Genomic DNA, 144,179 nt, shown 5'->3' on the forward strand with positions numbered 1-144,179 from the left:
GCTAAAAGGAATAATAAACTGGAGGAATTCCATGCAAATTGGAGAGACCTCCAAGAAGCGATGCAGAGCGAAAGGAGCAGAGCCAGAAGAACATTGTACACAGAGACTGATATACTATGGTAAAATCAAATGTAATGGGCTCCTGTACCAGCAGCACTGCAATGACACAAGACAGCTCTGAGGGATTTATGGTAAAGATGCTACCCACACTCAGAGGAAGGACTGCAGGAGAGGAAACATATAAGATAAACAATTGCTTGAATGCATGGACTGAGGCGGACATGAATGGGAAATAGAGCCTGAACAAGGACACTTGTTACAACCAGTGGAAATGTGCGTTGGCCATGGGTGGGGGGAGAGCAGGGGGTGAAGGGGAAAGTAGGGGCATAAAGTATGTAAACAGATTAAAAACAAATATTAATAAATGTCTAATAAAAAAAATTTCTATTAAAAAAAAAAGAAAAAAATATCCTTAGGGGGCAGCTGGGTAGCTCAGTGGAGTGAGAGTCAGGCTTAGAGACAGGAGGTCCTAGGTTCAAACCCGGCCTCAGCCACTTCCCAGCTGTGTGACCCTGGGCAAGTCACTTGACCCCCATTGCCCACCCTTACCAATCTTCCACCTATGAGACAATACACTGAAGTACAAGGGTTTAAAAAAAAAAATCCTTTCGTAAGGCCTACATTAATATGGCATCTATAACTACTTGAATAACAACATTTGACAGATAAATTTCTTTATCCCAGATCCTGGAGGAAATCCAGAAAGCCCTGGGTTATTTCTATGGTCAAGATCTGAACTTCAGCTGTGGTAAATTAAGGCTTCAAGCTACAAGTCATCTATCACTAAACTTCACCTACTTCTCAAAGTGTGTTCCCTAACAATTTGATAATTTTCAGTTATTAACCTAATAGGTTGTTTGGGGAGATGGAAACATTAATTTACAATTTGTATTAAGTGCTGATTATGGGAACTTGCTCCAAAAAGGGAAGGCAGATAGGAAAGCATTTCCTCACGTCCCAAGGGACACATAATGAGGGGCTCCATGTGTAGGCCAAAGCTGTCACTGGATCATGCCATACTTGTGTCACTCAAGCATTAGTAGCCTAGATGGTCAGAAGAGGTCCAGTCCAAGTTGAGCCCTAGAATTGCCTCTCTAACCATCACAGAACATTCTCTGTCTTTTGCACTATATCACCATTGGATCCCAGAAGCCTTTTCCTTCCTTAAAAGACAAGCCTTTCCCATTACAGCTCAGAGAGATTCTGCTAAGCAGCAGTCTGAAAACAATTTCCATACCCTCGAACAAGCCTTTCACATCCCTGCCAGGCTGATCACTCAGTTATTCTTAGATATTTTGGCAGTAATTAACATATCACACTTTAGTCACAAAACCTGAATTAAGGAACAGGAGTGCTGGACTGAGTAACTCCACAGTAAATATAAATCAGGGCTGTATTGTTTCCTGTACTTGGGCCATCTGAAAGACTAAGACAAGCCATACAGGAATCTCTTCAGTGTAACTTTCAAGAGAAATTTCAGAATCATTTGTGACTTTTCCCAATACCATATACATTAATTTTAGAAATTGTCCCTAGTTCAAAAGAAAATTATAAGAGTAGAACATCTATCTATTCTCTTTCACTTCCCTATCTGTTCTCTTTCATCTCTCCTTCTCTCTTCTTTTTCTTCTCTCTTTTTCCCTCAAGCCCTCTGCTTAAAAAGCAGAACACAACTTCCACATACCCATCACGAATCTGCATACTCAGGATGTCCAAGTCTCTCTTTCTTCTGTATTCAAACACAACACACCTTACCTCTTCACTTTCTCTGACTCTCTATTACCATCACAAAAACAAACATACCATTTGGTATCCCTTCAAATGCTAATCAATAACTCCCAAGAATTGAGACACAGTAACTTTAGCATAGTGCTCATTATAAGATTCAGTTCATAGTACAAATTGGTAAACTGAGGTAACCACTGAGTATTGAACAAAACCCATGGTACAGTCAGGTTTACAATGAGTTTTTGCTTACATTCAAACAACACTTAAAGCACATGTTTTAGCAAAATTTACATAAAAATCATACTTAAAGGAATATCATAAAGCATGTAGTATTTCCAATTACAAGATTTGAAACCTTTTAAGCACTATAAACCTTAAAGCAAGCCTTTTGACAAGTAGGCTGCTTATCTATTTTCAAGACCAGGAAGTGAAATGTAATAATGAAGTTAGTTAATTTTAACATACTTAGATGAAAAACCATTTATGATAACTTTAAACCTAAAAAAATATTTTTGATCAATTTAAACAGATACACCTCTGGCCACACCTTGATAGCCTAAGCCCAGAGTATCTCAGACAGACCTCCCACTCACTAAATGCCTGAGTGCAAGGAGTCATGTCCACGCTCTTTGAAAAGGATACTTCTAAGCTAAACTTGGGAGTCCTCTCATTAGCTTTTACTTGCTTGAACATCTCTTTAAAACTCTGTAGTATACAATTAAAATATACTGATCTTTAAACTCTTTAAGATCTTATTTATGTACTGTGTTGCTATATCAGTTCCTAAGTATCAAAGTGGAACAATTAAAAGTATTTCTCTCTTTTCCTTCCTGTTTGCAAGGAAGTTTATGAGCAATTTACCCTAAGGCTGCCTGGCTTGATTTAGGTTTTTATGACTTAACAACCTTGTCTCTTATCTCTCTTTACCAAGTGAGATCACCTACAATTTAAAATTTAGCATGTACCAAAATCTTCATAATAAATTATTTTCAACAAACTTTAGTTTGAACTCCACAACTTCCAAATAACTTTAAGTCCTTTAGCAATCTTTCAGTATGTAAACAACTGAATTTCAAGGCCATTTACTCTTATTCCTTTTAGTCCTCTGTTTAAGACAGAATAGAACCTCTAGTTCAGTTTCCTTTTACCTCAGGCATTGCTTACATAACTGATTAAATTCCATCAATATTATTCTGATTTACCATTTGTTCTAGAATTCACACCTATTATTTCTTTATCAATTACTCTTATTTCCTCTGGCTTCTCTTCCTTTACCATTATTGCAAAAAGAGGAAAGGTACTATATTTAATTGTATGTAATCCTATTAGCTTCTTGGGCTGGTCAGATTTTCTCTTGTTAATTTCATACAGTTTGCATATCATATATTCTTAACCTATTGAAAACTTAATTCTCTTTATAGTCCAAATGCATACATATTTTGTATTCATTCATCATTGCTTTCTAGCAATTTGAGTCTAAATGCATGTTAATCTCTAGATCACAAATTCCTTCTTATACATTGCACACATTTTTACCAAATTTTCAATACCTGTATTATTAAAATCCATGCACAGATTAACCACTTTAAAAACTTCTTGTGTATCATATGACTACATGTTGCTAGTTCTGACAGCACATACATTAAAAGAACATCTCATTTTAAAATCCCAAGTTTAAATTCTAGAATAAGTTCTCAATAATAACATTACAACTTTTTCTGAATGACTTTTACATCTACAAAGTAGCCAATACAATTTTTGACCTTATAGAATAAACATTGCCTCTCTGTGTCAGACTGGCTATTAACCACATTTAGACAATTCTCAATTCATTGAAACCAAGGCTTAACAAACTTCTAACCATGAGTTTTTGTGCTCAATAAAATCTGGTTAATATTTCACATTTGACTGACAGTTACCACAATAAATAAAATTACAGTGTACCATATCAACATCATTAGCAATCCTCAACCCTTAAAATCAGATCTTAAGTGAAAATGCTTCCAATTGTGGAGTAAAATCTCCCTTTTCTGCTCTGAATTTTTCTCTTTTTCACTCCTTTGAGGGCCCATCCAAAGGAAGAAAGAGGAAAAATCATTGAACAGATATTTTCTTTTGTCCTCTGCTGAGGATTTTTGACTGTGGGAAGTTCAATCTTTCAACTCCCCCTCCTTTTTTTTTTTTTTTTCTTTTTAAATTTTTTTTTTAAACCCTTAACTTCTGTGTATTGGCTCCTAGGTGGAAGAGTGGTAAGGGTGGGCAATGGGGGTCAAGTGACTTGCCCAGGGTCACACAGCTGGGAAGTGTCTGAGGCCAGATTTGAACCTAAACCCTTAACTTCTGTGTATTGGCTCCTAGGTGGAAGAGTGGTAAGGGTGGGCAATGGGGGTCAAGTGACTTGCCCAGGGTCACACAGCTGGGAAGTGTCTGAGGCCAGATTTGAACCTAGGACCTCCCGTCTCTAGGCCTGACTCTCAATCCACTGAGCTACCCAGCTGCCCCTCCCCCTCCTTTTTTTTTTGTAATGTCCAATTTAAGAATACATAGAGACAAGACTGTGACAAAGACAACAATAAACAAAAACATACCTTGTGACAAGCATGCTTTAAAAGGAAAAAATCAGTTCTTTAGGATCCATGTTTAAAAAGAAATATTTGCATTGAGAAAGCTCATTAAAACAGTTGCAGCACACTGTCCCTTCAACTGAGGGTACTCAGGTACAGCCATCAGCCATCTGATTGGCTGAGCTGACTTCCTTGTCCCCTAACTCTCCCTGTGCTTTACACTCTGATTGACCAAACTTGTCTCTCTTTTTGGCTGTGATTTCTAACAAATGCTTCTTGTAGCACCTAAACAAACTGCTATCTGCTTACAGTGGGCATTGCAAGTGAGCTGTTCATTAAGCTGGCTGTGTTTCTTAAGGAAAGAACTTTGAACTTTCAAATCCCCTCCTGTTCAGATGTTAAATCTGCCGCCAGGTCTGAGAGGTTTATTTAGAATCCTCTCCCAATTCAAATATTGTCTGCTGCCTGAGTAGCCCAGTTCCTCCAGTCTGAACTGTTAAGTCTGCAGCCCCAGCAGCAGTTTCTCCAGTCTGGGAGGTTAGAAATGTAGATGTGGGAAGAGGAATTGCTGAATGTTTGCAGTTTTCCCCTCTGAACTCGCCTTGAAGCTGGGGAAACCAGCAAGCACCAGGTTGACTCTCCCTGGCTCATGATAAGGACTGAAATAACACCAAAGACACAGACCCAGCCAGGACACACAAAAGACGAACTAAGGACGGTTTAAACCTGACAGATTCCTGACTGGCCAAGACAACACAAGACAAAGGTGCGCACACTCACACTCACTTGCCTGGGGGAGCCCAGACAGATCCCAAACAATTAATGTGGGGATCCTGCCTCAGTCCTCTCTCTCCTCCCCACCTCCAGTGTGTCCACTGGCTTTCCTCAGGGGACTCGAACCCCTGACTTGGGGCCTCAATCCCTAAGAAAATCCGGCTGGACTCGAATCAACCGGACGGACTCCAAAGACAGGACTCGAATCTTTTGCTTTGGGGTCCTGTGAGACCTCGAATCTCACCAGTTCCCGTAGTAATTCCAAGGGAATAGAGAGATCAATTGGTCTTCATGGCCTGCCAGTCACACACAGCACGTGCTCCCAGGAGTTCCGACCTTTGTCCACATGGATCAAAGGAACTGCATACTTTCCCCAGTCCTCACTCAGAAACAGGTAGAAGGGGTGCCCGTGGCTGATAAACTTGGCTTAGGTTTCTTCGTATCAATCCCGGAGCAGCGGGGCAAGCCGAACCAGTTAGCTGTATGCTTACCAGGGCATCACCTTCCCCATCAGTTCAATCACACACCCACACACATGCAGAAGGGGGCCTGTGGTAGGCTCCCTCCTCATACAATATAGTTACTGGTACAGAGCTCTATCTTGGTTGTTTTATTGAAGATGGACACATTTCTGGTGGGTTACAGTGATAGAGGGGTCATTTTTGTTCCCATTTCAGAGAATAATTAAGTTTTCTTTATTTCTTCTTGGCTTACTACATGGTGGTGCATGGCGAGTCTGTTGACTGACCACTGATCCAGAATTAAATGCGTGTGCATGCACACACACACACACACACCCCTTAATCAGAGGAACCCTTTTCTTGGTGACTTTTGAGTGAGAGAATAAGAATTGCTATGTGTTTATAGGAGCTATGATGCAAGCTTACTTGTGGGTACCTTATCTTCCCACTTGACCAACATGTGTCCACAAAAACATGGTACTTCTGTTTCCATCTCTGTAAGGTTTATTCTTTCCTGATCATAGGTGAATGAATAGAAATTTTGCCATCTAACTTGCTGCCTTTTAAAAACAGTATTGCATATTTTTGTTCAACTAATTCAACTAATTATGTTTTCCTTTTGACTAGAACAAATAAACAAAATGGTTATGGTTTGTGAACTATGGTTTTGAATTTTGATCAGCAAATTCACAGAATTCCATGGGCCTATGATAGCTTTGTGTGGGGAACTCATTCTGTGAGTTGGGCAAGTACTTTAAGTACTATATATAGACTCCACATTTCTTGTTTCTTGGTTACAAAACTAGAAATAATTTGAGTGGGAAAGAAAGAGGATTTCAGTTTCCTGAGCTTTGTAAAGACAGAGGTCATTTGGCTTAACATAATATCTGTGGATTAGTTGGAAACATCCAGGGGTGTTTATTTTGGAGAAGAAAAAAGCTTAGTAGGAACATGACAATTAGAAAATGGAGCAAAGATAAGAACAAATGGGCATTATTTTTTTGGTGACTAGGGCTATAAAAGAGAATGTCATGTGATTGTATTGAATTTATTTAGGGGAGCTGTGGGGAGGAGGTCTCATTTTATTTTTTAGATTTTTAGAGTTTTCCTGCACCTAAACTGAAACTAGGAGAAAAGCCTACGTCTAAGGCCACATTTGCAGTAGAAATGAGACTAGAATCCAGGCAGAGAGAAGTGCTAACCATCTCTGTGAGAAGAATAAAACACTTTTACATTTAGTCTACATTTTTAACATTTTCTCCACTTTAACTCTGTCTCTTATCTTTAATTCTACTTAAAGGAAGGAGCTTATGACATCTATACAGATCAGAGGATGCTTTTTGGGAAGGACAATTCTAATTGCTAGGAATTTTTTTCAAGTCTATATCTGCCTCATTGCAATTATCATCCCTTGTTCCTCTTTAGGCCAAGGGCCAAAAAGAACAGGTCTGACAACTCCTTTTCTACTTGACAAATTCTTGGAGATAACTCTCATGTCCCTACTAGTTCTCTTCTCCAAATACTTCCAGGTTCTTCAACTAATCCACAAATATGTTCTCTTCCAGATCTAAATCTATGGTTTCATGATCCCAAGTGCTCTGATTTTCCCTCCATACTAATCTCTTTCTTTTGGACACACTCTGGTTTCTTTATTTCCTGGGATGTGGTATCCATAAATGAACACAGTTCTTCTTATGTGGTCTGAACAGAATATGATGATATGGAATCTAAGTCTCTCTGAACACAGTCTAGCATAATATGAATTATTTAGAAGCCACAGCACACTATTAACTCACATTGACTTAGCAAGTACTCTAAAATATCCAGTTCTTTGGAATACAAATTGATATCCAAACACATCTCTCTCATATTGTATTTTTAAAATAAAATATATGTTTTATTATGAGGGACTAAAAAGGAAGATGGGAATATTGAAAAAGAAAAGCAGACTAGCAACACTTTATTTGGCTGTGTCTGGAGTCTTAGAAGCTTGACTACCTTACATTATACTACAAAAGGACCTTGGGAGCTTGTTCTATCAGAGGAGCACAGTAGCTCATATATCCTTGACTAGTACTAGTACTTCCCATTTGATAAAAACTGCTGAGAAAATTGGAAAATAGTATGGCAAAAATTAGGATTAGATCAGTATCTCACATCTATGCCAAGATAAGGTCAAAATGGATATATGATTTAAACAAAGAGTAATTTAAGTAAATTAGGGGAACATAGAATAGTTTACCTGACAGATCTATGGAGAAGGGAAGAATTTATGACCAAACAAGAAATAGAGAACATTAAAATATAGAAAATGAATAATTTTGATTATATTAAAACATTTTTGTACAAATAAAACTGATGAGGCCAGCTTGATAAATTACTTGTGGTTCACGAACTGGGGTGAGAGAAATGGTTCTGGGAATCAGGAGGGTCAAAGACAAACTGACAGACACAAAGTCCTCTTGCTGATCAGTGGCAAAGTTTAATGATCTGGGATACATTCTTATAGAGAAAATGATGCAGGCTAAGGGATTAGGCAAACCTTTTGCAGAGACAATGGTTAGTAATGATTTATAAGACAGAGACAATGGATGTAGATTACCTCGGTGGTTCTAAACAGAGTTTTCTATAGGTGATAATTCAATATGTCAATGTGTAAACATCTCATAGAGTTTCTCATAGAATTCCTGCATCAGTAATTTCTTGGAAAGACATTTAGTATTTGTGGAAGAATTGAATTGAGTTCTCATGTTGAGGGGGCAAGCTATGTGTCTGACTACTTCTAAACTATGGCTGTGATTTTACTGGGACCTTCTTTCACTATTGGGGGCTACATAAAACCAATGCAACCAAGATTATAAAGGAAGCAACAAACTGTGAAAAAAGTTTTATAACAAATTTCTTTGATAAATATGTAAAGAACTAAGTCAAAATTTATAAGAATACAAGTCATTCTCCAATTGAAAAATGGTCAAAGGATATGAATAGGCAGCTTTCAAATGAAGAAATCAAAGCTATCAATAATTATATAAAAGTGTTCTTAACCATTCTTGATTAGAGAAATGCTAATTAAAACCACTCTGAGGTACCACTTCATACCTATCTGATTGACCAAAATGACAGTAAAGGAAAATGATTAATGTTGGAGGGGATGTGGCAGAATTGAGACACTAATGCATTGCTGGTAGAGTTGTGAACTAATTCAACCATTTCGGAGGGCAATTTGGAATTGTGCCCAAAGGACTATAAAACAATGCATACCCTTTGATCCAGGAATACCACTACTAGTTCTATATCCCAAAGAACTAAAAAAAAATGGGGAAGGATTTGTTTGTAAAAAAAAAAAATATTTAGCTGCTTTCTTTGTGATGGCAAAGAATTGGAAACTAAAGGGATGTCCCTCAATTGGAGAATGACTGAACAAATTGTGATGTATATGATAGTAATGAAATGCTATAAGGGATGATGAACCAGGATGATTTTATAAAGAGCTGGAAAGACCTATATGAACTGATGCAGAGTGAAATAAGCAGAACCAGGAAAACATTGTATACAGGAACAGCAACATTGTGAAATGATCAGATGTGATAGACTTTGCTACTAACACAATATAATGATGCAGCACAATTCTTAGGGACTTATGGAAAAGAATGCTATCTACCTCCAGAGAAAGAACTATTGTAGTAAGAATACAGATGGACACATATGATTTATCACTTGTTTATTTGGGTATATGTTTTAGGGTTTAGGTTTTATAAGATTATTCACTTATAAAAATGAATCATATGGAAACTTTTTTTTTTTAAACCCTTGACTCCAAGGCAGAAGAGTGGTAAGGGTAGACAATGGGGGTCAAGTGACTTGCCCAGGGTCACACAGCTAGGAAGTGTCTGTGGTCAGATTTGAACCTAGGACCTCCCAGTCTCTAGGCCTGGCTGTCAATCCACTGAGCTACTCAGCTGCCTGAAAGTATCTCTGGAATGGAGAGACTGTGGAGCATTTGTGGACATTCTATAACTGGTTTCAGTCAGCTAACCACATTTCGAAGGACATACTCTTTGATTGGCTTTAGAGGAATTTTTAAAAGGTTTATCAGTTTAAGTGATTTCCTCTTGGACTAATTTAATGGTTTCTTTGATCATGGCATCTGGTGAGAGACAATGCTATAAAGAAGTAGTCATGAAATTTTTCCTCCTCTGAGGCCATATGACTAGGAATGGGTCTTGATCAAATGGGTCTTGAACAAATGCCTTTTCTTTGCCATTTTAAGTGGAGTGATATTTTTATTATATTTGTTTATATTGAGATATTGTGAGTTTGGAAAGTTTCAGAAGGTACCTTGTGTAAGAAAATATAAGTAATGGGGTCACCAGGGATATTAAAATCAACTATGAGGTTTGTGGGAACACTCTCTGGGATGTAAGAGAGACTAAAACTGGACACTGAAGTCTTGTACAGCTACACTACTCCCAATTGGAAAAATAACAGCCAACTGTGACTCTGGCCAGAGGCCTTGAATTAACTGACAAGGTAACAAGGTGAAATTGGGTTTTAATTAGAAACAACTAAAAGGAGGGATAGGAATGACTACTCTAAAATCTTAACACCTAATAACAAAACCCAAAGGGACAGGGAAGGACTTATTCACTACAGTAATTTAAGCTATCTAACAGGGCCCAAGGAGCTATACTGGAGTCTCTGGGTTTCTGCCTCACACCTGGAACCTGCCAGGCTTGAGTACAGCTGGGCTTTTGTGGCTTTGGGATTTCTCACTGCAATCCACTGATGATGTCTGGATGCCAGGAGCTACAGTTGTCTCAGGAACTAAGCAGTAAGGGTTTTGCTTGAAGCACTGTCCTCTTCTCCTGTTCTTTCCTTAAATGCCACACCACACAGGATCCAGGGGAAAACAGGATGCAAGGTGTCCTTTGCTCTGAGTTCTCCCAGGCTGGCAACAGTTTTTGCCTACCACTAATGGAGTCCACACACAGCACACAGATAGACTTCCTCCTCCTTCATTCCAACCTGGAATTCCCAGCTCCAGCTCCTTCCTGCTAGGTATTTCCTAATCAATATATAATCAATACCTAATAACTAGCTAATCTAATCTTACTCATAACACTTGGTATCCCAGTGTTCAAGAGGGAGGGTGCTTCAGTTTTTCACTGAATTTTAAAGATAGTCTAGCATTTATGTTATGTAGATGTTAACTTGGAAAGGACATAGGACTATTAAATAGTCAGAAAAATCAAGTCTTTAATCAGGAAAGCAATAGGTCCAATGTTGGGCCACTCAGGGGCCCAGTGCCAACAACTCTTACAGGGTCTACTCCCTGGAACTCTGGGGACCTGTATCCCTGGGAGAAATCACCCCTAGAAATGATAGCTCCAAGGAACCACAAAACCTGAGGAATTTATATACCCCCTGGGGAACTGAGTGCTAGAGAGTATGATTGATTAGATTTACAAGGGCTACAGAGAAATGAGGAGTTCTAGGCAGGATTATCCCGGAAGAGGTTGATTGCTTTGCAATGGACACAAAAGGGAAAGATCCAGCCCAAAGGCTGGGCTACCTGAGAAAGGGCTTTGACACAATGGGAGAATCTACTAGGACAAAAAGGGTATTTAACATCAAATTGAGTCTTCTAGTTCCACCTAAAGTACTTTAAGATCTATTGTTAGTCTGAAACTTGTGAAGCTAGGATTTCCCTGGGAGAAATTCTCCTTTGACAAAAGTCAAACTTGAATGTCTTCAGCTTTCAAGCTAACTAGACTTGGGGGTTTCTAGATTTCAAGTTGACATAAAGAAAGGAGCTACCTCAAGAAGTGACCAAAGCCAACAGAGGCTAAGATGAAGATTCATCCAGCAGTCTTACCATATCTTTTTTTTTTTTTTTTGGTCCTTAAAGAGCTTACATTTTATTGGGGGGTGGAGTGGGGGACAAAATATGTGCACAGGTGAATAAATAATACATCTTTTTTTTTTTTATCCTGGGACTCCATTCTAGGAGAATAGGGCCACAACCAGTAGGCAATGGGTCACTCAGGGTCACCCAGCTGGGAAGTGTCTGAGCCCGGATTTGAACCTAGGACCTTTCATCTCTAGGCCTGGCTCTCAATCCACTGAGCTAGCCCAGCTGCCTCTACTTTAGGTTGCAGTTTCTTTAGCAGATGTAGTTTTTACAGGGTGGGGTTGCTAGCCCCAGGCCCAACCCTCCTCCTTTTTCATCCGGGCTAGGGACTGTCCTTAGCCCAGGAGTGGTAAGGGTGGGCGATAGGGGTCAAGTGACTTGCCCAAGGTCACACAGCTGGAAGTGTCCAAGGCCGGACTTGAACCTAGGACCTCCAGTCTCTAGGCCTGGCTCTCAATCCACTGAGCCACCCAGCTGCCCCAAATAATACATATATTTTTATATTTACACATTCACAAAATCATTTCCAAGGGACTGGAAAGATCAGGATAGATCTCAAGTAGGGAGAGGAACTTGTATAAAGCCTTGAAGGAAGTTTGAGCAAAAGTGAGGAGAGAGGGCTTTCCAGGCACATGTAATATCCTGAGTCTGAGAGTGAACCTTTTAGGGATGATGGAGTGCCAGCTCCCCCCCCCCCCCCATACCTCCCCCATACCAAGTGCTGTGCCTGCTTCCCCCACCAAGTTCGGGGCATACCTTGTCCCCCTCTACAAGGGAAGGAGGAAGTGTTTCCAATTGGGTTGCTGGACAGAGGAGTGAGTGAAGTGAGGAATGTCCTCAGTGAGTGTAGAGAAGAGGAGGGGAGTGGCCCAAATGCTCAGCTCCCCTCCAGCTCTTCCACCTGTGAGCTGTCCACCTTACCCACTGTGTACTTCCATTGGGTGATGTGAACAAATGTCATCAGGTGTGGTGGAGAGGGGGAAGGGAACAGCTCCACCCAAGTCCCTCTGTCTTTCTAGTAAGGAATTGGAGTGAGGTGGGGGGAGGGCACAGGCCCACAGAGAGTGCTCTTTGTGCCATAGGTTTGTTATTACTGGTCTAAGTGATACCACATCTTGCCATGAACTTGGTGGAACTACTGCTATGTAGTAACCAAGCTAAGTTGTTTTTAAATAACCCTTTCCTTCTGTCTTAGAATTGTCGATGTGGAATCTAGAGACCCCAAACTTGTGGCTTAGTGAGATCTGATGAAGAATAACTAAAAAAATTATGGTACATAAATATAATGACCTGTTACTGTGCTATATGTAAAAAACAACAAACATGAATATGGAGAAACATAGAAAAACTGCATAAACCAATGCAAAATGAAATAAATAGAAACAGGAAAACAATATACACAATGACTACATCAATGTAATAGACAGAACAACCACAGAATAACTGAAGCTGTATGTGAAATTATATAGAACTAGCTTTGTCTCAAGAGATTTGAAAATATATCCCTGCCCTTCCCCTACCTTTATAGAGATGGCGGATCAACAGGTGTAAGATATTGCATGTAATGTCAAATTTTAAAATGTTTTCTTGTAAAATTATTTATTTATTTGTCAATTATATGTTATAACAGATTTCCACACAAGTTTTCCTAAGTTATATAATTGAAGTATCTCCCTCTCTTCCTTCCCTCCTGGTGCTGGCAGGCAATTCAATCTGGGATATACTGTACATATATTATCCTGCAAAACATATTTCTATATTGTTCATTTGTGTAAGTGAATAATTTTATAAAACCAAAACCCCAAAACAAAAACCCAAGTAAAGTAAAAAATTGTATCCTTTCATCTTCATTCTACCAGATGGAATGGAAGTGGCCAGACCAGACTGACATCAGACGAAACCATCATTTACTCTGGTCATGAAGACCCGGACCACGCCCACACCCAGGGAGTAGCGCTGCTCATGACACCTGAAGCAAAAAAGGCGCTGATAGGTTGGGAACCAGTCTCGTCAAAGCTTATGTCAGCAAGGTTCAACTCAAAGGGGAAGAAGATCACCATCATACAATGCTATGCACCCACCAATGCAGCAGAGGAAGAGGAAAAAGAAGAGTTTTACAGCTCCCTACAGGAACTACTTGATGGCGCACCAAGAAGAGACCTGAAGATTGTTATGGGAGACTTGAATGCACAGGAAAGGAATTCATCATGGGAAGGCATGGAGTAGGCACCTGTAACGAAAATGGAGAGCTCTTTACGGATTTCTGCGCCTTCAACGATCTTGTTATTGGGGGTACTATATCCCCACACAAGAAAATTCATAAGTCAACCTGGACTTCGCCTGATGGAAGGACGGAAAATCAGATAGATCACATCACAGTTTCCTGCAAGTGGAGAAGAAGCCTTTTAGATGTTATAGCAAGACGTGGTGCAGATGTGGCCTCGGACCACCAACTCCTGGTGGCAACTTTAAGAACCAAGTTGAAGGGGCAGCTGGGTAGCTCAGTGGAGTGAGAGTCAGGCCTGGAGACAGGAGGTCCTAGATTCAACCCGGCCTCAGCCACTTCCCAGCTGTGTGACCCTGGGCAAGTCACTTGACCCCCCATTGCCTACCCTTACCACTCTTCCACCTATGAGACAATACACTGAAGTACAAGGGTTTAAAAAAAAAAAAAAGAACCAAGTTGAAATCATTCAACGACCTTTCAGGCAAATTATACCATAAGTTCAACGTGCAAGATCTAAAGACCAGAGAGGAAAAAGAAGCATTCAATTGCGAAATTAAGAACAGGTTCGCGGCCTTGACAGGACTCACGGGAGAGACAGTTGAAAACCACTGGACCAAACTCCAGCAGACCTGGAAGACCACCTGCTTACTTTCTAAGAGTAATCTTAGAAAGACTGAAGGAGGCCTTGGACAGGAAACTGAGAATAGAACAAGCAGGGTTTCGTCAGCACAGATCGTGCACCGACCACATCGTCACCCTAAGAATCATCATTGAACAGTCCATCGAGTGGCAGTCCCCCCTCTATATGACTTTATGAAGGCATTTGATAGCGTGGACAGGAACATCATCTGGAGATTGATGCAGCATTACGGGATTCCCCTGAAGCTCATCAACATCATCCAGCGGTTATATGAAGACTCTACCTGCCAGGTCATCCATAATGGGAAACTGACGGCTCCCTTCACAGTGAAGACCAGAGTGAAACAAGGCTGCATGCTTTCGCCCCTTATCTTCTTGATGGTCATAGATTGGATCATGAGAAGAATTACCAAGGACAACAATGCGGGCATTCAATGGACTCATACCAAACAGCTTGAGGACCTTGACTTCGCGGATGACATCTGTCTCCTTTCTCACAAGCAGCAGGATGCGCAAGCCAAACTTGCACGACTCTCTGAAGAAGCGGAGAAGACAGGTCTGAAGATCAACAAGAAGAAGACCGAGGTGATCACAGTCAACAGCAGACAGGACCTGCCAATCCAACTACAGGGAGAAAACGTCAAGGAGATGGACCACTTCGCCTATTTGGGTAGCATAGTCAGCAAGGACTGTGGGGCAGATGAGGACATCAGAAGCCGAATCAACAAAGCCAGACAGGCATTTGACACCTTACGGTCTGTCTGGATCTCCAAAGCACTGTCCCTCATCACTAAGCTCTGAATCTTCAACACCAAACGTAAAGGCCGTCCTCCTATATGGATCAGAAAGCTGGAGAGTGACGAAAGTCAACACCAACAAACTCCAAGTCTTTGTTAACAGATGTCTACGCTACATCTTAAACATCAGATGGCCTGAAAAGATCTCCAATGCTAGTCTCTGGGAAAGAACAATTCAGTATCCCATTAGTCAGGACATAAAGAAACGTAAGTGGAGATGGATAGGACATACACTACGAAAACCGGAAGACAACGTAGCCAGACAAGCATTGAGCTGGAACCCTTCAGGGAGGAGGAAAGTCGGAAGACCAAAACAGACCTGGCGAAGATCTGCCAAAAATGAAACAAAAACAGTCGGAATGACATGGGCCCAGCTGGGGGAAGTTGCCCAGAACAGAGTCCATTGGCATGAGATGGTTGCAGCCCTATGCTCCTAAGGAGTCAACAGGAATAATAATAAATAATCTTCATTCTGACTCCAACATTTCTTTCTCTGGAGGTGGATAGCATTCTTTGACATATGTCCCTTAGAATTGTCCTGGATCATTGTATTACCAATAATAGCTAAGTCTTTCACAGCTGATCATCCCACAATATTGTTGTTACTGTGTACAATGTTCTCTTGGTTCTGCTTATTTCACTTTGCATTAGTTCATGTAGGTCTTTCCAGTTCTTTCTGAAATCATTCTGTTCATCATTCATTATAGCACAATAGTATTCCATCACCATCATTTACCACAATTTGTTCATTTTCCAATTTATGGGCATCCCTTCCATTTCTAATTCTTTGCTACCACAAAAAGAGCAGCTATAAATATTTTTGCACAAATAAGTCCTTTCCCCTTTTTAAAAATTCTCTTTGGGATCCAGGTGGTATTACTAGTAATGGTATTAGATCAAAAGGTATGAATTACCCTTTAGGCATAATTCCAAATTGCCTGCCGGAATGGTTGGATCAGTTCACAGCTCCACCAGCAATGCATTAGTGTCCCAATTTTGTCACATCCCCTCCAAAATTTAACACTTTCCTTTACTATCATATTTTCCAATCTGATAGGTATGAGGTGGTACCTCAGAGATGTTTAATTTAATTTTCATTTCTCTAATCAAGAGTGATTTAGAACATTTTTTTATTTGATTGTTGATAGCTTTGATTTCTTCATCTGAAAACTACTTATTTATATCGTTTGACCCTTTGTAATTTGGGGAATGGCTTGTATTTGTATAACTTTGATTTAGTTCTTTACATATTTGAAAAATGAGACCTTCCTAAGAAAAATTTGTTACAAAAATCTTCCCCCAGTTTATTGTATCCCAATGTCAATTTTTTTCCAATGTATTGATCAGTTTTGCTTGTTTTTTTCCCACTCTTCGTCTTTAAAAATAAAAACGGGATGGTTGTCTAGGCGAGACATGGAGGGAGAGGCATAGGGAGAAATTAAGTGTTGTTAAAATAAAAGATATTAATAAAAATTTCATTTTTAAAAGATATCATTAAGACTGCCATGCTTCTGGTGTCATCTTAGGGACTCTCTTAATTTTTCTTGCTCCAGCTTTCTTTTTCCCCTGATCAAGTAATTTTCTGAAAAAGAAGCCAGTAATATCTGTTTCCTGAGAACAAGCTTTAATTTTGGCTAGTCTCTTAGCCAACTTTCCACAGGTTTCCCTGCTAGCTAGGCACCAGTCTCCTCTGCTCCAATCTGAGTGCACTATCTCCTAGTCTATCACTAGATGTCACTAGTTCTCTCTGTTACCTGGCTTTCAGCCTCCTAGTCACTACTCCTTGTCACATTACCAGTGTTACTCAATTACTGGTTTATGAGGTTTGTTAAACCTGGAGAACCTCCAAAAAAGTTATAGCATCTAGGCCTAAATCCAAAATCTAGTGGAAGAAGCAAAAGCTGAAAGGTAATTTTTACTTATCATGTGGAAAAAAAGTATCTTTTGTTCTAGAAGGAAATGGCTTCTCCCCAAGCCTCTCTGTCTTGGCTTCAACCCTCACTAGAGGCTATCAACCCTGTATGTCAATCTAATGGAGGGATTTGTCTTTAGATCTGTGCCATTTTCATTTTTATCAGTGACTTTGATGAAAGCATGTTGACCAAATTTGCAGATGTCAGAAAGCTCAGAGAGATAACTCATAATAATAATAGCTAGTATTTAAATATCTTATTTTATCTTTACAACAAACCTGGGAAGTAGGTGTGTTATTATCCCTGTTTTACACTGAAGAAAGTGAAGCAAGCAGAGGTTAAATAACCTGCCCAGGGTCACACAACTACTAAGTTTTGGAGACTGAATTTGGATTCAGGTTTTCCCAGATTTAGGTCTGTTTCTCTATCCATAGTACCACCCAGCTGTCAACATGGTAGATGAGAGTTAGGACATAAAAGGATCTCTAATATGAAGAAACTGACTAAGAATAAATGTAAATTCCTATAATTGGTTTAAAAAATTTTTTCGTGTAAAAAATTGGTTTTTAAAAGAACTGCCCCTTGGGATTTGGATTTTCTAAGATTTATAGAAATGAACAATATAGAAATAAATTTTTTATGATAATATATGTTTAACCTAGATTGAATAGTCTGCCAGCTCTCTGGGAAGGAAAATGGAAGGGAAGGAGGGAGATAAGTTTAATCATATAACTTAGGAAAATGTGTGTGGAAATTTGTTATTACATGTAATTGGTAAAAATATACTTAATATAAAGAAATATAAATACATGTTTATATTTAATATAAACAATAAAATTATAATTGATTTATTAATTTAATTAATTAAAATATTTACTACAAATCATATATATATAAAACTTCCCTAGCATAGGATGAAGGAGATGATGCACTGCCTTAGATTTTACTCCACCAAAAAAAGATCTGGTAGTTTTAGTGGAATACAAGCCTATTATGAGTCAATAGTATGACATGGCAGCCGAAAAAGGTAATAAGATCTTGAGCTGAGTTAATAAAGGCATAACAAACTTGGTATGGGCTAGGTAGGCACTGTGCAAGTGAACCTGAGGCACTGGGTTAGCAGAGTAATTCCCACCCAGCCTGTGTCCTGTTTTCTGTGTGCAGGTGGAAAATTTGCCACACCTGAGCTACATTCCCAGCATCCTTTTAAGTACGTCCTCATTTGACATACAGAGGCTTGAGAAATAAATTTGGCTGAGACTCGCTACGGGGCTCTTTTTGGGCTTTGCTTTGGTTAAAGTGTGGCAGGTGTGGGTCTTTGGCTCTGTGTTCTACTCACTAGCTGAAGGAATCCCTTTCCCTCTCATTTTTGTTATAATTAAATCCTTTAATTTAAAATATCAGGAGTATTTATTCATTTTTACTCCTACATCTCTTAGATACTCACTTTGGAGCTGGAGGATCTGGGTCCTACCTCTGATAAAGGTCACCAGTGGACCTTTGATGAATCTCTTAACCTCTCTAGATTTCAGTCTCCTCATCTGAATAAATGGGGGGGGGGGTCAAGTGAGAGGACCATGGAGAAGCTCATCCTGGAAAAAGAGAAGAAATGCACTTTCTCCTTTCTTTGCAAAGATGGGCAATTTTAAGGGAGGGATATTACATATACTGTCAGACTCAACTGATTCGCTAAACCTTTTCCCTTGCTTCTATTTTTCTTTGTTACTAGGAATAACACTTTTGGAAAGATAGAGGAAAGGGATAAAATTGGAAATGAGATTCACAGAAAAACAAAAAAATCCATTTTATAATAAAATGAGATCTGGATAAAAGCATTATATTAATGAATTACAATTATTAACATGTTGAGACTGGATCTTAATAACACAAACCCAATGCCTACTTACTGAGGTCAGTCTCATTACAAATTCACACATAAAAACTATAGGGATGGAAATGTAAAGAATTCAGGACTATTCCTGGAATAAATTGGCCAGTAAAACAGGATGACTTTTCTGCTCTCATGGCCAAATATTTTGACATATGCTAGAAACTGCAAGTGAAAAACTCAACTCATTCAACTTCCCATAGTTGTAAGGCTGTGAGTATTAAGCAACCCTGAGAAGGTGTGATTTATCAAGACAGTAACCAGAAGCTAGAAAGGACTTCAGAGGACACTAGTCCAACTTGTACTTGACCAAAAATTCCCTCTAAAAAATCCCCAACAGGTTCCGGGTTAAGATGGCGGCAGAGTAAGAAGCAGCTCTTAACCTCTCCTGACCAAAACACACAAAACTCTCAAGGGGACATAAAAACAAGTCCAGACGAACGGAGGAACCCCACAACAGGGCACAGCGTGGAAGGTACGTGGAATTGAGGCATTTCCATGCTATAAAGGGGTGAAACAGCTCTCACTAAATCGCGGGCTGAGCAACCACCCCACCCCCACCCCCTCCACACACAACACCTATAGCGCCGAAGCCAGCTAAAAAGAAATAGAGCAAGTATGGGGCACCCATCGAGTCATTGGCAGCTCCGGGGCCTGTTCCTGAGAGCAGCAAGATTTAAGACGCCAAAAAGCTAACGAACGCACACAAAATTTGAGCGTGGGAGCAGGGCGCCGAGAGTGGACGCAGGGTGCAGAGCACGGGCTCAGAGCTCAGGCACAGGCGGAGGCGTGGGTGGAGGCAGACACAGCTGAGAGCTAAGGCTCTGAAACCCTGAGTGGGGAACCAGTGCAGACGGGTATACGACTGTGGAAGCAGCGCCCTGAGACTTGTAAAGAAACCTCCCGCAGACGATCAAGCAAGGGGATCCACCAGGGGGCTTGACCGTGGACAGACCCTGAGCGCAAGGATAAACCTGAGAAGCTGCTGGGCTAACGATGGCTACCCAGTCTCAGGAAGTTCAGAAGAGAAAGATTAACAACAAGAAAAAGAAATCTTTAACACTCGACAACTTTTACACAGAGAAAATCCAGACAACCAAGCAAACAGAGGAGGAGAACAAACAAGCATCCGGACCCTCCTCAAATAAGGAAAACTCCTCACAAGCTATGGAAGAGTTCAAAACTGAGATTTTGAGGAAAATGGAAGAGATCTGGCAAGAAAATAACTGTTTAAAAGGTAGAATCTTGCAATTGGAAAGTGAGGCTCAGAAACCAAATGAACTGATAAGCAAATTGAACACCAGAAATGACCAGATTGAAAAGGAATGCCAGAAGATTATGGCCGAAAACCAGAAGATTATGGCTGAAAACCAGAAGATTATAGCCGAAAATCAAAAGATCATAGCTGAAAACCGAAAGATTATAGCCGAAAATCAATCCCTAAAGGCTAGAATTGAGCAAGTAGAAGCTAATGATCTCTCAAGACAACAAGAACAAATAAAACAAAGTCAAAAGACTAAAAAATCCACAAAAGTGTTTATTCAATTTCCATTTGAAGACCTCTAATGAAAGGGAATCCACCATCTTCAAAGGCAATAAATATATTCCGCTTAGGGAAGCTCTAATTATTAAGGGGTTTTTCCTATCACCAAGCCTAAATTTCCCTTTCTTTAATAAACATTCATTGCTCTTAGTCTGTCCTCAGAGGCCAACCATAACTAAGTCTTATCCCTCAATTTATAGAGAACTAAGCCAAATTTATAAGAATATAAACCATTCCTCAATTGACAAATGATCAAAGAATATGAACAAGCAATTTTCAGATAAAGAAATCCAAGCCATCAATAATCATATGATAAAAATGTTCTAAATTACTCTTGATTAGAGAAATGCAAATTAAAATAATGCTTAGGTACTATCTCATACCTATCAGATTGGCCAATATGGCACTTGAGAAATGTCTACTCAACAAAGGGAAAATTCTTTACACAATCTTTTTCCTTTGTCGTGGACTGCCTTCTTAGATACAAGAGTTATATATCCCTTATTTCCTTTCAAGATCATTTCCACTTAGTCATCCCTGCAACAGAAGTTAGAGATAGACATCATACTAAGGAGAGCAATAGTACAAGCATACAAGCAGCTGGGTAGTGCAGCAGATAGGGAACTGGGTCTGGAGTCAAGAAGACCTGAGTTCAAATCCAGCCTCAGGTACTTACTAGCTGTATGATCCTGGGCAAGGCACTTAACTCTGTCTCAGTTTCCTCATCTGTAGAATGAGCCTGGAGAAGGAAATGATAAACTACTCCAATATCTTTTACAAGAAAACCCTAAATTGCATCACGAAGAGTTGAACCCAACTGAAACAATTCCACAATAACAATGAGCATCCTATAAACCCAAGATTCCAGAAGCAAAAAGGTCTTAAGCTCTAGTGAACCTTTGCTATGGGCATCAGGGTTATGATCAGTTATAGCTAAGAATTCTGGCACCTTGCACAAAATGCATGAGGAGGAAGGCATGGATTATGGTTCATAATATCACTTCTCAAGCCAGTGTTCATCCCAGGACTTTCAAGTAGCTATACTACCTCTGAATGTTGCATAGAGAGGCATATTCTCTATCCTAGAGTAACCCTGACTCTGTCCCTGGAGGGCCAAGAGGCCTTGTGTGTTCATTTTCCCTAGATGGAATGTGCTGTGAAGGCTTTGAGGTGCTCTCTTTTTCTAGGTCAAACCAGATTCAGTGAAGTAGCACCTCCTCCTTGGAGAACTGAAGTCTGAAATTGGACTAGACAAAAAAAAAATGGCCTGTGCATCTTTGAGCTCCTAAGGCTGTACCTAGTCTGGATAAGGATCATCTTTCCAATGGCTCCTGACCCTGGGAATTTTCTTCCTTCCTTCCTTCCTTCCTTCCTTCCTTCCTTCCTTCCTTCCTTCCTTCCTTCCCATCTTAGAAGAATGGTAAGGGCTAGGCAATTAGGGCTAATTTACTTCTCAATATCAGGCCTGGCACTCTATCCCTGAACCACTTGTATGTTCTTGAGTATTTCTTTTCCTGAACTTCAAAGTATGAGGGACTTGGGAGTTTCTTTTTCTTCCCTTAGAAAGAGGAGAAAGTATGTCTAAAAGATGTAAGTACCCTGGATCAAAGTGCTAATCATCCCACCCAAAGCTACAGCTCTGGTTGTGATTAGACATTCTTAGACATATAGCAGAATTATATTCCTTTCTATATTCAAACTTACCCATACCACTCAGTTCTAGCCACCACATACAACAGGTTAAGTGTCAACTGGTGTCTGGTGCTTTCCTTATTTAGCCAATATTGGCATATTGTCAGTAAGATCTGGTTTTTATACCACCTAACATAGCCTCTCAAGGAACATATCATACTTAGTGGTAAAGGTCAGTCAGTCAACATACATTTATTAAGCATGTATGTGCCAGGCACTATGATAAGACAAGGAGGGCAAAAACAGCCTCTGCCCTCATAAGACTCACATTCTAATTGAGGATACAAAAGGTAAATAACTATGTTCACACAAGACATATATAGAAAATGGATGGTCATAGAGAAGGCAAGGTTTATTAACAAGTGTGTGGGAAATACCTCCTGGTAGAAGTGGGGTTTGAACTGAGTGTTGAAAGAAACCTGGAAAACAAGGTGAAGGTGAGGAGGGACAGTATTTCACACATGGAGAATGGTCAGTGCAAAGACATGGAGGGAAAAGATATGTACAAAGAACAGCAGGTCAGCCAGTGTTGTTTGATTGCAGAGAACATGAAGGGGAATAAATAATAAGACTTGAAAGGCAAGAAGGGGCCAGGTTGTGAAGAGCACTAAGTGCCTCAGGGAATCTTGCATTTGATGTTGTTGGTAACAGGGAGATGCTGGGTTTTCCTGATTAGAGGGATGATGAGGTCAGACCTGTACTTTAGGAAAATTACTTTGGCAGCAAAATGGAAGATGGCTGAATGAGTGGGAAGAAAGTAAAATACAGGAGAGATCTTGTGAAGGTAGAAACAACAAGTTCTGGCAGTAGAGTGAGGAGTTCAGGATGATGCCAAAGTGGTGATCTTGGGTGACAGAGAAGAAAGTGCTGGGCTTTTGAGAAGTTCAGAAAAGGGAAGCATTTTAGGGGAAAGATGATTCTGTTTTGGACATATTGATTTTGGAATGCCTATAGGAATACAGTTTAAGATATTCAAAAGGCAATTGGTGATGTGAGACTAGAGGTCAGGAGAGGAACTAGAACCCAGACATATACATCTGAGAATCATCTACAGACTAGATGGTAATTGAACCCAAAGAACTGATGAGATCCCCAAATGATACAGTATATGTAGAGAAAAGAAGGCCTGTGACAGAGCTTCAAGGGACACCTCAGTTTAGTGGGAATAACATGGAAGAAAATCTAGCAAAAATAAACTGAGGAGTAGAAAGAGGAGAACCAGGAGGAGAGGTTGATTGATTTTATCAAAGGCTGAAAAGAGACAAAAAAAAAAATCAGATCTGAGAAAAAGCCATTGGATTGGCAGTCAGTTCATCAGTAGTTTAGAGAGAGCAGTTTCAATTGAAATGATTGAGATTGTTGTGTCAGTCCCTGACTATTCACTGTCCTTTTTTCCTACTATATGTTTGGCCTGGCTTACCTAAGTTGATTCCAAACTTTAACTGGAACCAAATACTAGAGTATTTACATGCCTCTTCAGTAAAGTTTAGCTATGCCCTATCACCCTCCGATGAGCCTTCCAAGGAATTTGGGCCCACCCAGACAAGCTCTGTAAGACTGACAAGAACAGACAAGAATATTGAACATTAGAGCAGGTGTTTCCCCAGCAGGGGCTGAATTTTTGCCTGGGGATACTAAATGGAATTTAGAGGAGAGAGCAAAAGAGAAAGAGATGTGTGTGTTGGCGGGGAGAGGGTTAGAGGAGGATGTAAAGATAGGAAAAAATGGATAGTAAGAAAAAAGGACAGTGAATAGTCGGGGACTGACACAACTAAAATCAGTCATAGGAAAGAAAGGATTGTGACAAAAAAACCTGTGAACAGTAAGATTCTGTCCCATTTTTACCCTTTTCTTTCCTGTCCTTCCCCCCCCCCCACCTTCACTATTTAACATCCTTTTTAGTCTTCACTAGTGCATAGTTTTAGCAGTCAATCAAGCTTGAATCAATAAATAATCAAGTAATATACATTTTTTTGAGCACCTGTGAACTAGGGGTAGGAAAGGTGACAAAAGACCCTTAAGGAGTTCACATGCATACAAATAGAAACAAAAAAAGCTGTATATATTAAAGCAAGGAAAGCTCTGGAATTAATAGGGGTTGGGGGAGGCTTCCTGTAGAAGGTGGGATTTTAGTTGAGACTGAAAGGAAGCCAGGGAGGTCAGTAGTCAGAGCAGAGGAGGGAGAGTGTTCCAGGAATGGAGGATAGCCAGAGAGAATGCCTGGAATTGAGATATGAAGCATCTTTTTCACGAACAACCAAGAGACCAGTGTCACTTAATTGAAGAGTACATATTTAGGACTAAGATGTAAGAAGTCTGGAAAGGTAGGAGGGAGCTAGGTTATGAAGGCCTTTGGATGCCAAACAGAATATTTTGTATTTGCTTCTGAGGGGCAATAGGGAACCATTGAAGTTTTTTGAGAAGGGGAAGTGAACATGATCTGTTTAGGAAAATCACTTTAGTGACTGAATGGAGGATGGATTGGAATGGGGAGAGGCTTGAGGCCGGCAGACCCACCAGTAGGCTATTAAGTAATCAAGGTGTGAGGCGATGAGGACCTGGACTAGAGTGGTGTTAGTGTTAGAGGAGAGAAGGGCTTGCAATATATGTTGTAAAGATGAAATCAGCAGGCCTGGTGCCTTTCCCCCCAAAATAAGGTCATTTTAAAGTCTAGAAGAAAGTAAAAATTTTCTATGGCCACATGGCAGGAGTTACTATCCCTCAGCTCTCTGATTACTGAGATAGTCCTGGAGAAGGGCCTACACCTCTGCTTGCTGGCTGAATTTGGTGGTCTTAATCTGAAAGCAGCTTTTCTTTCAAACTCCTTTGTTTTGTAGCAATTCAGTCACCCTGTCCCAACATATCCACTGCCTCAACTGGCCTGGCAAGTAAGAAGAGCTCAGCATTTTTAATCTGGGTTAGTATAATAACAATTACTATGGGGGTAGATTTATTTCATAAATTTGATAGTGAATTAATTTTGGTTGTAGATGAATAATTTAGTGTTAAAATATGGTAAGTATGGCGGTGAAGTAGATTACTAGGTTTAATAGGGTAAGTGTAGGGTAAATTATAGTAATAATAGTTATTCATCCTACATAAGCAATTGATGAGTAAGCTAGAATTTTTTGTAGGTGTGTCTGGTTTAGGTCCCCTCATTCACCTAAAATAGTTGATAAAATACTTAGGGTTGTGAGGATAGGTATATTAAGTGACGGTGAAATTTTTGATACAGAATAGAGATTGGTAGAATTTTTTGTCAAGTAAGTAATTTTATACCTGATAAAAGTGGAATACCTTGGGTAACTTCTGGAATTCAGAAGTGGAATGGAACAAGTCCTGATTTTGTAGCTAGGGCTAGAGTTATTAAGAGTGATGCTCATTGATTGGAAATTTGAGTTATAGTTCATTGCTTAGTTATAGATGCATTATAGATAATGGAAAATATAATTATTGATGCTGTAGCTTGAGTTAGAAAATATTTGGTTGTTGATTCTATGTTGTGTGTGTGTGGTGTGGACAGGTTATTAGTGGGATAATAGCTAATGTATTGATTTCTAAGCCTATTCAGGAGGTTAATCAGTGACTGCTAATTAATGTAATTGATGTGCCTATTAAGAAGCTAAGTGAAATAATTATTAATACATATGGAGACATTAGTATGGGAAGAATGTAAACCAACATTTTCGGGGTATGGGCCCAATAGCTTATTTAGCTGACCTTACCAGAATGTAGTGTAAAGGAAACAGAGAATTTTGAGTTCTTAGGTGTAGGTTCAATTTCTATTGTTCTAGAAATAAGGGGATTTAAACCCCAATAATTTATCCTATCAAGATAATTCTTTTGTCAGACATATTTCTTATGTTTATTAAGGGTGAGCCTAGGAATAGGATAGTTGTTATGGCATTTGTTACGATGATGTTGGTGTATTCCGCTAAAAGAAATATGGCAGGGGCAGCTGGGTGGCTCAGTGGAGTGAGAGTCAGGCCTAGAGACAGGAGGTCCTAGGTTCAAATCTGACCTCAGCCACTTCCCAGCTGTGTGACCCTGGGCAAGTCACTTGACCCCCATTGCCCACCCTTACCAATCTTCCACTTATGAGACAATACACCGAATTACAAGGGTTTAAAAAAAAAAAAAAAAAAAAAGAAATATGGCAAAGGGTCCTGCAGCATATTCTACATTGAAGCCTGATATGACTTCTGATTCTCCTTCGGTTAAATCAAATGTTTCTATTTGTTTTGGCCAGTGTGGAATATATTATAGCTAAAGGTCATGTTGTGATAATTAGTCATATGTTTTCTTGGGTAATTGTTAGATTTTTTTTTTTTAAGGTGAAAGAACCATTAATAAGTATAATAGAAAGTTGGATAATGGCTAGTGTTACTTCATAGGAAATTGTTTGAGCTACTGCTCATAGGACTCCAATTAGAGCATATTTGGAATTTGATGCTCATCCTGATCATAGAACTGAGTAAACAGAGAGACCAGTTCCTGATCATAGAGAGACCAGATAGGGCTAAGATGAATAAAAGCCCAAGGTTAAGATAAATTAAAGTGAAGGGTATTGGTAATGGGGTTCAAATAGTCAGAGCTAGAGTAAGGGCTAAGATTGGTGCAATAATAAATACTGAGATTGATGAAGTGAGAGGGCATAATGGTTTACGTGAATAGTTTTGTGAATAGTTTTACTGCATCTGCAAATGGTTGAAGGATACCATGTGATCTGATGATATTTGGGCCTTTTCAAAATTACATGTAGCCTAGTACTTTTCATTCAATTAGTGTTAGGAAAGTTACTGCTAGTAAGATAGGAATAATATAGATTAATAGATTAATTAAAAATATATATGAAGGAGAGGGTTATAAAGGCATAAGTTTTATGCAATTACCTACTCTGCCACCTTAATGTACTCTTTTCTAGAGTAATTGGAGTATTAATTAAGATATATTTCATGAATTAGTTTAAAGGCCCATTTATAATGTTGGCCTTATTTCTCTTGTCCTTTCGTACTGGGAAAAATAACTTTATTTATTTATTTATTAGTATAATAGCCTCACAGTTAAGAAGGGTGTCCTCTATCCCAATTTCATTGACTATGTTATGAACATAAACTCAGAGTCACCATTTTTCCTGTGTAGTACAATCATTCCTGTTGGAGCCATATCTGGGCTACCCTAAGACTGTGGGCAGTGAGAATGGGCCCAGCCTCTGAGTAGATTCAGGTTATTCTGGAGCAACTTGGGTGAGTTCTGCAATTTCTGAACAGCCTTTGCATATTCCTCCACTCTGCACTTGAGTAATGAATCAGAGCATTTTCTGCTCCAAAACTTCTCTCTATTGAATTTAGCATCCAGTTTCCTGTGAGAAACACTAGGTTGGTCTTGTTCTTTTTTCCCTTTCTCTGTACCTAGGATCTTTTTTTTTTTTTTTTTTTTTAAACCCTTAACTTTTGTGTATTGGCTCAAAGGTGGAAGAGTGGTAAGGGTGGGCAATGGGGGTCAAGTGACTTGCCCAGGGTCACACAGCTGGGAAGTGTCTGAGGCCAGACTTGAACCTAGGACCTCCGGTCTCTAGGCCTGACTCTCAATCCACTGAGCTACCCAGCTGCCCCTGTACCTACAATCTTAATGATCACTGTGGTTTCTCTCTGGGTTCCACAGCACATATTGGAGTTGAAACCCTTATGGTGATGACTTGTTACATGACCATCTGGCAAACCCCAGCCCCTTTTACTTTCTCCATCTCAGGATCATCCAGGCTCAGTTCCCTCACAATCCCAGGTAGCCAATTGTGGATCTTCTAATCAGTGATTCCCAAAGTGGGAACTACTGCCCCGGGTGGGTGCTGCAGCGATCCAGGAAAGTGGTGATGGCCAGAGGTGCATTTATTTTTCCTATTAATTGCTATTAAAATTAAAAAAAATTAATTTCCAGGGGGCTAAGTAATATTTTTTTCTGGAAAGGGGGCGGTACTATCTCATCTGGGAGGCTATCATGTCCAGGGGTAGGCAACGTATGGCTCTTGAGCCATATCTGGCTCCACCTCCCAACCAGCCAGTCCAGGCAGAGCCCCAGGATGTGCCCCAGGGGGCCCTTCAGCCCCTGCCCCATATTCCAGTGCCTTCTGCCTCCATCCTCCTCCTTCTGCAGGTGTTTATGGCTCTCACTGCCAAAAGGGTTGCAGACAGTTGATCTAGTCTATTATGCTCCAAAGGTGTTCTCACTCCCAGTGTTTTCAACCCAAACAGATGATTAGTCACAGCTGTGATGAGATGTTGCCTTGAAAATGCAGCTGCATATGGTCAAACCTCCACTCCAAGTTCTCCTAAGTCTGAGCTTAAATATGGCTCCCTGGTGCCAGGGGAATAAGCAAGAAATGCTTAGCTTCAGATCCATAGTGATCTGGGATGTTGTCAATAGAAACTCTATCATCAGGCTGGCCCCCACCTCCTGGGAAGAGCAGCATATCTTCTAGTATCATGTAGCAGCGGCTTAACTTCTCCTTGCTCTTACTGTTGCCTGAACTATCGCTTTGCAGGGAGTGAGAAATAGTGAGGAATCCAGAATGACTCCTAAATTGTGAGCCTGAGGAACTAGGAGGATGATATCGCCCTCTACAGTAATAGGGAAGGTAGGAGGGTCAAAAATTGCAATATTGGTCAAGGAAAGGCTTCCACTTTGGGTTGGGCAGGATTTGTATGCATCTTCTTATGGAGAAATAGACAAGAGAAGCAGTGTCATTTGATGGAAATGATGCTGACAGAGGAGTTTGGGTCTGATGTAAGTTTAAAATGTATAATAACATTTTGAGGTAGATGGTACAAGTATTATTGTCCCTGTTTGACAAATGAAGAAACAGGCTAAGAGAGGTGAAGGGACTGGTCAGGGCTGCACAGGCAGTTAAATCTCAGAATAGAGAATCACTTGAAAGTTTTTTTTAGCACAGGAGGGATAGTTTATGAGTAGAACAACTCCTCTGGGCTCAATTTCTCTCAAGTTAAACTGAACTGGCAGGTTAGATTCCCAAAGGGCCTTTAAGGATTCTATGGGGAGTAATTATGGCTTCTAAAGCTGCTGCTCATGAGCCCCCATCTTGTATGTCCCCCAACCTCCAATATCAATAAATCAACCAGGAGAACTCAATTATCTTCTAAAAAAAGGCAAGAACAGAAATTACAAAACATCTCCATCCCCTTCATTCTGAGGGTAGGGGGGGCCACATACCAAGGTCCCTGTGGAGAGAGGGCTCAAGTTTAAAGTATAATATGCAGGGAACATGTGTGGCTGAGAAGTAGCTACTTACTTGGCCCTTGAAGCCCTTTCTTCCTTTTGGGAGTCTTTATAAAGTCATTGGAAGGTGTAGCTTTCTTCTAGGCTCTATGGCATTGATGGGCAACCTTTTGAGCTTGGTGTGTCAAAATTCTCCAAAAAACCAAGCATAATTCAGGTGGTGTGTCACTTCAAGAAAAAACACCATAATTTCGTGATGTTTATAGTTTAAGTGACAAAAATGTATAATTGTAATGTATAACTGTATTTAAAAAACCAAAATAGGTAAATTAATATAGGTAGAATTGTCATTTATAGTTCAGAGTGTCTACACTACACTACAGCAAATGTTTCATCCTTGGCATGTGGCCCCATACTTCTCTGTATGAGGCCACATGCGGCCGTGTGTCATTGAAAATGGCTATAGGTGTCAGTACTGACATGTGTGTCATAGGTTTGCCATCACTGCTCTTTGGAGTAATATTTTACTAGATTCAGTAGCTGGACTTTTTCCTCTGTTATGAGGCATCCTGATCCTGGAAGCTGCTGCTCCCCTGGGGGGATATCTTTCTGTTTCTGATTGTAGGTGCTTCCTCTGGTGTTGGCCACTATCAACTTTAGCAGGTTCTCCTATTGACTCCTGTTGGCAGAAGGATCTTTCTGATGGTGCTGATGAATCTCCCAAGTGTGCTAGTTTCCTGGGTACTGCCTTCTCAGAACACTCATTTAATTAGTATCAGGACAGGATAAACCCCAAAGAAAGGTAGCCCATGTCAGGGGGTAGTGGTCAGTTTCCTATAACTCAGCAGCTCAAAACACCCTTCTTTACTTGAGAGAAACTAGGGAAGAGAGAGAGAAAGTTGGCTGCTCAAACCTTTTTGGTACACATTCAATTCCGGGTCAGCCTCTCAAGCCATCAGTCCTTCCAGTACCAAAGTAATTAGAAGACTTTTTATCACTACAAAATATCAACTCTTAAATCACTCATGACAAGAAACTGACTCCCCCCAATTTCATGTTGGATTAGATGATAGTGCATACTTTGGGATTTAGAAATGTTTTCTTTTACATGTATTGCTTTCTATCTATACCTAAGAGAATAGATGATCTTCTCTCAAAGAAGGGTTTCTCTAAAAGGGTGAGAGTTATTTCTGAGGAGCAGAGCTTGAGTCTTTTCCAGGTCCAGACTACCATCACTTTCTAAACCATTTTCCATCAGACTTCTGTTATATTCAAACCCTGAGAAAAGTTGGTCTCACCTTGATTGACAGGGGAGACAGTTGGAGACATTGGAATGTTCTCAGATGCTGTGAGCTAGGGGCAAAAGTCAGTTGGCCTGAGAGTATAAATACCCCAGCAGCCATCTGGGAGGGGTCTTTGACCATTGATCTTTGGGTCTCTGACTGTTGGTCATTGGTTCTCTCTGAATCTCCCTAGATCTTTAGGTATCTGAATCATCTTAGCTTCTAGGTCTCTGGGTCCCTGGGTGGTGAAATGGAGGAAGGGTTCCTGAAGGCTATCAAGGCTAACATATCACAAACTGATAATAAGAAAGCTGAGAGGAAATCATCAATACAGCCGTACCAAACAGAGCAGACTATTCTCTCTGGTTTGGCAGTGGTCAAGCTGAACAAGAGGGAGTGTGAAGAACAATAGCTCCAGCTTTACTGAATCAATAGCCTCCAGTCCTGAGGTATAGATCATAGATATTAGATTGACAGGGTCTCCAATCCCCAATTCGTATCCTGGTTATCCTTTCCCTAATTAAGATCATAGATAAAGTATTTAATAAGTACCTTCCTGAGTGGCCATTATATCACGACCTTGGGGAGGGAGCAAACCCAGTCAGATGAACAATGTAATCCAAGGCTAATCAGAGCCCAATATTAATAATTGATCAAACCCCAGGTGGGACCTGAAAGGGTTACTCATCCACCTGAACATTCAGGGTCCTTCCTGGGCACTATTATTTAAAAGGGCAATTATAACATCCAGCAAGGGTGATTGGGGTTGGTGTTCCCCCATCACCAGCAAACTAGGGGAATACAGAGACACAACTTCTCTCCTCCCCAGTATCTTTATCCCCTAGAGGAGTAGCCTCATTGCTTTATAACACTTCATGCCAATGAAATAAATGGATATCTGTGGATAAATTTCATGTTGGATTGGAACCAGGCAAGGAAAATCTGCATGGACTCCTTTGTAATCCTTTGAGCAGGGCATATCCTAGCATGCCCTAAGACCTGGGTTCTCTTGGCCAGTTCCTCCATTACATGAGCAACATTTAGAGAAGATGAATTTGGCAGGATGGATTAGAACAGGGGAAGACCGAGAGGGAGGGCAGTTAGAAGGCTGTGTAGTATAGTGAAAAGAGCCCTGGATTTGGAGTCACAGGACCTGACCAAGATTCATCTTGGCTTTTATTCTTGCTACTCAAGTGACTTTAGACAAGTCAATCTCAATTGACTTGTTTTCTTATTTATATAATGAAGAGATTGGACTGTTAAACAAACAAACCCCAAACACCTTTCTTTCTGTCTTAGAATTGATACTGAGTAATTGGTTCCAAGGCAGAAAAGCAGTAAGGACTAGGCAGTTGGAAATAAGTGACTTGTCCAGGGTCACATAGCTAAGAAGCATGAGGCCAGATTTGAACCCAGGACCTTTTGTCTCTAGGCCTAGTTTTCTATCCACTGAGTCACCTAACTGCCTTTTTAAAGTCCTTCCCAGCTCTGACATTCTCTGACTCTTGCAGTTATTCAGATATCATGTTAGAAGACTAAACAGAACCTTTTGCTTGAGTGGGAAATTTGAGAGTGGGAATTGGAAACTCATAAGATTCCTTTTCTCTAGGACAAAACTGAAAATTAGATTTTCTGGGGTTTTCTACCTGAGACTACATAATTAATATGCTATAGAAATTAGGAATGTCTTCCACATATGTTTCAGTTTCTATCTATACCTATGAAGACTCCTCACAGTGAAGGGTATTACCCTTTTAGGGTAAGAGTTATTGCTGAGAAGCAGAGACTGAGCCTTTACCATCACTTACTTTCTAAATACCCCCCTTTTTTTCTTTGTCTCAAACCCTTACCTTCTCTCTTAGTATCAGTTCTAAGACAGAAGAGCAGTAAGAGCTAAGCAAATGAAGTTAAGTAATTTGCCCAGGGTCATACAGTAAGGAAGTGTCCGAGGCCAGATTTGAACCCAAGTATTCCTGACTCCAGGCCTCGTGCTGTATCCACTGTGCTACCAGCTGTCTCTCCTTCATCCTTTTTGTTTTAACTTCGTACCAGTGTGACTATGGATAATTTTTTTACTTCTCTGGCTTCCAGGATCCTCAAGTATAAAATGAGTGGGTTGGACTAGGCAGCCTTTGAGTTTTCTTATAGCTCTAAATTCCAGGATTCCATGACTAGACCAGGAAAATTCAGCTTCCTGTAATTCTTGCATATTCTTATTAGTATAAGACCCTTCCTAAGGAAACCCTAGACACAAGGAAGTCTTATTTTTCCATTTTCTGTTGCCAACCCCCAAATCATCTTCTTTTGGCTTTCTTCCTTCAGTCTACTCCACTCTTTCTAGGCCTCCTGCTTACTCCTTTCCTTCCCACTGATTCTGTAGTTTGGATTCTTTTTCTCCTATATGCAGGATTCTATCCTTCTAAAAGACTTAGTTTCACTCTTTCCTAAATCACAGTCCTTTTGATCCCATCAGGGCAGGGTAGGTAGCTTTGGTGACATAGTGGATAGAGGGCTGGGCCTGGGGAGTCAGGCAGTTCAAATCTGGCCTCATTATTTTCTTGCTTTATGATCTTGGACAAATGACTTAACTGCTATCTGCCTGTTTCCTCATTAGCAAAGTGGGAATATTAGTAGTACCTACCTCCCAGGGTTGTTTTAAGGATAAAATATATTTGTGAAGCACTTTGCAAACCTCTTTTTACCATTATCATTATTATTACTACTATCTTGGAATTCCATAACCTAATCAATTCTACCATTTCCTTTTAGTTTTAGTGACCGTGAGAGCAAAGGATAAAACGCTTGCTTTTGACATCATGAATCAGAGATTCATTGTAAGCTGGGTAAATCACTTAGCCTCTCTTGCTGTTCCAGACAATTCTCTAATACTGCAAATAGCAGAGATTGCCAATAGGCATAGGTGAAGGAAGCTCCTGCCCTGGAGGGCTCACAGAATTTTTTTTTAAGTAAGATTTTTATTAATGTCTTTTGTTTTTTACATCATGATAGTTTTCCTCAAAGATTCACCAGATAGCAAAGAGTATTTTTAAAGAAAAAGAAGGGGGAAAAAATCTATAACCAATCAATACATTGAAAAATTCGGAAAATACCAGTGGACCTCCCACTTCGCCTTCCTTCCTTCCTTAATTAATTAATTAATTCATCCATTTATTTATTTATAAGCCCATAACTTCTGTGTATTGGCTCCTTGGTGGAAGAGTGGGCAAATGGGGGTCAAGTGACTTGCCCAGGGTCTGCTGGGACACTTGCTGGGAAGTGTCTGAGGCCGGATTTGAACCTAGGACCTCCTGTCTCTAGGCCTCTCAATCCACTGAGCTACCTAGCTGCTCTGACCTCCTACTTCTACAAAGGGTCAGTCAGGAGTATTCTCTCACATTTCTTCTTAAATTCTTAAAAAAAATTTTTTTGGATAAGTGAATTTCAATATGATTTTACTCTGTAATCTTACGTATTTTACATTATGCATTTAAAAACATTGCTTTGAGCTGTGTAGTCTTTGCCAAAGGTATTCATGACACTCACAAAAAGTCAAGAATTTCTGAATTGACACATGTAAAACATGAAACAAAAGTTCTAGATTAGACATGGAAAGTAATAGAATATCATAATGTTGTCTAAACATTTTTGATCCTTATCAGACTTTTTTGAGTATGCACCCTCAATATATGTTTATTCATTTATTGATATGATCATACACAAAAACTGAAGTAAAAAAGGGATCACATTGGAGCTTATTGGGTAGGGAAGTAATAGTCAGACCGGTGCTTTAGGAAAATCATTTTGGCAATTTCATGGAGGATGGTTTGGACTGGCAAGAAATTTGAATGAGGGAGACTAGGCGATTGTAAAAATCCAGGCAAGAGGGGATTGAACTGGGGTAAGTGGCTATGTGAGTTGGAAAGAAGGGGCCAAAAACAAAATATTTGGAGGTAGAAATGACAAGCTTCATTGACAGTTTGGACATGTGGGGAGAATGATCATTTCAGGATGACACCAAAGCCGAGGGAAGGATGAGGGATGCCCTTGAACAGTAATAGGGAAATTCAGAAGAGAAGTGGGTTTTGGTGGAAAAATAATGTAATGAAAAGTTCATTGTAGATTAAAACCCATCCAGATCTGTGAATCCTCTGCCACTGTGTCTACCAAAATGAAGAAGGGGAGATAGGGTACTTAGTCACTGGATTGCAAAGTCCATCCTGGCTCTGAGGGGGCTACCTGCCACAGCCACCAAGGCAGCAGGGGTAGGGATGGGGATGAAGTGAATTTTTTTAATGGTATCTGTTCAATTTTTTTTTTTATGAGTGCTCAGGTATTGATTAGTAAATAACTCTCCAGACCACTGGAATATCAGAATAGCTAGAATAGACAGCAGTGATCATGTAGTGATTATGATCAGTGATCATCAGGGGTCAAATTTTTTGTGTTGGACCCCTTCTAGGAATAATGCCATATTGCCTGAATTCATAATGGAAGGAAATGCCAATTTTCAATTAATTAAAAGGGTAGGGAAAATAAATATGCATTTTCCTCACCATGGGCCTCTTATTAAGAACCTCTAAGTTGGGGGTAGTAGCTAGGTGGCTCATTGGATAGAAAGCCAGGCCAGGAGAAGGGAGGTCCTGGGCTCAAATCTGGCCTTAGACACTTCTTAGCTGTATGACTCAGGGTAAATCACTTAACCCCCATGGCCTGACCCTTGCTGCTTTTCTGCCTTGGAACTAGTACCAGGTATTGATTCTAAGACAAGGTAAGAGTTAAAAAACAAAACAGAAAACAAACAAACAAACAAAAAGCCAAACCTCTAGGTCAACTTCACTTTCTTCTTTGATAGTGTCTTATGGCTAATTTCCTCAGTTGTTTAGTGCATGGGGCCAATAAAGTCAGAGATGAGACCTCCCTGCAAACCAGTTAGTTTGCTTCAAGGCCCTACACCACAGCCCTAAATCTAACTGATCATTCCATAAATGCACTGGAGTAGTCACTGCCTACCTGTCCTGCCTCACACTTTCATGGCTCCTTCAAAACCACTGCCAGGAATGCTTCTTCTGTTCCAACCTATTCCTTTAGTTTGTTGAATTACAAATAGTTACAAAACCCAATTCAAATGCCTTCTCTTTCAGGAGACCTGCCACAACTCCAGAAGCTGATAACGACCTTTCCCTTGTGTTTACATTTTACTTCCCATATATTAGTTGTATCAATTCTATCTCCTTTTAATAAACTACAAACTCTGTGATCACAGAGGCTGGGCTTGATCTCTCAGTACTCACCAGTGCTCTGCAGGCAGGTGTTATAAAGTTGGAAGGATGGCTCTGACAATATCTAATGCCAAGAAATAGAAATTGTACAGCCTATCAGTTCTTAATTATAACCATCTTCACTCTAGCTCATTATTTATGAATTTTATCCCAAACTTTTAGCAGAAAATTTCTGGAAGAATTGCACACACTGCTTGCTCATTTTAAAATAACTTGCTTTTATTATTATTATTTAGAAATGCAGTTATATACATAGAACAATTAAAATTAAATTAAACTTTGTACAAATATTAAAATACTATCTTCACACCCACTTCAATGTACAAGATATATATATGTTTATAAAATAAAGCAAAATAAAAAAATGATTGATATCCTGCACAGCATCATTATATCTGTTGTTTTAAGTCCCACATTATATATGAGTACCATTCTGCAAAGTATTCCATAGTGGTGCAATTTGGATAAAAACTGAAGAAATGTGTGGAAGGCCACCAAACTCTTCCTGGCTTAACTACTAATTTCTTCCCTCAGTGGCACTCTGATAACTCAGCTCCCACACTGCTCCTCCTGGACTCTTCCCTCCTCTGCTTGGCAGAATGCTCAGAGCCTTGGGGCTTTCATTTGAAAACTTCAAGTACAGGAATCACTTCCCAGTAAAGTCCAATCCATTCTTTTCCCCATTTCGTGGAAGCTATCGGGTATAGTGCTCAACTTGTCTGTCCAGAGCAAAAAAGTGATTTGGATTTCTCTCCTGGCAACAGAGTGAATCTGATGAAAAGGAAGCCAAGTGATCCCTGTGGGAAAGACAGTTCTGCCACCCCTGACCCACATCTGGAATCTAAGTGGAGCCTGTAGGTCTTTTTTTTTTTTTTTTAAAGCCAAGACAGACATTTTAACAGCATATTCTATTCTCTGTGCTCACATGCTTTCCTAAGAATGGAGTAAGCAGAGGTATGCAAGCAAAGAACTTGAAAATTAGGGTAGGATGCAGGAAAGGATGACTGGATTGTTATTCTTATGTTTTTGGAAATGAAAGCAGGAAAACTATACCTTTGTCTTGCTAGGTAGCTTATTAGAGCTGATTAGAATGTGTAAGGAGAGAGATGGATGGATTGGAAGGATGGGGGCAGATCAGGATATTAGTTTAATTTTGCTTTTTAAAAGAAGGCCTACAGAATATACAGTGAGATACTGTATCTAATAAAACCTACTTGATAGGAAAAGGAATTAGGTGGAAACTTTCCTAGGCAGTGCTGAAACTCCAAATCAGAAGAACTAGGGGGAACGGACAGCATAGCACCTAAGTGGTCAAGTTTACACCAGGTGCAATGGGAGGTAAGGGAAGTAAACAGAGATGGCAAAATGTTAAAACTAAGGCATTGCAAGGAACAGGTATTACTTTAAAAGGAGTTTTCACCTTATTTCTCTTTGAAGTAATTATGATGGTGCAAGTTGACAGGATATAAAACTTGCACTGAGGCAGACAATCTTTTTTGGGCAAAAAAAAAAAAAAAAGGAAAAAAAAATTAGTCCTTTGGCGCTGACCATTATCCTCCTAAGACCCAACAAAATGACAAATGTTTTTTGCTTAGTTCACCTACAATGATTTGTTTTGCCATGTAGTATGTTTCACTCCCATCCAAAGAAGCTACTTTTTTCCCCTAGGGACCACCATCAGCCTGCTTGCTCTATCAAATAGAGCATGCCTTTGTCTTGTGAGCCAGGACCCACCTCAAAGCAGCTGTGAAATTCCCTGAATCCCTTTGCAGTTGTTAAGCTTAAAGTCCATGAGCCCTGAAAACAGTACCGAGTGGATAGATGCAGGGTATTTTCCTAACAAGGATTCATTAAAAGGTTGTTCTGGAGGAAGGAGGGAGAGAATTATTCTATTTGAAGCTGTTCTGATTATTAGCAGTTAATGTGTAGCTTCAACTCTAGCATGGACAGGATGATGGGCCGTTTAATCAGAGGTCTAACTTAATTCAATAGAGGTTTTTTTTTTTTTTTTTTTTTTTAACAGCCCTGCCTTTATTTCAGATTCCTAAAAGCAGGTGGGGGGAAAAGGACCCATGAACTTATTCTCCTCACTTTTTCCTTTTCCCTCCTAATTTGGCAGCTTGTCTGGGCATATAGTCAGTCTACTGGGCAAGCTGCTGTGTCTGAGCAAGACCAGTGGAAGGGAGCTTCAGAAATTAAGAAGCTTCTCTTTTGTTCATTTTAAAAAGGGCTGGTAAACAGTCCATATATAAGCATAGGGTTCTGGAGTGTGTTCTCTGAGGAACTTAGACAAACAAACATGGTAAGAGCTTCTCTTTTTGGAATCCTGGGACATAGGTACGTGCAAATATTCAAACAATGGAAAACACAAATTGAACTCTCAGCAGGGAGGCAGGATTGTTTCTCCCTTAGCTGTTTATATTTTTCACCTTTATAGGAAGACTGAAAGGAAGGGCTTAGGCTCCCTCCCTTGTGGCCAGGCAGCAGCAAGCATTAGGGATGCTTCCCCTTCCCCCCAACCTGGGACCAGAAGCTGTCTGTGGTTCTAGATACTAACAGTGGCTGTGGAACCAGGGGTTCACTCAATATCCATTTGGCTTCATTGCAGAATGCCTTCTCCTGGCTTTAAGTTCAGTTAGAAGCAGAGTGCTTGCTTTGGGAGACTCCTTATGGGGCTTCTCCCTAAATTCCTGGCAACTCACATAGTACCCAGGCTTTGGGTGAGAGTTATGTGGGTATGGTGGTGGAGGGCAGAGAGGAGAAGTAAATAATGGAGCTTAACAGGCACTTCCCTTACAAAGCACTTTGCAAACCTTAAAGCGCCATATAAATGTCAGCTATTATTATTACTCTAGGAGGAAGAGATACTGCTTTTTGTTGCTGGGACAAATGGATAACAGTGCAACAAAGTGCAGTGTGTAAGGATGGAAAAAGCCACACTGCTGGCTGAGAGAAGCTTCTCCTTTTAGTTGTTCTTTGTGGTCACTCCTATTGTCTAAGACAGTTGGAGGTAGTCACCAAAAGCTTTTCCAAGCAGGTTATAGTGTAGTTGGAAGTTATTACTACTCCTTTGCCAAGGACGCTGGAGGAGAAGAATCAAATCGGGTTATCTTCTAAGTCTTCTGTCCCAATGCTTCTAAAACATGCCCAAGCCTTTGTTTCTCTTCTCCAGTGTTCTTCTCGGCTCTCACAATGGTCAAATGAAGAGTATCACTGAGTTGCACATCATCATGGAAGCTGTCTATGGGAGGCTCTGCCATGCAACCTATGGAGAATGGTACCTGCTCCCCTAACATGCATGGCTCTTCTAGAATGCCTTTCCCTCTCCATCCCTCAACCCAACTGCCTCAGTAGCAGAGTTGCTTAGCAACTGTTCATCCCTCAGTGAGGCAGTCCAGTTTCTGGAGTGAGGGGAGTAACTCGGGCTCTTTCTTAGCCCTTCTCCCTGAGCTCCAAGGAAGACAAGAAAGTAATTTGTCAGCTGTGACAAAGGAGAGAGGGGAGGGAGAGGAAAGGGTGAAGTGGGAAAAGCAGCAGCACTAAGTAGCAGGGTGCTTCTTGGGCACAGTTACTAAGGCACATGACTGTGTTGACAGGAATGCTCAGGACCCAGGGCTCAGGCTGCCTGCAGCCACACCCAAGGCACTGTGTCTGGGGGGAGGAGGGAGCACATCAGCTCCTCCAGATCCATTATATTACCACACACCCAGAAAGATGCAACTTGCACAAAATGCTAGTTGCAGGCCTGGGAAAACCAGCGTATGCAGGGGAGGAAATGATGATGGGTACTAGATGGTTTCTGACTTCTCTTCCTCTTTCTACATATGAGCCACCTCTGCCACAATGGCCTGGGAAAAAGAAAAAACCTATGAGGCCACATGTTGCTTTCCTTTAGACTCGAGGGAATGGGGGAGAGATAAAGGTCATAGCTGAGAAAAGCCAGGACCAGTTAAGTAGGATCTTGCATATTAGAAAAACAACACAGCTGCCTCTACATTCTTCTTCCCCATTGAGATCCCTCATACATGTCCCCTAAAAATATCAATTAAAGGGGGGCCAATATTCCTGACCCCTGGGATGATCAACACAGAACCGCTGAAAGCTTACATGATTCTCCATAATCCCTCTATTGAATAGTTAAAGAAGTCACACACGTCATCTTAAGTACACAGCTGCTCACTATAAGGCAACCATGGGAGGTTAATACCCATCTTCCTCCACCTCCAATCCCCCCACAGTAATCACTCCTGCCCTTTCCTCACCAGAAAGCTCTCAACCTTGGACTTACTGCTGCCAACAGTAATGAAGGGGGCACCAGATTCCAAGAGGCACTGGCCCCACAGACCTTTTGCATCCTGTGCAGCAATAGCAGCAGCAATGGCGCAACCACTCAGGCCAGTGTCGAGCCAACAGGCCTGGGGGCTTGGGGAAGGCACAAGTAAATACAGCCATGCTATGACCTCTGGAGGCCTCTGGAGGCTGCTGCCAAACAGCTGGCTGAGGGAGGGCTGAAGAGGTCTTGGGGAGGAAGGAAGAGTCCAATCTCAGCTTACTCAAATAAATTCCAAACAGAGAGAGGCAGGAGAGACCAAGCATGGGACCAGCCCTGTTTGGTGTCCTTTGGATGTTTGGCCAGGAGGGACCATGGGGTGCTGCTCCAATCATCAGGGCAAAGGGACATAGGATGAGGGGGGAGGCTGCACAGAGTGCTCAAAATCCAACAGCAAATGAGGAAAGGGCAGGAAAGAACAACGTAAAGGGGAAGGAGGCCACATGAAGGCAGCAGCAAACTTCATGCTTCTTTCAACAATGGGATATCTAAAAGAGAGGCAAGAAAAAGAAAATGGTTAACACTGTGCTTCAATCTAATGTCAAGAGGATAGAACACTATATATATAGAGCCCTCTGCTTAAAAGCATAAATTGTAAAAATAAAAATTCTCTTCCTTTGACATCCTTCTAGGGAATCAGAGAAGGTATGAGATTGTCCTCAAATGTTCCCTCCTATATTTTCCCCCTTGCCCTTAGGAAAAAGTCTCAGACCTGACTTTCTCTACTCTGGCCCCCTTTTCTTGTCACACCCAGGAGAGTTAAAAAATTTTGTTGAATTTGTACAATTCAGTAGAATTGCTTTTTGGCTCTGAGAGATGGGAGGGTAGGAGGGAGGAAAAGAAAATGAATCATGTAAACATGGAAAAAATTTAAAAATACATATTAAAAGTTTTTTTTTCATTGAATTAAAATATTTTTTAAACCCTTACCTTCCATCTTGGAATCAATACTGTATATTGGTTTCAAGGCAGAAGAGTGGAAAGGGTCGGCAATGGGAGTTAAGTGACTTGCCAGGTTCACACAGCTAGGAAGTGTCTGAGGCCAGATTTGAACCTAGGACCTCCCATCTCTGGGACTGGCTCTCAAATCCACTGAGACACCTAGCTGCCCCCTTGAATTAAATTCTTGAATGACTTGGTTGGAGACTGAGAAGAGAAAAAGAAAACTAGAGTTTCCTGGGCACCCTAGTAGTAGAAAGACAGTGAGGGCCATAATAAGCCTCAGAACTTCAAGGTGAAGTTCAAAGGACACATGCCTCATTTCCTAACTAAACAGCTCTTTAGGTATAATCGATGCAATGCAGTTTCAGAGTAGATGTGAGAGTTTGACTTCAGTTCAGTTTTTCTGGGAAAAAGCAATTCATGTTTAAAAACCAAACCCCCTTTTCCCCCCCAAAAGTAGCTGCAATCTACTTCCCACCTATACTCTACATACATGGTAGGTATTCCATTTATAAAGAGAATTATGGAATTTCATGCTTAAAATATGGGTCAAGTTTTTAATGTACTTTATTACTTTTCTGTACAATTAGGAGAGGCTGGTTAGATATGCTCTATATCCTCAGTGCATTCAACAAATATTAAGTTAAAAATTCTTGCCTTCTGGTATTTTTAAGTTTTTAAACCCACTGTACCTAACATGCCTGATAAATGTTAGTTTTCTCTTCTGGGAGATAATTCCAGTTATTGCTGACATTAATATAGCACTTTATAGTTTCTCAGGTACTATTTGTACAATATTTCATCTGATCTTCATAATCTTAGTAAGGGCAGTATATAATTCCTTATCTTTAACCAGAGGAGGAGATTGAGAAGGGTGACTAAGCAAGGACCTGAATACATATACTAATCATAGATCCAATGCTCTTTCAACTGTCACAAATGTATCTGGGAGGGGGCAGTGAAGTGATAGAAATCCAGGCCCAGAGATGGGAAGTCCTGTGTTCAAATTTGACCCCAGACTTCCTAGCTACCCTGGCTAAATCACTTAACCCCAATTGCTCTAGTCCTTTTATCTCAAGTGTTGTTACTAAGATAGAAAGTAAGAGTTAAAAAAAAAAAAAGAAAAAGTAACAATTGAAATGTTTTCTCCTTTCTCTGCTTTGTTCAATTGGCTTTTGATCCTTTGATACCCTGGGCTTCAACTTTGGATAGAGCAAGAAAAGAAAAGGTTAAGAAGTTGTCTCTGTATCTTCTAATCTACCAAAATTCTAGAAGTGATAGTAAAATGTCCCCTGAGGTGTGGAGAGCTCCAAAGAAAGGCCACAGTGACCCAATTAAGGAAGAATTCGTCCTCAGAGCAGAAAATCTCTCCCTTCTTGGCTATCTACTTACTTTGTGTCAAAGAACAAAATGAATATAAATTGAGTCTATCATGGAATTTAGAGGGACTGAAAGAAAACTAGAATCTTGGTTGATTCTGCAGTGAAAGTCCTGAGCAGTGAGGAATTTTCTTCAGGTTAGATCACCTACCATCTGTATATTCCTCAGAAGTGAGAGATAAAAGGCTTTGTATGTCACTATTTTCTGAGTCTGGAGCGTCTTTGTGTGTTGGATGGCCATTTCCCATGCCAGCCACCCAGGAGGAGGTGGTGGCCTGGTGCACCATCACAGTCTCTGAATGCTGGGTACTTCGGGCATCACCCAGGCCAGAGTGTCCCGGGGCATCCTCCTCTCCCCCTGAGGAAGAGCAGACACGTCCTCCCTGGTCATGTTGCTGCACTTCCCTCGAACTGCTTGGGCCAGCTCCTTCAGACAGTACAATTTGTACTCGGGAGTTAGAAGGCAGCACAGAATTCCCAGAACTGCCATATACCGCTTCTTCATATGATGGTAAGGCCACCTGAACACCATCCACCATGATGGAGACCTGGTCACCAGACACCCCTTGGTCACGTCTGCATTGAGTATAGAAAAGGGAGGAGGGCAAGCAACAATTGGTTAAATATGAACACTTTATCCTCTATCCATTTATACATTTAAAACCTATAAGAAAAACTATGTGATCTGCTTGCACAAGCTAGACAAGAGAGGGATGGATGGGACAGAATCTAGCAATTTGAATGGTCTGGAAACCAAGAAACTTTAGTTCTTCCCATGATTATACCTCTGACTTTTGGTGCCAACTCTTAGTTATCCAGCAGTAAGTATGATTCTCTTTGCCATCCTCCATCCTTGAAGTGAAAGCTGGAAACCTTAATGATGTGTTATTTAGCAGTCTTGGGAAGAAAGGGGAATTGTTATAAAAGATGGCATAGAAAGTAGGGTGTAGTCTGTGTAGATAGAAACCACTCCCTAAGTTTGTCCTACTCTACACATTCCATTTTGAGTGTGTACATTGCGAGACATACGGGCATGGAGGATAAAAGGTGTGGAGCCAGACATTCATTCATTTACTCACTCACACACACACTTTATGGTCTGGGATATTGGTACTCTAGGATAGATGGACCTAAACAAGGAGAAATGTGACGTGACAAGGAAGACAGGAAAAAGTTTCCTATACTTCCAACTCACTGGAGCCTAGAAATCAATTAGATTTAAGCAGCCATCCTAAGTATAGAATGAAGAATATTTGCTGTCCTCTTGAACTTCTGAAAATGGAAAGGAAGAATGAGTCTGGGCATGTCTTAGGCTTTTCTAGAAGTTGCACTTGTGAACCCCAATTGGCAGTTTTTCCCCAGATACCTGCCGTTCCCTCTCCCCACTTCCAGCTCATTCCTCAAACTTACCTGCTATGATGGAAGGACTTCAATTTTGGCTGCAACAAAACGAAGAGCACAACTAAGAGAAGGATGAGTGCTACTGAGCTTGCTGTGGAGGCCACTATTGATAGGGTAGGCACACCAATCGTTGTGTGAAGGTCTTTGTCTATAGAAACAAGTACCCATTAGTAGGAGTCTATACCCACAAAATATGAGCCCAAATATAAGATGCATCACCAAATATTTGTTAAGCTCTGTTGTATATGTCATACTGTGTGTTCTCTCCTTTAGAATTCACTGCATTTTATAACAAAATTCTCTGACAAAGGTTTAATTTCTCAAATATATAAGGAACTAAGTCAAATGTATAAGAAATCAAGCCATTCCCCAATTGACAAATGGTTAAGGGATATGAATAGGTAGTTTTCAGATGAAGAAATCAAAACTATCAATAAGCACATGAAAAAGTGATCTAAATCTCTCCTGATTAGAGAATTGCTAATCAAAACAGTTCTAAGGTACTACCTCATACTTAGCAGATTGGCCAATGTGATAATAAAGGAAAATAATAAATGCTGGAGGGGATGTGGCAAAATTGGGACACTAATGCATTGCTGGTGGAGTTGTGAATTGATCCAATCATTCTGGAAGGCAATTTGGAATTATGCCCAAAGGGCATATGCACGCCCTTTTATCCAGCAATACCATTACTAGGTTTATACCCCAAAAAGACTTATAGCTGTGCTCTTTGTGGTGACAAAAATTTGGAAAATGAGGAGTTGTCCCTTGATTGGGGAATGGCTGAACAAATTCTGGTATATGATGGTGATGGAATACTATTGTGCTATAAGGAATGATAAACTGCTTGATTTCTATAAAAACTGGGAAGAACTCCATGAACTGATGCTGAGTGAAATGAGCAGAACGAGGAGAACATTGTGTACAGTAACAAACATTATGGGATGATCAAATATAATAGACTTTGCTACTAATACTTAATGCAGTGATCCAGGACAACTCTGAGAGATTATGAGAATGAATTCTATCCACATCTAGAGAATTCTATCTCACATCTATGAGAGTAGAAAATGCAGAAGAAAAACATATGATTTATCTCTTATTTATATGGATATATGGTTTTGGTTTTGGTTTTAAAAGATAACTCTATTACAAAAATGAATACTATGGAAATAAGAATTGAGTGTATTATGTATAACCCAATGGAACTGCTTGTCATCTCCAGAATGGGGGAAAGAAGAGGGGAGGGAGAGAACATGAGTCATATAACCATGGAAAAATACTTAAAAACAAAAAAAATTAGCTGCAAAACTTTGCTCATCTTGATTCCTAAATAACCATTACTGTTAGGTCAGGAGATCTCCTGAAATTATCTCCCTCTTTGAGGGCAGTAGGAAGTTGTTAAATCAATTTTGAACTAGTAAAATCCAGCATAATACCATAGATTTCACCCTATAGAGCAGTGATTCCCAAAGTGGGCGCTATTGCCCCCTGGTGGGTGCTGCATCGATGGCCACAGGTGCATTTATCTTTCCTATTAAATGCTATTAAAATTTAAAAAAAAATTTAATTTCCAGGGGGCTAAGTAATATTTTTTCTAGAAAGGGGGCAGTAGGCCAAAAAAGTCTGGGAACCACTGCTATAGAGCAACAGCAGCCTGTGACACTGGATTGGGAATGACCCACTGTTCTCTGGCTTCTGTCATAAACACTCATTTTTCTTCGCTTCTCAGAATTTCCCAAGGTATTATGGGTTACAAACATGGTTTGGGATTAGCGATTCATGCATGAAGCACAAACATGTTTGGATGACACATTTTCCTACAGGCTGCATGGATTTTCCTGTTATATGAGAAACAAGGGAAGAGAGATCTCTCTAGCTAGATGGGTTGTTCACCTGACAAAAGAGTGAATTTCCAGTGGGGGGATGGGGTAGGGGGAGAAGTGGAGAATAATAATCACTGTGTCCAGCAGATGAGGCTCAAAGGTCACATCAGAGACTGAGAATCAAAAGAGTAAAGTCTCTATACCAGGGAAATATCCTGGCAAATTATCAAGCACCTTAAAGATCATCCTTTAGTTATATGCAGTGGTACAGGGATTAGTCACAGATGTCTTTCTCAAGAATACAGGACCTGTAAGGAGAAGGGGGGATAATGGGCCACTGGGAGTTGTGATTTACCAGATTACACTGCCCTAACCCTTTGTCAGAACAAGGACTACACTAGGCGGAACACTGGAGGAAATATAATCTACTTCTCTCTTCAAAAAGGGAATTGGAGTTTCTCCCCCATAATCCTTTAGCATCAATGATGGACTAACCTTGACTGTGGTGGCAGCTGACCTCCATGGCTGGGTTCCATTCCCCATCTTTACATGTCAGGTATTTGTAATCCCCCTTCAGCATGTAGCCTTCATCACACAGATACTCAATGACACTGCCTGATGCCAAGGGATCTTTACAGGGGGTTGGGTGGCAGATGAAGCCGCCATTTTCTGGTTCTGGTGGTCGAGGACACACTAAAAAAGAAAAAAGAAGTATTTAAATAAAAGAATCTTCATGGATATTCCAGCTAGATGACATAGCAGGAAGAATTGTGCTTAGCCCCAACAAGGATTTTTGGTGAAGAATCAAGATATCAGAGTTGAAAAGGGAAATGGCCTGATAACAGGGAAGTTTAGCTCCTGAATTTTTACCCTTCCTTTTTCCCATTAAAAAAAAAATCTCTGACCTTCCATCTCAGGCCTGGCTCTCAATCCACTGAGCCACCTAGCTGCCCACCTCCTTTCCCATTTTGCATTAAGTTCACAGAAATCAAGCAAGGAAGGAAGAAAAAAACTATAATGCATATCCTTATTATAACATACCTCATTACTACACTGATTTGAACATAACATAAAGCTAGATGTAAGTCTTATTATAACAGTATTAGGAAGACATTAATTCTATTTCTCATCCATGTTTTGAAGGACTTTCATAGTCTAATCAAAATGAACTAAATTCAGAAAGTCAAAGCAGAGGCCTAGGTTTGTGCTTTAGAAGGTTTTAAACCTCTTTTGTTCCCAAATTCTAGTAGTATCTGTTTTTCTCCAAGTCAAGAGCTTGGTGGTTGAATCAACCTTTTAAGATAGGTTGGTGCTCCCTTACCTCTTCCATCTTCAAACAGACCTAGTTATCCATAGGCCCAGGGTCTGAGAGCATAGTGTGGGAACCTTGGGCCAATAAAGGAAGCAACAAAACATACAGAACAAACAAATGGCAGCTGGAAAGGGAGGGAGGATATGAGAGACCCCTGGCAACCTCCTAAACCACTAGATGTATAGATATACAATTCATGCCCCAGGCATTTTGTACAAGGCCCTCTCAGAAAAGGGAAACAGAGGGAACACTGAGAGAGAAAAGGGAGAGAGAAGGACATCACTACCCCCCCAGCCCCGAATTTATGAACTTTTCCTTAGGCTTAAAAATGTTTCCAAGACCAAGAGTTTCTCAAGGGAATTATTCCCAATTTGGCTGAGAGATATAAACTTTCTCCCCCTCAAGCTCTTGTTTTCTTCCTGAATATCACTTTCTCTTCTTGAGTAACTGATCTTTGCTGTGGTTGTGATGACCTCTTTCTTATAGAGGACCACACACCTGCACACACATTCAGGGACACAAATGGCAGATATAGTGGAAGTGCTGGCTTTGGAGAAGACACCATGAGTTGTGTAGTGTAGTGATGTTGTGCTTCTCATACTGGAGATAGTAGCTCTTCTCCCCTCTCCTGGAGGGAACTGCTGTCAAGGGGATGCCAGAATGATGGCAGAAAAGGCAGCCCACCCCTCCTCTGCTAGATTTTCTTTCTCCCTTTTCTGGAAGGGGGTGGGTGGGCGGGGGTGGAGTTGCCCTCTGAGCTTTGAAAGGGAAGAGGAGGCTAAAACAGCTGCCTGTGGTCCTCCTCATGCCAGCTGACTCAAGCATACCAAAAAATGGGGCAAAAAAATTAGTGAGCTCAAACTGAGATTTTTAACTTCATTTGCTGTGTTATGTGTAAAGATAAAATATTAGCTCAAATGTGAATGGTTGAACTACCCACTGGAAGAGTTACTTAACCTCTCTTTTGTCCTCAAAGGTTTCTTCGAAGATCCTATGGTCTCCACTATCACCTTCAATTAACCAAAGAATTTAGTACTTGCTATGTAGAAAAGGTACAAAGAAGCCCCTTATCCTCAAAGAACTTACATGATCTAGTTGCGGGAACAAGTTATGACTACATAAAAAGGTAACAAATTAAAAAAGAAGGTAATATGATAAACATCAGATGAATAATATGGAAAGTGCCACAGATATAAAAAAAAGAGGGAGTTAAAATTAGATGGTCTTTTAAAAATCTCCAAGTTCTCAATCTCATGATTCTAAAGGTCACTGAAGAGTTCAAAGAGAGATGATAATATTTTGGGCTTGGGTGGGCAGGAAAGTAAAGAGGTAGCATTTGAATCTTGAAAAATAGATAGAAATCAGTGAGGGAGAAATGACTGGGAAATATAGGATCATTTCTATTTATTGTTAAAGCCCTTGGCCCCGCTTCACAAATCATAACCTTCTTATTAACCTTTTGGAAGGAAATTAGCTACCACTTATCTAAAAGTGTGAATGTGTTTAAGCAAATACCCTAATGAAATTAATTCCATACCAATTCCAAATGAAAGGAGAGGAGATCCTTACAGTCCTTGTACTTTCCAAAGTTCACTTGCTTGCTTGAGAATAGACCTTACCAGGATACTCTGTCCTTTACAAATTCTCCTTCTTATTCAGGACAACAAATTTTCCGGAAATCAAAGGACTTACTCTTTAGCTTTCTATTTGCTAACTGGTTCACTTCTTCCACTTAAGAAGCAAAGTTTTCCATCAATTATTGTAGAGCATCACAGAGGGATAGTTTCCAAAAACAGGCAGGATGTAACAGCACTATTACAGGGGAGAGATCTCCCATTCAATTTACTCTTTGGCTTTCTAAGGGAAATTTTATCTTCTAGGTTTCAGTTATTACCCAGAATATGAATACTCCAGACAAAGAGCAGTTTTAATTCAGTAAGGCAAAACCAGCATGACAAATACATGAAGCTAAAAAGATTAGAGAAAGGAAAATTAACTAGGAGATCTCAGGTTTGGTTTTCCAGAAGCTGTCACCAATTCAAGGCAGGACATGTAGGCAACTAAAAAAGCTATATATCTTTAAGACACACTAGGGGCAAAGAAATAATTTGGCATTGTTTCTGCCCACTGGTACTGAGTCAAGGTTTTTGAGTCCCAGTAGAGATCAGTCATTTGTGATGGAGACTCTGAGCTATTACTTCTAAGTATCTGCTTAGAGTGAGCAGGATAAGAGGAGATCATCAGGGAGGATCAAAAGCCCTAAGGAAAATCAATCAGCTCAGCAGGTATGAGGAGTCACCATTTCTGGACTTAATCTACTTGGGTTGTCTAAATGACAATGCCTGGATGCAAGAGGTTGTTTTATGCTTGGTCAATCAATATGAAAGACAATTAACATATCTGACTGGCATGCTCCATAATTTAAAGGGAGTATGGGGAAAGCCTAAGTTCAGGGAAAAATCAATTTGTTTCTCTTGCTTGGCTTTCCATGATTGCTCTCAGTCATTTGTCTTAGAAGCATAGCTACTTGCTTCTAGTTCAGGGGCAGGGATAAATTAAAGAGAAGTTTTTGACTCCCCAAGATTTGTCTGAGGTCACACAGCTTTGTAGTAGTAGCAGCCAGGCTAAAATCCTGGACTCAGCACACGACCTTTATACAAGCCTATGTTGTCATTTGGTCATACTAGCGTAATAGAATATTTATTATATATAACTGGAACCCTTTATTAGCCATTTATAACCATGGCTGTGGTGGTGATTTGAGGTAACTAATAACAAAAAAAAACCAAGCCTTCACATTTAATAATAAAGACAACTTCAGGGTATGTCCTAGACATTCAGAGAAGTGAAGGGAAGCAGAAGGAAACAAACATTTATTAAAGGCCTATTTTGGGCCAGATACTGTACTTTACAAATATGATCGTGTTTGGCCCTGGGAGGAAAGTGCAGTTATTAGCCCTATCTTATAGTGGAGGAAACTGAGGTAGGCAGGTTGAGTGACTTGTCCAGAGCCACACAGTTAAGAAGAGTCCAAGGCTGGATTTGAACTTAGATCTTCTGAGTGGAAGCCCAGTGCTCTAGCCACAGTGCTACTTTCAACTCCTCATCTGTAAAATGGAATAAATGACTTCTGAGATACTTTGCAGCTCTAAATCTGTGATCCTAAGATGATAACGATAGCAAATGACAACTAATATTTAAATAGTGCCTTAAGCGAAAAAAATTTATTCTGGACTCAAACACTCCCAAAATGAGCCTTTCAACGATACATGTAAAACACAGTGGAATTGCTTTTCGGTTCCAGGAGGAGGGAAAGAACATGAATCATGTAACCACGGAAAAACTATTCTAAGTTAATTAAGTAAAAAAATGAAAAAAAAAATCATTAAAAAAACAAAACAAAACAAAAAAAAACCCCTTACTTTCCATCTTAGAATCAATACTGTGTATTGGTTTGAAGACAGAGGAGCAGCAAGGGCTAAGCAATGTCTTGCCCAGGGTCACACAGCTAGGAAGTATCTGAGGCCAAATCTGAACCCAGGACCTCTTGTTTCTAGGCCTGGCTCTCAATCCAGAGCTCCTTAGCTGCCCCAAACATGTTTACTTTCAAAATTGCCCTGCTTATCTGTGCTTCTTTCTGAACTTCCTTCTGTTCTCTTTTGTGCATTATAAACTTTAAAAAAAAGATTTCTTTTATTTTTTAACCATCACTTTCTGCCTTAGAATTAATACTAATTCCAAGACAGAAGAACAGTTAAGAGCTAGGCAACCAGGAGGTAAATGACTTGCCCAGGTTATATATTTTTGCATTGTTTACTAATTTCCCTAGCCTTGGTTCCCAAACTGGGGAACTGGGTCAGGATTAGTTGCCACTTTTTGCTCTGTTTTTGGATGGGTTCCTCACCTCTTTGTTGATATGGGCCACCTTGGGTTCTCCATTGAGGGATTAGGTCAGGGGTCGGCAAGGTATGGCTCTCGAGCCATATCTGGCTCCACCTCCCAACCAGCCAGTCCCAGCAGAGCCCCAGGATGTGCCCCAGGGGGCCCTTCAGCCCCTGCCCCATATTCCAGCGCCTTCTGCCTCCATCCTCCTCCTTTCACAGGCGTTTATGGCTCACAAGGCCAAAAAGGTTGCCAACCGTTGGATTAGATTAACTCTAGATGTTTGAGGAGTGGAATGCTGGATCTTTAGGATCCTGTATGGCAGGGGTTCTTAGCCTGGGGTCTGTGAACTTGTTTTTTTAAACTCTTAACTTCTGTGTATTGGCTCCTTGGTGGAAGAGTGGTAAGGGTGGGCAATGGGGTCAAGTGACTTGCCCAGGGTCACATAGCTGGGAAGTATCTGAGGCCTAATTTGAACCTAGGACCTCCTGTCTCTAGGCCCAACTCTCAATTCACTGAGCTACCCAGCTGTCCCAGTGAACTTGTTTTTAAAATCTTTTGATAACTATATTTTAATGTAATTGGTATCCCTTAAAATTCTAGACATTATATTTTAAGCATTAAAAAACATAGTTCTGAGAAGGAATCAGTAGGTTTTGCAAGACTGCCAAAAGGGTTCATGATTCACAAAAAAGTTAAGAACCCCTGTTCTCCGTTCATCTAAGGACAAGGTGGTTCCTGGGTGCCTCAGCTGTCCTGGTCCGAGAGTGGCTGTGCCTACACTTGACTGCTGCGTCTCCTGGTCACTTCCAAGGTCTTGACTGTGAGTTTCTGACCCTCTTGGGGCTTTCTCTAGCAGTTTTCCCCTCCTGATTCAGCCTCTGAATACAGATCATTTTGGAAGATGGGCTAGTAAGTTTTGGGGAAAGAAAGTTCTTACTAAGAATACTATTTAAGTAATATGTGGAATATGCCTACTGTATTTATTATTTAAATAAAGAAGTGCATTGTTTTACATGCTTACCTTCAAGTCCTGTCTCGATTTCAAAATCTGGCATTTTAAGCCTATAGCAGAAAAGAAAGAGAAGGAAAGGGAAAGGAAGGGGGTCTTTTTTTTTTTTTTTTAAAGAGTGAAGAAAGATTCAAAGGGTGGGCTAGGAAGGAGTAAAGGCAGAGAGATCCCAAGTTACATAAGAAGCCATCAAATTTATTCCACAATTTTATTAAGTGTCTTATCCCCACAAGAACTAAGCTGAATAAAAATGTAGAGGTGAAGGGGCACTATATTTTTCTTCCCTTGATATAAGTGATTTCATTTTAGAAAATTCCATTTTAGTGAAGACAGAGTTTTCATGTTTGAATTTATCCTCAGTACCAGTTTGTAGGCTAAGCACAGAGGGAAGATAAGTTGTTGTGGACTATTATAGAAGAAACAAGTTGCTTTGCCCCACTTAGAAGGCTAATCTTAAAGAAAACAGATAATTTTGTCCTGCCTGCAAGAACAGTACAACTTTCAAAACCATAAATTGTTTCCCTCAAAGTATAAAAAGTTTGCTAACTCTGTGAAATCTGCCCTGTACCTGTAGTCTAATGAAGGGTATCTTAGGCAGCCAAGTGGCTCAATGCATAGAACGCTGGACTTGGAGTCAGGAAGATCCAAGTTTGAATTCTGCCTAAGATACTTACTATCTGTGAGACATTGGGAAAGTTACTTACCTCTCTGTGCCTCAGTTCCTTCATCTTAAAAGAGTGATAGGGGCAGCTGGGTAGCTCAGTGGATTGAGAGCCAGGCCTAGAGACGGGAGGTTCTAGGTTCAAATTCGGCCTCAGACACTTCCCAGCTGTGTGACCCTGGGCAAGTCACTTGATCCCCATTGCCTACCCTTACCACTCTTCCACCTATAAGTCAATACACAGAAGTTAAGGGTTTAAAATGAAAAAAAAAAAAAAGTGATGATAATAGCATATACTTTCTGGGATTGTGGTGAGTCTCAAATTAGATAACATAATTTTTTTAAAAACTCTTACAATCAATAGTGTGTATTAGTTCTAGGGCAGAAGAGTGGTAAGGGCTAGGCAATGGGGGTTAAGTGACTTGCCCAGGGTCACACAGCTAGGAAGTGAGATAACATAAATCTTTGCAAATCTTAATGCACTATATAAATGCTGGCTTGGTGTTCTTTCCACAAAAATGCATCTCTGAATAAATTTTTTTAACTTGAAAATTTTTATTTAATTAATTAAGTTAGAATCCCCCCCCACTCCCCATGGTTACATGATTCATATTCTTTCCCTCCCCTCCTCCCACCCCTCTCCCATAGCCAATGAGCAATTCTCCTGGGTTTTATGTGTGTTATTGATCAAGACATATTTCCATATTATTGATATTTGTATTAGGGTGATCACTTAGTCTGCATCCCCAAATCATATCCCCATCAACCCATGTGATCAAGCAGTTGTTTTTCTTCTGTGTTTCTGCTCCCACAGTTCTTCCTCTGAATGTGGATAGTGTTCTTCCTCATAAGTCCCTCAGAATTGTCCTGAATCATTGCATTGCTGCTAGTAGAGAAGTCTGTTACATTCTATTGTGTCACAGTGTATCAAGTCTCTGTGTATAATGTTCTCCTGGTTCTGCTCCTTTCACTCTGCATCAATTCCTGGATGTCATTCCAGTTCACATGGATGAATAAACTTTTTCTAGCTTATTATCACAAATTGGTTTCTCTCCCTTCTGTTCTAATCCTTCCTCCCTCTTTCCTTTCTTCCTTTCCTTCCTTCTACCTCCCCTTTTTTCCTTTCTCTGTTCCTTTCACTTTTCATTGGGTTATCCAAGGACCAAGACTAGGTGAGAAGAGATTCTGAACTCCCATATAATCCAAGGACCTGGATTTCTCAGCCTTATTTTCTTTAAGTCTTTTATTCCTTTATTCCTGTTTTCTTGTTTCTGGTTGAACCAGCTGGTTCTTATTAGATGCGGAACCTGTTTTGTTTTGCTTTGAGTATGACTTGATTACTATTTTGCTTTTGTCTTGTAAGGGAAAATATGTTTAATTACCTTCACTTTACTGTTGTGGAAGAGTCTAAATGAAATATTTGCATTTTCTTGGGAGTGGGGAGAAGAGGGAGAGAGAAGGGGGAAAAAGAGATTTTTTTTTTAAACCCTTAACTTCTGTGTATTGGCTCCTTCATGGAAGAGTGGTAAGGGTGGGCAATGGGGGTCAGGTGACTTGCCCAGGGTCACAAAGCTAGGAAGTATCTGAGGCTGGATTTGAACCTAGGACCTCCTGTCTAGATCTAGGCCTGGCTCTCAATCCACTGAGCTACCCAGCTGCCCCCAGAGAGATTCTTTAAAGTTTAAAGCACATCCACAAGCCCCAGTATGATTTGTTTATTGACTGATTCCTTCTTTCTTTGTCTCTTCAATTTGTTTTGTAGCCTCTGATGACCTTTACTTTAGCATAGAAGCCTTTCCTTGAGTGTCAACATGGGCTATGAGATATAGAGGAAACCTTGATGGGAAAGTTTAACAGTTCTCCATAAAAGAATTCCAATAACTGTATTTTTTTAAAACTTAATTTTATCTTTCCTCTAATTACATGTAAAAACAGTTTCCCAGGAACTGTATTTTGCCTATATAAGAGCTATTTAAGAGAAAAATTTAAAAACCACATAAAATTAAAATCATAATTTAAAGATGTAGGGAGAAATTGACTGGTCCTCCAAACTGTGCACAGTCATTATTTTTAAACCTCTGGAGAAAGTTACGTTTACTGATCAGTGATGGTTTATGTTTGCCTTAGATATAAAACTGACCATTACTTAAGTTGAGAAGGGAAAAAATGGTAATTTCTTTTTGGCACAGGGACTTCCAAAGACGAAATGCTTAGTTTTTGACTGAAGTCTTGTTGGAGTATGTGGAAGCTAACAAAATATTTATTTTCATTTTTCCCTGTTAAATTATGTAAGATGAGACCTGTTTAAATTAAATTGAGAGCTAGCTTTACAAGGAGTGAAGAGTTTTCAGTGATGTTTTTTTAAACTTTTAAACTGTGACAATTTCCTCTATTCTCTTGTCCAGTGCAGCTACCAGGACTAAAGAGAAGGTGACAGAAAAACACAGAGAAGAGGCTCTGAGTAGATATCAATCTGCTTATTGAACTCATAAGACTTTGGAGGAGTTTGTAGTTCAGGAGTCAGTTTGGGGCCAGAAAAAAAAAGGGTCTTGTATTTTCTCACTCATAACATGAGTGACCCCGTTTTAGAGATCTAGCCTCTATCTCTATATAGATTGAACAAATCTTGGTGTTTGAGTTTACCCCAGGCTAGTTTGTTCTGCAAAGCTAAGCATAGGAAAAGAGAAGTTCCAGACACTCAGGAGAAACAAGATGTTTTGCAACCCATACCAAGCTAACATTACAGAAAACAAGTCACTGTCCTATCTGCAAGGACAATTGTAGACAACTGTGAGAAACAACAACAAAGAGAAAATAATTGTTTCTCTCAGGGTATAAAAGGTCTGCTACATTTTCTATTTGGAGGGGGAACTCTTCTTGGTCTCCTTTCCAAAGCTTTGGAGTTGGGGAAGAGACTCTGGAATAGATTCTTTCTGTATGCCAGCAGAAAGGGGGAGAACTTCCTTTAGTGTTGCCCTTGTAACTAGGAATCTCTTAATAAATTCTTAACTATTATTCCAGATTGCTTAGTGCAGTGATGGGCAAACTACGGCCAGATGGGGGCTGCCCTAAAATGTTCTATCCGGCCACCTGACATTATTCCTAATCTGACGAATACAATGAGTAGGATACAATACAATGAAACTTCGAAAGAGTTGCCCTTAGAAACAGACTGACAGATGAGCATTTCCTTTCCTTTGGCCTCCTCTTTAAAAAGTTTGCCCATCACTGGCTTAGTGTGTTTTTATCATAACAAAAGTAAAAGTCAGATACTACAAAGAGCAGCAATCTTCAAAGAGAAAGTGAACTAGCATAAAGGTGATATTTAAAGAGAGTTATGATTATAGAATCTCTGTCAGATAATGAGGAAGAAAAAAGACATGTCTTTCTGACAACAGGTCAAAAGGTACTTTCAGAAATGTTTTTTAGGACACAGAAAAATGGCATGTTCATGTGTTTATGTTCTCTCTTCTCCTGCATTCTAAGAAGGAGAAAATGTGGGTAGTGAGTTCTAATTCTGGACCCAGTCCTGCCACTAGATAGCTGTGTCACCCTAGAGTGATTACTTGACCCAAGCCCCTGTTTACATGTCTATAAAACGAGGAGGTTAAGATGGATGATTTCTAAGGTTAACAATGGGTCTAAAATTCTATGAATCAAACTTGCATATGATTGGGTGAGTGGTATTCCTACCCATTTCAGTACTCTCCTTTAAAGTATGATGTCACCTTTATTTTCTTCTGAGAAAAATTAGACATGGTAGAAGAAATATGTCACTACAACTTACCCTCCTTATTTCTATAGATCCCAGAAGACTGGCTTTAGGTTGGAGAGGGAAGGGTGGAGCACAGGGCTCTCCATGCATCCACGGGGCTATGTTTAAAATTTACTTGGTTGCTCAAGGGTAACCTGGACATCTCTTTGTCCATGTACAAAGCCTTCCTTTTTTAAATCCTCATCTGTTTTGGGCTGGCCAAATGCCAGAGAATCTTGTAAAATCTTATGGAATCAGAAAAAACTTTAAGAGTTTATATAATTCAACTTGAACTACTAAATGGGAGAATCCTGTCTTAGTGTTGTGGGTAAAGCACGCAAATTTGTAACATAATTGAATGTGAGGGAAGAAAAAAGATTTCTCATGTCATTTGCAACTTCTTTCTCATATGAAATAAACGTTCCCAGCAGTTAGACAGGAAGTTCATTGTCCAGTCTGGATCTTTATTTTCTCATGAGAACTTCCCACATGATAAGGGGTGAGGGGAGAAGGGAAGTCAGCTTGTCAGTTCCTTTAGCTGGGTTATGGTGTCAGTGCAAAGGATGGACAAAGGGGAGGAAGAAATTATTCCGAAGTCTTACTGCCCTACTCAGACACTGAAAATTCCCCTTTAAACTTTTACTAACTAGGCACTGGCTTCAGAGTTTCTTTGTAGGATGGATAACTCAGAGCTCTTCCTCTTTTGTCAACTTCATCATTACTTCTCCATCTCCTACTTGAAAGAGCTTTAAGAAAAGTCACGGCAAACCTTAAAGCCCCAGATAAATGTGAGTTGTGAATGTAGGAATTGGCTTCAGATGCCAGATCTGAACTGTATAGCCTTGAGCATCTAACCTTAAGAGGCCTCAGTTTCTTGATCTGGTAACAAAAAGCAGAATTAAACGGTCTCTGAAAGTCCTTTTCAGGCTAAGAGCGTATAATGCTAATGGTCACACTCACTGGTTATACAACCTTTTCAGGAGAGAAAAACTATCATGTCAAGGAGATTTACTCATAATTATTTCATCTCTTCTTACACCATAATCTCATGAGCACTTCCTAATTCAAAGAGTCTTGTCACATGGGGGAATACATTCACATAGGTAGGACAGTCAAATGCTGTGCGACCACAAATATTCCATATGTCTCTTCTGTGTCCTATTTTTTTAAATAGTTGGTAAAAGATGTCCTGGAAGAACTTTAATAGTAAAAATACAAGCTTAAAAAAATTTCTTGTCAATAGACTAAACATATTCCCAATGATAACAAAGACTTTAGATTTTATAAGCACCAAAAACCACTAAAAGAAGCAGAATGGCTAAACTGAAGCTGGTTCCTTGATATAACAATGCTGAATCTATGATTTGTGAAGATTTAACCCTGAATCCTGAAATGTGTTCCTATCTAGAAATAAGTTTTTTTACATCAGGAATTCATTATAATTTATAATGACAATATGAAAGTCATCATGGCTGGATTATGTGAAAGATTTGTGATTCTTTCAGTGAGGAAAACACAAGGAATGGGAAATCCCTTCATCAATGCAGATCTCAAAGGGTCAAGACTTAGTAGGTAAGTTCTAGAAAGTTAGTTGCTTGAGGTACCCAAAACTTAACGTGACTTGTCCAGGTTAGCTAGCTAGTGTCTGAACCTAGGTCTTCCTGATTCCAAGCTCAACACTTCTGGCTAATATGCTAGGTTGCCTCTTATTAATAATGTCTTATTATGGAAGACATAATTCTCATATAAGTTATACTTAAACTTGAAGGACTCTTAGATTTTTAAGAAACTCCTTTGTAAGCTTTGCCTTTTTTCAATAGCATTGGGATATAATGGGCCTATTCTTATACAACACAATAATTTCTCTCCTAGATCAGAATGTGTCATATTCACCAAACTAAAATCGAAGAATCTATCCAAGGAGATGATAAGCTAAAAATCCTCTCTCAAGAAATAGCTGTTGTTGGGGAAAGGATAGAAAGAGGAGGTGGAAAAGGGATGCTTGGGTGGAGGAAGTGGGGGTGGAGATTGGAAAAAGAAACACTAATTACAATCCCCTGCTTTCTGTTCCTCTCAAATTTTTAAGAAGTCAGTCCCTTTCCTTCTCTGTAATTCATCAGAATATCTCTGCTGCTGCAGGTTGATCAATAGCTCCCATATGGCCTGTCACCCTTTCACCTTCTGATGTTTTCACACTGGCTGACTCAGAAAGCCTCAGGGGAACAGAATGCCATCTGGGGCTGGCTTTTCCCACCCCTAGTTCATTGTTATGGCTGGAAAAAAAAAAGGCAGAAGGAAGGAAGAGACTTATCCATCCTGCTGTTCCAAGCTGGAACCATTGCCCCAGTTCATAACCTCCCAACTTGCAGCAAACAGGATAACCCTGCACCCAAATGCTTTGTGAGGGCCACATCTGCTGGTTGATGCAGTGAGGGAGGTTTGGAAATACAGGCCTAGACAGATGTTTTATTCTGAAGTACAGCACCTTTGCCTTTGAGCTGTGCATTTGTTGTCTCTGGGCCAGTGGAAGTAAATGGGATAAGAATCAGTAATGCAAAATATTTTTGTACTATGACCAATGCTTTTTCTTGGCAGACTCTCTATAACAGCATTCCTTCTTCAACTTTCCATGCAATTCTATCTTCCATCTGGCTCCTAATTTTGCACTCCTGGGTGGCAGTGATTTTTTCCCAGAACTGCCCAGTCTCCTTTATAAGGCAATCCCCAATGAACAAAACCCAATAAGAATGAGGAAAAGAGGAACTTGGTACTTAGCAACCTATCCACAGAACAGTTAAGGATGAAAAGTGATTTAGTAAAAATCTGACTTCAACAAGTCTGATTGGGGTTGAGTTGGGGCTGTATCTCTAAATGCCTTATTCTCTAAAGATCAGCTCAAATGTCACCTCCTCCATGAAGCTCTTCTATATCCCTTAGTTAGTGTTCTTTCCTTCCTCAAACACATGTACTTAATGTATCCTCCTGGTAGAAAGTATATTTTTTGAGGGCAGAGTCTGTCCCATTTTTGTCTTTGTATCCTAAGTACCTAACCAGTACCTTGCATGTACTTGGTGCCACAGACACAAGGGTGGCTAGGGAAGTAGGTATGAGTGATTTGATGTCTGGGACACCACTTTTTCTTTCATGAATGATCAAAGGGAGAGTGATACAATTGATGAGCATTTATTAAGTACCTACTATATGCTGGTAATACAAAGACAAAGGATGAAACTATCTCTGCTCTCAAGAATCTTAGATTCTTTTTTTTTTTTTTTAAACCCTTACTCAATACTGTGTTTTGGCTCCAAGGCAGAAGAGTGGTAAAGGGCTAGGCAAAGGGTCCCACAGCTAGGAAGTGTCTGAGGCCAGATTTGAACCTAGGACCTCCCATTTCTAGGCCTGGCTCTTAATCCACTAAGCCACCCAGCTGTCCCCAAGAATCTTAGATTCTATTAGGGAGACAAGCACATATATAAAAACTGAATAAATATGAAGTGAATAAATAAAAGTAAGTTACAAAGTAATTACAAAGAAGGTAGTTACAGAGAGAAGATTCCTCATTAGCAATTAGAGGATGATGGAAGGTTTCATGAAGGAGGGTGCTTGAGCTGCATCTTGAAGGAAATGAAGGAGTTTATGATACAGAGAGAGGAAGTGCTTTCTAGACATGGCAGTCAACTAGTTCCAAGGCACTGATGTCCTTGGTGAGGAACAGAATACAGAAGTCAGACTGGATCACAGTGTATTTAAGGGGGCCTAATACTTAAGAGGCTGGGAAGATAGATTGGGTTGCAAAGGGCTTTTAAGGCTAAACGGAAGGGTTAATATTTTACCTGAGAGGCAATAGGGAGCCACTGGAATTTATTGCATAGGGAAGCAATATGGTCAGATTTGTGCTTTAAGGAAAATCACTTTGGTAGCTATGTGAAGGATTGTCTACAAATCAAAAAGTTACCCTTTAGTCAGTTGTCTGGGACATAAAATCATCATAATAAGTTTATTCCTGAAATTTAAAATAAATATTTGCATACCATTAGAATTTGTTCCTAAATTAGACAAGTATAGTTTTTCTTACTTTTTTTGTTTCTTCTCTCAAAATCTGTCCCTGTCACTCTGCTTTTAAAAGAACTGTCCAATATGGCACCAAATACATTTAGGTTCAAACCTGATCTTTCTCCTATTCTCAGTTCCCCCAAATATGGTTGAGGCATGAACAGGTATCTCATAAAGATTATTCTAGTTAGAAATCAGAAGAGACCATCTATCTAATTTTACAGACTAGACTCTTAATTTAATGAATATGGAACATAGGATATATGTATACATATGTGTGTGGAAGCAAAATGATGGTCATCTGGATCTATTAAGGAATTCTTAACAGTTTTGTGACACAAATTTCCCTCTTTCTTCCTCTAAGATAGTGGGATTAAATTCAAGAGAAATGAGAGGCCACTAAACTTTGTAAATGAAGATCCTTGCTCATCACATATTAACTTAGAAAACCATGTTACCATAATCTGAGTTCTCTATTGAATTTTTATTCATTTTGTTATTTTAATCTGGTCAGGCAGGAATGTTGAGAGCCACATGTTTGACATCTTTACTCTAACTCCCTTCTGAACCCTCTTTTCTCTGAGGAATCCTTGCCTAAGTTACTTAAAGAAATCTCAAAAAAAAAAAAACAACCAAAAACCCCTCCTAAACTTATTCTGTGTTCTAATACGTATATTCCTCTTAACGTTATCTGCAACTTGACTGCCCTTTGAATTCAGAATGCATACTTTTGGGAAGAGTCTATACATAAATATTCTTCTTCATTATGTAGTCAGGCCCCAACAAATTAGATAGCAGTATCAAAACAGATTATCAAAGTTTGATATATACCTAGACAACAGTAGGTAGAAGAAAATCTAGGATAAAGTCCTAAAAATGTTTTTATTTGTTCTGCAGAAGTCAGAATGGCTTCCTCATACTTAGGCCGTTAACTTATTCTCAAACACAAGCCCTGAATCTAGCTGTTTTTTTTTTGTTGTTGTTGTTGTTGTTGTGTGTTTTTTAGCTTTAAGCCTTTCACAAGTTGATATGACTCTGGCTGAAGCAAACAATATCAAGCCATAAGAACTCTCTTAAAACTTTTTCACCAGAAGTGGAATACTCAGGAGGTGTCTTTGTTGTGTTGCTGATGAAAATGGGTGTGTATGTGGCAGGGAGGGAATGCTGAGAAAAGTTTCTACTATTCTTCATTAAGTTTTAAGCCTTTCAGGTAAACCAGAGAGGGAAGAATAGGAAAGAAAGAGAAAATTCATTTCAGTAACCTCCTTTGATATTCTTTTTCAAGTTTCCTCTCACTCAGGGAAACAGATGGCCTATCCCTCAGAGGCCTGAATCCTAGAATGCAGCTGCTACCAGGTCCCAGGTCCAACAGCTGGGGTAAAAGAACCTCTTCGCAGGAGGTAAACATCAGAAAATAATGGCCTCTATTGTGCATGCATGTGTTCACACTAAGACCCAATCTCACTGCTTTCCTAGAACTCTGAGTGGAGGAAAATACATTAAAAGCTTTTTTGAGGAGATCTGTAACTAGAGCTTTAAATTAATAGAAAAAAAGTACAACGTAATGAAATACAATTTTATTTAGATTATCTTGACTTTGGGAAATTACTGGCATAATGCCTTTGGGAGGGAGGACAAATTGGGAGGGGAAGGAGGTAAAAATATGGTAGTAAAAATAAAAAAAGAACACCAAGTATCTATGGCTCTCTCTTCCTCCTTACTTTATACTTTAATCCAACTCAGTCTAATTAAGTCACAGAGTAAAAAGGAGGCTAAATTTTCATGTAATGGACTGTAAAAGGGATTGACATTCATAAAACATAAAAGGCTGTGTGTGTACACATAGATGGGTATAACTGTATGATTACATAATTAGATACATCAAACTATTTATGCTGAATAGAGTAAAAACCCCTATTCATTATCATTTCAAAGTTGAAAGGGGGTAAAAAATAGAAAATGAAGTATCTAATTGCAATCTTCTACAAAGTCAGCCATACCCAGCTGGTGCTACAGTTGAATTCTCTTAATTAACACACTGCAAAAGCAAGAATGAAAGATATCGTGTGCCTATCAACTATAAACCAGGGCCAACCAAGCATAGGGAAAATCTGGCAACATCTTCACAGTTAAAGGTATTTTTCTCATTTCCATAAATGTATCTGTTGTGATATGTTTTATCTTTATAAAAAAATGTCCTTTCTGCTCTACATAAGTCACCCACATAAGTTCAGGCCTTCATCATCTCCTGTCTGGACATCTCCTGTCTGTCCTCCTTGCTTCCAGGCTTCCCTGTTTCTAGTCCATCTTGCTTTGTTCTTTATAATGCATACAAAACTCCCACTCCACCCCAGAGTTATGGACTGTCTGGGTATTTCAGGTCTCTAATGAAGCCAGTTAAAGTTTGAAATATATTTAATCTGCCCACCTAAACCAAAAATAGAGGCTTATAGAAACTTGATTTTCTAAAAGAAAGTCTAAATGCTGGCTTAAGGTACTGGTTTAAGTATGCTTTAAGAGGATAAAGGAAGGGCATAGGGATATGAACATATCCATGAAACACTACCCAGAAGAACTGTCATGAAGTGGGAGTTATACAAATGACTCCAGAGAATACTGTGGCCTAATGAATAATGTTAGACCCAACTGGCATCAGGAAGAGTAGGACTTGAATTTTGCCTTTTACACTTACTAGCTGTATGACAAAAGAAAGATACATTGTTTAACATCTCTGGGCCATTTTCCTCATCTGTGAGATGAGTATGCATCTAACCCAGTAGGTTGCTGTGATGCTCAAATGAGAAAATGCATGTGAAGCACACTGTAAACACAAAAATACTATGCAAAAGTCATAATTATCACCTCTACTAGAGGGCCCTATAAATTCAATATTAAAGATTTAGAAATGGGATATTTAGTTTCTACCAATAATCTCTATAAGCACTGTAACTAGCTAAGTTTGGCCTGGGACAAGAATATAAAACTATACTTCCCTGTTCCCAAGGTATGGTATGCCTGAATGCATATTTTATATATTTTTTGCATTTTTCATCTCTAATAAATCTCAGATTTGTTTGGGTAATGGAAGTCTACCTTGCTTATCTTGCCTTTTTACAACACTGTTCCTTCTTATCTACCTACAAAAGAATCTTGTTAATGATTTTAAATTAGGTCAAGAATCATAAGAAATTCAATGAGTAATCAGATTTGTTTTATAGTAATTTTTAAAAGATAGGTTGTTTTGGTTTGTTTGTCCAGAAACTATTTTAACAGACATGGAAATAAACAAGGTGATACTATAAAGCCTTGTTGTACTCCTTTTCCAATATAAAACCAATCAGTTGTTTCATGTTCATTTCCATCTTTGTTTCTTGACCTGGATACAGGTTCCTCAGGAGACAAGTAAGCTGATTTGGTACTAAAGGGCTTGTCACATTTTGTTGTGATCCACATAAATACAACAAAACTTCTATCATATTTAAGAAATTGTCTATTTATTCCTAACTTTTTAGGCAGCTAAATGGCACCATGGATAGTGTTAGATCTAGTCAGTACAACCTGAGTTCAAATTGGGCCACAGATACTTGCTCGCTGTGGACAAGTCACTTAACTTCTGTCTTAGTTCCCTCAACTCCAAAATGGGAATAATAATGGCACTTCCTTTCCAAGGTTACTGTCAAGATGAAATATAATAATATATTAATTAAGCAAAATGCCTGACTGGAACATAGTGGGAGCTTAAAAAAAGATTTGTTCTTGTTCTCTCTCTCTGTCTCTCTGTCTGTCTCTCTCTCAGACACAGACACACACACACACACACGCGTTATATTTTCCCAAAAGTTTTTTATTTACTGATGTTATAAGATTTCTTACTGTTATTATTAAGCTTACAGTCTTCCTAATACAGAACCAGTCCTGTTCCCAATACAAATCCAATCTAGTGGTCATCTTTCTTAAGTTGTTGTAGCCTTTTTGTTAATATATCATTCAATATTTTTGTATTGAGATTCATTAGACCTATTGGTTACTATAGCTTTTTATCTGCTTTATCTCTGCCTGGTATCAGGATCAGTACCATCACTGTCCCATTTAAGGAGTTTGGCAGAATTTTCCTAGTTTTGCAAACAATTTATATGATACTGGAATTAACTGTTCTTTGAAAGTTTGATAAAACTTACTTCTAAATGCAAAAGTCCTTGATTTTTATTTCCCCTTGGGATTTCCTTTATGACTTCTTCAACTTCTTTTTCTAAGACTGATTTACTTAAATTCTATTTTTTTGTTCTGTTAATCTGAAAATTTTATACCTTTGTAACTATCCAATTCTCTTCCATTATATCAACTTTGTTGACATGATTAAGTCAACAATTTTACTTAACAATTTTCTTCATTTTATTGTAAATTCATTTTTTACATTTTTTTTTTTTGCATCTGGTAATTTAGTTTTTTACCTTTCATTAAAAAAAAACCAGACTAATGCTTTCTGTTCATTTTTTTACTTTCTCAAATTTGGTAGTCTTTCCTTGATTTTCAAAATTTCTATTTTGGCATTTAGTTGGAGTTTTTTGATTTGTTAGATTTTCTTGCTTTTTTTAGCTCCATACCTAATTTATTGATATGTTCTCTTTTGCTGATATATTTAGAGATACAAAGTTTTCCCCATGGGCTATTTTGACTACATTCCAAAAGTTTTGGTATATTGTCCCATTTTTGTAATTTTCCGTAGTGAAATTATCTGTTATTTTTATTTTATCTTTGTTCCACTAATTCTTTTAGTCTCCATTTAAGATTGAATCCTTTCTCAAAGGCCATTTATTGAAGTCAAGTTTTATCACCTCAAGGTCAGTCAAGGATGTATTTAATAGTTTTGCTTTTTTTGCATTTGTTTAATTAAATTTTTATGCCTTAGCACATAGAATTTTAAAGATGCCCTGCATTGCTAAAAAAAAAAGTGTATTATTTTCTATTTTGATTCTGTAATTTTTATTTTATTTTTTATAATTTATTTAGAATATTTTTCCATGGTTCCATGATTCATGATTTTGCCTGCCCCTATTTTCTTCCCCCTCCTGGAGCTGACAAGCACTTTCACTGGGTTATACATGCATCATTGTTCAAAACCTATTTATATATTATTCATATTTGCAAAAGAATGGTCTTTTAACTCGAAACCCCAATCATATCCCCACCAAACTGCGTGATCGATCATATGTTTTTCTTCTGCATTTCTAGTCTCACAGTTCTTTCTCTGGATGTGGATAGCGTTCTTTCTCATAAGTTCCTTGGTGTTGTCCTGGGTCATTGCATTGCTGCTAGTAGAAAAGTCTATTACATTTGATTGTGCCACAGTGTATCAGTCTCTGTGTAGAATGTTCTCCTTGTTCCGCTCCTTTCATTCTGCATCAATTCTTGGAGATCTTTCCAGTTCACATGGAATTCATCACTCCTTATAGCACAATAGTATTCCATCACCATCAGACACACCAATTTGTTCAGCCATTCCCCAATCAATGGACACCCCTTCATTTTCCAATTTTTTGCCACCACAAAGAGAGCGGCTATAAATATTTTTGTACAAGTCTTTTCCCTTATTTTCTCTTTGGGGTACAAATCCAAAGCGGTATGGCCAGATCGAAGGGTAGGCAATCTTTTAAACCCCTTTGGGCATAGTTCCAAATTGCCCTCCAGAATGGTTGGATCAATTCGCAACTCCACCAGCAGTGTATTAGTGTCCCAATTTTGCCACATCCCCTCCAACATCACTTTCCTTTGCTGCCATACTGGTCAATTTGCTAGGTATAAGGTGGTACCTCAGAGTTGTTTTTATTTGCATTTTTCTAAATAGATTCTGTAATTTTTAGAAGTCCATCATCTCTAATTTTTTAAAGATTCTATTTAGGTCATTAACATTTTTCTTATTTTATTTTTGTTAGATTTACCTTAAGCAGATTTATCTGAAAGGTCACACCGAGGTTTCTAAGAATTACTGTTTTACTATTTCTGCTTATAATTTTGACTTTTTCCTTAAAATTACTTCTAGAAGCTTTGTCATTTTGCGTATATAATATTGATATTGATATTTATTACCTATGGTGCCTTTAAACATAATGCAGTTTCCCTGATTATATTTTAACCAGCTCAGTTTTTAATGCTGCCTTGTCCAAGACTAGTAGTACTGTTTTTTATATTTGTTTAAAGCACAATAAATTTTTTTCACTCTCTCATTTTAACTGTATAAAGATTTATGCTTTAGGCATATCAAAGTAAATAACAGATTGTCATCTCATTTTATCCTCACAATAGCCCTAAGGGCTATTACTATTCCATTACAGAAAAGGAAACTGAAGCAGCTCAAGGTTGAATGGTTTGCCCAGGGTTACACAGCTAGTAAGTATCTGAATCTGAACCATCTTAAATATTTTTTTCTTCCCTCCCCCCTCCCTTTCCAGATACTATGGTGGGGTTACTTACTTCTTTTGGGTTTACCTCTTCAGTTTTCTTAACCCATAGTATTTCTTCACTGTATTGGGTGCTTTCTCTTCTGTTTACTCATCCTCTGTTCTTGGATTGGGATTAAGGGACATTGCCCAATGGCATTTTTAGATGGATTGAATCTTGTTTTCCCACCCTCTGCTATATTCTGGGTACTACTGCTGACCTCAATGGGTTGGTTTATATTGGACCTCACTCTCTGCCTCAATCCTTGTCTTCTTTTTCAGGTTCCTTGTTATTCACTGCATCATTCAGGTTGTAGTTGGTCTTTATCTTCTTCTAGCTCATCTTCAACTGGGAATTAGTTTTAGCCACTCTGACTCTAGTGGGATGTTGAAGATTATACTGATCTCAGACCTCATAGCCTCCTGGCCTGTGCTTGGGTGTTGATTTGGCCTTCTTCTTTTTTTTTTTTTTTCAATTTTATATTTTAGAAAAAAATTTTTTTCCATGGTTACATGATTCATGTTCTTACTCTCTTCCCCCCAACTCCTCTCCCACCTCCGTAGCCAACCCGCATTTCCACTGATTTCTTCATGTGTCATCGATCAAGACCTATTTCCATATTATTTTTTTAAACATATTTCCATATTATTGATAGTTTTACTAGGGTGGTCATTTAGAGTCTACATCCCAAATCATGTCTGCATCAACCCATGTGTTCAAGCAGTTGTTTTTCTTCTGTGTTTCTCCTCCTGTAGTTCTTCCTCTGAATGTGGGTAGTGTTCTTTTCCATAAATCCTTCAGAACTGTCCTGGGTCATTACATTGCTGCTAGTACAGAAGTCTGTCACATTCAACTGTACCACAGTGTATCAGTCTCTGTGTACAATGTTCTTCTGGCTCTGCTCCTTTCACTCTGCATCAATTCCTGGAGGTCATTCCAGTTCACATGGAATTCCTCCAGTTTATTATTCTTTCAAGCATAATAGTATTCCATCACCAGCATATACCACAATTTGTTCAACCATTCCCCAATTGATGGGCACCCCCTCATTTTCCAGTTTTTTGCGACCACAAAGAGTGCGGCTATAAATATTTTTGTACATGTCTTTTTCTCTATGATCTCTTTGGGGTACAAACCCAGAAATGGTATGGCTAGATCAAAGGGTAGGCAATCTTTTAGTGTTCTTTGGGCATAGTTACAAATTGCCAGCCAGAATGGTTGGATCAGTTCACAGCTCCACCAGCAGTTCATTAATGTCCCAATTTTTTTGCCTTATTTCTTGCTACATGCTCTGAGGGGTAGATGGTCAGAGTCTGTTTCTCTTTTAAATGATCTACAATGGCTGGTTCTGTCCCTAGCTTCTATTCTGACAGGTCAGAGTTGGGATCTGGTTTCTGGTCCCTGTAGTAGAAGAAATATGCTAAGGCCCCCATTACCACACAGGTTAGGTTTTTCTTTAAAACATATTAATTTGTCCATAAGATTCTACTGGCTCAGGAGACTAAAGCTCAGTCTATTGACATGGCTTACTGGTGTTATCAAGAAGTTGGTAATCTGAGTGGGTCTTGAAAGCAATTTGGGTGTGAAGAAGGATAAAGGGGATATAGGTGATTATAAGGTGATTGGAGGAAGAAATGAAGGTAAGGGAACGTATATAGGAGATAAAGGAAATGGGATATGTAGGAGAGGGCAGCTCAAACAGGTTTATTCCTAGAGGCTTGAGACAGAGGATACAGGGAGGAAATTAGGGCCAGTAAGAAATGTTTAGGTTTTGGCTGGAGGGTTTCTCTTGTTAGTTTCTAAAGTCTTTTGAGGGAGGAGTTGAGAGGGCCCCTCCTGCCAGTCAAACTGATGGCTGGAGGAAGTCTTGGGTAGGTACTTCCTGCCAAGATGGATGCCCCCAGTTCTCTCAAGAAATAAAAATGATTCTTTCCCTCTTTAGCTCTTGCCTCAATTTTCGATACAATGATTCACCAGAGGCTTTGAGTAGGTAACAAGGGGGTTTATTAATCTCAGGTTAATCAGAGGGAAAGAGGTTCAGGATTTTCTAACTGCTGCTAGGGAGAGGGGTGATGGTGGGGGATGGGATGCGGAGAGTTTTAGACTGAGAGAGCCTGCCTTCTCAGTGAGGAAGATTTGACTGCCTTTTAAATAAAGTCTTTATCAAATCACTAAAACTAAGGGTAACTTATTTGAGGATAATCTACTTGTCTATAGAAACTAAACCCACCATGTCCAATCACCAAGCCCTCCCTTCCACCCAGGGCCCAAAGGAAATTCAGGGGAAGGGGAGGGATATAAATGGAGAGATCAGGGAGAAGTCCAGAGAAATGAGATAGGTTTAAATTTCCCCAAGACAAATAAGCACAGGCCAAGGCCGAAGCAATTAGGTCAAAGCCAAGCCGAAAGGCCACAGCTAACAGACTAAGCCAAAGCAAAAGCCTCCAGCCACAGTGAAAGTCAGAAGGCAAAAGCCTCGTCAGTTGGAACTTCACCTCTATTTATAGCTTCAAGTTCTAACTGACTTTCTGAAGATCCTAAGATCTTTAACTGACTTTTTGTGAAAGCAAAGGTTTCTGTTAGTCACCTTGCATTACACTGGTCACTTGAGCTAAAATGGCCATGATGCCCTCCAAATGGGCCCTGATACTTTACTGAGGGATTTCCACAGACAGCAAAGGCATGTGAACAGTGCTCAGCTAAATCAATGCAGCATCCTTGTTGAATGTTCCTCCTCTACTAGAGCTAAGTAAATCTCCTTTGGCTATATATCAGATCTTTAACTATTTCATTTTGTTCTAATACTGAACCCTAACTCTCTCAGGATGAGTCAGTGTTAGGTCAGGCCTGCAATAGTCTCTGATTACTGAAGATCATGCTAGTTTGCACTTTCCCTGTTCAGAGTTTTGGCTGGCTCCTGGCTTATTTCTGGAAGTTCATGCTGGCTTCCCTAATGGAGTTTCTCTTACCACTCCTTTTTGCTTCCACATTTATCTGAGCTCATTGTAGCGTTCCGGTTACAATGCTCCTAAAACTCTTGTTTTTTTGTGCAGTTCTGACCTTCCACATCACCATCTTCACTGAAAATTGGAATATAGACTGTGAGAAAAACTCAAATTAAAAACTTAAAATAAAAAAAACAGATTAGGGGGCAACTGGGTAGCTCAGTGGATTGAGAGCCAGGCCTAGAGATGGGAGGTCCTAGGTTCAAATCCGGCCTCAAGACACTTCCCAGCTGTGTGACCCTGGGCAAGTCACTTGACCCCCATTACCTAGCCCTTACCACTCTTCTGTCTTGGAGTCAACACACAGTGGAAGGTCAGAACTGCACAAAAAGGCAAGTAAAGAGTTTTAGGAGCATTGTAACAGGAAAGCTACAATACACAGTATTGACTCTAAGACAGAAGGTAAGGGTTTAAAAAAAAATTAAGAAACAGAAAATCTGTATTTACCCAAGAAACAATATAGGAGACTTAATGAAAGCAATTATAGAATATACATTCTATCATTGACCTGAGCAAATAGTTTAACCCTTTAATGCTAGCTTGGAATTGGAGCCCTAGCCTCACATCTAGACCTCAAATCTTACTTGCTGAAAGATCCTGGACATATCTGTAAACCTCTCTAGATCTTGGTTTCCTTATGTGTAAAATGGGAAGTATTTGTGTTCCTTCCACAGGGTCGTTAAGAGAAAGCTATTTAAACTTTCAATCAGTAGAAAAATGTAAGTTATCTTTTTATTCAAGAGGTTCCCATTTCCTCACAGGGTGACAGAAAGGAAAAGCCAGTAGGATCTGTTAGCTCTGTGCAAAGGCCAGGATGATCCCATTTAAAAACAGGGCCCACGTAAGGGGTGACTTGTTATCTGGATGAAGCAAGTTCAATGGGAATCAACCGATAATACCAGTAAGGATAGCATAGGCAATTTATCTGTTAGAAAATCAGGAATGGAACCCTGGGGCACCATAATACATTGTTAGCCACAGCTTTCAACAGAAGGAGAAAGGGCCAGCATCTTAAGTGGTAACCTGAGATAAAAGCAGTTTATTTCAGACACTAGACTAAGTGTACATATTTGCACATGAAAGGATAGGATGCCTCTCTTCTCTCATAGGCCCCAAACCAGACCCAACATGTAAGGAAAAACAATGATGGTAGAAGAAAAAGAGCTCTTTCTTTGTTCTTCCCCTCTAATGGCTTTCTAAGCCAGTTTGAGAGATTTTATTTCTCATCTACTCCATAGGCAGCACATGCTGGCTAAGACTGGCTCAGTGCCTCCGTTAAATTTTTCATCCAGGAGAATATGGGGTGGAAACCATCAGGGTTACTTCCCTGGCCCCCCCCCCCAACCCCCCAAAAAGCTGCTTTCTACACAGGGCTGAATATATGGCCTCCTAGAACTTTCCTCAGGCCTGAAACTTGATCAGTGTCAGCTATGGGCTTAGCCAGAATGATACCAAATAATAAGAGAAACTCAAGGAAGGGTCCATTCATTCAGACTGGGATGAAATGAGAACAAAAGATCACTGCATACTATAGGTGGCCACTTTTTGCCTGGTCCTTTTCAAAGTAATAAATGTAGAACTTTAAACTGTTTTATCTTATAATGACCTATTACCTAATTATATTATTATATATTACCTAATGAATCCCCAATGACCATTTACTTTTCTGTACTGGGAATGAAAAAAACTTTTAAAAAAGTGCAATTATTTGCTCCTAATGATACAATTTTGTTAAAAAGTTGTCTTTTCAATATTTTATATGTTCACTGAGCAGGAATTCTGAGTGTGAACTAAACTATAGTGAGAAGAGTAAACAAAACTTTATGCTAAATTCAGCTTCTCATTTTATAGATGAAAGTAATTTAAAATCTATTCAATAACTTTTTTTTTTTTAAAAGAAGGGACTTCATAGGATTATAAATTTAGACCTAGAAAGGACTAGTGTGGTGATGTAGTTTAACTTCCTCATTTTATAAATAAGGAAACTGAAGTTTAGGGAAGTTAGCTGATTTGCCCAAGGTTGTACAAGCAGTAAGAAAGAGATCCATTGACTTAAATCCAAGTATGCATGAATATGAAGAAATCATTTTGTTGAGTGGAAAACAGAAATTAATACATTCAAAATGTACTCATTTTGTACTTAATAATATGGGAATATGTCATTTCCTCTTGACAGAATGGAAACCATTTTTTCTTTGTATCCCCATCAACTAGCGTATTGCATGGCACAAAGTGGTATTGTTGAATGATTGAAAGTAATTTTCTTTTTCTTTTTCTTTTTTTTTTAAAAAACCCTTAACTTCTGTTGGCTCCTAGGTGGAAGAGTGGTAAGGGTAGGCAATGGGGGTCAAGTGACTTGCCCAGGGTCACACTGCTGGGAAGTGTCTGAGGTTGGATTTGAACCTAGGACCTCCCATCTCTAGGCCTGACTCTCAATCCACTGAGCTACCCAGCTGCCCCTGAAAGTAATTTTCTAATGATTCCCTAAATGGTCAAGAGACATGTACTAACAGTTCTCAAAAGAACTGCTAACTATTAACAACCATATGAAAGAATGAAATGCAAATAAAAATAATTCTTAGGTTTAATCTCACACTTAAAAATTGGTAAAGAAAATGAAAGATGGGAATAATTAATGTTGGTAGAGTTACAGAAAGATAAACAGATTAATACATTGTTGACAGAGCTGTAAATTGATCCAGTCTTTCAGAGAAAATTTGAAATTATGCTAAATGACTAAAATTTTCATGTTCTTTGACCAAGAGATATCACTGTTAGGAATAATAAAAGACTCCATTTACTACCTAACTAGTGTTTAAACAGCATTTTAAGGTTTGCAAAGCACTTTACAATTATTATCTCATTTACATCAAAATATTCATATTATCATTTTCTGTTGTATCAAAGAATTGAAAACAGCAGATGGGGAATGGTTAAACAAAATGTGATACATAAATATAATGGAATTTTACTGAGCTGAAAAACAATAATTATAACGAATGTAGGGAAATATAGGAAAACATATATAAACCGGTACAAAGTGAAGTGAGAAGAACCAGGAAAATACACAATATAAATAGAAAGAACAACAAAACAAGAGAAATAGAATCATGGTTAGTTTGCTGATCTCCTTTTAGTCATCTTTTTCATTCTTTGTTATAAGAAATGGTTCTCTAGGAGATAGATGTAGGATAGATACACTAGAAATGTATATGATATAAAAACAAGATATCAATAACATTTTGTTTTAAAACATAAGTGATTTTCTGATGTGACCACTTACTTGTTCTAGTTTGTTTTTAGAGATTCCATAAAACTACACTCTGTGCTTCATAATTTAAATGACTAATCACAATCCTAGGAAAACTATGAATATAGGACTAGAAGACAGGACTCAAAAAAAGCTGTGTCATACATACTGTTCTCACAAAGCATAGAACTACTAAATTGTATTCATCAATTGCTGTAGTGGAAGGTAGGTAATAATACTAGTAAAAGATGATTTACAGTGATCCCTCCTTACCTATCGCAGGAGTTACATGCCAGAGACCCCCGTGATAGGTGAAAATCCATGAAGTACTAGTGTGCTGCATTTCCATTGTGTACAGTATGGTATTCATCTACAAAGTGCCATGATATAGTGAAAACTCCACTATACAGATACAGAATTACACACACACACACACACACACACACACACACACATCCATGATAGAGTGAAGCCGAGATAAGTGAACCATGATATAGCAAGGGACAACTGTATTTTTAAATAGCTTTGACAATTCAATTGTATCCCCACTACAAGTGGGTCTAACCACTAAAACCCATGCCAAGTTATTGTTATTGTTTTTTGTTTTGTTTTAAAACCTCCCACCTTAGAATCAATACTATGTGTACTGGTTCCAATGCAGAAGAGTGGTAAGGGATAGGTAATGGGGGTTAAGTGATTTGCCCAGGGTTACAAAGCTGTGAAGTGTCTGAGGCCACATTTGAACCAAGAATATCTTGTCTCTAATTCTTTAACACTAACACATACTCTTCTGTGGACCAGAGGCTCTTAATCTTTTTTTTTTTTTTTTTTTTTAATTTTAAACCCTTAACTTCTGTGTATTGACTTATAGGTGGAAGATTGGTAAGGGTAGGCAATGGGGGTCAAGAGACTTGCCCAGGGTCACACAGCTGGGAAGTGTCTGAGGCCAGATTTGAACCTAGGACCTCCTGTCTCTAGGCCTGACTCTCAATCCACTGAGCTACCCAGCTGCCCCCCTCTTAATCTTTTTTGGTTAGTGGTCTCCTCTAGTAATCTGGTAAAATTTGCTAGAATAAGAGTCTAGATTAGAATCCTAATTAATTGGTGTCCCTGAACTGTTGTTATAGCCATCAGATTATTTATGAGGCTTGAATTCAGCTGCCCAGTCCTGTACTGGATTTACTTGGCTCACTAGGGGAAATTCTCTAACTCTTAACAGTTCCTCCCTTAAGATTTTGATGCAACTCTAAGTCTTTGGTGTCTTTCAATGGGCCTTTCCATTGTTCAGAATCAATCATGTTAGCACCAACTTCTGGTAGGGTTGAACAAGCTACTGGCTAAAGCATTACTGACAAAAGCCTTTCAAAAATGGCTGGCTCTGAAGAGGCAAACAAAGAAGATTCATTTGTCAAGTTCATCAGTTCAAATGGTGATGCTCTCCTTATAGTCCCAGTTGCTACACTCAAAAAGCACTAACCCCTGGGGCTAGAGATGGGGGTGGGGAGAGAGGCAGGGGGAAGGGAGAGAAGACCCAAAACAGGTTGTTTCTAGAACCAGTGGCTCAAACGAAGTAATTTTCTAACAAAAACCCCATTCTATTTTAACCAATCCTCTTCCTTCTATCTGTAAGAATATACCTTCCCCGAAAGAACTGTAAGTACAGTTGGAAATGGGAGCACATCAATGTTTGCTGCCATTATTACATGGGCAAAAAAACAGGCCTTTAATCAATTTGACCTAACTCTGCTGGATTTATCTTCCTAAAATATAACTTTATTCATATTTCTTGCCTTCTCAAAATTCTCAGTCTGAAACTGGGACATTAATGCATTGCTGGTGGAGTTGTGAACTGATCCAACCATTCTGGAAGGCAATTTGGAACTATGCTCAAAGGGCTATAAAAGAATGCCTGCCCTTTGATCCAGCCATACCATTGTTGGGTTTGTACCCCAAAGAGATCATAGATAAACAGACTTGCACGAAAATATTTATAGCCGTGCTTTTTGTGGTGGCAAAAAACTGGAAAACGAGGGTATGCCCTTCAATTGGGGAATGGCTGAACAAATTGTGGTATATGTGGTGATGGAATACTACTGCGCTCAAAGGAATAATAAATTGGAGGAATTCCATGTGAACTGGAAAGACCTCCAGGAACTGATGCAGAGTGAAAGGAGCAGAGCCAGAAGAACATTGTGCACAGAGACCAATACACTGTGGTAAAATCGAATGTAATGGACTTCTGTACTAGCAGCAATGCAATGACCCAGGACAATTCTGAGAAATTTATGGAAAAGAACGCTACCCACATTCAGAGAAAGAACTGCAGGAGTGGAAACACAGAAGAAAAACAACTGCTTGAACACATGGGATGAGGCGGACACAATTGGGGATGTAGACTTGAAACTACCACACCAATGCAACTATCAACAATTTGGAAATAGGTCTTGATCAATGACACATGTTAAAACCAGTGGAAATGCGCATTGGCTATGGGGGGGGGGAGGTAAGGGGGTGAAGAGGAAAGTAAGAACATGAATCATGTAACCATGTTAACTTTTCTAAAAAATAAATATCATTAAATGTTAAAAAAAAATCTCAGTCTGTTCCCACTCACCCCAATTTTGCCAGGCTTTTAAGGCCCTCCATGATTAAGCTCCATTTTGCCTATCTATCCCTATTTTTCATTCTCTCAATCCAGAATAGCCAGATCTATTACTATGTTTTGCTTGTATATATTTTGAAGTTACTTATCTGAATATGTACCTCCCTCTTCCTATTACAATGTAAGCTCCTGAGGGAGAGGGACTCTTTGTTTTTGTCTTTGTAATCTGTATTGTCTTTTTTTTTTTTTAAACCCTTAACTTCTGTGTATTGGCTCACAGGTGGAAGAATGGTAAGGGTGGGCAATGGGGGTCAAGTGACTTAACCAGGGTCACACAGCTGGGAAGTATCTGAGGCCAGATTTGAACCTAGGACCTCCTGTCTCTAGGCCTGACTCTCAATCCACTGAGTTACCCAGATGCCCCTGTATTGTCTTTTGTATACGGATGCAAATCATATATTCTACAGAGTAGATGCTTAATAGTTGCTTGTTGAGTGAATAAATTTCCTCATTGTACCATGAATATATAGCAAACTTATTTTCACCTCCATTTTACTCCTATTATTCTCCTTTACAATGAATTTACTCCCTACCAGAAACTCAAATTCTACCTATCATTTCATGGTCCAGCTCAATTCATGAAAATCTCCCCAATTTTAACTTATCTTTGTTATTTGCTACATATAAATTATTTGGTATTTACTATATATGTTACTATAGTAAGGCCTTTAGAGAATGAATAAAATGAGGCTCAATTAGGTGGCTTACATTTAATGAAGGGTTAGGTCAAGTACCCAAATATCTATAATACAAAGCTGAGTATAAGAACTACAAGAGAAGTAATCATGCTACAGAGTTGAAGTCACCATTTGTTTGGAAGGGAAGGGAATTCTTGAAAAGTGTCGTAAAAGTTTTTCAAGTTAATCTGAGCCTTCAGTGATGGATAGGATTTCAGCAGGCAGAAACAGAACCAGGGAGTGCATACCCAGGAGGAAAAAAGGCTGAGATAGTTAAGGAGAAGATATAGGGAACCGTTAAATGTCCAGATTAGCTCGAATATAGAAGCATAAAGCAAAAAACTGGGAGATATGGATAGCCATGGATAGCATAAAGTAACATAGCAAAGGGAAAAGAGTGCTGGTGTGGAAGTAAAGAGACCTGGGTTCAGATGTGTTCTTAGAGAGCCTCTAAAAGGTTTTAGCAGAGTCATGGCACTGGGAATGGCAAAGAGAAAACGAATGAGGAATATAGAATTTGGCAACTGACTCAATGTGGGAGCAAGGGAATCAGCAGTTTTAAACCTTGAATGACTAGAAGATTAGATACTAAACAGAAAAAGGAAATTCATGAGGAAAAGCTGGTTCTGATGAGGAAGATGATTAATTCAATTTTAGACAAAGTGAATGTGAGATGCTGGAGGGAAACATTCTCAGTGCCACTTTATTTAGGAGTTATACAAGGGGCAGCTAGATGGCTCTAAGGTTTGAGAGACGGAAGGCCTGGGTTCAAATGTGGCCTTAAGACACCTTCCTAGCTGTGTGGCTCTGGGCAAGTCACTTAACTCCAATTGCTTAGCCCTTACCACTCTTCTGCCTTGGAACCAATACTTAGTATTGATTCTAAGACAGAAGGTAAGGGTTAAAAAAAAAAGTTAATTATATGCCATATTGTTTGATGCTATATCTGCTTACATTAGTCTTATTTTCCTGAAAAATGATCTGTTAGCATCTTGAGGATAATATATTTTTCTTTAACTCCCATGAGGTAAGAAAGCATGGTGCAAAATGTGCTGGAGTAGAAGTCAGGATCTGGATTCAGATATCACATCTTTTATTTATTACCTATGTGATCGAGGCCAAGTTATAAAACCTCTATCCTTTGGATTCCTTATCTATAAAAGAAAGGCAGGAGAAGGAGTTGTTCTGAATGCCTCTTTCAGCTTTAAATGAGTTATTTACTTTTTTAAGAGAGAAAAACCAATTCATACCTCTATCTGAACATTATTCCTGTTCTTCCTTTATTTGTGTGTGTGTGTGTGTGTGTGTGTGTGTGTGTGTGTGTGTGTGTGTGTGTATGTGTATGTGATAGACAATAGATTTCACAATTTCCTTTTAGGATTTAAAAACCTGTCAGAGGAACAATGTTTAGCAATGTTCTCTGTAAATTTTGGAGAAACGACAAAACTACTTCCCAAAAGAAAAGAAAAAAAATTCCCCAGATAAAATAAAGCCTGTTGGAAAACAAACAGAAGAGCAGCTTTTCCTGCCAGGACATGGTTGAAAGCATTTAATATGTTCACACTGTTCAACTTTGGCAAAGAATCCAGCTTTTGGAAACAGGGCAGCAAGGAAAGGCCTACACTCAAGAGGTGGCAACAGTGTCTATCTACAATGACATTCTCAAAGCCTCACCCTTGAAGAATTCCCCATAACAGTGGTTAGTGTTTGAGGCCCTTGTTTCACTTCCCATCATTGTCTGTCTAAAGCATCCCTATCTCAGCAAAATAAATCCCCTGAAGAGAAGACTTAGACTTGGATCTTAAAGTTGCTAAAGGGCCTGGAAAAAGTTATGTTCTCACCCAAAGCAAGAATGCCCTCTCTAGCCTGCCAAAGATCATCCTGTCTCCACGGGTGAACATTTCACAATTATTTTTTCATATGAAAATTTAAACTGCAATTACTTTGTTTGTCCTTACCTTCTGTCTCAGAATCAAAACTGTGTATTGGTTCTTAGGCAGAAGAGCAGTAAGGGCTAGACAATGGGGAGAGTCAGTGACTTGCCCAGGGTCACACAGTTAGAAGTGTCTGAGACCAGATTTGAAACTAGAACCTCCTGAACTCTAGGCTTGACTCTCAATCCATGGAGCCAGCCAGCTGCCCCCTTTTTTATTTTCTTTGCTACACATTGGTGTGACTTTACCTCTTGACCTCAGCTTCCTTTTCTGTAAATGAGATTATATGATAATGGTGATAATAAGTAGGATTTATATAGATAACCTATAAGGTTTCCAGCTTTAAACTTCTGCCTTTCTAGAATCACATGGGTCCCCACTTTCTATGAAATTACAACAGGGTTGGGACAGGCTTTACTTCAGGCATGGGAGGTCCCTGATCAACCAAAAACAAAAAACAAAACTATGAATGATCAATACTAGTTATGCCATTAATTCGCCACGTGACTGGGTAAGTAGGATCAAAACTGGATATCTTGATGCCTTAGTTTCCCCATCCATGATATGAATATTCTGGTGAATTAATAAAATGACTCTAATTGCTCAAAACACAATGTCAAACACAGAGGCACTAGTAAATGCTACATAATAGATAACAATAAAAGAGTCTGTTTGGGGGCAGCTAGGTGGCTCAGTGGATTGAGCCTGGAGATGGGCACATCTTGGGTTCAATTCTGACCTTAGACATTTCCTACCTGTGTGTCCTGGGCAAGTCACTTAACCTTAATTGACCAGCCCTTATTGAGCTTTCCAGTAACCAATATTTAGTATTAATTCTAAGACAAAAGGTAAGGTGTTTTTGTTTGTTTTTTTTTTTTAAAGATTCTTTTTGGCTGTGGTAGAGTAGCAAAAGCTCTGAATTTTATGCTATTGTACTGAAATTCAAATCCTGACTGTGCTACTCATTAGTTGTATAATATTAGGTACGCCATTTAAGGTCTGTATGCCTGGCAAAAATGAAGAGGCTAGACTGGGTAATATCTGAGGTCTCTCCTAGTTCTCTTCTTCAGAGACTATATTCACCAGTAACCATTACAAAGGTTATCTACTCCACACTCTCAAGTACACAAATCTTTCTCTACCCTACCCACTTGGATTTTTACACCTAAAGCTCTTCCTGAAATAAAAAGTTCATTTGCCTAAATTTCATCTCACAGATTTCTAGATTCCATACCTCTTGGAGAGAGGAAAGGAGAAGAAAGGAGAGGAAAGTTGGTACTGGAAGCAGAGGAACAGTATGACTGGAGGAGCTAGACAGGCCAGATAATTAAGTAAGAAGACTTCTAACATTTCTCCTCTTTCAATTGGGCCTCACTTTCTGGAAGGCGGGAGTATTACCCATGCAATTACTGCAGCAATTTTTTATTAGACCAAAGCTCCTAAACCAAGAATCAGTGTTGTTTCCTTTTGTTTTGTCCTTTTGTCAGCAAGCCAGTAAAGATACTGTCTACTGGATGAAGCAAGTCCAATCTTTTAACAGATACTGATGTTAGGGAAAGATCCTATGAGAAAAGAGAAGAGATGTAATTCCCTTTTTATGAAGCTTCAGGTCAAGGGATCAAGAAAATAAGGTTTTTTTGACTTGCTGATTTAACTACAGAGAAGTACTAGGATGATGCCATAGATTATAGGAATGTCCTTTTTTTTTCCCTGAAAAATTTTAAGTTATTCTGAACCTGTCAGAGAATAAACATGAACCTTTTCATATACAAAGAATAGAAAAAGAGGATTGTCTAGGAAATTTCTCTTCTAAGAGGTGGAAGAAGCATTCTGGTCCTTGTATGGGTCAAACAAATTCTTAAGTATTGCAAAGTCATCTCTCTTTATAAGACTGCATTCATTCAATGAATTGTTGTGGTCCTGATCATTTTACTCTGGATCAATCCTTCCAAAGTTTTGCTGAAACCATTCCTTTTGCCATTTATCACAGAGTGCATTACTATTCTATTACATTTATGTACCATAATTTGATCAATAATTCTTCAACTTATGCACACTCTCAGTTCTTTACTACAACAAAAAGTATTTCTAGGAATACTTTTGTACACAGGGATATGTTCCCCCTTTCTTTGATCTCTTTGGGGTATATGCCTAATAACACATTAGCAGTCATTTTTGCTAATCTGATGAGTATGAAGCAAAATCTCAGTTATTTTATTTTGTATTATTCTTATTATTAGTGATCTGGAATATTATTTTATATGATTGTAAACAGTATGTACTCTTTTGAGAACTCTCCACTGATATCCTTTGACAATTTATCTTTTGGGGAATTGTTCTTATTCATATCTATTTGAATCAGTTTCCTATATTTTAGATTTTAATCAGAGAAACTTGCTGCAAAGACCTTCCCTCTATTGTTTCCCTTTAATTAAATTGTCCATTTTGATAAGCTTCGTTTTAAGAAAATCCAATAGCCAAAACAAATCAATTAAAAGGAAAGGAGAATCACAAGTTTTCTTACATAAGTTAGCTCTTCCAGTACATTTAAAACATGGCTAAAATGAAAAAACAAAAACAAAAAACTTAGCTAAATATTTTAGAAAAAAATTCTTTCATAAAAGTGTGACATATGTATACATAATGGTTTTGCATAGTTATTCATAAAAATCACAGACAAAGGTTTTCTGGTTTCATCACCTGTTGGGGCTTTAAAATTTTTTATTTTAAATAAATAGCCCCTTCCTTCTGTCACTTTCAGTTTGCAGCCTTGGAAGCAAGGCTTTGCTGTGAAGGAAATTTAATTCTGTCCTTAATTTGATCTCATTAGAATGTAAACCCCTTGAGGACAGGGATTACTATTTTCCCTAGTGCTTAGCACATAGTTCCTGGCCAAATACAGTAAGTATTTATTAAATGTTATCTGATTAATTGTTGATTTAAAAAGCAAGAAAAATTCAAATCCTGACCTTACTGAGACTGGGGCATTGGCTAGGAGAAAAAGGAGGATCTTGCTCCTGCCCTTCCTATTTCCCAGATACTGGAGTTTCTGGACATTATTCTTTCTTTAAAAATAAGAAAAAAGCTATTGTCCTTTTTCTAAGTAGGTCCTACAGCTGAGTACTTGAAACCTCTCTGACACTTTGCCAATTCATCCTTTAAAGCTCAGCTCAATTCCTGTCTTTTTTTTCCCCTGCTTCAGTCCACAGGGATCACATCCTAAAAGCTGAATTCCTACATCACTCCTGTAACTCTTGGCACTTAGCTTTTACAAAGACTAAAATTAGATAAAGTATATAAGGCCCTCTGCAAGTCTTGTAGCCAATACAAACACCAACTAGTATTATGATTATTGTCTTGTGATACCTGCTCTATTATTGCTTTCTATAATTAATCTTGTTTGGAAAGTTCTTTATCTCGAACTAGACTGAAAGCTCTTTGAAGACAATAGTCAGGTACTCTACTTATTTATACTTGCCAAATGCCTACTATGTACATTACAAACATAAAGGTACATAATAGCTACTGTATAAAGAATGAATGCACAGATTCAGTAGTGTACAGATTGTGCTTGGCAAATAGTAGGTGCTATATACACGCTTATTCCTTCTCCCTACCCACTATTTTAGAGATGAAGAAACTGGGAGTCAGAAGGTAAATGCTTAAATGGAAACCGGGGACTTTGGAGATTTGCATCAATCTATTGAAGATTGTAGGCTTCTAATTAACTTGATAATCTAGAAAATAGGAGTACAGTGATTCCATTTTGGAGTCACAAACATCTCCAGTGGGCAAGTAAAACTATAAGAGAGCAGGCTGTTTTGCCTGGGACACTGTTTTCTCCTCCTTCCTCTCCCTCCTCCTTCTCAAGAACTGATAATTGAATGAACATGGTCTTAGCTCTTGAGAAAGGGCTGGTAAATGCCCTCCTTTAAGGGAACTCTGAGAGGTGTGTCACATAGTAAGTAAATCTAGGTCTTGACCTCAAGTAAACTATTGATCCATTAGCCACTCTGACTACACCTGCCCTTATGAATATGCTAGGTATTAATGGAGCTGCAAGGATAAGGCAGGGTTCCCAACTTTGGAACTTCCAGTTCTACAGAAGATTTTTTCATCTGAAATTTAAGTCAACCAGCAATTCACATTTTTGAACATGATAAATAAATTTTATTGAGTACATTAAGGTTTGCAAAGCACTTTACCTATAATTTCTCATCTGATACAACAATTCTGGGAGGTAGGTACTATTATTACCCCCATTTTGAAGATGAAGAAACAAATCCAGAGGGGTTAGGTGGTTTGCTCAAGGCTAGTGCCTAAAGCATTTCTTCATGCAAGAAGGGTCCCAAGCAGATCCACTTCCATGGAGGTCTTATTATCATGAAAGAAAAGTTGAAGCAAATCACAAAAATAGAATAAAACTATCTGGAATGAATGGGTTGATGCGGATATGATTGGGGATGTAGACTCGAAACAACCACACCAATGCAACTATTAATAATATGGAAATAAGTCTTGATTGATGACACATGTTAAAACCAGTGGAAATGTGTGTTGGCTATGGGGGGCGGGATAAAGGGGAAAGTAAAAATATGAATCATGTAACCATGGAAAAATTTTCTAAAAAAATAAAATATATAAAAAAAGAATATCTGGAATGAGAAAAAACAATTTAGAGCAAAAAAGTAGACAACTTTAATGAATATGACCCCTTGAAAAGAATATAACAAACAATGATTCAATGAAACAATAAGGAACACTAGAAAAATGTCAAAAGAATAAAAAAATTGAAACAAATGAAATCCCTATCATCAAAAAACAATTTGGTTTTAAGCTGAATAAGGATATGTTCCCCCCCCCCCCAAATTATATAAGGATAAAATTTTTTTCCAATGAAAAAATTTTCCAAAAAAATAATTTTTTCCAATAAAAAATTATATATATAGTAACCACCACTTCCACAAAACATTTAAATGAACAAATGCATTAAAAATTATGTGCAAAACCTCAAACTCCACATTGTTTAAAATTTGTTAAAAATATGAAAATTATTTTAATACTAATATAAACATCCTCTGCTTGTGAATTCCCTTTGGATTTGTTTTACTTTGATACTTTTTTCTCTTGATTTTGTGGATTTAAAAAAATATAATTATAATATGTATGAAAAGGATAATTTAAGTCATTTGACTCATTGAAAAGTAGGACCAAACAAAAAACTTAGGCCTTATATTTTAAGTAATAATAAAACTGCCTAGAATTGAGGGAGGGAGGGAGGGAGGAAAGGAGGGAGAGAGAGAGAGAGAGAGAGAGAGAGTGAGTGTATGAGTGTACATGAGAAAAGAAGAGGGTCCAGGGCAGAGCTAAGAGGACATTTATGATTCAGCAAAAGGAAACTTAGGAGTGGTCAGACTCATGGGACGAGAGCCAGAGAGTCATGAAAATCTAGGAAAAAAAAAAGAATATCAAGGAGAAGAGGGTGATTGATAGTATTAGAGGTTGTGCAAAAGTTAAGAAGGCCATTAGATTTGGCAATGAAAGGAAGTATATCTTTCACCTTATTTTTTTTTTTGGTAGAAAGCAGGAATTCTTTTTAGAAAATCTTATTTATTTATATTAAAAGTATTTTTCCATGGTTCCATGATTCATGTTCTCTCTCTCCCCTCTCCCAGAACTGACAAACAGTTCCACTGGGTTATATATGTATATGACTCAGAACCTATTTCCATGTCATTTATTTTTGTAGTAATCTTTTAAAACTTAAATCTGAAATCATATACCCATATATACAAGTGATAAATCATGTTTTTCTACTGTGTTTATACTCCAACAGTTCTTTCTCTAGATATGGATAGCACTCTTTCTCATAAGTCCCTTGGGATTGTCCTGGGTTGTCATCGCTATTAGTAGCAAAGTCTATTACATTTGATCATCCCACAATGTTTCAATTACTGTGTATAATGTTCTCCTGGTTTTGCTCATTTTACTCTGTATCAGTACATGTAGGTCTTTCCAGTTCTTACAGAAATCAAGCAAAAGCAGAGGTTCTTAACCAGGGGAGTGAAGACTTGTTTTTTTAAAAATGTTTTGCTAATTATATTTCAATAAAATTGGTTTCCTGTATAACCTTATATACTTTATTACAACACATTAAATAAAACACATGCATTTAAAAACATTATTTTGAAAAGGAATCAATTGGTTTTACCCAAGTGCTCAAAAAGTCCATGACATCAAAAAAATTTAGACCAGAGTTATAGAATCAAACATAAATTCTTAGATTTAGGCAATATATTGATTCGTTTTGCTTGAATATACATTAGAAGGATCAGCTTCTCCTGCTCTTTTTGTGGTGGCAAAGAATTGGAAATTGAAGGAATGTCCAACAATTGGGAATGGCCAAACAAATTGTGGTATATGATGGTGATGGAATACTACTGTGCTGTAAAGATGAACAGGACGATTTCAGAAAGAGCTAGAAAAACCTACATGATGAACTAATGCAGAATGAAATAAGTAGAACCAGGAAAACATTATACACAGTAAAAGCAATATTGTGGAATGATCAGTTGTGATAGATTTAGCTACTCTCAGTAATACAATGATCCAAAACAATTCTGAGGGACTTATGACAAAAGAATGCTATCCACCTTCAGAGAAAGAACTATTGGAGTCAGAATGCAGATGAAAGAATACAATTTTTCACTTGTTTACTTGGGTTTTTGGTTTTACATGATTATTCACTTAAAAAAATGAACAATAGAGAAATATGTTTTGCATAATGATACATGTATCCAGAATGAATTGCTTGCCAGCTCCAGGAGGGGGTAGGGAAAGAGGGAGACAGTTTGGATCACATAACTTTGGAAAACTTATGTGGAAATCTGTTATTATGTGGAATTGGTTAAAAAATAAATTTAAAAAAAAGAAGGATCATCTTCTACTTGGAAAAGAGGTGATTGTATTGGTAGGTAACTGATACATACTTTTTTTTTTTTAAACCCTTGTACTTCGGTGTATTGTCTCATAGGTGGAAGATTGGTAAGGGTGGGCAATGGGGGTCAAGTGACTTGCCCAGGGTCACACAGCTGGGAAGTGGCTGAGGCCAGATTTGAACCTAGGACCTCCTGTCTCTAGGCCTGACTCTCACTCCACTGAGCTACCCAGCTGCCCCCTCTGATACATACTTTTAAAAAAAGAGATCAACAAAGCATTTAAGAGTTAAAAACTTAAAAAAGTTAAAATTTAAAAAACAAGACAAAATAAAAAAAAAATACATTTGAATCCTGCTCAGTTGGAACCTGCATTTATTAATGCAGGCCTTGGAGCTGTACTTCTAGGGAGCCACCCAGACCAAATGATAGGAGCTAAGTGTGAATGAACAGTCTGAGAAATACTCATAAAAGCTATGATAACTACTTAGATGGGAGGCAAGTAAGACATTGCAATGTCTTTCTGCTTGCCTAGTGGGTGCTGGTTCTATCCAAACCAGAAGTTCTTAAGCCTGCCAACAAAAACACAGGCAGCTTCAGGCCATGAACCAGAGGCTCAAAACGGGGTGTCAAATTTGGTCTGATGAACAGCAACTCCCCCAGAACAGTGAAGCCATTCTGTATAGCCTAGACACTACTCTAGTGGGAAGAGGGGAGGAAAGGGGGAATGGGAGGGTTTCTGGGTAATCCCCTTTTTTAAATGCTAATGTCATTACTAACACAGCCAAAAGGACAAGTGGCAGAGTCCAGCTGACAGCAGCTCAGGCTGTGTGCCCTTACATAACTGGCTTAAATAGGGTTTTTTGTCTCTTTTCCTTTACTCTTCCCCTCCCCCTACCAAAGGGTCTGATGTACCTGAAATTATAAGACTCATAGCAGCTGGTATTCCCCTGAATAGAGAGGAGTTGGATGGAGCCAGGGAAGCTGCCCCTAGAAGAGCTGAGAAAATCCATGTGAAGTGGGAATTCAAGGTTCTGACCTTGAGTGAGAAGATAGAGGATTGGAAGAAATGTACCCTTGTGTTCTCAGATATACCTTAAGAATCAGTGATTCCTTTCAATGTAGGTCTTCTCTTTCTTCCTATGACACTGTTGCACAATTTGTAGTCTTTTTTTTTTTCTTATAACTCTTACCTTCTGTCTTAGTATCAATTCTAAGACAAAAGACTGGCGAGGACTAACTAGGTGATAGGGTTGTGACTTGCCCAAAGTCATGCAGCTCTTTTTAAAAGCCACCAAAGTAGGTAGGAGTGGGGAAATTATCATCCTGAGACCCACTTTTCAGTGAGCTCTGAATTTAGATTGCTTAGCTATCTATGCTGGTTGCTGGATGACTGACATGCAAATGCATCAATAGCCCACACTCAAAGCCTTTGCAGCTTGGCTGTTAGTACCAGTCAGAGAAAGAGGCACAATTTTCAAGAAGCTGGATGAATTATTAGACAAGGATTTTAGAGGAAAGTCCTAGAGTATATAGCATTTAAAATCCCTTTTTAGTTCCCTGAAAAGCCAAACAGATAGGCATGCTGAATGTATAGTATTGAGGAATACAATATTATAATTGTAATAATAAAACATAATGATAATATTAGCATTTATAAAATGCCTTTTTTTTTTTTTTTTTAAATCATCCTGGGACTCCATTCTAGGAGCATAGGGCCACAACCACAGTCGCTCAGGGTCACCCAGCTGGGAAGTGTCTGAGCCCGGACTTGAACCTAGGACCTTTCGTCTCTAGGCCTGGCTCTCAATCCACTGAGCTAACCCAGCTGCCCCTACTTTAGGTTGCAGTTTCTTTAGCAGATGTAGTTTTTACAGGGTGGGGTTGCTAGCCCCACGCCCAACCCTCCTCCTTTTTTCATCCGGGCTAGGCCATCCTTGGCCCAGGAATGGTAAGGGTGGGCAGTAGGGGTCAAGTGACTTGCCCAAGGTCACACAGCTGGAAGTGTCCGAGGCTGGACTTGAACCTAGGACCTCCAGTCTCTAGGCCTGGCTCTCAATCCACTGAGCCACTCATTAAATGCCTTAAGGTTTTCAAAATGCTTTATCTCATCTGATATCTACAACAAATAGGTGCAATTACTTATCTCAACTTTACAGATGAAAAACTGAGGCAGACAGAGGTTAAGTGACTTGTTCAAGATCATATGGCTAAAAAGGGTCTGAGGTAGAATTTGAACTCAGGTCTTCTTGATTCCAGGTCCAGTACTCTTAACCACTGTGCAATATAGCAGGTAAAAAAGTAATTTTAAAAAATGATAGAATATTATTTTCCTTCCATGACTAGTGCTGTGGGGTCCACTTACATAGTTTCTGGAGAGTTCATAAAAAAAAAAATCATGACTCCAAATTCCCCATTCCATCTGTTGTTACTACATTTGATAAGGAAGGCTTTTGACAGATTTTTAATTTATGGCTACTTAGAAGTAGAAATCTTGACAAATACTAACACTGCATCATTGATACTAGGTAGGTTCCAGAGATGACAAGATATGAGAGAAGAGATTTAATAACTTCAGTTTCAACAAATAATTAAATAGAGACTAAGCTAAGCAATTGGGAGATAGCTAAAAGTGGGTAGCATTTATAGTCTAGTAGGGATGTATGTGATATTAACAAATTTTTATAATGCAAACTAATATAGGATCAGTATAAAAGAGAGGTACATCCCAGGTGTGAAGAAGAAAGGTTGGTGCCAGGAGAGGGAATGGGTCTCCTGAACTCCTGATTCTTGGGTTTGTTAGGGACAGCTAGGTACTGAAAAGGAAAGTAGATAATGGGGCTGGATTCTTCCAGACCAGTTTCATCACCATGTCATTCCCATTCATCTAAGCCTCTATGGAAGGCTGAAGACAGAAAATTTCAAAGTCTGAATCCCTCCTGGGAGAGACCATTCCTCATCCTATACAAATTCACTAGTGTGAAAGAGTCTATTAACCTCTTGGGAGATGAATGAGTAGGTGAGTTGTTAATCAGTTAACTACAACTGGTTAACTTTGGGGAGAGGGAGTGGTGCACAGGAGGAAAAACCACACAAGTTTTATAAAATAATTAAAAGGGTGTAATAACAATTTTGTAAGTGTTTGGAAAAGAGGCTGGACTCTAAAATAACACCCACAACCTTGCTTGATGCCACTCTGCAAACTTTTCACCAAGGTAGAAACATATACAGAAAAAACTGCTTTTTCAGAGGAAGGTTCTGTGAGAGACTACTTTGTACTGCTGTTCTAACTTCAATAAAACAGTGAAGTAGGTAATTTCTGACTTTGGCAACCATTTCTTTACTCACACCTTCTGGCCCCTTCCCCCTCAACACCAAAAAATTAGAAATAACTTAGAATGGAATTTTTTAAATAGCAGGAAGATAGCTCTAAAACTGCATAAGAGTCAGGGATGGGAAACAAAGTAGACAGAATTCTTCTTAATAGCATTATAAACACCCCAAGAGACACAACTCCATTTAGAATCATGACTCGAAACAAACAGAAATGACATGATTATCTCAATAGATGCAGAAAAAGCCTTTGACGAAATACAACACCCATTCCTATTAGAAACACTAGGAAGCATAGGAATAAATGGGCCTTTCCTTAAAATAATAAGTAGTACCTATCTAAAACCATCAGTAAGTGTTATCTGCAATGGGGTTAAGTTAGAAGCCTTCCCAGTAAGACAAGAGTAAAGTAAAGATACCCATTATCACCACTATTATTTAATATTGTATTATGTTAGCTTTAGCAATAAGAGAAGAAAAAAGAAATTCAAGATTAAAGTAGGCAATGAGGAAACTAAACTCACTCTGTGGATGTGATGGCATATTTAGAGAATCCTATAGAATCAACCCAAAATCTAATAAACCCACATAAATCATCAGTATTTCTATATATTTCCAACAACGTTCAGCAGCAAGAATTAGAGAAATCCCATTTAAAATCACTCTAGACCAATGATGGGCAAACTATGGCCCACAAGCCAGATGCGGTCCCCTGGTATGTTCTATCGGACATTATTCCTAATCTGATGAATACAATGAATAGGATGCAATACAATGAAACTGTGAGAGTTAGAAACAGACTGACAGATGAGCATTTCCTTTCCTTTGGCCCCCTCTTTAAAAAGTTTGCCCATCAGTGCTCTAGACAACACAAAATACTTGAGAACCTATTTGCCAAGACATACACAGGAATCATATGAACACACTCATTAATTTACTTATTCAATGCCATATCAGTAAAACCTTCAAAAACTATTTTATAGAACTGGAAAAAATAATTTTAAAGATTCAGCTGGAAGAACAAAAGATCAAGAATATCAAGGAAATTAATGAAAAAAAAATGTGAAGGATGGTGGCCTAGTATTACTGGATCTTAAACTGTACTATAAAGCAGTAATCATCAAAACAATATGGTACTCATTAAGAAACAGAATTATGGATTAATGGAATAGATTAGATGTAAATAATCTTAGCAATCTAGTGTTTGATAAACCCGAGGACCTCAGCTTTTGGGATACAAATTCACTATTCGACAAAAACTGCTGGGAAAATTGGAAAATAGTATGGTAAAAATTAGGTATATTAAAAAAAAGGAGGGGCATCTGGGTGGCTCAGTAGGTTGAGAGTCAGACTTAGAGACAGGAGGTCCTAAGTTCAAATTTGGCCTCTGACATTTCCTAGCTGGGTGACCCAGGACAAGTCACTTAACCTCCATTGCCTAGCCCTTGCCCTGGAACCAACACATGGTATTGATTCTTTTTTTTTTTTACTTGAAAAATTTTATTTAATTAATTGATTTAGAATGTTTTTCCATGGTTACATGATTTATGTTCTTTCCCTCCATTCCTCCCACTCCCTGTAGCCAATGAGCAGTTCCACTGGGTTTTATGTGTCATTGATCAAGACCTATTTCCATATTATTAATATTTGCACTAGAGTTCCCATGTGATCAAGCAGTTGTTTTTCTTCTGTGTTTCTACTCCCACAGTTCTTTCTTTGGATATGGATAGTGTTCTTTCTCAGAATTATCCTGGATTATTGCAATTCTGCTAGAGAAGTCCATTACATTCGATTGTGCCACAGTGTATCTGTCTCTGTGTATAATGTTCTCCTGGTTCTGCTCCTTTCACTCTGCATTAATTCCTGGAGGTCATTCCAGTTCACATGGAATTCTTCCAGTTCATTATTCCTTTGAGCACAATAGTATTCCATCACCAGCATATACCACAATTTGTTCAGCCATTCCCCAATCAAAGGGCATCCCCTCATTTTCCAATTTTTCACCACCACAAAGAGTGCAGCTATAAATGTTTTTGTACAAGTCTTTTTCCTTATTGTCTCTTTGGGGTATAAATGCAGCAGTGGTATAGCTGGATCAAAGGGCAGACAGTTTTTAAAACCCCTTTTGGCATAGTACCAAATTGCCATCTAGAATGGTTGGATCAATTCACAACTTCACCAGCAATGCATTAATGTCTCAAGTTTGCCACATCCCCTCCAAAATTTATTACTTTCCTTTGTTGTCACGTTAGCCAGTCTGCTGGGTGAGGTAATACCTCAGAGTTGTTTTGATTTGCATTTCTCTAATTATAAGAGGTTTAGAACACTTTTTCATGTGCTTTTTGATAGTTTTGATTTCTTTATCTGAAAACTGCTAATTCATGTCCCTTGCCCATTTATCTACTGAGCAATGGCTTGCTTTTTTGTACAATTGATTTAGCTCCTTATAAATTTGCACGGTATTGATTCTAAGATGGAAGGTAAGGTTTTTTTTTAATTAGGTATAGATCAGTATCTCACATTCTATACCAACAAAAGGTCAAAATGGGTATATGATTTAGACATAAAGGGTGATATTATAAGTAAATGAGGAGAACCTAGAATAGATTACTTGTCAGATCTATGGAGAAGGGAAGAATTTATGACCAAATGAGATAGAGAATGTTACAAGATGTAAAATGAATGATTTTGACTACATTAAAATTAAAAGGTTTTGCACAAACAGAACCAATGTAACCAAAGCAATCAAGAAACTGGGAAAAAATTTATAACAAAATTCTCTGATAAAGGTCTCATTTCTCAAATATATGGAGAACTAAATCAAATTTATAAGAATATAAGCCATTCCCCATTTGACAAATGGTGAAAGGATATGAATAAGCAGTTTTCAGAAGAAGAAATCAAAGCTCTCAATAATCACATAAAAATGTTCTAAATCCCTCTTGAATAGAGAAATGCAAATTAAAACAGCTCTGAGGTATACCTCACACTTACCAGATTGGCAAATTAGGCAGTAAAGGAAAGTGATAAATGTTGCAGAGGATATGCCAAAATAGGGATCCTAATAATGCATCGCTAGTGGAGTTGTGAAATGATACAACCATTCTGGAGGGCAATTTGGAAACATGCTCAAAGGGGTTTAAAATTGTCTGCCCTTTGATCCAGCCATACCACTGCTGGGTTTATACCCCAAAGAGACAATAAGGAAAAAGACTTGTACAAAAACAAAGCTGCACCTGTGTCCCAAAGAGACAAAAACAAAAAAAGGGGCGGTGGTGGCAGAAAGGACCTACTTGTACAAAAATATTTATAGTTGCTCTTTTTGTGGTGGCAAGGAGTTAGAAATAGAAGGGATGTCCAAACAAACTGTGGTATATGATAGTGATGGAATACTACTGTGCTATAAGGAATGATGAACAAAATGATTTCAGAAAGAGCTAGAAAGACTACATGAACTGATGCAGAGTGAAATATAAACAGAACCAGGAGAACAATGAACATAGTAACAGCAATATTGTGGAATGATCAACTTTGATAAACTTAGCTACTCTCAGCAATACAATGATCCAGGATAGTTCTGATGGATTTATGACAAAGAATGGTATCCACGTCCAGAAAAAGAACTGTTAGAGTCAGAATGCAAATGAAAGTATACAGTTCTCTACTTGTTTGTTTTGGGGTTTTGGTTTTATATGACTATTCACTTACAAAAATGAACAACATGGAAATATGCTTTACATGATAATACATGTATAATCCATACTGAATTAGCTTAGCAGCTCCAGGAGTGGGGAGAGAAGGGAAAGAGGGAGACAATTTGGATCATGTAACTTTGGAAAACTTAAGTGAAAATCTGTTTTGCATTTTATAAATTTTATTTTGTGTACTGCATTTTATATGTTATTTCATAGTAACTGTTAGTAAAATGAATATTATCAGAATTATTGTTTTGTTATAAAGAACTGTATGTAAAAAAGTCTATTTTCAGTAATCTTGAGTGAAAGATTACAGTTTTTGGGTAGTTATAGGAATCTATACTCTATTTCCCATAGGTTTCCTGTGTTAACATTAAAAATTTTTATTTGTACATTGCTATCTAGAAATGTTACCCCTGTGAAAGTTGAGGCTTATCTGTATAAAAATAATAATAATAATAGTAGAAGCATTTCTATAGTGCCTACTATGTGCTAGGCACTTATGCTAAGTACTTTACAAATATTATCTCATTTGTTTATGCTCACAACAACCCTGTTAAGGTAGGTGTTATAATTAACCCTATTTTACAGGTGAAGTAACTGAGACAAACAGAGGTTAAGTGACTTGCCATATAACTAGGAAGTGTCTGAAGCAAAATTTGAACTTGAGTCCTACCAAGTACAGACCCAGTGCCTTTTCCATTGTGTCAAGACTATTGAAACCAACTGAACTGAAAAGTAAGTCAAGGAGAGACCATTTAAAGAAGCCTGAAAATCATGGTTAAAAATAATAATGAGAAAAACTCTGGATGCTATTACTTCAAGAAATAAAAAATGAAAAGTGCCTAGATCTCAGAAGAATCTACCAAACATCTTTCCTTTTGTGAGAAAGCATGAAGAAAAAGAACCAGGGAAGCCAAAATTCAAATGAAGAGCTTCCAAGTCAAAGAAAAATTATTGTGAGCATTTAGAAAGGAAAAGTTCAAGTACTAAGGAACTGCAGTTAGGATCATATAAGACTTGGAAGCCTCTTTCATAAATGAGAAATCTTGAAATATAATATTCCAAGAGGCAAAAGACAGGCTTATAATCAAGAATAGCATACCCTACTGAACCATGTATAATAATCTGAATTGAGGACAAACAGATCTTTAATGGAACAGTGTTATAAACAAAAGGGTTCCTACTGAGATATAGATGTACAATGATGCAAATGTATCTATCTATATTCTCCTCAGCTGTAGATGAATGGAGGAACACCAACTCCGATCACCCTTGACAGTTGTTATAATTTTCCCTTTCTCTCTTGCCCAGGGAGGATCTTTGAGAGGTTAGATAGATGGGTAACCTTTTCAGGTCCAACCTGGGGTTGGATAGATTAATATAGGGCTGTTGATTTGCCTTGGATTACATTTGGTATCTGACTTGGGGGACTCCCTCCCCCAAGGGTTGAGACATAAGGACCACTCAGGAAGGTACTTCTTAAACTCTATCTATAATCAGGGAAAGGTTAACAGGACAAGGATTGGGGATTGGAGACCCTATCAATCTATTATCTATAACTAGTTGACAGTCAGGACTGGAGGCTATTGACCTAGTGGAAGCTGGAGATTTACTCTCTCCACTACCTCTGGCCCAGCCTGGCCACAGCCAAGCCAAAGAATAGGGAATGCTATTGATGCAGCTGTGTTGGTGATCTTATTCTCTCAGCTCTCTCACTACCAGTGTTTGGGGATGCACTAGCTCTCACAGTCTTTCAGGAAATATTCAGATCTATTCCTACTCTCTTCTTCATAGATCTCCCTGCCTCCCTTCACCACCCACTCAGAGATTTCCCAGTTTAGAGACTCCTGTCCAGAGACCTACAGAGCCCAGAGAGACCTCCTCCAAGTGGCTGTCAGGGGTATTTATACCATGTGTCTTCCAACTGCCTTCCCTGTCATTCAAGGTGTTATCCATCACTTCCCAGATTATGAGTATAACAATAGTCTTTTCAAACATTTTGATAAAAAGACTAGAACTGAAAAGGAACTCTGAAATGCAAAACAAGAATTGAAAAACTTACAAAGGTAAATTTATTTGGGCAACTGGAAGGGGCTAGACCAAGATGAAGTGTTAATATTCTAATAGAGTAGAAAAATCAAGTAACTTCAGATCCTTAATGCATTCCAAGGAAACTGAGGGAATTAAAAAACAAGACAGGCTGAGAATTTTTTTTTAAACCCTTACCTTCCACCTTAGAATCAATACTATATATTGATTCCAAGGCAGATGGACGGTAAGGGCTAGGCAATGGGGTTTAAGTGACTTGCCCAGGGTCACCCAGATAGGAAGAGTCTGAGGCCAGATTTGAATCTAGGACCTCCCATCTCTAGGCTTGGATCTCAAACCACTGATGCCCCCAGTCTGAGGATTTTAAAGAGGGAAAATAAAAGAGAAATTAAAAGAATACATAAATTGAGGAGCCATGAGATACAAACATGGAGGAAAAGGGTGGAATGGATGAATTTCATTCTTAACCGAATTAGTAGGCAAAGGAGAATTGAACAGACACATTCACAAAAAACACCAAGTTTAGAGTTCATTTCAGACTCAGAAGGATGGCAATACTGTGGAGGAAATAACTAAATAAAACAAACTTCAATTTGTGTGGGATCAGATCTTGAAGGGGGAAAAAGGGAGAAAAAAAGAAAAGCAAAGAACAAGAAATTAAGGAGACCATTTGGGGAATGGCTGAACAAATTATGATGTATAATGTAACATAATATTGTTGTTCCATAAGAAATTATGAAAGATATAAGAAAATCCTTGAGAAAACTTGTATGGAAAGCACAGATGGGTGAAGATTAAAGTATGCAGAACCTGGAGAACAACGTGTACAATAATATTATAAAACAACAATTTTGAAAGACTTAAGCACTTTGATCAAAGCAATGACCAACCTAGTTTCCAGAAGATGCATTTTTACTTACCACCTGACTGTGGAGACCAAATTTTGAATCCCCCAGAATGCTCTGAAGAACTTCATAGGTGCTCAACAAATGCTTACAGGTAGTTTTAGATGATGACAGAGGTTTCAGTTATCACTTTCAGTTATAACTGCCTAAATTCTCTTCTGCCTTCTCTCACCCCCAGATAGCTAAACTCTACATGATTCAAAGAAAATTAATCCCTTTCTCTAGTAAAGAAATGAATGTCATGTGCCCAGACCACCTTTGATATTATATACAATGTTGCGGGGTTTCAAAAACTGGAAGCAAAAGATTAGACTGTATTCTGTTACAACCACCCTTCAAATTACCAGGCTTTCCTGACAGTTCTCTGGAATTGAAATTCTTCATATACAGTATTTTTATAATACTAATAATAGATGCAAAACTAATGGCAAGCTGTTTGACTCCACCATCTCTCCACTCACTAAAAATTTAGAAAGATTTTTAAAATATGCTTGAGGAGTCTTGGTTATTTATATCAGGCAGGTTAATGATTAAGAACAAAGATCCATTTTTGACACATAGTTGTCAAGCAAACCTAGTTCTAAAAAGATAATAAAAAATTGAGAATTAGTTATAAAGGCAAAATAAATAAAAGAAAAAGGATGTGTAAATGTATATTTTAAATGTTAAACATTCAACAGATCCAACAAACATTTACTGAGTACCCATGTCCTAAGCAATGAAGGAAAATAAGGCATATTTTTACCTCCCTGAAATTTATAATCTTATAGTATTATTACTATTTAAAATTGTTGTTGTGGAAGAAAGATCATTGAACTATTTATCAGAAGAACTGACTTCTATTCCTATTTCTGTCATTTTCTGTTGTATGAAATTTACCTCTCTGGTCCTCATCAGTAAAATGAGAAGTTTGAACTAAATGGTTCTGGCTTGTCACAACATTCTATGCTTCTAATCTGACTAAGGAACTTGGGAACTTTAAAAAACCTTCATTGCTGTTCCCAAGGAATGTAATGCAAGGCACATACATAGTGAACTCTAAACAATACTTTTTTTTAAACCATTTATTAATATTCATTTTTAACATGGTTACATGATTCAAGCTCCTACTTTCTCCTTCACCCCCCCCCCCCCGCACTCCCCCCACCCGTGGCCGATGCACATTTCCACTGGTTTTAACATGTGTCATTGATCAAGACCTATTTCCAAATTGTTGTTAGTTGCATTGGTGTGGTAGTTTCGAGTCTACATCCCCAACCATGTCCGCCTCAGCCCATGCGTTCAAGCAGTTGTTTTTCTTATGTTTCCTCTCCTGCAGTTCTTCCTCTGAATGTGGGTAGCGTTCTTTACCATAAATCCCTCAGAGCTGTCCTGTGTCATTGCATTGCTGCTGGTACAGAAGTCCATTACATTCGATTTTACCGTAGTATATCAGTCTCTGTGTACAGTGTTCTTCTGGCTCTGCTCTTTTCACTCTGCATCAATTCCTGGAGGTCTTTCCAGTTCACATGGAATTCCTCCAGTTTATTATTCCTTTTAGCACAATAGTATTCCATCACCAGCATATACCACAATTTATTCAGCCATTCCCCAATTGAAGGACATACCCTCCTTTTCCAGTTTTTTGCCACCACAAAAAGTGCAGCTATAAATATTTTCTTGCAAGTCTGTTTATCTATGATCTCTTTGGGGTACAAAAAATGGTATGGCTGGATCAAAGGGCTGGCATTCTTTTATAGCCCTTTGAGCATAGTTCCAAATTGCCAGTCAGAATGGTTGGATCAGTTCACAGCTCCACCAGCAATGCATTAATGTCCCAATTTTGCCACATCCCCTCCAGCATTCATTGCTCTCCCCTTCTTTCATTTTAGCCAATCTGCTAGGTGTGAGGTGATACCTCAGAGTTGTTTTGATTTGAATTTCTCTGATTATTAGAGATTTAGAACACTTTCTCATGTATTTATTGATACTTTTGATTTCTTTACCTGAAAATTGTCTATTCATGTCTCTTGCCCATTTATCAATTGGGGAATGGCTTGATTTTTTTATACATTTGATTTAACTCCTTGCCTAAACAATACTTTTTTAATGGAATCCAAAAAGTACTGGAAAAATGTTATACATAGGTCTAAAAGCCAGTCTTTTTTTTTGACAGTCCACAACATCACTGATTAGTACCAAACTGCATCACTGTAACTGTTTAACTATCCATGGCTTTGGGTAGTCATTGACCATTTCATCTGGGCCTAACATAGACCAGGAGAACCAAGTTAAATGTTGTTCCAGGAAGCAGGGATACTCCTCTGTGTTGGTTTCTATGCGTGGTGGATAGGGAATATTAAAGAGTAAATCTGTGATCCAGTGAGACCATGTAGGAGATCCATGTAGGAGACCAAAATAGGTATAATTGATGGACAGCCTGCCTTTGTGCTAGCATCATGTTACATTAAGAGAATGCAAGGAAAACTCCCAGCATTTAGAGTGGACTTGAGTGGCCAACTTATGAGAGGGCATAGATGAACTGTATAGGACAAGCAGGCACAGATAGGCTGCATCTATTAGAGGGAGTACTCACATTGATGAGATCATGAATCTGCTGAAGTACTGGGGAGACCAGTAAAACTACTCCAAGGAGAGGATTGACTGTGCTCCTGAACAGGAACTGTGTCCCAATGTTATCCCACAACTGGCTATGATCAGTCATAGAAAAATGAAATCTCTAAGTGGGATAGCAGTGGCTAGGGCTGAGGCAGTTAAGCTGCTAGTACTGTGAAGGTGCTAATTCCTGACTATTTATTTGCACCCTGGCTTTCTGGTGTTAGATACTTGCAGAAGGGGGTGAGAGATAAGGATAAAAGAATTAAGAACAAAGTTCCAAGGGGGAAGAGCCTGGTTCAGGCTGACCATACAAAACTTCTAAGTGCTAAATCATAGCAAGTTTAGTTAGTATTCATTATTTGGATTAATTGCCAAGGAGATAAAATGTATAATATGTAATCTGGGCAGGCTGAGAGTGCTTTAATTGAATTACTACTAAATTTCTGATAGAGAAGAATATATGATACAGGTTTTGCTGTTGTTGGAAAAATTTAAGGCAGAAGCCTTTCTATGTGTCAGTCAATTAATAAACATTTATTAAGCACCTACTATGTGCCAGACACTATGCTAAACATCGAGGATTACAAAGAAAAGCAAAAAAGAGTCCTGCATTTAAGAAGCTCAGTCTAATGGGGGAGACATGCAAACAACTATGTAGAAACTGGATATATACAGGGCAAACTGAAGATAATCAACAGAGAAAGCACTAGGATGAAGAGGTAGTGAGACAGGTTTCCTGACAGGACTTCAGCTGGGACTTGAAGGAAGCTGGGGAAGGCCGGAGACTGAGATAAGGAAGGAGAGAATTCAGTAGTTTTCTACAAAGTAGTTTCTCAATGTTTTTCCCTTGAGGTGTAGGTTCCACAAGTTCAGTTATTAATAACCCATCTAAACTCCTGTCCAAGTCCCCAGGTTTTTATGGAGACAGGTAATTATGCCACAAAGAGATTACATCACTCACATCACAGCAGTGTTTGCAGCTGACAGGAAGATGTTCATCGGATGTTGTGGGAACTATACTCTCTTTTAGCAAACAAATCTACTAATTTGCTACAGACCCTATTGATGTCTTTCCAAAAATAGTACTGCCCAGATAAACCTCTTCAACTAAAACTGGGAAGCAAACAACCACAAGAGGTCATTGCAGGGGAGACTAAAAATAATAGGAAAAGGATAACAGAAGGAAACTTGATAACTATAAAAGAACCTGTTCTCTTCCCCCTTGGAACAATAACTTTAAAAAGATCCTATTGTTTTCCTCCACCCAATCTTCTGGCAGGACGGTCTGTCATCTCTAAAGGAAACACAGGGAATGGGAGAAGAACCTGATATAATACAGTACAACTTCAATATTATCTTTGTATCTTGTGGGACATGATGGGATCAATGGGGACATGTTAGCCAACAACATCTTACAAGCAAATACCAAGCCAACTTCCACGACTTTCACAAAGCCTAACCTGTGCTAGTGGGTAGAATCAGATGTATGTCTGTTATGTTATATTTAAGTTGCTCATGTGATGAGATTTTTTTAAACATGCTTTATTTAAAGAGTTAGGACACATATACTGAGAGATTCTCAGGTTCGCAGCAGATAAGAACTGGAAAGGGATCTTTTAATTCCCTAATTTTGTTGTTATTGTGTCATTTTTTTTTTTGGTCATGTCCAACTATTACTGACCCCATTTGGTGTTTTTTTTGGCAAAGTGGTTTGCCATTTCCTTTTCCAGCTCATTTTACAGATGAGGAACTGAGATAAACAGGGTTAAGTGGCTTGCTCAGGGCCACACAGCCAGAAAGTGTCTGATCCTGATTCCAGAACTGGTATCCTATCCACTGCAGCACCTAGTTGCCCCTAATTTTCACAGACAAGGAAAGTGAAGTCAAGAGAGATGAACTGATTTGTGGAAAGGTACCCAATTAGTTAATGATGGAGCTGGGATTAGAAACCAGATTTCTTAGTTCTCAAGGGCAAAGTTCTTCCTACTGAATCACTGTGCCCCCCCAAACTTCCAAGAATAAAAATGAGAATTTGTTATCTTCACCAATACAATTACTCAGGAAAAGATAAGATAGGATAGGGATTGGGGGTGGGGGTAGCTGGCAATGAACACATGGATATCCATAAGCCAAACAGCTGCAATAGCCTCTAACTTTGTGGTATAGCATAGTAGGACACAGACTACTAATATTTGCAGTTGAAAATGTAGCATCAATCAGCATCATATTTATAAAAAAAACAGCTTTTGTCGATAGGTAAGTAGATCCTCTAGCAAATACTCAAAAGCAAATGGAAACTCTAAATGATTTCCCCTACTGAAAGATGACTTTGTATATTCATTTTTTGCAGTTAGTCCTGTTAAGACATCTGTATGTCTACCCCCTAGCAAGAGTAAACGAATAATAACACACCATTTAAAAAATTATTGTTGATGTTGCTGATGTTTGAGTTTTATATAGCACTTTTTAGTTAAGGTATCTTTGAGCAATTTTTATTAGCTGGTCATTCACAATATCACTTTAAAAGAATCTAAGGATTATTATATCCATTTTATAGAGACAGCATTAAAAGGCAAGGAATTGCCTATGGTCACACAGAAAGTATCCTTTTAAAGTTGGACAGATGGAAGGAGAAAGGACTGAAGGCATGGAGTTCAAAACTCTTGCAAATTTTCTCCAAAAGCCTAAATTGCTGCAATTTCTCATCATAGAAGAGATGGTAAATCTTGCTGAAGGCAGTTGGATGATATTTTTTTTTTAAAATCAGTTGGATGATATTTATTTTTTTTTTAAAATCAATGTTACTGGTACCTTTTGTTTTCATATAAACTTCATTTTTAATATCTCTTTGCCTACTCAGAAAGTTGTCCTCTACAAAAAGAATTTTTAAAAAGAAATAAAAAAGCTTTTCATCAATATTAACCAAAATACCATTTGATCTGAAAGTATGTGCAATATCCTAATACTTTGTAGAGCTGTAGTCCTCCAGCTCTGCAAAAAAGGGAGAAAAATTTTTTTTTATGCAGCCTGTGTGATCTTACTATCAAGTATTCTAGGTCACTGGTGTTGAATTCAAATAGAAATGGATCCTTGCAGTCACATATTGACTTAGAAAACCAGAAATTAACATTATCTGTGTTGTTTTATATTTTTATTTATTTTGTTCAGTATTCCCAATTACATTTTAATCTGGTTTGGGTTGCAATCCAGAGTTTTGTGGACTGTGGCAGCCCTTAGATTTGACATCTTTATTTTAGGTCATGTGGTAGAACTCAAGAAGTATAACAAACATCATCTCCCATTACATTATTTCCAAGACCAAATTTTCTAAATATTCCTATCTGTGTCTGGTAAGGAGTCTGCTCAGTAGATTGCCAGGAGGGACAGCCTTACATAAAGACAAGGTGGTATTTCTGTAACTTGAAAGTCAGTAATTCTATTTTCCTCTAATGTAGCCTACCCATTCCAACCCTGAGGTGTCAAACTTATGAGTACAGTGATTATTGCTAAAATGTATGCTGCTGAAGAACATTCGCTCATGGAACCATTATAACTAAATGCCTGATAAACTATGTAAAATATGCTTTACACACACATGAAATATGTGTAAGCAAGTATATACATTGTTTACATTTTAAACTAGGGTTATTAAAAGTAAAAGCTATGCATTTCACAGAGCTCACCATCCTTTAAAATGTACTATCACAGGAAATGGAATTGTGAGAGAAAAAGGGAAGGCAAACAGGCAGAAGAAAGTTTTTTCTAACTAAATTGCTTTTTCTCAAAAGTTTGTACCTCTGCCTTTAGGTTTCTTGGCCATGTTTCTTGTGGAAGACATGTCATTACAGGTGTTTTTCCTCGATTTAGGCCAAGGAATTATTTCTTCCTCCTATTCTGGAATCATTTTCTTCTGGGGTGCATGTGTGTTGAGGTGGGGGCAGGGGAGGGCTGGCAGCAGAGCATTAGTCCTGAGAAATAGTGAAATCCCTTACTTCACACATATCTTGTTCTGCCATGTTGTATAAGAATCTATTTGTGTATGTATGGATTGGGGGAGGGAGAACATGGAAGGAAGAGGAGGAGGAGAGAGAAGAATGTGTGAAGAACTGCAAAACAACTTCCAATTTCTTCTCAGTTCTTATCTCACACCCACACCTCTCTTCCCCATTTCCCCTCTACTTTGGTCTGGAGCCTTGGGTCTCTTATAGTTGATCTCAGACTTGGGGAGGAAAGTAAAGAAGGGAAAGGGGTGGGGTAAAACCAAGATCAGAGGGATAGCAAGGGCAAAGATGAAGTGAGTCACAGCCTGGCACTGCAGAGCAGGGGCTGGAGTATTTCCCAGTGCCGGTAGTGCACTTATAGAACATGCCCAGACAAGTCTCCCATACTGAGGTTAGAAAAATGGCAGTATGGCAATGATTTAATTTTATTTTACTAGGCTTGTGATTTTACTGATTCAGAGAACTCCTGATTAAAAGTACAGGAAGCAAAAAACCCACTAAAACTAAACCAGACACTGAATAATAATAATAAAGACCAATCTTGGCTCAGGAGAAGAAATAAGGAAACATTTCTCTCCTTTTGGTGGGGATTATGGGTGCTGAATGTTTCATACACTGTCAAATGAGATTACTCATTATTGGTTGATTTTGCTCTACTGTTTTTCTTTAGTACATGGGAAAGCTCATCTGGCTGTAGTGGCATATCTGGAAACAAGGTAATAATAAAACACAAAAATGAGCAATAAAACTTATTTTGGAAAAAAAGTTTAAAAAAAAAAAAGAAAGGCTGTTTGATCTAAGGGAATAAATTGATAAGCACCTATGAAGTGATTTCTATATGCCAGAGGCAAATACATAAGGAACCCAAGTCCTAGTCCTCAAGGAACTTACATTCTATTGGGTGGGGGGAAAGAATACATGTTTATGAATGACACTTGTGCCTTTAAAGATTCTGTGGGGCAGAGGTGACAAGGAAGTACATTCCACCCATGAAAGACAGACAGTGCAAAGACACAAAGAGAGAGATGGAATGAGGTTTGGCTGAAGCACAGTGTGTGACAGAGGGAAGTGCATAATGAGCCTAGAAAGGTATGAGGCTAGAGTCAGATAGTAAAGGGCTTTAAAATGCAGAGCAGGAACATATATTTTATCCTAAAGGCAATTAGAAGGTGGGGGATAGGCACTGAAGAGTCTTGAGCAGAAGAATGACATGGTCAGATCTATGCTCTGGGAATATTAATCTGGTAGCTGTGAGAAGGGCCTGAGTTTTAATTCTAACTATACCATTCACTTAGCTAGGTGACTTTAGTCAAGTTACCCCTCTGAATTTCAGTTTTCTCATCTGTAAAATAAGAAAGTTTGACTACATGATTGCTAGATCTTACAACTCAAAAATTTTAGGATTTTATGAATACTAACTTATAAGAGGGCTGGTTCTAAATGGTAGCAATGGTTTTAGATCCAAAATTACAGATCTTTGTACTAAAGTATGTTTCCAGAACATTGTTCACACTCTTCATCAAGATTCTAAGTCTTGTTTACTAGGCAATTTGCTTTTCTTGAAATCAATGAGGTTAATTTTCCTCCCACTCTAAAATATTTCATAATATCAAGGAAACACAGAACATAGTGAAATTGGCTTTTCCAGGGATAGATATGATAGTTGTTTCTTATGTCTGGGCCAACCACATATATGGAAGGGAAAGGTGTTCCTGAGAGATCTGAGGTGAATGTTGGACATTGAAGGAAGAGATGCTGAGAGTCAGCAAGTCACAAGTCAGCAATCTGACAACTCTGGACTAGAAACTGATGTGTGATGTGAACATGAATAATAGCACCATTTCTTGCTTTAACTGGAGGACGAGATGTTTCAGAACAATATTAAGTAAAACTAATGTGGTTGTGTAGGCTCTGATCCTCTTATTTAGAAGAATACTCACTGGAACCGGGTCTTTTTCTTCCTCCACCCATTCCAATTACATCCCTAATAATCACATCTTCCCTTTCATATAAAGAATATTTTCTCTCATAAAAAAGAGTGTGAGTGTGTGTGTTTGTGTGTGTGCCTCAGAAACTGTTGTCTCAAGTCTATATTTCACATTCATACTACTATTTCTGCCTTATCTCTACTCTCTAAAACCCCTACCCCCTCACTAATCACCTAAGGACCACAGAACCTCAAGGCTACACCCTTCCTGCTCTGGGCTTTTCCATTTGCCCTGCAGTTAAGATGCCTTTTTGTTTTCTCTCCCAATTAGAGAATGAGAACCTTGAGAATAGGGACTGATTCTTTTCAGTATCCGTTGGTGTTCAGTACAATGCTTGGCACACAATAAGTGCTTAATAAATGTTTTTTCATTGATTCAGTCACACAAAATATGATTATATAGGATGTATATAGATAGTATAAAATGATACTTATCAGGGCAACAAAAATAATGATAAAAGCCCCCAAAACTAAACAAGGTTTTTTTTGTTTTTGTTTTTAAAATATAAACCCTTACCTTCCATCTTGGAGTCAGAAGAGTGGTAAGGGCTAGGCAATGGGGGTCAAGTGACTTGCCCAGGGTCACACAGCTGGCAAGTGTCTGAGGCCATATTTGAACCTAGGACCTCACGTCTCTAGGCCTGGCTCTCAATCCACTGAGTTACCAGCTGCCCCCTAAACAAGGTTTTAAACATTTCATGACTTTTAAAATTAAAAAAGCCCTAAGTTTCCATTTTGTCAACATCAAGGGTTATTTGAAACCACATAAGATTAGAATCGGAATGAACCATACTGAAATTATTCAGTACAAACTTCTAACTTTACAGGTTAGGAAACTGAAGCTCAAAGAAATCAAGAAATTCACCCAAAGCCACAGAGTCTGAGATAAGAACTTTGTCTCCTAGCTCTTACTTCAGTGCTCTGTGGCTATCCACTATGGTAGAAATTGAGGGAAAATAGGAAAAAGGCATGAGTTGCAGCATATCCAGCAGGAAGGGAGAAGGACCCTACCAAAATTCCTGTAAAGCCCCAAAACAGCCTAGCTTTGTGTTCCTTTCTGCCTTACATACTCATGGCCAAAAAGCAAGAATAGTAGTTCCCAAACTTTTAAGACTCAAGACTCCTTTCTAATACTCTAAAAATTATTGAGGATCCCCTAAAAAGCTTTTGTTGATATAGGTTATATCTAGTGATATTTATAGTCTTGAAAATAAAAATGTCAGTATGTTATATTGAAGATAATATGGCCTAAAGGATCCTCTGAGAGGGTCTTGAAGGCATCTGGACTACACTTTGAGAACCACAAAATAAATGAAAGAAACTTTAGGGGGTTGGCCTAAATAACCTTTAAAGTCCCTTCTATTCTAAATCTATAATGCTATATGATCAAAAGACCTGCCAAAAATCATGTTCCCAGGACACTGCAAAAGGGACATTCTCTGATAACTTGCTATTCTTGGGTAGTTATGAGTCCTCTCCTCATCTGGAGCCATCTAGTATTCTGAAATTATGACACAATCAAGACAGGTACTTGACTTACCTGAAGCAAGTCCATTTCCAAGGAAAGTGCTAATAATCATGAATGGAAGAAATAATCCATGTCTTAAGGAGGCAAATGGTGAGGCTGAGCTGCTCTTTGGTGTTATCCTGCCATAGCACATCTTTTATCCGTCCAAGTTTGAAAGAAAAAGAGGGGAAAAAACCACGAGCCAGCCAGGTACAGATCCACCTATGAAAAAAATGTATCAAAAACTTCAGTAAGGAATGAAAGAGAAGCCCTTTGGTTTATAAAAGTTGAGTTTTAGGAAATCCTATCAATTAAATTCATTTCTCTTTCATTATAGGGAAGGTAACATCTAGCCATAATGGACTGGGAGGATGGCCACTTGCCAAAAGCCTCTAGCAAGCACAGCCAGATTTTTGAAAGAGAAGGCAGGAATTATCTCACCTTGAAATCTTTCAAGCAGAGCTGAGCTTTGAGAAAAGATCCAATTCCACCCCACAAGTCATGGAGGCTCTGGGTGAAGAAGGGAAGAAGAAGCAGCTGACGACAAGAGGGCTGCTGTCTGTATCAGTGAGTCAAGTTCTCCTTTTGCCACATGCACACGGTACAAGCTCAACTTAGGAAAGAAAAAAAAAAAGAAACACATACTAATTTAATGGGGGTAAAAGCAATTCCAGAAACACCATCTTGAAAAGGAATGTATCTCTGTGCTGCTTGAACAACAGGCCTAGTCACTCACAGTTCTGACTCTGCAATTGTAAACTTCAAAAACGAACCAATTAACAAGTTCATCACACACACCTGCAACCCAGGAAGTTCTAGCCAGTCATGTGCTGACACTCCACAACACATCTTTCTAAAAAAAAAAAAAAACCCAATAAACAAACAAAACAGCAACCACTCAAGGTATTCCTCACTTGAAGCAAGATAGATAAAGAGTTAAATGTTGGTAATGGTGTGAGGTCAGGCTCCCAGTGAAGCCCCAGTTCCTTGACTGGAAGGATTCTAGTCATGAGCAATAAGGATTCAGCCTATTAGACCTAGAAGGGTCCTTAGAGATCATCTGATCCAATCTTCCCTCCATTATACATAAAATTATCTCATTTTATTACAGAAGATATTATCCAAGAGTTTTAGATTAGAACAATCAATTGATAAACATTTAAACTTCTACTAGTAAATTCCTACCATGTGGTAGCCACTGTGCTAAGTTCTGGAAATACAAAGAAAGGCAAAAGACAATCCCTTCCCTCAAGATGCTCACAATTTAATGGGGGGAGTCAGCAAATAAAAGGAGCTGAAAAGGTGGGAACAGGTACCCTGCTATGTGTGTGGGGTGGCTGAGGGGGATGTTGAAAACTAGGAGTATAGTCAGTGGGAAATGGACGTTTTTCCTTAAATGGAGGATGTAGGAGGAATTCTCCATTGTTATCATCCACTCCAAATACCCCCCCTAAAGCTCCCTTCTTCAAAAAAACTCATTAGGACCCCACTAACAATTTTTAATTTTTTGTCAATTCAATGATTTTTAAGCATAATTTAAAACAACTTCTAGAAATTTATAGAGTTTTCACTCAGATAGGGAAACTGAGTCTAAAACCAACAGTTCTACCAAATTTAGTGCTCAAGAGGAATCTAGAGTTTAGCGAATCAATTTATATGTTGTAGGATCACAGCTTTAGAGTTAGAAGAGATCTTAGGGGGCATCTAATCCAATCCTTAACTTCACAAAAATAAGAATCTGAGGTCATGTGACTTGTCAAGTACATAATGTAGCATAATCTATTTTATTTTTATCTGTTAAGATCCCATTTGTTCATAAGATATTCAAAAATAATAAAACTACAGTTTTTAATTTAAAACTTTTATAATTCAGATAGTTTATTGTTTCATATAAGACTTTATATTTTCCCCTTTAATTCATGCCTTTCTTCTCATCTCTCAGCCAGTAACTGAAAATACAGATAAGAACTCATGAGATACTCTGCAAGAGGAACTAAGCCAGACCAGATTTGAAATGGCAGTACTAGATCTTAAATTATACAAAAAGCAATAATCATCAAAACTAAATTTGGTACTTCTTAAAAAAACAGAAAAGTTGATCATTGGAATTAAAAACCAAGAAGTAATAGGACACAGTAGTAAACCATTAAGAAGAAAAAATAAAATTAAAAATGTAAGGTTCCACTTCACCCCATTAAATTGGCAAAGAAAAATGACAATTGTTTGAGGGTTTATGGGAAATGTTCATATTTGTCAAATTATTAATAATTAAAACACTTAAATGAAGGGGTTGGACTAGCTTATGTATAAGGTATCTTCCAGATCTAAATCTATGAATTTTCATTATGTACCCTCTCCCTCCCTTCCTTACTCATTTAAGGATGTTGAGAAGAGCACCTTGAGAACTGAAAGAAGCCAAATAAAGACATGCTCTTTTTATGAAGTCAGGTTGACCTGCTTTTTTCCTACATTCTTGTTTTTTATACTGAAATACTTTTGGGTTAGCCAGGATTTTGCTTTAAGGTAAAGAGCCTCAAAATGACTCATAACTAGAACCTCAGTATTGTGCTTTGGGAAGCTTCAGGGCTATAGTTTTCTATACCAACTGCAAATATCTTTTCCTTTCCACAAGGCAAAGATCTATTAACTATTAAATAAATATTTCCCAAATGGCTGCCCAAAGACACCATCGGGGTGCGGAGTATGGGCAAGTTAGAACTAAAGTTTTGCTTCAGTCTGTCAATCAGTATCACAGCTGAACAGAGGGTGAGAGGGTGATCATATTACTTCTTTTTTGTCTGATAGGATCAAAGGAACATCTGGAAGTAGGTTCCTTTTGGAGACCATAGTTCTCCAAATAGGATTGACTATTAGCAGTTTATCTCATCTAGTAGGGGAAATAAAAAAAAAAAAAAGGGATACAAACAGGGTATATACAGGGCGTCCCAAAGTCTCCCATAAAGAACTATTAAATTTAAATAAGATTAGTAGTTACTTAAGCTTTAGTAGCTTAAAACTGCACAAAGATTTTTGGGATACCTTGTACAGATGCTTGTACTACAAGAGATTTGAAGGAGATCATTCCCAATTAGAGATAAAAATCTAGACAGTATGACAAAATGGAGAGCAGCTAGGTGGTGGTTCAGTGGATAGAGAGCTGGGCTTGGAGTCAGAAAGATCTGAGTTCAAATTTGACTTCAGACACTTATCAACTATATGAATGACCCTGGGCAAGCCACTTAACCCTATTTGCCTCAGTTTTCTCAACTGTAAAATGAGCTGGAAAAAGAAATGGCAGACCACTCCAGTGTCTTTGCCAAGAAAACCCCAAATGGGTTCCCAAAGAGTTGGACTGAAATGACTCAATAGCATCAAAATGGTAAAAGTGTTCAAACTTGGATTCCTGGGTTTAAATCCCAGATGCACATCCATGTGACCAAGAACAAGTCATTTCAACGCAGTGAGCCTCAGTCTTCCCAGCTTTAAATGAGGGTTCTGAACTAGATCATCTATTTTATGGTCTGTGATCAAGCAAGTCTTCATGGAAGAGATGGAATCTGAACTGGATCCCAAAGGGATACAATATTATTTCACCCTACAGGGAGAGGGGGGAGCACTGAGAGGGGTGGAGAATAAAGAACAAAGGCACAGAGCTGGAAGGGGACGGGGGGTCTGAGAATAAATAGTACAGATTAGCTAGAATGTAGGCTGCTGACTAAAAGAAAATGGAGAGAAGGCCAGGAAGGTTAAGTTGGAATGAGATCATTTGAAGAAAGGGTTCTGTAACCCTGGAGTTGAATTTTCCTTGTAGCCTGTTCTGACTTAGAACCAAGGTTCTTTTACCTTTTACTTACTTTACTCTTAAACTTCCTTGTTTTTTTTTTTTTTTTTTTTTGTTTTGTTTTGTTTTTTTGGGGTGTGTGTGTGTGTGTGTGTGTGTGTGTGTGTGTGTGTGTGTGTGTGTGTGTGTTTAGTAGAAAACATCAGGGTATGGTATAGTGGAAAGAGCCCTCAACCAGGAGTCAAAAGATTCTAGATCTAGTATAGACTCTGCCACCAACTCTGGTTGTGTGTATTTGAGTAAATCAGCTGACCTCTTAAAAGAGATCTCTGAGGAAAGCCTGGCATAATGAAGACAATATGGAACTTAAAAGAAAGGTTCAAGCCCTATGTCACTACTAGTTATGTAACCTTAGGCAAGTAAGTCACTTAGCTTCTCCTGGCCTAAATTTTTTCATCTAGAAAATGGGTATTTTCTGATAAGTAATGTCAGTCATGAATAACTAAGATAGAGGATGATAAACACCTAGACCCAAGGCAATGAAAGTAGAGGACCACTGACAACACTTCAGCAATATAGAAATAAGTGAGCTTGGTACCTAGTTAAAACAGGCACCTACTAGATGGATCAGATTATCTCCTCTTCTCCAAAGATTCATTTCAGATAAGTTTCTCAGTAAACTGTCTTTTGGACTTCCCAGCAGTGGCCTCTGGGCATCCAAGAAGTTTCACTAACACCCTCAACCCCTCTCTCACCAAGTGAACTGATGGCACATTTTGTGATGACTTCCATAATTATAAGAATTGCTCATTATATCTAATACCTCTATCAAAGAGATCTTGTGAAGCTCATATGAGAATCTGTGTAAAGTGCTTTGCAAACCTCCAAGTATTAGATAGCTATTACTGTTATTATAAGCATAACCTAGATTAATAGGAAATGTTAACAATATGACAAAAGGAAGAGCAGATTTATTCTCTTTGAGAAAAGCAGGCATCCATCTCCAAGAAAGTCTATCCTGGTATTTTTACATGGGAACCGCAACAAGTTTAAGAAACTCTACTTTCCTAATCAATCTATCATCACACTTGTATAAGACTTTCTGTACAGTGTTCTTACTTTCCAAAAATAACAAACATATAATGACAAAAAACTTACATGTACATGTATTTAGGTGCATGCGTGGCTACCACCTATCCTCTCTTTCACCTTGAAACTGTGGGAAGCTCTGGAAAGAAGAATGAAAGGAAATTAAAGGGTAGCTAACTAAAGAAGGGAAAAAACGGAGAAAGAAGAGCCACTAAGTGGCTGACTAAAATATGTTTATTAAAAGTAACATACCCAGATTTTTGAGACAATAGTTGCAGGAATGTTGGAAAAAACCCCAAACAAAACCAACCTAGACTCAATATAAGGAAATCTAAGTTCCAGTTCTAAGTCTGCCACTGCCATAGTGTGTAACCTTAAATTAATCATGTCACCTTCCAGGGCTGTGGTTTCCTCACATGTAAAATAAGTAGGTTTGTCTGCAACACTTACAGAGGAAAGAACATTGTATTTGAAGAAAAAGATTTGAATTCTTGACCTTTTGTACTACCTGTATGACCTTGGTGAAATTACAAATCCTCTAAACCTTCAGTTTATTCATTTATAAAATGGGGGCTGGGGACAGGTAGAAGGAAATTGTCAGAGATTAAAGTTAACTTCCAGCTCTAAATACTACAAAATTTAAAATAACTTATTTTTAAAATCCCCTCTGTCTAACTCTGATATTCTAGGATCTTTACCACTTCCTTCAACTCTATTAAATACAGTCATATTTCCCTGTAAGATTCTGGGCATTTTCATGTAATGCTCTGATGGAGCCAAGGAAAAAAGCATTAAAGGGAAAAAAAAGCATTTACACATTTAACTTTCGAGACTTCAAGCATTCATGTGTTTTGAGATTTCATGTATTTGCATGAAGTTATTAGTAACCTAGTTTTTACTTTTGTACTTGGCAATTATTCGACATTGTATGATTTGTACAACCCTACGGTTGTAAAGAGCTCTCTGGGAATTTGTCGCATATATTCATTATTTGCCTTTAAAACTCAAATTTTATGTTGCAATTACACACCTAAAGCATAGTGAAAGTTCCTTTGGAGAATGAAGTTAATCATGACTTAGCGAGAAAATAAATGTATTAGATTTCAAGCTGTAGTGTCTGTAGCCTCTGTTAGCCACAAAAGATGACAGTTTTTGGTTATCATGGGAACCTGACCCCAATTTTCCTATAGGTTCACTGTATTAACATTCATTTTTTTTTTAATTTTTTCACCACTTTCTTTTAAAGTTATCCCAGTGATAGAGATGGGGGGGGTCCTAGGTTGAAATCCAGCCTCAGACACTTCCCAGCTGTGTGACTGTGGGCAAGTCACTTGACCCCCATTGCCCACCCTTACCACTCTTCCACCTAGGAGCCAATACACAGAAGTTACGGGTTAAAAAAAAAGAAAAAGAAAAAGTAAAAAAAAATAAAGTTATCCCACTGAAAGTTAAGGATTAACTGTAGTAGGAACTGAGACTAGAAGGGTTGATCCAGAAGGGAAAATTTTTGTTCATACCCTTTTCTGACTACTCAAATCCTAGTTATTCTTTAATGTCCAATTCAAGTTTTTTCTTGTCAATGAGAAAAGACAGTGTTGTATAATGGAAAGATCACTGGATTTGGAGGCAGAAGACCTGAATACAAATCCTATTTTTGCTACTTCCTACTTGTACGATCCTGGCCAAACTTCAGTTGCCTTTGCTACAAATCACTAGGACTAGACTCAATGATCTCTTAAATCACTTCCAGTTTTAAACTTGTAATCCTATATCTTCCTAGACTAATTGAAACACAAAGACCTTACCCTCTTTTGAATTCAAAATGCATAATGAATTTGTATCTATTGTAAGAAATTTCTTACACAGTCATTTTATTGGTCTTGTATCATTATTTCTACATAGGAATACTTCGCAGAAAACATTTCGGGGACCAGATTAACTTAATTCTTTGTCTGATCCAAATCTGTCCTCAGATATTTACTAGTTGTGTGACCCTGGACAAGTCACCTAACCTCTATTTGCCTTAATCCTATTAAAAGGAAATGGCAAACCAGTAGTATTGCCAAGAAAATCCCATGGATAGTATTGTCTGTGAGGTCACAAAGGGTCAGACACAACTGAACAACTCAACAACTAAGGGGAGAAAAAAGATTTGAGTTCAAGCCCCACCATCTACATGAAGAATTTTCTAACCTCCCCAGGTGCCAATTCCTTTCCCCCATAATTACCTTGTATTATTTTTGTATATAATATATATATATATGTACATGTCGGCTTTAATAGAATGTAAAACACTCCTTCAGGATAGAGATTATTTCACTTCTTTGTATCTCCAGTGCTTAGAGCAGTGCTAGAATATAAATATAAAATATAAGAACATAAATGTTTGTTAATTGACTTAATTCCCAGAAAGGAATGGCCAAGTCTTATTATATCCCCCTTACAACCCCACCCCCGAAAAAAGGCTGGGAACAGGGGTGAATGTAAATAGTTGTTAATAAAGTTAAGAAAACAAATCTATGCTTTGGCTTAAAATACCTTAGTGTTCCATAAAGGAGGAATCATTTGCTTACTCTTCTCAGGGATACTTATCTTCACTGTTTTACTGGAGAAATATTAAAATTGAAGGAAAACAAAACATTTATAGAGTGCCATTTATGTGCCTAGCACCGAGGGAAGGAAGTGTAATTCTCCAAAAGTAAAACAGATGGAAGGAAAACAGTGAAGTTTTTGTGTTAAGGGATACCTGAACTTAAAAAAAGAAAACAAAAAAAAAATCATTTCTCATTCTAGGATCTAGATCTTAGTTTGAAGGCATCCTACAGTTGTATGGGAAAATATCACCTTTAGGTTAAAAATATTAAGCTAAGGAAAATTTTCATCATTTCCTCAACTTTATTCAACTAAGTGGTATTTTTATCTTCTGGTTCTTAGGCATTCAACCTATGACTGGGAACCCTGACAATTTTAAACTGAAAAAAACAAAATTCCAAACCTTCCTTACTTCTAACTGAAACCTGTTAGGATAGAATGAGAGAAGATAATTTTCTAAGAATGGTCATATAGCAAGCATGGCTCAAAAAACCAAAAGATATGAGAAATGATCCTGCCCCCCACCTACTCTTTTACAAAGGTAAGAGATCTATGTGTGGTACACTGCATATATTTTCAGACTCTTTAAATGTATCCCTCAGTTTAAAAAATGTTTTCCCTCTTCTTCTTCTTTTTTTTTTTTTTTTCCTTTTTGGTCTTTAAAAATACTTGTGCTAGGTTCAAATCTGGCCTCAGGCACTTCCTAGTAGTGTGACCCTGGGCAAGTCACTTAACCCCCATTGCCTAGCCCTTACCACTCTTCTGCCTTGGAACCAATACACAGTACTGACTCTAAGACAGAAGCTAAAGGTTTAAATTAAAACTTATATTTAAGAAAGAAATCTACATAGAGAGTAGTTAAATTAATGTCAGTTCATCTTTATGTACACTTATATTACTCATCCATGAAATTAAATTATTTGATCCTCAAAATCAATCAACAAATATTTATTATGAGGTTATATGGTGTCAGACACTGTTAGGTGCTGGAGATTAAAATAAAAAGAAGAGAACAAAGGATGACATAAGGAGACTTTGAGAGGAGAAGAAAAGAAGTTAAAGCTAAATCATCTCTATTTTCTTAGTAAAGAATGAGATATGTCCTCATCTGAGAGGGAAGGCAAGTTGATTACTATGGCAGGGCTTGTGGAAAGAAGAAAAGACTTAGAATAGTTTCTGTGTGAAGTGAGATAGTGAATCTATTAGGAAGAAAGGATTGTAAAAAGACTGTCTTTCTAAGGAGAGGGTCCAGTTGATATTAGATAAAATAAATTTGTAGGGGACCCAGTCAATTTGGCTTTATAATTTCCTCCAGCTCTATTAAGCAGTCTGTGAGTTGGAGTTTAACTACTTTAAGTATATCCAGACCTGAAATGAAAAGGACATCTGTTTCCTTATTGAGTATTTTCAATTAATTCCAAATAACTTGTTAACATCTTGTCTTCCTCATCCAATTAACTGCCTCCTCAATCCCACCCCATCCTCTATTCTCTTTATCATTAACTCATTAATATTATTACTCTCATTTTACAAAAAGGAAACCAAAGTTTAAGTGACATGCCATCATGTTTTCTAATTCCTAGGTCTGTGTTTTGTTTTGTTTTACTATACTACACTGTTTCTGGTGGAGCTGAAGGAGGATAGCTCATTTTCTCTACTTTTCATATCCTTATTTCCCATCATATTTAAAGGACTAAGCACAAGGTTCCCAGAAAGTAGTGGAACAGTTATTTACTGCTCAAACCCCTAGAAAAAGGAGAGGAGAGACAAGGATCTAAAATGTTTTTTATGAGTTGGAATTAATTTTAAATGCTCATAAAGAAAAATCTTCCTCATTTTAGAGGCTGGGCTGGGTATCCAGATTACATATGTCTGTAGGCATGCAGAAGCTGAGCTAGAAAGAAGGGCTTCAAGATCATCTAGTACAAGCCTCTCATTTACTAAATGAGGAAGTTAAACCAGAGAAAGGTTAAGTGAAATGCTCCAGGTCACACTGGTAATAAATAGCAGTCAGAATATGAACTCAGATCTTCTGTTTGTACAAAAATATTTATAGCTGCTTTCTTTGTGGTGTCAAAGAATTGGAAACTAAAAGGATGTCCCTCAGTTGGGGAATGGCTGAACAAATTGTGTATGAGGTAGTGATAGAATACTATTTTGTTATAAGGGATTATGAACAGGATGATTTCAAAAAGAGCTGGAAAGACCTGTGTGAACTGATGTAGAGTGAAATAAGCAGAACCAGGAGATCATTATACACAGTAACAGCAATATTGTGGAACAATCAAATGTTTTGATCAAATGACTTTGCTACTAAGAGCAATATAATGATCCAGGACAATTCTGAGGACTTATAAAAAAGAATGCTATCCATCTTCAGAGAAAGAACTGTTGGAGTGGAAATGCAGATGAAAACATATGATTTATCACTTGTTTATTTGGATATATGTTTTGAGGTATTGGTTCTTTAAGATTATTCATTTACAAGAATGAATAATATGGAAATGTTTTGCGTGATACATGTATAACCCAGATTGAATTACTTGTTAGCTCTGGGAGTGGGGAGAAGGAAGAAAGGGAGATAATATTGTAATATTAAAAATTAATATACAATAACTCTAAGTATCATATTTAATAAATGTATTAATAATAACTTGAAGCAAAAAGGCAGCTAACTCAACTGCTGAAAGAAAAGAAAATGAGAGGCAGAGTTATACAAACTATATGCAAACAACATAAGCACACAAGGTGGGGATGAAAGAGGTAATGTAGTACAAGGGTTCAAGATTTTCTAACTATACATTATGGATCATATGACTTTAGAAAACTTATGTGGAAATTTATTATTAAAATAAAAAAATTAATTAAAGAATACAGGGGGCAGCTGGGTAGCTCACTGGATTGAGAGCCAGGCCTAGAGATAGAAGGTCCTAGATTCAAATCTGACCTCAGACCATGCCAGCCGTGTGACCCTGGGCAAGTCACTTAACCCCCATTGCCTAGCCCTTACCACTCTTCTGCCTTGAAGTCAATACACAGTATTGACTCCAAGATGGAAGGTAAGGGTTTTTAAAATAAAAAAAATTAAAAAAAAAATACAATGAACTTGGGTCTTCTGACTCCAAATTCAGGACTTAACCAGTAGATCATGTTACTAAAAGGTCTTTTTGTGTGAATCTACTTGATAGAATGGCCTTAGGCTCCAGGATAACAAATTTGTCAAGGTAGAAAAATGTACTGAATTCTTTACTATGTAAAGGGATAGGAGAGATCAATCTAAGGTGTGAATAAAGGAACTGACTCACTTCTTAGAAATGAAATCCAGTAGAGAAAGAGCTCATAAACAAGAGATAAAAAGGATGATGGAAGAATAAATTGATTACACAAAATTTAAAAGATTTTGCACAAAAAAATCCAACATAGCTAAGACTAGAAAATAAACAATTAACTGGGGAAAAAATCTTTGCTGCAAATTTCTCTGATAAGGTCTCACTTTCAAGATATATAAGGAACTGTTTCATATTTCTAAGAATGAGAAATATTCTCCAATTGACAAATGTTCAAAGGATATAAACAGTCAGTTTTCAAAGGAAGAAATCCAAGCCTTAGAAATGAAGAAATGTTCCAAACCCCTAATTATTCTGGAAACACAAATTAAAGCAATTCTAGAGTTGCAACTCACACCCATCAAATTGGCAAAGATGATTTAAAAAAAAAAAGTAACAATTGTTGGAAGGACTTCAGGAAAATAGGTACACCAATACACTTGTTGGTAGAGTTGACCAGGTCATTCTGGAAAGCATTTTGAAACTGTGCTTCCAAAGTTAATAAACTGAGTAATACCATTACTGGGCTTATACTCTTTGAACAGCAAAGAACTGGATGCGAAGAGGGTGCCCATCAGTTGGGGAATGAACAAACCATAATATATGAATATAATGGCATATTATTGCCCTGTAAGATCTGTCCAAATGCACAGTTTCAAAGAAACCTGAGAAGGCTTCTATAAACTGATCCAGAGGGAAGTGAGAAGAACCAGAGAACAATTTCTAGAGCAGCAATAACATGGTAAAGAAAATCAATCTTGAAATATTTAAGAACTCCGATCAATGTAATGACATTCTATGATTCTGGAAGATATAATGAAGTATGTTACCCACTCTTTACAGAGATGAGATGGTCTTAAGATCCAGAACAAGACATACATTTTCAGACATGCTAATGTGGGCACTGATTATTTATTATTAACTATGTATGCTTGCTGCAAAGATTTTTTTCCCTTTTTCAAATGGGGAAGTATAGAGAAATAGGTATAGAAATGCCAAAAAAAATTTTAAAAGAGGTGACTGAAGTTTTGTTTTTTCTTTTAATGAACACAAAAGAAAGCCAGAAGCAATTACAGATAAACAGGATGGCTTTCATAATAAGTAACATGTTGAATTTATTAGATATTTAAAGGAAAAGTAAGCTACTTTTAAATAATGGAGATTCATAATTTCATGTATAATATTTTTTCTGTTCTACTTTGTATATGGAAATGCCCATTTTATTTGATATTACAGTCAGAATTTTTAAAAATATAATTGAGTAAAGAAATAAAATTCAACTCAAGGAAGTGAAATATCCTTCATAAGATGTATTCAGATATGTGTGGCATTCAACAGGGCTAGATCTCCTGACTCCATATCATAACTACTTCACTAGAAGTCAGCCCAGGGAAGGCATAAGAGTCAAGTTTGTGTCCTGTGTATGATCCCATCTGCCCAGGTAGATGGTGAGTTTATTGGAATATAGATCATTCATAAATTTAGCAAGCATTTAAATAACTGCTATTTACCAAGCATATGGATAACCAATGTGACTTCTTAAGGAAAATCAGTTGACTTTGCTAGGTCTGTTTCCTCATCTGTAAAATGCTATCTTCAGGGTCTCTTTACAGCTCTTAAATCTATGCAAGATCCTAAGATCCAAAGTTAATTTGATATTGCTGATGGTTTAACCACAATTCCTTCAAGGCTCTCCTATATTCCAGGAAAGCTGTTGCCAGGTAAGCCAAGAATTCAGATGTTAAAATTCACAATAAGGATGTATAAAGTCTCCTAAAATTGTGTCACAGGCTTATAACTAAGCTTATTCAACTTGAGAAGAAAAAAGCTCAGAGACTCAAATGATGTCTTCTAACTTTCTCCAGGTGAATTTTTGATGAAAAGAATAAGAAAACAAAGTAGGGATTCCATCGAGGTCTAATACATTTCCAGTCACTTGTTTTGCCACTTAACCATTTGGTGGTTTCTGACCAAGAGGACATTAATTTTGCCCCTACTTTCTTTCTATATCTGTAATGCTAGCCAAGATCCTCAAAAACTCAAGAACTCATAGTTGGCTGATGGTGCCTTTTAAAGTCTTTGTATCCCCAGTGCCTCTGACACTTCTGGAGTGGGATCAAGCCTGTGATTTCATCAGTACAGGGGAACTCTTTCTCTAGATGTACAACTCCTTTATAATTTAAGGCCTTAATAAGAAGTTAAAGGGACCTGCCCAGGGCCACACACTCAGTGTTTGCTACAGGCTAGGCTTAGTACAGATCTGATGTTAAGGCCAGTTCTTTATTCTGACAGCTTGCTTTGCTTTGTATACAGTAGACACTTAACACAGGACTTCATAGGATCTTAGGATATAATGAAGAATGAAAGAGTAAATAATATTGTCTCCCCTCCCCCAATTCACTTTATCTAGAACTCTTCTGATAACGTGCTCAAAGTCAAAAAGGAAATAAATAAGAGAGCTTGAATTTAAGCCCAGATTTTTGTGATTTCATATCTAAGACTCTTTTCATAACAAAGTCCAGACTTTTAGCCAAGTTATGTCATCAGAAGCTGTGTGACCCTGAAAGAGGTTAACTTTGGTTAATCTTCTTTTGACCTGCTTGGATACACAAGACAGCAAGGTAGGCAGATGCTTGAGAAAAAGTAAGAGTAGGGAGGATTTTTTCACCAAGCAGGAAATCAGGAGGCAAAAGCATGAAATCTGGTTAAGTTTCAGATTTCAGTTAACAAGCTAAGACTTTTAACTTCCAGTCAACCCTCATTGCCCCATAATGATGATGATAATTGCCATCACACACCATTCTTAAAATATAAGACCTGAAGGTCAGGCATAACTCTTTCTCCTTGGGTTCCATAACTGAGGAACACATACCCAGTCATGGCTTTATGCTCCAAAGACTCACCACAGATAGGATCTCAGCCCCATAAAGATTTGAGTGGTAGAGGGAGGGAGCAGCTAGGTAGTTCAATAAATTGAGAACCAGGCTTGGAGATGGCAGGTCTTCAAATCTGGCCTCAGACACTTCCTAGCTGTGTGTGACCCTGGGCAAGTCATTTAATCTCAGTTGCCTAGCCCTTACTGCTTTTCTGCCTTGGAACCAATACTTCATATCAATTCTAAGACAAAAGGTAATGTTTTTTAGGGGAAAAAAATAAAGATTTGAATAGGAGGAGCTTGACCTGACCTTCCAGGAACAACAGCCTCCTGGTACTCCATCCCCCACAGCAAGAACACTGTCCTCAAAGTTTCTCATAGCAATCCTTTTAGTACTTGATGCTCTAAAAATTGTGGTTGTACCTTAGTGCTGGGCAAGGAAGAGAAAAAGCTCAGGTGCTCACTCATATATCAGGGAGGGGATATTAACTTCCAATGCCATAAAGTCCCTGGCATCCTCTAGAAGGAAGAGTCTCTGCCTCCCATGAAGGTATCTTGTTTGTGCCTCTCTCATGATTTTATCCTTAACTGTTCTAGAGAAGGGGTAGCAATAAACAGGGGCATCATGCTGAGGCTACTCTGGTATCCAAGTCTGCCACAATATCCTCTGTTGGCTAGGAGGATCCAGCTGCACCAGCACCGCCTTCCCACTCTCCTTGTCCCACCCCTTTCCCAGCCACCCCAGGCTGCAGCAGAGCCCTCCACCCTATGCCTCACAAGACAAACAGAGGAGAATGACTAAGGTCCTATATATCCCTTGGAGATGCTGAGTTTTCTTCTTCCTTCTTTTTAAATCCTTACCTTCTCTCTTAGTATGAATTCTAAGAAAAGCAGTAAGGGCGAGGCAATTGTGGTTAAGCGACTTGCCCAGGATCACACAGCTAGGAAGTGTCTGTGTGAATTTATAATCTCCTTATTCCATTTGAAAACTCATTTTGATCAGTATCAGCCCCATCCTTTGGGCACCCAAAGGTACTATGTGAGGATGCTAAAAGTCTTGTGGCTCCCTAGGAGACACTGGCTCCAAGTCTCCCATGATTCTTGGTGACCAGAAGACTGGGCTCTGACCTGGGCCAAGGTCAAGTCTATCCAACCAAAGATAGAGAAGAAGTGACATTATATGAAAAGGGACTGAGCAAGTGCTCACTCTCTTTTCAGGCTAGAGATCATTGCAAATGGAGCTGAGTAGAGGTAGCATTCAGATTAATTAGAAGTGATCAGGTAATCGTGATCTTTCTCTCTAATTTGTACTAATAAATTCATATATAGTCTCCAGAGAATTTTAATCATAACATTTGAAGTCAGAGTTGAATTCAGGACTTCTTTACTCCAGGACTAGTGCTCTATCCACTGTGCTACCTACCTGCCCCTGAGCTTTATTTTTCTATTTACTGTCCTTTGTTTCTATCATGACTATTTTTTTTCTGTCGTCTGTCTCTCTCTCAGTATTAATCAATTACAGGCAACACAGGAGAAATTAATACCAAACTCCACCTTCTGTTCTTTTATCCTCATCCTTCTTGACCCCACTCCAACCATGCCCACCTATTCCACTATTCTCCTTTTAGACATCTCAGGCTGGATGTCCTATGTAGATATCTTAATTCAACATGTCTAAAACTAAACTCATAATCATTTTCCTGAAATTGTCCCCTCTTCTTCATAAAAAGAACTCCATATCCTGATTGTTCAGTTGTGTCTGACTTTTTTGTGACCCAATTTGGGGTTTTCTTGGCAAAGATTCTGGCAGAGCCAGGCAGGGAGATGGGAGATCCTTAGTTAAAATCTGACCTTAAGACACTTCCTAACTGTGTGGCCCTGAGCAAGTCACTTAACCTCAGTTGCCTATTCCTTTCTACTCTTCTGCCTTAGAATCAATACTGTTTGTTTTTTTGTAAAAAGTAGATTGAATTTTTATTTATTACATACAGTCATGGTTTGAATTTTCTGAATAAAATAAGACTTGTAAATGGTTTTAGGACCAAAAAATTCTTGATTCTAATTTTTAAAAAATCATTGAAGATAAATGATCAACTAAAAGTCTAGTTTTCAACAAGAATTACTTTTAAAATCACATCTATTACAAGATAGAAATTACAGTGCAAGTATTTGGATAAAGTAACATTCACATTGGGAAACATTACTTAGTTTGGAATATATAAAGAATAATATCAATCCTACAGAAAATTAGGAATAAATTACATGAGAAAAATAAAACCTATTCATGAAAATAAATGTGAATGTGAATAAATGCCAATACTGATTCCAAGACAGAAAGTAAGGGTTTTAAAAAAATACTGAAATAGTTTGCTACTTCCTTCTCTGGCTATAGATGAGGATATTGAGGCAAAAAGTTAAATAACTTGTCCAGGGTTATATAGCTATTAAGTGTCTGAGGGTAGATTTGAACTTAGGAGATGAGTCTTCCTGATTCTAGCTACTTCTTTGATATCCAGCTGCCCTATCCTCAAATGCATAAATGGGTTATTTTATAGTAAGCATGCTTTTGGCAGTCCAAGATCTACCAACAGGCTGCATATGATTCCTAGCCAAGCTGCTTGTGTTGTGTTCCCTATAGATTCAAATCTCCTTGGTGTCTGTCATTTGACAGACTAATACAGATTTCTTTCCACTAAACACATAACAGGTAAGTCTCTCAGAAAGAGAAGAAAAATGATTCTGATTTCTCAGAAATCACTTTAATTTTTTAACTACTGAAGGCCAGGGTGGAGTGTGACCTCAGCTCTTAAATTTGTTCTTTACTGGGAACCTAAGGTGACTAGCTGCTTATGGCCTTTGTCCTGGCATAAAGTATTGCCCAGTAATCCTGGGAGTAGCTTGCTTCTCAAGGTTCCAACGTAGCAAAAGTGGCTAACCAGGAAAAGGAAAAATAAAATCTTGGTCTATTTTTTTTTAAACCCTTGTACTTCGGTGTATTGTCTCATAGGTGGAAGATTGGTAAGGGTGGGCAATGCGGGTCAAGTGACTTGCCCAGGGTCACACAGCTGGGAAATGGCTGAGGCTGGGTTTGAACCTAGGACCTCCTGTCTCTAGGCCTGACTCTCACTCCACTGAGCTACCCAGCTGCCCCAATCTTGGTCTATTTTAAAAAGAAGATGGGATTATCCACATCACTAAGATTCCTAATGTGGGTCTGTGCGGTTTCTAGAAGGAAGATTACTTTTGAAGACTGATGAACTCTGTTCTGATGAAAAAGGAAATTTATGAAGTAGTATAGTGCCATATTGGGATGCAAGTCTAAGCTATTGACAAAACCAGTAATACAATTAAGAGACTTCCCACCCTCATTCTCAGTAAGGTTAGGGTGACCTAACTGCAAACACTAGCATGTTTTCAATAGGGCTAAAAGTGAAGGTTGGCATTTATAGCTTAGACTTAAGGAAGAAGGGAAGAGATATAAACATTAAAAAGACTATTTAAATTTCAGGAAACCTTCGACTTCATCTCCTCTACTCTCCTAGTAACACCTCTGATAAGCCAAGCAGCTAGCTGGTGTGGTCCACAGAGATCTGAATTTGGAGAAAGTCTTAAGGTCAAATCCTATCTCAAGTCCTTTCTAGCCCTCAAGGAGCGCTCTTGTGCGCTCTCTCGCTCGCGCTCGCTCTCTCTCTCTCGCTCTCTCTCTCTCTCTCTCTCTCTCTCTCTCTCTCTCTCTCTCTCTCTCTCTCTCTGTCCCTCCCTCCCTCCCTCCCTCCCCTCTTTCTTTCTGAAGGCTAAGTCACTTGCCCAGGGTCACACAACTAGAAAGTGTCTCAGGTCAGATTTGAACCCAGGATCTCCTGTCTCTGTGCCTGGCTCTCAATCCACTGAGCTACCTTGGAGCTTACATCCAAATAGAGGAGAAATGGACATAAATATTTATATACCCACTATATAGAGTAGATACAAGGTCATGTTAGAGGGCAATGCACTAGACACTGGGGGGCCTACAAAAGACCTCCTAAAAATGGCAGCATTTGAGCTAAGTGTTAAAGAAACCCTGGGATTCTAAGTGGGAAGAGGGAGAGTAGAAAAGGAGAAGTCAGTACAAAGGCACTGAAATGGGAAATGGAGTAATGGCAAGTATAGAATGCATGGATGGGAAATGTGTAAGAAAGACTGGAAAGTTACAAGGGGCCAGACTGTGGAGAGCTTAAAATATTAACCAGAGAATTCTATATTTTATCCTAGGGGTGGTAGGGGATCAATAGAGTTTACTGGGTGTGTCTGGAAGGGTGATGATAACCAATTTTTTGGGAAAAATCAGTTTGTCAGCTGTATAAAAAAGAAGGATTGGAATGGGGAGAGATTGGGGCAGGGAGACCAATTAGGAAGCTATTATGAGAATCCCTGTAAGAGGTCATGGACTTTGACGGCAAGAACTCTTTTCTAAGTTTTGATGAGTCAGGGTCAGCACCTGTCTATTGGTGGTAGTTGGTGTGGTGAGGGTCAGGAAGGTAGGCTCCTTCTCTACAAGAGCTTTTCCCCTTGATGATGGCTTCAGAGGTAGGGCTAGAAGCAGGGTCAGTGGTCTGAGAGATAAGTGCTACTATTCCTGGGTTTTTTGGCCTCAGGAACTTAGGCTTTCTCTACTGGGTCTTGAGAGATGGTGGCAATCATTTGACTCACCTGACCTATGCTCACTGATGCCTTTCCCTGAGGATATCTTGCTGCTATTTTAGGACAATAGCAGGAATGGTAAGATCTGGTGAGGGCTTAAAGAAGGATGGAGGAAAGACTCACATTGTTTGTAGACAGCAGAGAAAACCAGTAAACAAGAAGAAAGAGAGGGGATGATAGTGGGGTAATTTGCTAGAAAAGATAGAATGGGATGGGTTGAAGGCTATGTAGAGGGTTGACCTGGCAAGGAAAAGGGCCATTTTTTCATAAAAGACTGGAGTGAAGGAGAAGAAGACAGGTGTTTGCTACTAGTTTCACTGGTCCTCCTGACGTGTCATCCTTCTTCCCACATCTCATTCTCCTCACCCCTTCAGGACCCCCGGATGTTTGTCAGGACCCCTAAGTATCCCCTGACAGTGAGTGATGTCTGAAAAAGGGAAAATAGAGAGCTCAAGAGGAATGGTTTCAATTTTTTCAGTCAAATATGAGGCAAAGTACTCTGCTGAGGAGAGTGGAAGGGGAGGTACAGAAGGTCTGAGGAGAGAAAAGAAGGTTTGGAAAGATTACTGTGGTAAGTGGTATAGACATCTTTTAGGAAGGAAGATTGTCTGGTTGTAGTGAGAAGAGCCCACATCAGACAATACAGATGTATATAGTGGACCATACCTCGGACTGTGAATACTACCTAGAATTCAGTTTGTCTCTTGGTTTCACTAGCAAGAGTGTGCAGTGTTCCTTCACTCCTCTCTCAGTCTCTGGACTTTTCCATTGCTTTGTTTCCTTCCTTTCCACTTCCTTTTATGTACTATTTTCCACCTTCAGAAAATAGGCTACTTAAGGGTAGGGACTTTCGTTTTGTTTGTTTGTATTTGTATTCCTAGGCTTAGCCCAAGTTTCTAGTACTGGAAACTACTTAATAAAATGCTTGCTGACTTGAACAAGTTTTGCAAATGCCAAAACAAAATTCTTTCTTTCTATCTATCCCCCCTTCCCCTGAAAAACACACAACAATTACCTCCCTACAAGCTGGAGAGCAATCATAAAGCATTTATGAAGTGTCTCCTATGTTGGGCACTGAGGTAGCTTAGAGATACAAATATAAAAGAAGTCAAGCATTCCAGTTATGGAGGCCAGCCTTGGCAAAGGTGCAGAGGATAGAGGTGGAACATCATGAACAGGGAACAAGAAGGAGGCTGGTCTGACCAGAGTACAGAGTGTTTAGAACTAGAGTGGTGAGTAATCAGCTCAGAAAGACAGGCTGGAGCCAGACTATAAAGGATTTTCAATGCCAAACACAAGAATTTGTATTTTATTTCAACAGCAATGGGGCATTCTCCACTAATACTTCTGGAATAGGGGAGTGACATGGTCAAGCCTATACTTGGAAACATGTTTGTGTGTCTGGATCTGTGAACTGTAGGGCCAAGAGAGACAGGGATTAAACCCATTTGCTAATATTGATCCATAGAATCCTCAGTTCCAGTGCTTTCCAGTTTCAGAGCTCTCAAAACAGTCTTAATCTATAGAAATCTTTTCTATGTTTTCTAGGATGTCATCACCCTGATACTGCATTAATATTCAGGGTCCATTAATAAGATTGGCTGGCCTTGTAGTTTTGAATTCTGAAACCAAGTCCTTACAAAAGACATTCTGGGTGGAGATGAGAAAGTCTGGAAAGTGTCAGACTGACTTACTCATCTAGTGGCTGAAAGAAAAGCAATGTTGAGTCAAGTATACAAATGGAGTTCAATTTACGTATCTTGCATACTGAATTCTTTCACATTCATGAGGAAAACATGAAATCTCTGAATTGCAAAAATGGATGTATGTTTGGGGGAGACTGCTACCAAACGGATTTCCTTTCCCTATTTCCAAAATTCTATATAATTTGCATTTTTGAAAAGCATCTCACTTTTAAAATTTAAAAACCTAAATGAGAGAATCTAGCTCTCCCTCTCCCCTTCCCTTTCCTTACTCCACCCCCTCTTCTCAACCCTCCTCCCCCAAATATTCCCCAAGAGAGAAAATAGTGCTAAGCTCCAGAGAAATCATTAAGCTGTTTTATTGGGAACTCACAAAAGGAAGAACACATACCAACACAGTAAAATGCACAATTTAATACATTATAACCAATATCTGCCTGACAATGTTTTTAAACCACACTAATGTTTAACAAATTTCTTCTACTGTACATGGACTATCTAATATGAGAATATTATTTTCTTCCTGGTAGCCTGTCTTTGATATAGATGGGGCAGCATGGTACAATGGAAAGAGCAATGGATTTGGAATCCGAGGACCTGAGTTAAAATTATGGTTTTGCTACTTACTAACACCAGTAATTTCTCTGAGCTTTGGTCTCTTCTTTTGCAAAATGGGAAGGGTTGATCAACTGGCTAAAGTCCCTTCCAGCTTTAATCCTATAAAGCTGAACTGTAGGGAACTTTGGAACAATTTTTTTTTTAACCCTTAATTTTGGTGTATTGTCTTATAGGTGGAAGAGTGGTAAGGGTGGGCAATGCGGGTCAAGTGACTTGCCCAGGGTCACACAGCTGGGAAGTGGCTGAGGCTGTTTGAACCTAGGATCTCCCGTCTCTAGGCCTGACTCTCACTCCACTGAGCTACCCAGCTGCCCCCTTTGGAACAAATTTAATCCATGCCCTGCCCCACAATGCCCACCCAGATGCTCTTTCTTCAATTTGGCAGATAAAGTATAGACCCAATACATTTTCTTTTCCCTACTCCTTTTAAAAATAAAGAACTTAAATGTTAATTAAAACAAGCCCTGTTGAGTCAGGCCTAGAGACAGGAAGTCCTAGGTTCAAATCTGGCCTGACACTTGCCAGCTGTGTGACTCTGGGCAAGTCACTTGACTCCCATTGCCTAGCCCTTACCACCACTCTTCTGCTTGGAGCCATTACATAGTATTGACTCCAAGATGGAAGGTAAGGGCTTAAAAACAAACAAACAAAAAAAAAAACCCAAGCACTGTCATACTGTTCTATATGCAGCAGAACACAGAGGGTTACACACGAAATTGCAAATGTCTATTATACAGAACTTATTTTTCCTTTAAGTATCTAATAAATTCAGTGTGTGACTTTCAAAGCTATCTTGCTCATCTGTATTTCCTTCTGTTCTTTTTTTGTATATTAAAGAAAGTGCTTCAATGATTCTCTTTTTGGCAATCCTATCGCCTACTTTGGTCTTACACACCTTCATGGTAGAGGTAGAAGACAGGGGGACCAGAAAAACAAAATTCTTGTAGCAAACAGACATAGGCAGGTGAAATAAATATACATTGGCCATGTACAAAAATGGATGTTTCATTTCCTACCTTGAGTCCATCATATCTCTATCAAGAGGCAGATAGTATGCTTTATCATGTTTGATTTCCTACCTTGAGTCCATCAAGAGGCAGATAGTTTTAAATGTTTCAAGGTTGTTTTTCTTTAAAACGTTATTGCTGCTGTAGAAATTATTCACTTGGTTCTGCTCATTTCATTCTAGATCATTTCACAGAAGTCCTTCTGGAAACTTTCCTTTCTATCATATTGTATAGGGCAATAATGTGTCATGTGTATGCTATGAATTGTTCTACAGTTCCCCAATTGATAGATACCCTTTTTAGCTTCTAGCCCAAAAGAGCTGCTACAAATATTTTTGTACATGAGTCCTTTTCTTCTTTCTTTGATCTCTTTGGGGGTATGGATCTAATAGTGGTATCACTGGGTCAAAGGGTCTACTCAATTTAGTGACTCTGGGGGCATAATTCCAAATGGAGGCAAATTCCAGAATGGCTGAACCAGTTACAATCTACCAATCATGTATTGGTGTGCCTGTGTTCCTGAAGGTCCTCCAACAATTATCGTGATCTTTTGTCATCTAAACCAGTGATGAGCAAATTGTGGCCTGCAGCCAGATGCAGGTGGGGGTGGGTGGTGATGAAATGATCTATCCTGGACATTATTTCTAATCTGATGAATACAATGAGTAGGTTACAATACAATGAAACTTTGAAAGAGTTGCCTTAGAAACAGACTGACAGATGAGCATTTCCTTTCCTTTGGCCCCCTCTTTAAAAAGTGTGCCCATCACTGATCTAAACCAAAGATAATAGATTTGAAGTAGAATCTCAAAGTTGCTATAATTTACTTCTTGAATTATTAGTGATTCGGAACATTCCCCTCACCCCTATAGTTGTTTGTTTGTTTGTTAGTTTGTTTTTAAACCCTTAACTTCTGTGTATTGGCTCCTAGGTGGAAGAGTGGTAAGGGTGGGCAATGGGGGTCAAGTGACTTGCCCAGGGTCACACAGCTGGGAAGTGTCTGAGGCTGGATTTGAATCTAGGACCTCCTGTCTCTAGGCCTGACTCTCAATCCACTGAGCTACCCAGCTGCTTCCCCCTACCCCCCATAGTTGTTAAAAGTTTGGCTTTCTTTGACAATAACCTGTTCAAATCCTTTGATCATTTATTTACTTGTCTTTATTATTATAAGTTTTAATTAGTTTCTTCTTTATCTTGAATGAGATTTTATCAGTGAAACATGTTGTAAATATTATCCTGTTAACTTCTTCTCTTTGTGCAAAAATTTTATGTTTTTAAAATTATGTTTTATCTTCTTACTAGCTTGGTCATGAATGTTTCACTTGGCCATAGTTGGCAAATGTATTTTCCTATTTGCTCCTCTAAGTTGTTTATAATGTGACCTTTTATAGCTAAGTCATGTATCCATTTAAAATTTACCTTGGCATATGGTGTGAGATGTACCCAACACATTTCAAAAAGTACAAATGCTAACAGGTTAGCCACTGATTTATAACCATATGGCTGATAAGAAGGACTAAAAATTAAAACCCACTTACTAAAAAAGTTCAAGGCCATTATTTTAGTAGCTTTAAGAAAAGGTGGCTATTTTTAAAGACAGATGAAATAATAGAATGAAGGAGTTATATGAATGTCAGCTATTACTATAATCACCTGGTAACCAATCCTGGAGCTCATTAAATCATTTAAAAAAGATGGTTACAATCTGCTATGGAAGAGGGACTATCCACACCCATAAATTTAAATATTCCTAGAGTATTAATGTTATTGTTACAAATAGGAGTTGAATGCTCCTCATGTTAGCTATCATTTTCTTTTAGGGATTTTTTTTAAAGCCTCCATATACTTAAGAGATTTAGATCCAATACCTGTGCCTGACACCTATATACTAATAATATTAAATATGTTTTATGTTCCATGTCTGGGTTGGACTGAAGTAACTGGTTAGGGAGAAAATGGTGGCAAAACCCCCAAAACCTATCTATCTCAGAGAGTGACAGGACTACTGGTTTTACTATGGTATAAGAGTCTATTATTAGATTGCAAAATGCAACTAAAACCTTTAAACTAGGTTGGCAAGGGAGGAAAGCAATGCTTCTTTTCAGGAAACATTAAGATCTCTAAATTTCCCAGAAGAGAGGATACAGATACACACCCAGCTTTGCCCATAACAAAATAGTCTCAGTGATTCCCCTAAACGAAGGTTTCCTCAATCTGCAAAAGCCAATTCAATTTAAGAAACTTCTCCAAGCATCTATTATATACAAAACACAGTGCTACAATCTAAGTAAAGAGATCAAAATTGCCCAATGGATAGGAACCCTCAACACTCTTAGTTGTAGTCTGATAATTTGTTTTTTGTTTTTTTTTTAAACCCTTAACTTCGGTGTATTGTCTCATAGGTGGAAGAGTGGTAAGGGTGGGCAATGGGGGTCAAGTGACTTGCCCAGGGTCACACAGCTGGGAAGTGGCTGAGGCCGGGTTTGAACCTAGGACCTCCTGTCTCTAGGCCTGACTCTCACTCCACTGAGCTATCCAGCTGCCCCTGATAATTTGGTTTTAATATTGGAACAAAATGAGATACTTAAAAACTATCTAAAAGTTTTTTCCAAAAGACATTTACTGGTTCCTATTAGACTTCTGGTTAAGATGGTGGCAGAGTAGGGAGCAGCTGCTCGATCTCTCCTAACCGAAGCATACAAGACTCCTCAAGGGGACATAAAAACGAACCCAGACGAACAAAGGAACCCCACAACAGGGCTCAGCATTGAAGGTACGCAGAATTGGGGCATTTCCACACTATAAAGGGGTGAAACAGCTCTCACTAAAACGCAAGAGGAAGAAGCCCCTCCCCCCCCACCACACACAGTGCCAAGGCCAACGCACAAGAGTGAAAGCAAGATTGGGGCAACCAGTAAATCACTAGCAGCCCCAGGGCTTGTACCTGTGAGCTGCAAGACGTGGGACCCCAAGTGGCTGGGGGGCGGGCACAGACATTCCCGAGAGTTTGCGCGGGTGAAGACATTGCCCTGGGCTCGGACAAAGATCTCTAACGCAGGGACTTTCCTGAGTGTCTGTGGGGGTGAAGGCAGTGCCCTAGACGTGAATAAAGATCTCCAGCGCAAGCTAGGACATCGAGTGAGGAACCGGTGCAGACGGGAGCGCGACTGTAGAAACAGCCCCCAAGACCCCTGAAGGAGCCTCGAGCAGAGGGGCAGACCGGGGACTATTAGGAGGCCTGACCCCGAGGACAAGGAGACTGGAGCCCTTGGGAGCTTAGAAAGCGCAGGCAGACCCTGAGTGTGAAGACAAAGCTGAAAAGGCACGGGGCTAACAATGGCAAGCCATAGGGAAGCCCAGAAGAAAAAGATTATCAAGAAGAACTCTGGAACACTCGACAACTTCTACACAGAGAAAATCCAGACAACAGAGGATGAAAAACAAAAATCCAAACCTTCCCCAAACAGTGAAAGTTGGTCACAAGCTATTGAAGAGTTCAAAAATGAGATGTTGAAGAAGATGGAAGAGATCTGGCAAGAAAATAACAGTTTAAAAGGCAGAATTTCACAATTGGAAAGTGAGGCAAGTCAACTAAAGACCAGAAATCACCAGATTGAAAAGGAAAACCAAAAGATTATAGCTGAAAACCAAAAGATTATAACCGAAAACAAGTCCTTAAAGGCTAGAACTGAACAATTGGAAGCTAATAATCTCTCAAGACAACAAGAACAAATAAAACAAAGTCAAAAGACTGAAAAAATAGAAGGAAACATGAAATATCTCAATGAGAAAGTGACAGACCAAGAAAACCGGTCTAGAAGAGACAATTTGAGAATCATTGGTCTCCCTGAAAAGGAAGAAATTAATAGAAATTTGGACTCCATACTAAAAGAAATCATTCAGCAAAATTGCCCTGAAGTTCTACAACAAGAGGGCAATATAGACATTGAAAGGATCCATAGATCACCCTCTACACTCGATCCAGATAAGACAACGCCCAGGAATATAATAGCCAAATTCAAGAGCTTCCAAGTAAAAGAAAAAATCTTACAAGAAGCCAGAAAGAGACAATTCAAATATCAAGGAGCACCAATCAGGATCACACAGGATCTGGCAGCCTCCACGCTCAAAGACCGCAAAGCTTGGAACATGATATTTAGAAAGGTAAGAGAGCTGGGCCTTCAGCCACGGATCAACTACCCATCGAAACTGACGATATACTTCCAGAGGAAAGTATGGGCATTCAACAAAATTGAAGATTTCCAAATTTTTGCACAAAAGAGACCAGGACTAAATGCAAAGTTTGATATCGAACCAAAAAATCAAGAGAAACATGAAAAGGTAAATAACAAACAGAGGGAAAAGAAAGAAAACTCATAATTTTTTAAACTTGACTCTTTAAGGGCTTAAATAAGATCTAATTATCTGTATTACTATGTGGAGAAATGCTATGTATAATTCTCTGTAGTGAACTCTACTCACTATTATAATATTCACTATTATAGCAACCAGAAGAATAATTCACAGGGAGAGGACAGGATACTAAAGGGTCTAAGATGACATGGGGGGTGGGAAAGAGGGGGGGGAATAGTAGGGGACACCAAGAAAAATCTGAGTAAATAAGAAAAATAGGATATTCTATTACACACAAAGAGGGCATGGGAAGGGGAGGGGATAAATACTATTATAAGAAGGAGAGGAAGAGAGCATTAAGTGGTAATATTTAAACCTTACTCTCAGTGTAATCAACTTAGAGAAACTCTATCTAACCCTACTGAGAAAGTCAGAAGGGATAAACCAAAGGGAGCAGGGGAGTGGGGAGCTCAAAAAAGGGAGGGGAGAAGAAGGGGGAGGGAATTCATTAGGCCTTTAAAAAACAAAAAGAGGGGAATAACAAGGGAGGGGGAAGAAAGGGAAGTCAATCAAGGGAGGAGATAAGGGATACCTGCGTAAAGCAAACCATTGGTTTAAAAGAAAATAGTGTAAGAAGAAGAGGTGGGTCTAGGGGAGGATACAAAAATGTCAGTGAATGCACAACTGATAATTGTAACTCTGAATGTGAATGGGATGAACTCGCTCATAAAACGGAAGCAAATAGCAGAGTGGATCAGAAACCAAAATCCTACCATATGTTGTCTACAAGAAACACAAATGAGTCAGGTAGACACACACAAGTTAAGGGCCTGAGCAAAATCTTTTGGGCGTCAAATGAGAAAAAGAAGGCAGGAGTGGCTATTATAATCTCTGACAAAGCCAAAGTATGATTAAAAAAGACAGGGAAGGTCATTACATCCTGATTAAAGGCAGTATAAACAATGAGGAAATAACACTGCTCAATACATATGCACCAAGTGGTATAGCATCCAAATTCATAAAGGAGAAACTGGCAGAGCTCAAGAAGGAAATAGATAGTAAAACCATTATAGTGGGAGATCTAAATATTCCTCTTTCAAATCTAGATAAATCAAACCAAAAAGTAAATAAGAGGTAAGAGAGGTGAATGAAGTCCTAGAAAAATTAGATTTAATTGATATGTGGAGAAAAATAAATAGGGACAAAAAGGAATACACCTTCTTTTCAGCTGCACATGGTACATTCACAAAGATTGACCATGTAATAGGGCATAGAATCATTGTAAACAAATGCAAAAGAGCAGATATAATAAATGTAACCTTCTCAGATCATAATGCAATAAAAATAATAATTAGTAAGGGCACCTGGACAGGCAAATAAAAAACCAATTGGAAATTAAACGATATGATTCTCCAAAACCAATCTGTCAAAGAAGAAATCATAGAAACAATCAACAATTTCATTGAAGAGAATGACAATGATGAGACATCCTACCAAACTCTGTGGGATGCAGCCAAGGCAGTACTCAGGGGGAAATTTATATCCTTGAGTGCATATATTAACAAATTAAGGAGGGCAGAGATTAATGAATTGGGCATGCAACTCAAAAAATTAGAAAGCAAGCAAATTAAAAATCCCCAGATGAAAACTAAATTAGAAATACTAAAAATTAAGGGAGAAATTAATAAAATCGAAAGTAAAAGAACTATTGAATTAATAAATAAGACGAGAAGCTGGTATTTTGTAAAAACAGATAAAATAGACAAAGTACTGGTCAATCTAATAAGAAAAAGGAAAGAAGAAAACCAAATTTACAGTATTAAAGATGAAAAGGGAGACCTCACCTCTAATGAAGGGGAAATTAAGGCAATCATTAAGAACTATTTTGCCCAATTATATGGCAACAAATATAACAATTTAGGAGATATGGATGAATATTCACAAAAATATAAATTGCCTAGATTAATAGCAGAAGAAATAGAATACCTAAATAATCCTATATCAGAAAAAGAAATTGAACAAGCCATCAAAGAACTCCCTAAGAAAAAAATCACCAGGACCTGATGGATTCACAAGTGAATTCTATCAGACATTCAAAGAGCAACTAATCCCAATACTATACAAATAATTTGATATGATAAGCAAAGAAGGAGTCCTACCAAATTCCTTTTATGACACAAATATGGTACTGATCCCAAAGCCAGGTAGACCAAAAACAGAGGAAAAAAAACTATAGATCAATCTCCCTAATGAACAAGATGCAAAAATCTTAAATAGAATATTAGCAAAGAGACTCCAGCAAGTAATTAAGAAGATCATCCACCATGATCAGGTGGGATTTATACCAGGAATGCAAGGTTGGTTCAACATTAGGAAAACCATCCACATAATTGACCATATCAACAGTCTAACCAACAAAAATCACATGATTATCTCAATAGATGCTGAAAAAGCCTTTGACAAAATACAGCACCCACTCCTATTGAAAACATTGAAAAGTATAGGAATAGAAGGACCCTTCCTAAAGATAATAAACAGTATATACCTAAAACCATCAACAAGCATTATATGCAATGGGGATAAATTAGAAGCCTTCCCAATAAGATCAGGAGTGAAACAAGGATGCCCATTATCACCTCTATTATTCAACATAGTACTAGAAACACTAGCAATAGCAATAGAGAAGAAAAAGAAATTGAAGGTATCAAAATAGGCAATGAGGAGACTAAGCTATCACTCTTTGCAGATGATATGATGGTCTACTTAAAAAATCCTAGAGAATCAACTAAGAAGCTGGTAGAAATAATCAACAACTTTAGCAAAGTTGCAGGATACAAAATAAATGCACATAAATCATCAGCATTTCTATATATTTCCAACACATTAGAGCAGCAAGAGGTAGAAAGAGAAACACCATTTAAAATCACCCTAGACAATATAAAATACTTGGGAATCTATCTACCAAAACAAACACAGGAATTATATGAAAACAACTACAAAACACTTTCCAAACAAATAAAACTGGATCTCAACAATTGGAAAGCCATTAATTGCTCATGGGTAGGGCGAGCTAACATAATAAAAATGACCATTCTACCCAAATTAATTTACCTATTTAGCGCCGTACCTATCAAATTACCAAAAAACTTCTTTACTGAATTAGGAAAAACTATAACAAATTTCATTTGGAATAACAAAAGATCAAGAATATCAAGGGAAATAATGAAAAAAAATGTGAAGGAAGGGGGCCTAGCAGTACCAGATATTAAACTATACTATAAAGAAGCAGTCATCAGAACAATTTGGTACTGGCTAAGAGATAGAAGGGAGGATCAGTGGAATAGACTTGGGGTTAATGACATCAGCAAGACAGTGTATGATAAACCCAAAGAGCCCAACTTTTGGGACATGAATCCACTATTTGACAAAAACTACTGGGAAATTTGGAAAACAATATGGGAGAGATTAGGTTTAGATCAACATCTCACACCCTACACCAAGATAAATTCAGAATGGGTGAATGACTTGAATATAAAGAGAGAAACTATAAATAAGTTAAGTGAACACAGAATAGTCTACTTGTAAGATCTCTGGGAAAGGAAAGATTTTAAAACCAAGCAAGAGTTAGAGAAAATTACAAAATGTAAATTAAATGGTTTTGATTATATAAAACTAAAAAGCTTTTGCACAAACAAAAACAATGTAATCAAAATCAGAAGGGAAACAACAAATTGGGAAAAAATCTTTATAACAAAAAACTCTGACAGGGGTCTAATCACTCAAATATACAAGGAATTAAATCAATTGTATAAAAAATCAAGCCATTCCCCAATTGAAAAATGGGCAAGAGACATGAATAGACAATTCTCAGGTAAAGAAATCAGAAGTATCAATTAGCACATGAGAAAGTGTTCTAAATCTCTAATAATTAGAGAAATGCAAATCAAAACAACTCTGAGGTATCACCTCACACCTAGCATATTGGCTAAAATGAAAGAAGGGGAGAGTAATGAATGCTGGAGGGGATGTGGCAAAATTGGGACATTAATGCATTGCTGGTGGAGTTGTGAAATGATCCAACCATTCTGGCTGGCAATTTGGAACTATGCTCAAAGGGCTATAAAAGAATGTCTGCCCTTTGATCCAGCCTTACCATTGCTGGGTTTGTACCCCAAAGAGATCATAGATAAACAGACTTGCATGAAAATATTTATAGCTGCGCTTTTTGTAGTGGCAAAGAACTGGAAAAGGAGGGCATGCCCTTCAATTGGGGAATGGCTGAACAAACTGTGGTATATGCTGGTGATGGAATACTATTGTGCTAAAAGGAATAATAAACTGGAGGAGTTCCATGTGAACTGGAAAGACCTCCAGGAATTGATGCAGAGTGAAAGGAGCAGAGCCAGAAGAACACTGTACACAGAGACTGATATACTATGGTAAAATTGAATGTAATGGGCTTCTGTACCAGCAGCAATGCAATGACACAAGGCAGCTCTGAGGGATTTATGGTAAAGAACACTACCCACATTCAGAGGAAGAACTGCAGGAGAGGAAACATAGAAGATAAACAATTGCTTGAATGCATGGGCTGAGGCGGACATGATTGGGGATGTGGACTCGAAAGGACCACACCAATGCAACTAACAACAATATGGAAATAGACCCTGAACAAGGACACATGTTACAACCAGTGGAAATGTGCGTCGGCCACGGGTGGGAGGAGAGTGGGTGGTGAAGGGGAAAGTAGGGGCATGAAGCATGTAAACAGGTTAAAAATGAATATTAATAACTGTTTAAATTAAAAAAAAAAGACATTAAAAAAAGACATGTGAAAGGATCACAGCAAAGATGCAGCATTGGTTTAAATTGACATAATCCCACCCACCAACCCCTCACTCCTCCATTTAAAAAACATCTGGTCAAACCCATCTGGTTAAGTCTGAGGGCAGTGACTCCTGGTGGGCTAGTCTCTTTTATTTCCTTAGGATTCCAAGAAGTCAAGTCAAACAGCTCTATCCTTAAACCAATCAAATCTCAAGGTCAGTTTATCTTAAAAATAACAACAACAACAACAACAACAAACCAAACCAAACCAACAAACCAACAACCCACTAGTCTAGCCTATAAAGTGAGGGCTCTAGTAACCACAACCTGGGCCCAGAATAGACAAAGACTCCGGGAATCTCAATAGTTCAGGCTGGCCAAATTTTCTTTTCACCTCCAATAATTTTTTCTTTTCCACTTAAATCACAAAGTAATTTGAGATGTAGTAGTCTAGTGGTGTCATACTAAAATAGAAATGGAGGTCACTAAAATGTACATAAAGATTATGTATTGAGTAGAAAACGACAGCTCTATTATTTTGTTAACTATTTCCCAATTACATTTTAATCTGGTTTGGGACACCTAGCATGTTTGATACCTCCATAATAAATAACATTTTTGCTGATTTGTAGTCAGATAAGATTTGGGTTCAATTTGTTAACTTTGCCTCCCTCTGTATACACTTATACTAACCTCTATATGCGTATGTTCAGATAAAAATGAGGTTCATATGATAATTGCTACCCTAATGTTTTCCACCATATTTGAATCTGATGGAACATTTGCCTCTTGTCCCACTATTAGAATGCAAACATTTTATCACCATTTAACTCTTTCCAATTTCTCAAATGTATTTTCTTTTATAGTTTCTCCTGAATTCTGTGTTTGCATTCCAAAGTGTCTACTCAGCTCTAGTCTTTTTATTAGGAATGATTAAAAGTCCTCTATTTCATTGCAGATCCATTTTCCCCCGAGATAGGATTTTCAGGTTAAGTTTTTCTTACCTATTAAATCTTTTTCCTTTTTCACAATCTGGAAGCTCTAGATTTAGGCTATAACATTCCTAGGAGTTTTTGAGATGGTCAAGACATATTTCCTATTCTCATTTTGTCTTCTAGTTCTAATAGATCATATAGGATTTCTTGTGGGTTTCTAGGTTTTTTGTTTGGTCGTTGTGTTTGGTGTCTTTTGCTGTTTATTACTATCTCCAACCTCAGTTACTTCTTTGGGACTGTACACAGCCAAGGCTTGCTCTCTCCTTGCACTCTTGGGAATGGGCAGGTCCTGCTCAGTCCTCAATTTCCTAGGCTTCTGTTTCTGGCTTACATTTTCCCCTAGTTTGTTTGCACTCAGACTGTTGATAGGTTTCAGATGCTCCCTCTTCACTCTCCATGCTCTCATCTGTGGGAGACCAATATTTCCATATTATAGTAGTTATGATTTTTTGAAATCCCAATTTTCCTGGAAAAAGAGGAAAGGGGAATACCAACTATCCCTGTGTTCATCATAATCTGTTAAATTTATACTGCGATTTACATACTTGCATCCAGATTATGAACCTTAAGCCAGATGTTTTCTGTACTTAAGTCTTACTGAGAGCTCTGGTTCCAGGAAGAGGTAGAGAAGTGAAATAGAAGCAATATATTTTAAAAGTCAGAGTTCTACACATTTCTTTTTTCTGTTAACAATAAAGAAACTATCTCTGGGGAAATGTGTTTTCTAGAGGGGCTTGTTTGGATGTTTTTTGGAAAGCATTTATAGTGCCATAACAAAGTATATCAAAAAATTAAAAAAATAAAAGTCAATGTTCTACTTGTTCCCAATGTCACTTTCATGTTTGCAAAACACTCATTTGAATCAATATAGAGGAGCTTAGGAGAGAGGTAAGCCTAGAGGCACTGCTTTTTGAAGGTCTATTTTTCTTGAACTGAGCTATCAGGTACAAAAGAAGAGGTATAAAGTTCATCTCTGTTGGCCTCTGAAGATAGGCAAACTGTCAATATAAATCCCAGGAAAGATTAAAGCTGGATATTCTAAAAAATAAAAATTTTCTTCTCATTTTTTGTTTAACCTCAATTCAATCAAGATACCAGGATCCCACGATCTACAGAAATAACTGTAGTGAGATTACAGAATAACCATACTGATTATCATATGCCAAAATGTATAACCAAATGATGTATTCTCCTTCAAAATCATCACTTTGGGAATTTCTAGCAAATTGTCTTTGCCCAAACCTTTCCTTTTTTCTGGAGGCTTTAAAGTTCACAAAAGCATTTCTTTTTTAATATTCTCAGTGGTGAGTACTTTGAAAATAGACTTGACTTTTGAGGATAATGAGTCAAGTTGAATGAGATGGGTGATGAAACTGGGGAGAGATACTGGGGAAAATTTTGGTTGGTGTTAAAAAAATCAATAAAAATGTATCTTAAAAAAAAACAACAAACCAACCCTAGTTCTGAAGGTAAAGCCCAAAAAGTTAGTTCCAAAAATGTTTTATGTGATGACAATGCTTTCCTATCATTGGAATAAGTCTAAAATCTCCTAAGGTGGTCACTTTTAAGGATATATATTTGGATATGAATTCTAGTGTTTACTGAAACATCAGTCCTGTTGTATTGTGTTGCATTTTGAGGGCATGGGTTTGTTTATCTTCAAGAGTAAATACATCTCACAAACCACCTATTTTTCAGGCTAATACTGTTTGTCACTGCCTTCTGAATCATTAGACCCTTTGTGTTTAAAATTATTTATTATTATTATTACTACTAATTATTACTAATCTAATTCTGCTTCATCCATATGTTACCATTTCAAATAATTCTAGTCTTTGTTTAGAGACACAATGTAAATGAATTGAAAAGCTACGTGCTCAGTGCCTTGGATTTATGTACGAATCTCTCTTTTTAAAAAAAAAATTATTTTTTTCCCAATTACAAGTAAAAACAATTTTTAAAAATTCATTTAAAAAATGTTGAGCTCCAAATTCTTTCCCTCCTTCCCACCCTTCCTCCCTCATTCCTTCCAACCCTCCCTTTGAGACAGTAAGCAATCTGAAAATAGATTTTACATCGTGTAAAACATTTCTCCATATTAGTCATTTTATGGAAGAGATCTCAAACAAACAAAAAAAAAAAGACTGAGATATAGTATGTTTCAGCCTGCATTCAGACTCCATCAGTTCTTTCTCAGAGGGCAGATTGTATTTTTTATCATCAGTCTTGGGATTGTTTTAGATTACTGTATTGCAGGGACTGAATTGGTCACTCATAGTTGTTCATCAAGAAATATTGCTCTCGGGGCAGCTGGGTAGCTCAGTGGATTGAGAGCCAGGCCTAGAGACGGGAGGTCCTAGGTTCAAACCTGACCTCAGCCACTTCCCAGCTGTGTGACCCTGGGCAAGTCACTTGACCCCCATTGCCCACCCTATACCACTCTTCCACTTATGAGACAATACACATAAGTTAAGGGTTTTAAAAAAAAAAAAAAAGAAAGAAATATTGCTCTCACTGTGTACAAAGTTCTTCTGGTTCTGTTCACTTCACTTTTAGCAGTTATCTAAATCTTTCCAGATTTTTCTGAAATCATCCTGCTCATCACAATCATATACCACCACTTATTCAGCCATTCCCCAATTGTTGAAGAACCTCTTAGTTTCTAATCCTTTGCTACCACAAAATGAGCTGCAATAAATATTTTTGTATAAATAAGTCCTTTTCCTTTTTTTTTTTAAATCTCTATTGGGATACAGACCTATGGTATTGATGGATCAAAGAGTATACACAATTTTAGAGGCCTTTAGGCACAGTTTAAAATTGCTCTCCAGAATGGTTGGATCAGATCACAACTCCCCGAACAGTGTATTTGTGTCTCAATTTTACTGCATCTTCCCCAATATTTATTATTTTCCTTTTTGGTCATATTAGCCAATCCAATATGTATGAGGTAGTCTAATCTAGAGTAATTCTCTAATCTAGATAGAGTAAGGTAGCTAGGTGGTTCAGTGAATTGAGAGCCAGGCCTGAAGACGGGAGGTCCTGTGTTCAAAATTTGGCCTTAGATACCTCCTAGCTGTGTGACCCTGGGCAAGTCACTTTAACTCCCCAGCCCTTGAACTCTTCTGTGATAGAACCAATACATAGAATTGATTCTAAGATAGAAGGTAGGGTTTTTCTTCTAAAGTGATTTAGAGCATTTTTTCATATAACTATAGATGGCTTTGATTTCTTTATCTGAAAACTGCTTATCCTTTGACCATTTGTCAATTGGAGAATGACATATTTTTATAAATTTGACTTAGTTCTTTATATATTTAAGAAAAAAGAACTTTATCAGAGATACTTACTATAAAATCTCCTCCCCAGTTTTCTGCTTTCCTTCCAAATTTAGTTGCATAAGTTTTGTTTGTACAAAACCTTTCTAATTTAATATAATCAAAATTATCCATTTTCTATCTTATAATATTCTCTGTTTTCTGTTTGGTTCTAAATTCTTTTCTTATCCATAGATCTGACAGGCAAACTATTTCATGCTCTCCTAATTTTTTTATGGTATCATTTATGTTAAGCTCATTTATCTATGTTGTCTTTATCTTTGTATAAGGTGAGAAGTTGATCTTTTCTTAGTCTCTGTCATACCCATTTCCAATTTTCCTAATAGTTTTTGTCAAATAGTTTTTGTCCCAAAAGCTTGGATCTTTTGATTTATCAAATACTTAATTATTATGGTCATTTATTACTAGGTTTTGTGTACCTAATCTATTCCAGTAGTCCACTATATTTCTTAGCCATTGTTTTGATGAATACTGCTTTGTAATACAGTTTGAGATCTGGTACTCCTGTGCCACCTTCTTTCACATTTTTTACATTGATTCCCTTGATATTCTTGACCTTTTGTTTTTTCCAGATGAATTTTATTTTTTCTAGCTCTATAAAATAATTTTTGGGTAGTTTGATTAATATGGCACTGAATAAGCAGATTAGTTAAGCTAAAAGTATAATTTTTATTATATTTGTTCAGCCTACCCATGAGTAATTAATATTTTAAAAATTATTTAGATCTGCCTTTGTCTGAAAAGTGTTTTGTAACTGAATTCATACACTGGGTTTGTCTAGGCAAGTAAACTCCCAAGTATTTTATTTACCTTTAATTTAAATGGAATTTTTTTTTCTATCTCTTGCTGCTAGACTTTGTTGGGTGATAATATGGAAGTGTTGATGATTTGTGTGGGTTTATTTTATATCCTACAACTTTTATACATCTCTTTTAAAAAACATAATAATAATAACCATCCTGAAGAAATCAAGAAAAACATTGAAAAACTATAGTGACTAAATAGAAAAGGCAAGTCATAAGCTCATGGGCAGCAGGAAAGAGAGCTGCTATCAAAGTCAATACCCTACCAGGCAAAGTCAACCTTTGAGCATGACAAGAAGGGTCAGAAAGCCCCATGGTATATCAATAACAAGAGTGATATAGCATTGCTCAGAGAGGTAACCCAGGGGCCCTGAGGTGTTTAGCATTCTATATTGAGATGCCATAGGGCGGTGATGGCAAACCTATGACACATGTATCAGTAGCCATTTTCAATGACACGGGGCCGCATGTGGCCGCATACAGAGAAAGTATGAGGCTGCATGCCAAGGATGAAGTATTTGCTGTAGTGTAGACACTCTGTACACTACAGATGACAATTCTACCTATATTAATTTACCTATTTTGGTTTATTAAATAGTTATACATTGCAATTATACATTTTTGTTATTTAAACTATAAATATTGCGAAATTATGTTTTTTTTTCTTCCGCAAAGTGACACACCACCTGTGTCATGCTCAGTTTTTGGGCGAATTTTGACATACCAAGCTCAAAAAAGTTGCCCATTGGGGCAGCTGGGTAGCTCAGTGGAGTGAGAGTCAGGCCTAGAGACAGGAGGTCCTAGGTTCAAACCCGGCCTCAGCCACTTCCCAGCTGTGTGACCTTGGGCAAGTCACTTGACCCCCATTGCCCACCCTTACCAATCTTCCACCTATGAGACAATACACCAAAGTACAAGGGTTAAAAAAAAAAAAGTTGCCCATCACTGCCATAGGGGGCCTTGAAAAGTGCTCTGAACTTCAAAAAAACAAGGGAGTCTGACTTCCCTAGGAAGTAGAGATCAGCACAGAAACCCAGGGTATGCCAGTGAGATTACACCTAAAAGTCCACTATCAGGAAAGAGTATGGTCCTGACAAAGCCCCAATTCAAGGCCTAAAGCTGAAGAAATGTTTTATTATAAATCTAGAGATCTTCTAAAAGGCTTAATTAAACAACTCCATAACTCCATAAAATATACTTCCATAAAGTCTGCATGAATATCTGGGAGAAATTAAAAGATTTTAAAAATTAAATAAAAGCTCTAGAGAAAAGTATAGGAAGAAAAAAACAGAAGAGAAAGGGGTCAACTTTTACCGAAATCACAGAGATCTTGAAAACTAGAATGACTAAATAGCAATCAATGACTCCATAAAACATTAAGAAATGTTAGGACAAAAACAAAAAAGTTTGAAAACACAGAATAAAATATGATATCTGATATTTTAAAATGACCTGGAAAACAGAAAACAAGGAGAGACAATTAAAAAACCATGATAAAAAAAAACCAACAATATTTCTGGAAATCATAAAATAAACCGTTCAAATCTATAAGAACCAGAGGGCAAGATAAAGATAAGAAGAATGCACCTATCCTCTCCTAAAAGGAATTCCAAAAGTAAAAGTCCCAGGAATATCATAGCCAAAATACAGATCTTTCACTTCAAAGAAAAAATACTTCAAACAGTTCAATTACCAAGGGAACAGAATTGGTATCACAAAAGATCTGGAACTTTTTACTATAATAAACAAGGAAAGATCTTGGAATGCAATATTCTAAAAGTCAAAAGAAATAGGCTTATAAATAAGTCACCCTGAAAAGCTGAATATAATTCTAGAGGGAGAAAATTGATTTTTAATGGATTAAAGAACTTTCTAGCATTTTTTGATGAAAAGTTCAGTTGAACATGAACTCTGAAATAAATACACAAGTGCAGAGAAACCTAGAAAGGTAAATTTGAGTACCTAGAAGAGACTATATAATGACATAGCACCAATACTATAATAAGGGAAGAAGAAGCATTTGTTGTCTCTTTAGAACCTTAATGTCTATAAAAAGTACTGAGGGAGTAGAATAAGAAAAAGAAAGGACCTGGGATGAATTGGTTCTGTTCTGAGGGTTTGAGGAAGGAAAAGAGAAAGGAGTATAAAATGAATATACTAATGTATAAAGGAGGAAAAAAGGAGAGTGGAACTTGCTATTTCTCATAACTGGGTACTCTGAAATGAATATATAAACATGCAAGAAAGAGTAGGAGGAGTGGGCATCATTACCTGAACTAAACAAAGGAGGTTTGGTGTAAAAATACATTAAACTTAACAGGGAAGCAAAAAAAAGAGGGAGTCAGTCAAGAGGGACAATAAAGTTAAGAGGGAGGATGATACTTAGGAGGGAATAGCCAAAAACCGAAACAAACCTCCTACTCCTAAAAGAGAAATTAAAAGGGGAAGGGGAAGAAAAGCAAAGAACTAGGCTCAAAGCAGGTGTCTATCAATTGGGAAATAGCTGAACAAAACATAGTATATGAATACAATGGAATATCATTGTTAACAAGAAATGATGGAAGTGAGGAGAGAGGTTTAAATTGATGTAAAATAAAGGACCAGAACCAGGAAAACAATTTATTCAAGGATAAGGACATTGTAAAGAAAAAAAAACAACTTTGAAAGAC

The 144,179-nt window shown here is 38.3% G+C and overlaps 1 protein-coding gene and 1 pseudogene across 1 annotated transcript; both read right to left on the bottom strand.

Annotated features, from left to right (window-relative positions):
• Positions 1-24,911: 24,911 nt before the first annotated feature.
• On the bottom strand, positions 24,912-40,444 carry LOC123233978 (annotated as a pseudogene).
• SUSD6 (sushi domain containing 6) lies at positions 36,242-105,713 on the bottom strand. The gene is made up of 5 exons (XM_044664801.1): positions 105,557-105,713; positions 46,366-46,563; positions 44,054-44,192; positions 42,795-43,219; positions 36,242-40,810 (listed from the first exon to the last, which is right to left on the bottom strand). The coding sequence occupies exons 1-5, from the start codon at positions 105,675-105,677 to the stop codon at positions 40,785-40,787; spliced, it is 909 nt and encodes a 302-aa protein (XP_044520736.1). The 5' UTR covers positions 105,678-105,713; the 3' UTR covers positions 36,242-40,784.
• Between the last annotated feature and the right edge of the window lie 38,466 nt (positions 105,714-144,179).

The sequence above is a fragment of the Gracilinanus agilis genome, chromosome 2 (genome assembly GCF_016433145.1).
Source record: "Gracilinanus agilis isolate LMUSP501 chromosome 2, AgileGrace, whole genome shotgun sequence".
NCBI classification, from domain to species: Eukaryota; Metazoa; Chordata; class Mammalia; order Didelphimorphia; family Didelphidae; genus Gracilinanus; species Gracilinanus agilis.

Bases quoted from the DNA above. Each gene is read 5' to 3' on its own strand.
- SUSD6 (XM_044664801.1), bottom strand. From the start codon at position 105,677: ATGTGCTATGGCAGGATAACACCAAAGAGCAGCTCAGCCTCACCATTT. The intron at 44,193-46,365 runs GTTAGTCCATCA...TTGTTTCTATAG, and splicing joins CAGCTGCCACCACAGTCAAG to ACAAAGACCTTCACACAACG. The intron at 43,220-44,053 runs GTAAGTTTGAGG...TACTCAATGCAG, and splicing joins AAGTCCTTCCATCATAGCAG to ACGTGACCAAGGGGTGTCTG.